General features: G+C 47.1%; 1 protein-coding gene and 1 pseudogene across 5 annotated transcripts; one reads left to right on the top strand and one right to left on the bottom strand.

Moving 5' to 3' along the window:
- Window positions 1–15087: 15087 nt before the first annotated feature.
- Window positions 15088–120904, top strand: TET3 (tet methylcytosine dioxygenase 3). 5 transcript variants are annotated; one of them, XM_060657371.3, is made up of 12 exons: window positions 15088–15205; window positions 17263–17995; window positions 32027–32083; window positions 68515–70648; window positions 89022–89112; window positions 95340–95433; window positions 102059–102267; window positions 104052–104202; window positions 106889–106978; window positions 107490–107627; window positions 112119–112455; window positions 113040–120904. In XM_060657371.3, exons 2-12 carry the CDS (start codon window positions 17693–17695, stop codon window positions 114815–114817), a joined length of 5382 nt encoding a protein of 1793 aa, XP_060513354.3. In that variant the 5' UTR covers window positions 15088–15205; window positions 17263–17692; the 3' UTR covers window positions 114818–120904. The 5 variants fall into 5 exon arrangements, with proteins under 5 accessions (XP_060513354.3, XP_060513362.3, XP_078300741.2 ...); XM_060657379.3 differs by lacking the exon at window positions 15088–15205 and adding an exon at window positions 15512–15644; XM_078444614.2 differs by lacking the exon at window positions 15088–15205 and adding an exon at window positions 16110–16420.
- LOC132672663 (U6 spliceosomal RNA) lies at window positions 57089–57187 on the bottom strand (annotated as a pseudogene).
- Window positions 120905–126910: the final 6006 nt, after the last annotated feature.

Genomic DNA, 126910 nt, shown 5'->3' with positions numbered 1-126910 from the left:
GGATCCTGGGATAGAAGAAGGACATTAGCAGAAAAAACAGTGGAATCCAAATCAAGCCTGGAGTTTAGTAAATAATAATATACCAGTATCAGCTTCTTAGTTTTGACAAATGTAGCATACAATGCAAGATGTTACTAGCATCAGGGGAGATAGGAAACTTTCTGTACTATCTTTGCAACTTTCCTGTAAATCTAAAATTATTCCTGGGCCCCTGGCTGGCTCAATCAGTAGAGCCTGTGGCTCTCGATCTTGGGGTGGTGAGTTCCAGCCCCACACTGGGTGTGAAGCTTACTTAAAAAAAAAAAAAAAAAAAAAAAAAAAAAAATATATATATATATATATATATATATATATATATATATATATAATTACTCTAAAGTTGGGGCACATGACTGGCTCAGTCAGTACAGCATGACTCTTGATCTCTGGGTTATGAGTTCAAGCGCCACATTGGGCATTTAGCTTACTTAATAATTATTCCAAGGGGCGCCTGGGGCTCAGTCGGTTAAGCGTCCGACTTTGGTCACTTTTGAGGTCATGATCTCATGGTTCGTGGGTTCAAGGCCTGCATCAGGCTCTGCACTGGATCCTCTTGGATCCAGTGGAGGCTCTGCACTGGATCCTTGTGGAGCCTGCTTGGATTCTCCGTCTCCCTCTCTCTCTGCCTTTCCCCTGCTCGCACTCTCCCTCTCTCTCTCAAAAGTAAATAAACATTTAAAAATAAATAAATAATAAATAATTGTTCCAAAATAAAAGTTCATTTAAAAAATGTTGGTGCCTCTTACAAGGTGATGACCAGGCTACTTGACTGGGTTTTGGGGGTTCTCCAACCTTATCTTCCCCTTCTTTCACCCTGTGAAAGAATCCTCTGTTTGGCTGAATGGTTTTACTCACTGTCCTCCAGACAAAGTCTGTGCTCCCCTCTCCCCTGCATTTGCCCTAGCCGTGTACCCTGCTGGACTGATCACCTGCCAAGGAGTTGTCACAGTCCTTAACTGCAAACAGATGCAAGCTAGTGTGAACCTACTGAAGCTCAAGCTTCAGGCCTGTCATTTGCAAGGTCCCAGAGTGTGCACCATGGCTGTTAGGAGAAAGTGATCCCCCTGTAACCGCCTCTGCCACACAAAGATCCTCACAGCCCTGAGACTCTGGGAGGTGTATCGTAGTTGTAGTCTCGGCCACATGTCCTTGACATGCCAGGTAGCTGCAAGGGAGTCAGATAGTATCTGACTTTTCATCTTCACTGTGTGAGGCCAGCTCTACCTCCAACCACAGTGGGAAAGTCCCCAAACACAGGAAGGGGATTCATTCACTGGTTCTTCACAAAGTGGCAGATGTTCACTACAGGTGGTGTTTTAGAGCCAAAGCTTCCATGAGGCACAGCAGGCTCAGGTGACACTTGGGAAATCAGCTTGGTTTGGCCTGGAGGCTGCCTGGTACAGACTGTGCTCCTGCATCTGACTCACTAGACCAGGGTCGAGGGGACTTCCATCTCCCAAGGGCACTTGACCTAAAACCTTTACAATAAAAAGGGCCCATGTACATGTCTTTAGCAATGGAAAAGGGTCGTACAGGGGAGGTGACAGCCACCTGAAGCTGGGGGGTGTTCCCCAAGGCAAGAGAGCACTGTCATGGGAGAAGGTCTGTGTGCTCTGTACCCATGGTGGCACCATCACTCCTCCGGCCACTGCAGCTAGAAAACTGGGAGCGTCAGACTCCTCCCTCTCACTCACCCCCAACATCCAGGCAATCATCTGGGGCTAGCTACTGCCCCCTAATATTTCTCAGGTCCGTCTCATCAGCAGGCATCTTCTTCAGGAAGCCCTTGCTGACCTCCTACCTGGCTGGGAGGGGGAAGGTCAGGGGTCCGGCCTTTGTGCTCCTGTTGAGCACAAAGCTCATTAACTTTGCATGTATCTTATGGTTGCCCTTGCCACATAGCATTAAAATGGTCTATTTCCTCATCTCTTTGTTCAAGCACAGAATGCGCCTATCCCTCTTTGTACCTCCAGTGCCTGGCACACAGGAATGCACAACTCGATAAACATTAGACAGATGGAAAGAAGGAAGAAGGGGAGAAGACAAGAAGTAGGCTGAGCTTGAGAAGGGCCCCTTGGACTAAGCAATGAAATGTCCCCCACACTCTTACCCCTTAATGCTGCCTGCAGCATGCTTGCCCCAGCCAGACTCAGAGCTGCCTTGCCGGTGTGAAGGGTACAAGTAGAAGACAGGCAGTGAGCCCTCTGAGCTTGCTCTCAGACTCCCCTGTGCCAGGTGATCCTGGGGACACTGGGGACCATGCAGGGCCTCATTAGGAGGGACCTGCGGAAGACAAAAGAGGCCTCAGGCCCTGGGTGGGTTAATCAGCAGCATTAGCCCCATACTGCCCTCCTCAGACTTCTACATGAGAAAGGTATAAACCTAAGTCACTGCTGTTTGGGGTTTTACCATTGTATACAGCTGAACTAATAATCCTGTGGCTCTAAGCTTGCTGGAACATTCTCTCTTGCCTCCTTCGGGGCCCTGCTTGCAAGGCAGGTGTGTGTCAGGAGGCTTGCAATTGGAAGCCCCAGAGAATGTTACCTGGCACTGGTGGCCCCTGCAGCGGATAGGTGGTTCCTGGGTCCCCAGTGCCAGCACATGCAAGGAATGAGGAAATGGGGTGGGCAAGTCGTCCGGCCTCTCTACTCCTTGGGTTCCTTGCTCTGAAAACAAGAAAGGTGATCTCCAAGGTTCGTATAGCCTCAAGTTCAAAATATTTGTCTTATGAATGAAAAAGTAGCACGGAAGAGATGGGGGGTTTAGGTGTAGGCATTATACCTGGGCTCCAATCCTGGCTCGGCCACTAACCAGCCGTGCATCTTGGACAAGTTCCTGCACCTCTCTAAGCCTCTGTTTTCCTGAAGTCTGAAAGTGAAACTATCTTTGCGCCTGCTTTGCAGGGGTGTTTCAGGATAAGAAATACTGTAGACAAACGTCTGGGCACAGAGCGGCCACTCGGTAAGTGGGGCTGCTAGGTCTTTGTGGGTGGAAAGTCCTTCAGAGAGTCTAGCTGAGCTGAGCCCTGGGTGGTGAGGTGAGGAACATGATGGCAGGCAGGTAAGCTACATGGGCAAAGGAAGGGATAGGCATAATGTGATGGTAAAGAGTGGGTACAGTGTGGTCCCAAACGGGGAGAGACGACGCTTCCTTTCAAGTGTGACGCAAGACAGTCTACAACAGGTGCCACTTCCAGCAAAGGGAACTGCATGGGTCACATGGCATATGAGCTGGGCACTACACGAAAGCAGGATTTGTAGAGCAGAAGCTGGAAGACAGTGGAGTTAACACCATGGATCAAGGCAGAGAGCTGAGAGCGTGTCCTGTGTGTTCCGGGGGTGGGGAGGGCAACAGTGGATGAGGAATGCTCAAATGCTTTAAATGGAGCACTTGGGCCCCTCTTCTCTGCAGGACAACGACAAGACAGGCCAGCGAACCTCCACTGCTCACGCTGTCTCCTACCTGCTTCCTCTCAGCACCTCTGCGTAGGCTGTGTCTGTGAGGCCAGAGCCAGAAGGCCTGGGTCTGGAAGGAGCCTCTGCGGTCCCCTGGGAGACCTGCAAAGGGGCTGGTACAGCACTTGTGTTCAGAAGGTGAAAGACTTGGAGAGCAGGCAAGCAGGCATTCACTGCAGCTTCCTTCCCGCCTGGCGGCTGGCTGCGTGCCCTGAACTTGACCTCAGATGACCTGTGTGTTCCCTTCCTGGAAACGGTTCCATTGCCAGAAGCAGTTGAGCTTTGGCTTTGGCTTTCTTTCTCCTTCAGAGCAGGGACTCTGGCTTAGCTGAGATTGGCTCTGCTACTTTAAAAGTCCCCCCATTAGCTGAGCAGGACCTTGCTTTCTTGTCCATCACCTTCCACGGGGGTGGCTGCTGCTCTCCACCTGTCCTCTTACCCCTTGTCAGCCTTCAGGTTCTCAGTTTAGCTTTGGCGACTTTTAAGAGTGGAGATAACTGCATAGATAAGGTGACTTTAAGAGTGCAAGATCACTGCAAAGATAAGGACATAAAGACCAAGTGGGGGAAGTGTGAAATGTTCTCCCCAGGCTGCTCAGCTAGTTAGCTGTGGAGCTGGGACAGCCCAGGAGTTCAAACTCTCAGACGATGCTCTCTTTCTGGGCTATGAGTTGCCTAACTCCACACTCCTCAAATTCATTAAAGCCGGAGGTGTGGACCTTCGCTAATGTGCAAGTCTGGATTAATGTCAGTGTCTTGAAATCCTCGTGTGAAAACGTGAATTTTGTTTCAGGCATTGTCCTTGGTAACTACCAAATACCATGCTTGGTTGTTTTGTGGATTGGGCTGGCATGAAAAATAATTCCAAAAATGCTTGAATTTGCCCAGTGTCGCTGATTAGTGTTGCCTTAGGAAAGGAAATCCAGTATTAGCCCCAACAAGGGGAAGAAACTGCAACATTTTCTCTCTAGTCAAATGCATAAGGTATATACATAGCATACTTACCAAAGAAAAGGACTAATTTCTAATCAGCAACAGGCTAGAATGTTATTAATCCCATATAGGTTGCTTTGGTCCAAAGCCTTCACACTTACCTTTGGAGCCAGTTTATGGGTCCCAGTAGAGAGCCAAGCTCTGTTTACCGTTCAACAGCAATATGTTGAACATCTGGGTCCCAGGCACTGGGCAGGGTGCTGGGAATACACTGGGTAGCAAATAGGCACACGTGTACTTTAAGAGTGACCTCTTCACTTAAAGAAATGTCTTCTCTAGGTTTGAATGCCATCTTAATCATCAGGTTTGGTTCTGAAAGATATTTTTGACTGCTTTCTAAAATTAAGCTCCTCTCCAAAGGATAGAGAATGAATTCACTGATTGAAACTACCCAGAAAAAAAATGTAGCTTAGACAAAGGCAATCTCAAAAGAGGAATTCCCAAGACATTTTAAGCAATGGCCACGCAACCTCCCAAGGAGACGGTTAAATAAGAAACATGTATTGGGAAGCGGTATTTATTTAAAATGCAAAGGCACATTTTCATGAGAACAAGGTTTTGGCTTCTGGAAGCCAGCCACCTCTCAAAGCAAGATGACCAAATGGTCTGAACCAACTCAGATCTATTGGTTGCTGTCTACTGGCCATGAGCCCTTAGGCTAAGACTGTCCCGGGCATCCACATCTGACAGCACCTGCCTGCGGAATCTCCAAATCAAGGCAAATTACAAGACTGACAGAGCTTAGAAACAAACCCGCTTATTTACACGGGTTCCCCTGTTGCCAAGGATATTTCATTGATCAAAGATAAGTGTTATCATTTGAGTTTCCAGGTTCTCACAAAGAGCTCATTCTATATGTTTTCTATTTTATACAGACCTTTCTCATTTACCCTCTCCCTCGAGGCCATACCCCGACTCTTGTGGTAGGCATTAAAAATTCCCACTGTATGGACAGACAAACTAAGGTTTGGTTAAATGGCTTGCCAAAAGCCTACAGCTACAGTGGGCCACTGATGGGGCTTGAGACCGGGTCTTGCAGTTCCTCCTCCATCAGACACAGAGTTTAGACTCCTGCAGAAACGTGTGATGGCTTGTGCAAGCAGTGGTTCCCAGCCTGGCCAAACATTAGACCTCGCCCAGGTGTGGCTAGATGTTGCCAAGGACATGAGGCTTGGAGTCCCCACCCAGCTCCATTCGAGGAGAATCTCTGGGTGTGGGGCCTGGGCACCAGTATTCCTGGAGTTCTCCAGGTGGCTGCAATGGGCAAAACTGAAATCATTCTGTTAGTAAGCCAGATCTGCTTCCTTCTTTCTCAAGGACCCGCTTTCCAGTTGTCTTTTTTCAATAATAATGTTCTATTTCTCAAGTGTAGGAATAATACTTATTTGTAGAAATTTTAGAAGAAAGGTAGGGCGAAGAAAAAAATCGCCAAGAGATCCATTGTTAATATTTTGATGTATTCTCCTCTAATCTTTGTACATATCTACTTACAAATTTTGGTAATATATACTAATATTTTCTTTTGATTGCATATGGTAAATAGTTTCCAATGTTGCCAAATAGTTTTCAAAAACACTATTTTAATGTGAAAGCAGACAAGATTTTTAAATATACTGTCCCCAACATTAATAGTGATTAACATTGGACTAAATAAATAAACACTTAAGAAAATAAAATAAAATCAGTAAAATCATTATAATGGCTGCATAATAATTTAATGGGCTCACCTCCTATAAATCAATCAATCTTTAATATAGGACACTTAGATTGTTTCTAGTTTTCTGTTGTTATAAGTAAGTCTTCTATGAAGATCCTTGTACCTACATTTCTGTGCACCACTTTCTTAGAAGTGAAATTAATGAGCTGGAGGGTATAAACCTTATGAAGTTTGTTGATAAACATTGCTGAATTGCTTCCCAAAAGGGTACATGAATTTCTGGTCCCCTCGGTGTAAAGAGAATTGGGAAAGAGAATTGTTACAGTCTTTGCAAAATTAAGTATTTTCATTCTGTGATCCGTCAGTTTGCTATGATTATTAATGAGGCTGGACTTTTTATATCTTTATTGGTCATTTGTATTTCTTCTTTTGTGAATGTTCATGTCCTTTGCCTTCCCCTGCCTTTTGGGTGTTTATCTTTTTTCTCACATATGAAGCATACTAAGTATATAACACTTTTCCATTCATTTGTTTTGTAAATGTTTTCCCTAAATTTATCATTTAATTTGGGTTGTTGACATACACAAGAGCTTATTGATTTTATGCTCAGAAATACCTTTAGACTGTTTGATCAGGTAAATAGTTACCAACAGTTTCTTCTACAAGTCTCAATGAATAAAAGCCTGCTTACATAGGAGCAGTTTTTCTGGTTAAGCAGGATTTTATTGGTCTGGACTAAGAAAACCAGTCCATCTCCTACAGGAACCTGACTTGAAATGATCAAAACTATAATATTTTTTAGTTTACATTCTTTGAACTACCCCACTGGATACATGATAATGTAAAAAACATGTTGGTTGTTCCCATCTTTGTAGGGCAAAACATTTAAATTTTTTTAATGTTTATTTATTTGAGAGAGACAGAGAGAGCCAGAGACAGAGCACAAGCAGGGGAGGGGTAGAGAGAAAGGGAGACACAGAATCTGAAGCAGGCTCCAGGCTCTGAGCTGTTGGCACAGAGCCGGACGTGGGGGTCGAACCCGCAAACTGCGAGATCATGACCTGTAGTTGGAGGTTTAACCTACTGAGCCACCCAGGTGCCTCAGTAGGTCAAAATATTTAAAAGCAAACAGTATGCATAGCCTCTCGCAAAAGACTGCCCCACCCACAAATTAACAAAGTCTGCTTTCTCTCTGATTTCAGAAATCGGGTAGGTTTTAGGAGGGTACCACTGGGCCCTAGGTGGAGACTTTCTTTCAACCCAAGCCTCTCCTAGTCTCCCGCCTTGGGGACAGACAGACTCTAAACCTGAGCAGGGTTGCTCTGGAATGTAGTATCTGGTAGATACTTACACTAAAAAATTTTATGTTGCTTCTCTGACCTTCAAACTTAACTTGGATGCCCTGTATTTTTGTTTGCTAAATCTGACATCCCTGATCCTGAGGTTTCCTTTCAGTGGTGATGTTGGGGTCTGCGTCCCAGGCGTGCCCACAGGAAGCAGTACACAGACGTCGCACAACTGGTAGATCACATAAAGGTGTTTACCTGCCTCCCTCCAAAGAGGCTCTCATGGCCAAGGGGCAGCCTCTTCCCTGGGCCCCAGGGATACTTTCTAAGAAACCCACTGCATTGACTTTTCTATAGCAATCAGCAGGTACTTAGAAACCTAAGCTCTTCACCCAAGACTTGTGGGCTGCTCCCAGGCTTCCTGCACGTCATGGTTCCTCTTCCTCCTTTTTCTAGCAGCTGTGAGGTTCTTCTTGGGCTGGTGGATCCAGGCAGGCCCAGGTAAGTGCCCATCATTGCCTCACTCAGGTGTCCTTAGCCCACTACACGTTTTTGTTTGAGTGGCCAATCTGTTCCCTGTGGCCTCTTTCTGCCTTGACACCTATTTTCTGTCTTGTGGACTCTTGCTTCACTATAAATAATTAGATTGCTTTCCAAAAGTCGGATGCTCAAATTCATGTTTTATTGTGGTTTGAAGTGGCCAAATGACAGGTGGATGTGGGTCATGGCCTAGTCATGCCTCCATTAGGACAACCCTAAAGAATGGCAAGAAGAGGGAGGCATCAGCTCATACCCCCTCCCTGGCTTAGCAGATAAATAGTACAGTGTTGGCAATCCAGAATACTTCCCCAGGAACAGTGCCAGAGTGACCTCGAGTGACTCAGTCCGTTAGTGCAGGTGTTCCCAAGATCGCCTCTCCCGCTCCATGGGGCACGGCTGCGTCCTTTTTACCTCTGGCCCATTTATCTCCAAAGGCTTCTAACGCAGAGCTTCTCAATTTTGAGGGTGCCTAGGAATCACCTGGAAGTCTTGTTAGAGTGCAGACGCTGAATGAGCAGCGCTGGGGCCTACTGAGAGTCTGCCCTCTTGACAAACTCATCGCACCGCTGCTGTAGGTCCACGGATCACACTTTGGCAAGCGTCTGAAGCTTTTCCTGATTGGCTGCAGGATGGCCCAGGCGCCTGGTCTTTTCAATTCCAGGGCTTTGGCGAAACCGCCAGGCCCAGGAGGTCGGAATCCAGGGCAATGTGATCCACGTCTGTGAGAAAGGCAACCGCAGGGAGAGGGCAAGGAGGTAAGCGGGAGTGAGAGCCGGGGAGCCGCGGGAAGCCTGAGAGAGGGGACAAGTTCTGGACAGTTTAGAGTGGAGGTGGCAGGCCCTAGGGCTGCTTGAATATGTAGGGAAGGAGGTGTTTGGAGAGCTGTCGTCTCCAGCTGGGGAGGCTGAGGAAGGTCTCCTGCTCCGTGCCAAGCCGGGTGCCTGGGCACCTACACATCATTGCCTCCATTCTCTTAGGTAATGCATAATATCCTTACTGATTATTGTATAAATTTTAACTTTGGTTGCCATGGCTATTTATAGTTAAAATATTGTAAGACCCTTTCCCTGTGAAGGGGGCAGAGGAATCAGGGGATGGGATGGCTTAGAAGGAGGAGACCATCTGAGCGTCTGCTACATACAAGGTCCGAGATAGGACATTGCCACAGTGTGGCTCATTTGATGCTCTGCAAAGGAACCTGCAAAGGAGCTAGCATAAGTCCCATTTTTACAGATGAGAAGGAGGCTGGGTGAGGGAAATCACCTTGCCCACAGTCACAAACCAGAACCTAGAGGAGTGGAAATGGAGCCCAGGCACCCGGAGGGAACATCTCAGTGTTTGGGGAAAGGGAAGGTTTTGTGTGTGTGGGGGGGGGGGGGGGGGGGAGGGTGCACAATGGCCAAATGGAATGATGGGGGCTCTGAGGCTTGGTCCCCTTGCACTGCACAGTTCCCGCAAATGGGGCTTGACCCTCACCCACAAAGGATATGGGGAAGGGGGAGCCTCGATAAGGAAAGGGGTGATCTCCAGTTCAGGTCTCAGGACAGCGAGCAGGCTCCTGTCCAGCAGAGATGGAATGGGAACAACATATGGAAACAAGATAATGGGACAAACAGGGTGATGATGAAGAAACCTTTTAGGGATGCTCAGCTCTTTTTAGGAAGCCTCTGCATCACTCTGGCTGGATTCTTAAGATTTGTAGCTCAGGAATTTCATGATTTTTATACTGCACATATTTTCTGTGGTCTCATCTCCCCAACTCTACATGGTTTTGTTTGTTTGTTTGTTTTTGTTTTTTACTAAGTCCTTTTAAAAAGGCTGACCTTGTTGGAGGATTTGATGTTTAAGTTTAACCAGGAGGTAGATAATAAGATCTTGGTCCAGCCAATTTCCCCCACCCCTGAACCTCAAGTCCCCATATATATGCTGCTTCTTGGGTCTCTGGGCATGTCCCACATGTGCCTCAAATGGACATGTCCTTGCTGACTTCATTCAGCCACCTGCTCTTCCTCTGGGCCCCTTGGTGCTACCATCCACCCTGTTGCTCTTCCAGAAACCTCCTCTGTGTGCCCTCATATAATTGATCCCTATCCTGTTGACGTGAGTCACTAAATCTGTCTCCAATACATCTCTGCATCCCCAGCCCACAACCCTAATGGAGACCACCATGATTTTTTTTCTCACCTGGGTTTCTGCAACAGCCTTCCAGCTGGTTTCTCTGCTTCCATGCTGAGACTCTAATACATCCCCCATACCGCAGCCAGCACTGAGCAAGATGTGGTCCCTGTCCACAGCACAGTAGATGGGACAAATCTACTAAATCTACTAATGATGTAATTGGCAGGTTCAGTCTTGAGAGACCATCAAAGGCTTCCTGGGGTGTCACCCGAGTTTAGCCAGGAAGGATGAGTGGGAGTGAAATGGCAAGAAGGCAGGAAATGCTTCTGCTGAAGCTGTGGTGTTTCAGAACTTTCCTTTAGCTGTCAGGCCCCTGGTGACACATATACCCCAAGTCCTTTCCTCTGCTGGATTCTGTCTCAATTTACAAATTAATGTCTACTGAGTTTGCCCCACTGCCACTCATCCCTTCCACCAGGCTTCCCTCGGGTCAGATTTCTTCCACCCTGGTCTAAATTTCTGAATCTAGTTCTCTAGTGGGAGGAATGACAACCAATCGACTGGGAATTTCAAGTATATGTCCCCAGGAGGCAGAAGCCTCCATGCCTGCCCTCATGAAATGGACAGAACTGATCGCATTTACACCTACCTTAGAGACCCCACATCCCCGTCACATGCACACACTATTCCCTGTGTGTTAGTTATGAGTGCTGCTAACCAAGTACTTTTGCTTCTGCTTCCAGGCACATGGCAGCATTGTACCTACTGCACTTCCCCAACCCCTCATGACTTGCTTTGGCCCGTGAAATGAATGCAGAAGTGACTTGTATTACTTCCAGATGAACACTTGGAGAATTAGTGCTTGATTTGCCCCGTCCTCGCTTCCTGCCTTCAGGGTCGAGGAGGCAGCATGTCCAGTTCCAGCTGCCTGCGCCCCTGGGTGGCTGTGGGAAACAGAGCTCCTCTTGACCCACAATGGACACATTTCATGATCGAGGAATAAACTTTTATGTCAAACCACTGTGATCTGGGGATTATTTGTTATTACATCAAAGCCAAACTGACCCTGACTGATACATCCCATCAAATCAAGGTCTGGGTCGGGGAGCACCGAGGTCTTTATCCCTGTTGGGTATTCAACAACCTGAGTCTCAGAGCCAAAGTTCCCACCCTTCTGCCCAGCCCCCTTAAGTTGGAAGATTTCCAGGTTATTTCATCTCTTTGCCATCATGATGAGGATCCATGCATTCTCCTTGCGAGTTATTTAGTCTATTTGATTCCACCTAAATTCAAAATGAAGTCACAGAAATAAAACGTGAAAGCATTTGCTGAGCTACTCAAAAACCTAGTCTAGATATCCTACACATGTCACACTGACCCATGCATGTCCAAAGCAATCCAGTAATGCATCTCCCTTGCCCCAAGAGCAAAATGCCAGCGTCTGCCCCATATCAGCCCTGGCACTGGTAGGCTAATTTCAGAGGCCCTCGATCGTAGGCCCAGTTCTGCCACTTAGTAGTGAATGACCTTGGACAAATTACCTCTCTGAGTCCCAGTTCCCTTATCTGTAAAATGGTGATAATAATAAAAGCTGTGTCACAGAAAGAAAAGGAAAGTAACATTTGCATTTGGCGTATTAGCCACTCTGCCGACAGAACCATAATGTACGTGAAAGTGCTTTGAAAAGGGAAAGCTCTATGCAAACATTAGCTGATAATATTTTTAACCAATACATGACCAAAGAAGAAACACATCCCAAAGCAAATAAACTTCCTTTAATCTTCAAAACCAAGCCCAGGCGTGGATGGACGTGGCTGTGTATTTACAGTTCTGCAAAAGGTTCCGCAGTACGAAGCTGCTTCTTCAAGTAGGGCAAATTGCTTATTAGCTAAAGAGAAGGAGCAGGATCAAACATCTCAGAGGAGGTTAGTCACATGCGATCATTTACAGGTTCGGCAAACGACCAACAAGCAGCGTTGATTCCACCAAGTGACTTCCAGAAGAACTACGCGGGCACTTCCAACTCAACTTCCTGTGCTCGTTGCCCGCCCGCTCGTGCTGAATCGACCGCAGTTCCTCAGTGGAGCTGGAAGTCCTTATTTCCCAGCCCCACCTCCATCCCCAAAGGGAAACGCCCCCTGCCAACCTCGCAGTGCTGGCCGTCCACTGGGCTTGTTTCCTTCGCGACGGGATTTCCCTTTCTAACCCTTGGGGCAGCTGCAGCAGCCAGGTCCTGACCTCACCGGAGCAGTGGCCTAAAAAGGCTCAGTCTTCGGTCGCTGCGGGTGGGGCCCGCCACGCTGCTTAATAAAAAGAAGCCTCTCTCGCTCTACCTCCTCTAAGCGCCTCGGGCCTGATCCTGGCCGCCGCCTGGGCGCTGAACTTGCTTCTCAACCGCTTCTACTAGTCCAGTGCTTCCCAAACTTGAGCGTGCATCACCCCAAGGGCTTGTTACAACAGAGCGCCGGCCCCACCTCCAGAGTTTCTGCTAGAGTAGGTTTGGGGTGGGGCCCCAGAGCTTGCATTTCTAACAAGTTCCCAGGTGTTGGTGATACTGCATCTGGGGACCACAGTTAGCCAACCACTGCCTCTAGCTCAATGCTTCTGCCAGAGAGAGAGGCGCCCGCTGGGCACCTCCGCCACCGTCCCAGCTGCTCTCCCGCCCTGCGTGCTGTGTGAGGAAGGAACAACCCCGGCAGCACAGGGGGCTGCAGACCCGACACGGCAGGCTGGAAAAAACCAAACCAAACAAAAACCCTGGAAGCCTGTGGGTCTTCGGTGTCACCGGGATGTCATTGATCAGGTTCTACTGACCTCATTTCTTCATTCAGCACATATTGATTGAATGCTAAGTCTAGGGTTACGAAGATGAAAAGACAAGGTCCCAGCCCTCCAGGAGCTCATAGTAACAGGGAGGGAAATGTGCAAACAATTACAATGCTGATAAGATAACTGTTGTAAGGGGGGGGGGGGGCATCAAACTTCTGTGGGGAGTAGGTGGAGCTCTGGAATCTGAGGAGCTGGGAAAAGTTTCATGGAAGAAATGGCATTTATGCCCAGACCTGCAGGATGGGTGGGAATTTGGCAGGTAGAAGGAGTAGCTGGAACCCTGGGGGTGGGGGTGGGGGTGGGGGGAGTGGGAAGGGGTTTCCCCAGGCACAGGGAATGAGCAAACAGAGACTGTCCAAGTGCAGGGTTCCAGAGGGAGAAGCAGTCCGGAAAATGACTGGCAGGTGTTGGGCTGGGCCTGGTTTCCCTCCCACCTCTCTGGCTGCTCCTTCTCAGTCTCTTTTGCTGATCCCCTGTCAACTGCTCTTCCTCATGAGCTGGTGTTCCCTGGGGCTCTGTCCTGGCTGCCTTTTCCTCCCACTTTCCCTGTCCACTACCGATGAGCTCCTCCACACCTGAGGCCTCACTTACACTCTACTCAGCAATGGGGTTCACGTGTGTGTGTGTTTCCAGCCCAGGCCTCACCCCCTCAGCTCCAAGTGGATGGCTCCAGGTATCTTTCCTTCCATACTCTGTATTGGTGAATGGCACCAGCATTCATCCAGTTAACTAAGCCAGAGGACTTTGTGAAACAACCCTCTCAGGTAGCTGGTGAAGAGTTATTTGGCACAGTAAATTGCTCAGAATACAGAAAGATGCCAGGCTCAAATTCTGAGTCTGCCATTTTTTTAAGTTTATTTATTTTAAGAGAAAGAGAGAGAGGGAGAGAGGGAGGGGCAGAGAGAGAGGGGAGAGAGAATCCCAAGCAGGCTCCGTGCTGTCAGTGCAGGTCCCAACTCGGGGCTCGATCTGGGGAGCCGTGAGACAAAATCAAGAGTCGGATGCCCAACCAACTGAGCCACCCAGACACCCCCGGAATCTACCATTTACTAGCTGAGTGACCTTGGGCAAGTTACTTAATCTCTGTTTCTTTATCTGTAAAATGAGTTTAATGATAATACCTAGTTCACAAGGTTGTTCTATGGATGAAACAATAACAGTTGTCATTTATTATTCCCTATGAAGAAACAAAAAAACTAACTGATCACAAGTAGTGCTGTCCAGAAAGCCCTAGGCCAAGTACTTTACTTGGATTGTCTCAGAAATGGTGAGTACCTTGTCCAAGGTCACTCTGCTAGCAAATGGCACAGCCAGGTCTGGAACCCAGAATTCTCTGTCCCTAAGCCACCTTCTTCAACCCAATTGTCACACGGTCTGTCTGGAGATTGTATAACAAATGGGGAAATGCTCATGTTATAACGTTAGTGAAAAGAGGGCAGAAAATTGTGTAATCAGTGTGCATACAACTGTTATAAAATTTAAAAAAGGAAACCGATCTACAAATAGAAAAGGCTAGAAAGAATTATAGAGAATGGTTAAACGTGGTTGTATTTTGGTGATGTCTGTCTTCTAATTCTCTGTATTTTCTACATTTTCTTTAATATATATAGTTTTATTAAAACAAAATTACTTAAAACATTAAACATTCATTACAGTGACAATTGCAAGTCCACAACCTGTTCTCATGTTTGATTGAAAATTACACTAAGTATCTCTTCTCAGTTCTAGACTTACTTCCCTGAACAGAAACTCTTTAGTCCTCTGTAACACGGGAGTAGGAAGTAGGTATTGCAGCCATATTCCCCACCCACCCACAACTGACAACCTGGCCACTGGAGCAGACTGTCAAAATAGGGCCTGGGAGGAGGAGGGAAGTTCCAGGCAGAACCCCGGCTTCTCCTACCGCCTAGGGCTTTCTGGACAGCGCTACTTGAGATCAGTTACTTTTTTTGTTTCTTCTAAATAGCCGGCCGAATGCTCTTTTTCCAGTTCTGGCTGAGTTGTTAGCTTCAGCCGGGCAGGGATGCCTGCCAGGTACCTGGCTCTGTGAGCACCGCCCAAACTGGTCAGGCCAGTCCGCCCCATGGCTGTTTCTGCCAGAACTTGCCCGCGCGCGCGAGTGTGTGTGTGTGTGTGTGTATGTGTGTGTGTGTGTATGTTAGAGACCCACCCTTCTCTCCAGCAACCCAGGTAGGTGGAAGGCAGCTGCGGGCACCAGCCTGGCAGTCAGGCCAGATGGGTGGAGCTGAATTAATCTAACCTGGAATTTCAACTTGGCCTGCACAACAGGTGAGGGGAAAAAAAAAAAAAAAGCAGCAGAGTGAACGGGCAGTTTGGCAACTTGGAAATATTCTTGTGCCTTGTCCCTTGTCCCCTGCCTGGAAAATAGCCCGGGGTGACTTCTCAAAGTGTCTGCACCGGGTAATGGGGCTTGGTTGCACCACGGCCCCCTTCATAGGCTCTCCGAGCCCCTCCTGAACGCTGTCCTCCTCCGTTACCCTCCGCGACGCGCCCGTTCCCCCTCCTCTGGGAGGCAGGGCGGGGGTATCGGATTAGTCTTTGTTTTCGACGCGAAAGAGCCGAGCGCGGCGCGGGGGAGGCTCGCGATGGCAGGGCCCTGGGGTCCGCCTGAGTACGGCGCTCGGCCGTGACCCCTGCGAGGGCGTCCCGTAGCCGGCCCGCAGCCTCTGCCCCCGGGTACCCTTTCCTTGCCGGCCAGGCTGACTCGGTACGCAAACGCGCGACGTCCCCCATTGTCCTGCCTCGGAATGAGCGAGCGGCAGCAGGGAGAGGGGGGTCAGTCAGGCCCGGAGCTCAGGGCCCCCGGGGGCTCCGGGGCCGTCCCAGACCTCTCGGGCCCGCAGGGAGCGGCAGGAAGTGGGGACACCGGGGCCGGCTCGGCCGAGGGCCTAGGCTAGGAGGTCCGCGTGCCCCACCCCGTGCGGCCCGCCTGGGCTGCAGAAGCGCGGGAGGGCGGGGGCCACTAGCCTGAAGGGGGCGGCAGGGTCCTGGGAGGGCCGACGCGGGGGTGGGGAGGTACTGCAGGTGCAAAGGCGCGGCGGCCGAGCCGGGCCCGGCCGCCACCCGCTCGCAGGCTGCTCGCTCCGTCCCCTCCCCCTCCGCGGGAACTCCCCCCTCGCGCAGCCCCCGGCCCGGTGGAGGGGGCGGCGGGGCCGGCGGGGCTCGGCGGGGCCGCACGTGCGCGCCCTCCCGGGCGGGGGAGTCCCCGGGCGAGCACGTGCCGCGGCGCGCGGGGGGCGGGGAGTCCCGCGGACGCCTTCATTGCTGCTGCTGCCGCCGCGGCCGCCGCTGCCTCTTCCTTCCTCCTGCGCCGTCCCCTCCTCGGCCCGGGCGGGGGGCTCCGCGCGCCCAGCTCGGCCCGGCCAGGCGCTCCGTGAGGCGGGCGCCCCAGGCGGCGGCGGCGGCCGCGACGGTGGTGGCGGCGGCAGCGCGGGCCGGGAAACTTTGCCCCTTTGTGCGCTCCGCCCCGGAGGCGGCGGGCAGGTCGGTGCAGTCGGTGCCTTTCCGGCTCCGGGGTGGGGGAGGGGAGGCGTGGGGGGCCCGGCCCGGGGGGGGGGGGTGTGGGGGAATGGGGGAGGGGACGGCCCGGGGGCCGGCCGGGGGGGCCGCTACTTTGTTGCGGGGGACGGGGCGGGGGTGCTACGGGTCACAGTGTAGCGGAGCCGGGCGGGGGCGGCGGGGCGGGGCGGGGGCTGCGGAGCCGCCAGAGCCGAGCGGCCGAGGCCCCAGAACAAAGGAGCCCGAGCGGCGGCGCGCGCGCGGCCCGGCCCGAGCTGGAGCGCGCCCCCCTCCCCGCGCCCCCTAGTCGGAGCGGGCCGCACTCCCCAGTCTGGCCGGCGGGCGGGGGGCGCGGTGGGGCGGCCGGCGCGGGCTACCCCGGGCGCGCCCCTGTCCAGGCCGCTTCCGTGCCGGGGGCGCTCGGGCAGCCCCGCCGAGTGAAGCTCTCAGCAAACTTTATTTTGAAAGCTCTGCTCCCTTGGGGAGGCCCTAGCGACCTCCAGTGAGGGGTGTGTGTGGGAATTTTGGTGAAACTCTCCCAAGCCCGTGGGGGTGGGGCAGAGGACAACTTTATTAGACATCTCACCTTGACCACCCCTTTAAATTCGTTGAGCAGGTTCCCTCAGCACCCCATCAGGCGCTAGGCCTCCTCCCCCAGGCAGGGAGCGGGTGCTGGTGCGCCCTGCCAGAGGTTCTGGCAGGACTTCATTTGAGCAAGCCCTTTCTCTTCCCCCATTTTCTCTCCTTCCAGAAGCAGGAAGAGGTAACATGTGAAAGTTGTCCCTGAGCCTCAAGTGATGCGCTTCCTCTTTCTGTCTCTCTTTTAGGCAGCGCTGCCTTCTCCATCATCCTGACCCCAGAGGACAATTACCAGGAGGAGAAACTCCTCACCCTGCCCAGCCCCCACCACACACTCACCTGCTCACCTCATGCCTGGGTCCAGGGTGGGTGAGGGTGAAGAACCCACCCAGTCAAGATGATCCCTTCTCTGGGGACCGCTGCTGGTGTCCTGCCCCAGATCCTGGGCCCCAGCAGTTGGGAGAGTGGCCCCCAGCTGAGCCCTATCAGACTGCTGCAGAGGAGGTGAAGAGGGGTTGAGAAGAGGCGCCCATCCTGGAGTCTGGAGCTACTTGCCTTCACCCGCGTACACTCTTGACTGTTTTAGGAAAGAAGGACCTGGTGGTGGCCTTTGCAGGCAGGCAGGAAGCTGGACTGTGGCTTTACTCTGGCACCTATGCCCCTACCTCTGGCAGCGTCATGAGCCAGTTTCAGGTGCCCCTGGCAGTCCAACCGGACCTGCCAGGTCTTTATGACTTCCCTCAGGGCCAGGTGATGGTAGGGGGTTTCCAGGGACCTGGGCTCCCCATGGCCGGGAGTGAACCCCAACTCCGAGGGGGTGGAGATGGGCGAAAGAAACGAAAACGGTGTGGTACTTGTGAGCCGTGCCGGCGGCTGGAAAACTGCGGGGCTTGCACCAGCTGCACCAACCGCCGCACGCACCAGATCTGCAAACTGCGCAAGTGTGAGGTGCTGAAGAAAAAAGTGGGGCTTCTCAAGGAGGTAAGCTGGCCCTTGTTTGGCTACCCTGCCCTTGCCGTGAGGGTGCTGTCCTCACAGGGTCTTGCTGAAGACGGTTAAGCCCAGTCTACCATTCTGATCCTTTTGGCCTAACTTTCACTGGGGCCGTGTGTGGGAGCTGTCTTGCTGACAGTTTGTAAGAGAGTAACCACGGAGCGGGGGTCTCCAGCTAGCACGCTCCTCTCTGATGTTTGCATTTGATGGAGGACATACCCAGCCTTATTTCTAGAAGTTGTTTTGTGTGTGTGTGTGTGTGTGTGTCCTACTTGAAGCCTCAGATGTATTTCAAGGTCACACCAATGCTTGGGTGGCATGGGAGTGATGGTGTCAGGTAAGGGGTGGATTTGGAAAGAAAGATTTGGAGTGACAGGGTGCTTTTGTGCTGCCCTGATGAATGGGATGTTTTGTTTTTCCTAAACCTTTTCTCGAGTACCACCGTTTTTTTCAGAAAGCAGGAGAGCCTATTAGAACTTGAAATTTAATGACAACCCATGATTTGGGTTTCCCTACTGGACTGAGGACTTCTTGGGGTCTAAGACTTTTCTTTATCTCTGTGTTCTCAGGACCTGGCTCAGTTCCTTGATGTGTAGTCGGCACTCAGATACTAATTGAATGAATGAATGATGTGCTTTTGAGACACTGTCCAGCCCGGGGAAGAGTACTGCCTTCATTTGGAATAGGGGGATGGAGGGAGGAAAGGAGGAGTGGGGACGAAATGAAAGGGCGAAGCAGAGAGGTAGTGACCCTGCACTGGCCATCGTTCCCTTCTATTCTGGTGGCTGGCTGCCAGCACGAGGTTGGTGGCAGCCTCCATAGCGCAGAGTTGGCAGAAGTAGGGCCGAGCGAAGTTGAGCAGCTCGGGAGAGCGGTGTAGCGGCTTGAGGTCGCTCCAGGCAGCGGAACTGGCGCTGGACAGAGCCGGAGGCCTGCGCTGTCTGTAGGGCTCCTGTGCTCCGCCACTGATTTGTCCAAGGGCTCAGACAACTCAGGCCCCCTCTCCGGGGTTGTCTTCTCCCCGGGGAAATGGAGGGGTTGTGCTTGATGGCCTTTGAAGCCCTTTCCAGCTGGGCTGGGAGCCGCCGCGCTTCTGAGGGCTAGGGCACCTGTGGCTTCGATGGGCTGGCGGCTGGCGCTCGGGATTTCCCTGTCCGCTGAGCGCCCAGCTGTGCCGTGAGCTTGGTGGGGCTGTGGTCCTGTGGCTGGGAAGAGAGCTCCAAGTGTTGGGGGCAGGGAAGTGGGTGTTGCTGGGATGTCTTCTGCCCCTTTTCACTTTCTCTTGTCCACTCCCTGTGGAAGCTGCATATAGCGGCCCAGGACCACAGACTCTGTGCTCTGTTTCCCTGGTCTCTGATGAAAGCAGACATCTGGATCACATGTGCAGCTCCCCCTCACCCACCCCCCCCAGCTGGGAAACAGTGTCTGGTCCCTGTATGTTGCTGGTGTTGTGGGGAGTTGGCATCCTGCTGGCCCAGGGCCCTGTGGGTCACTTCTGAAAGGGAGCAGGGGAAGAGCAGGGGTAGACTTCACTCCTGGGCATGAGATCTGGTGTTTTGGAGTAAGGAAGAGTTGTTCGGTCTACTTTTAAAGCTTGGTTCCTCTGCTTGCTTCCTTGAGGCGTCCATCCCATCTTGCCACCCTCTTTGTTTCACTCCACTCTTCCCGTGATCAAACCCGAGGAGTAGGGGGGCTGAGCTTTCTGAACTGGGTGTTCCTGGAACTAGAGGACATGGTGAACTGTGTTTAAGATTTTCTTATGGCACTGATGTGCACATCTGAGTGAAAGGGGCAGGGAGTGAGGCCAGTGTCCTGTCATCCTCCTGCATAAGCTGCTGACCTGGGCTGCTTGGTGATCATGGTTAAGATACAGGGATCTGGGTTGGCTGAGGCTTAGACACAGCCCTGCTGAGAGATCCATATCCATGTAGAGCTCGTCGGTGATGGCTGCCCATCTCAGCCACCAGGGTCTGTGGCTGGTGGCCCGTGGTGTCCCAAGACAGAAGGACTACACACTGGTGTATAGACCAGCGCTGGCCCGCAACAAAGTTCTTTGGTTTCTAGAGAAACCGTGGAAAGGGGACGATGAAGTGAACTTTTTTCTTAAAACTATTTTTGACTTGTTTTAAGGATAGGGCCTTTCTAACTGATGCTCAAAATGCAGTATCTTTTACAATTCAAAGGTGTTGGTAGAAAGTAAATCTATTTTTTTTTTAAATCTTTACTTGGTAAAATATAAAATGGTAACTAGTGTCTACATCCACAACTTTTTTTATTGGTCCGTGAAAGCCGAAAGCAGGGGAACCACTGTCCAGGCTACACTGCATTTAATGAATGTATCTCTGGCGTAGTCGCGGAGCCAAGAAACGCCCCGAGAGGCTCTGCCTGAGTGAGTCCAAGAGAACCAGCCCCAGGGGGACTGCTGGGACCTTAACCAGTAGATCAGAGCAGCCATGTCACCATGTCACAGGAGAGTCCCAGGACTGGGGAGGTTGGGAAAAGGGGAGACATGTTACTGGCATCAGAGTGGGTTTTTTTTTTTTCCCCCGGCTCAGGTATAGGACTTTAGAATTTGGCCCCGATTCTTCAGGTGGGACAAGACACAGCATCCAGGAGTCTCCTCAGAACCAGTCCATCTCCTTGCATCCCTGCTCCCTGGCATTTCCTCTTCTAGGCACCTTTTCCCTCCAGCCCGTCTCCACCTCCCCCTGCTTTTTTGAGCTGACAACTGCTTTGTGTCATTCTGTAAGGGGGAACGTTATCTTGGATTTCTCTGCTCCTCACTCTTTTTTGCAGCGTGTGTGTGAAGGGGGAGGTGCTGTGGAGCCCCTTCACTCAGAAAAGAAGTTCAGCATTTTCAGACTAGAAACAGTTCCCAGGGAAGGGCCCTCCCACCAGAACCAGGTGACTGCTTCTCTGGGACCAAAAGTGAGGTAAACACCTTCAAGTGGTTTATTCCTGTACCGTGGTCTTCCTTTCTAGTGGCAGGAAGAATTTAGATCCTAGGCTGATGTCTGAGACTGTTAGACTTCACATTCTTTTCACCTGAGTGGTGGCTTGTAGCACAAAGAAGATGTCTAATTAGAAGATAGGACGTGGTGGGGATGGAGACAAAGTAGGCCTCAGACCCCAAAGTAAGCCTTGTGCTGCTTACTGTCTTGAGCGTTGGTTTCTCATTTGTCAGATGGGGTAACTTTTCTCTGCAGGGTTGTTGTGAGGATTAATGGAGATTAAAATATGCATAGTGTCTGGCACATAGTAGGTAATCAAAAGGCAGTGACAACACATTCCTAGAACATCTAGGGAAGATGGCTGGGAATTAGCCTCAACTCTGCGGGGGTGGAGACGGGTGAAGAAACAGAAACAGTGTGGTACCTTCACACATAAATGATTGTGCATTCATCTCTAAGTCGTAATTGTAAAGATATAATACAAATTAGGTGTTTATCTCAAGACATCTACTAGCTTGCTTATAAAAGAACCATGGAGCCAGGCAGAAGGAGGGAAGAATTTGCCAGCCTCTCTGCTGAGGAAGGAGGTTAGACACCCAGGAGCAAGGAGCTGCTGTGGTCTTGGGCCTTCTTGGGCCTTCTTGGGCCTGACTGAGAAATTGCTCATGGGTGAGCACCTGATAGGAAGGGTAGGAGAATAACTATGGAAAAAGCAAACAAACCCTGTTTGGAAAAACGTGTGTGGAAGGTTGGAAGCATGACTGAGAACATTGTGGGTGAAAAATGAAGAGAAATGGGAATATATATAGTGTGAAAACACCATCTAGCTCTCAGCCAAGTGGATTTAGTGGCTGAAACAGCTCTCTATTGCCGTTTTGAGACAAGATACCTCAAAATTGGGGATCTCTCAACAATACCAGAGTTATCTACCGATTCTTGCCTTTCCTGTCGGTAGTCCAGTGTTCCTGAAGACAGAGGCTGTGGGGAGGGATGCTTTCAGGCTGGCACCAGTTCCCACCAGCAAAAGGGAGAAGTAATTGGTAAGATAGAAGTGATGAAATTCTTTAGAGAAAGGAACCCCATCTTCCCCCTTTGTGAAGCCAGAGTGAAGACTGGGCAAGGAGCGGCATTTACCACAGACTTCAGAAATCATCTTTCAAATGCAAAGAGTTTTTAACCCCAGGCCCATAGACTAAAAGGGAAGTTAGCTGGAAGGATGGGATTGCTCTTTAAAAAGGAAATGCTGACAGAACAGTCCTGAATGGTGCCCCAAGGAGGAAGGTGATGGGACTCTGGGAGAACTGAGCCATCTGTGTGGCTACATGGGCTGCTGTTGTGTGAGCGCAGATGGTGGAAGACCATGCTCCTTATGTGGAAAGGGGGTGTGTGTCACGGAAGGCAGATTGAGGAGTGGCCTGACCCCTTAAGAGGAGTGTCAGGAAGTACAGTGGCCAGAATGTGCTGAGGCTGGTGGAAAATACTCAAGACAATAAACGTCTTTTATATATTCCCGGCGAGCATGAGAAGGAAGTGTAGGCTTACAACTTCGGGTACATAGCTGGTGACAGAGAGCAGCCACTGGGCCCCTGTCGTGTTGGGAGGAGTGAGCTGGGGAAAGACCGCAGCGTGTGTGGTTAGGAAAGGAGGGCCAGCCAGCTGCCTTAACCTGAGTCTGAGCCATTCACTCCCTGCCGAACACCTTCACATATGCTCACAGAATGCCAATTTTTATGCAGTTATGATGGTTGAAAGAGGACTAAAAGATCAGAGACAGGCAAAAAGTCCAATTTTTCAAAGAGATTTTGGAAACGATAAACGCATAAGCTTGACGTTAATTTTGGACAGCTCTAGAGCAGATTATTAGAAAGATGGTTTGGGAGACTAGAAAGGCAAGTGATGAGCCTTGGGAGGTGGGGGTGTCCCTTTGGCTTTCTATAAAGCAGTTCAGCCAAATTAATAAATCTGGATTTCTGCAAATAAATGATGGTATCTCCTGCAGCTTCTTGGACAGATCAGAGGGTCGGTTTTTGATTTAAAGTCATCCTGAAGAGAGGGCACTGGGGTAACTGCGCGTTCAATCTTTTTATCAACCACGTGGATCAGGGATGCCACATTGTGATCCCCTGGGTCCCACTCCCAGGGATTGATTTAACTGGTCTGTGGTGAACCCAGTTGGGCTGGGGCACCCCAGGTGTATCTGGTGTTTAGTTAGAGTGGAAATTCTCTGATGCAGTTGAGAGACTGAGGTTATGGGCACCGACCTGGGCTCTTCTGCAGAGTGCTTGCCTGAGTCTTAGAGTATGTGAACGACCATACATCCTCCTTTGCTGATCAGTGGACCAGCAGCATGGACATTGCCTGGGAGCTTGTTAGAAATGCAGAGTCTTGGGCCCTATCTAGGACCTCCTGAATCAGAATCTGTACTTTTACCAGATTCCCAGGTGATTTGTATGTCCATGAGAGTTTGAGGAGCTGATCTGCAGCACCTCTGTGACTGGGAGAAGGGGATGGAGTTGGAGAAGGGGCAGAAGTCAGTCTTGATGAACAGGTAGAGAACTCCAGTTGCCAACAAGAATAAGGAAGATGACTAATCCATTTCTTTACCTGCAGGCCAGGGAGACAAGATCCTCTTGAGATTTACTTCAGGTTTATTCTTGTTCTTCTGGTGCCCATTATTTTGTAGTCTAGTGAGTTATCAATAAAACCCTTTAAGTTTGTGTGTGTGTGTGTGTGTGTGTGTGTGTGTGTGTGTGTGTGTGTGTTTAGAATAGTCAGGAAAGGGCTCTCAGAAGATGTCTGCTGCTAAGCAGCCTGACTCAGAATCTTGGAGCCCATGAGAGAGTAGTAGTTGGTGGTGGTTGTGAAGAGGAGACGTGTGTTTATAGAACCTTGGGTCTTATGGGAGGGTCTGGAGACTTATGGAGGAGAAGGCATGTGTACCGTCTTCAGAAGATGTAGGTAGGGAGTAGTAGGTGTGTCAGATAGATAGGTGGGTGGGGTGGCGTGCTTATGGTGGCAGTGCAGGTATTAAGTTGAATGGTAGAACAAGGGGTTAAGGAGATTGGGGCAGTTTAGAGCAATGGGCTCCAACCAAACTTGATGGAATGTAATCAGGGTACATCTAGGGTATTGTGCTTGTTTAAAAAGAGAAAATGCACAAGCAAGGAACCCTGGTTTCCTAGCAAGTAAGAAGAGCTGAAACTCTAAAAGAGATGTTGACAGCCTATCTCGATCTGTCAGAGTGGCCACATGCAGGATGACTGAAGGAAATGGCTCTGCCGCTTGGAAATGAGGAATGCTAAGGTAAGTCTTATGTGAAAGAGGGAGTGAATTTCTATGTGTAGAGGGGTGTGCAGAACTTTTGGAAGTGCGTGGAAGTTATAAGCAGGGATATTGAACCTACGTTAGAAAAAAAAGAATCGTCTAGGGGCGCCTTGCTGGCTCAGTCGTTGGAACATATGACTCTTGATCATGGGGTCATGAGTTCAAGCCCTACTTTGGGCATAGAACTTAATTGGAAAAAAAAAAAGAGATAAAAGACAAAAGAATCATGTAACATTTACAGCTATTCCAGAAGTGGAGAGCCAGGCCTGAGAGAGGAGTGCATTTCCTGTACCTGTACCTGTACACGTCTGGGTAGAGGCTGGGTATTGACTGGCAGGGGTTTTATGAGGACTTTCTGTATCAGGTGGGACTTCTATGTTTGGTGTCTCTTGCTAAGACCGTAGAGTATAACATCAGGTCTGTTTTTGTATTCCTTAGACAACTACATTGCAGAAGAAACACCTCTCTTAGGCCGTAAAAGTTTTTGGTCAAGATCTAGACAATCGCAGACCTAATCGCAGACCTAGGTTGGAATAGAGTGTGAACTTTCTGAAACTTTCTGCCAATTGGTATGTGACTGTAGAGGGGTGTGTTTCTTCAGGGGAGAGGGTCAGTGATTTTGTGCAGATTCTCAGTAGTATTCATGGCCTCCCCAAATTTAAGAAATATGCCCTACCTGAGCTGTCCAGTATAGTATTCATTAGCCATGTGTGGCTGTTTAAATTTTAATTAAAATGAAATAACATTAAATTCAGTAACTCAGTTGCACTAGCTACTTTTCAGTGGCTAGTGTCTTGGGTATGGGACAGCACAAGATATATTTCCATTACTATGAGAAGTTCTATTGAACATGGAGTTTCCCTGTGATCTCTGAGCCCTCACTGAAATCTGTATCTGGGTTGAGGAAAGCGTGGTTTCTGTTGTCTGCTCTCAGAAGGATATTTTGGATTGGGATCCCTGTCCCCACCCTAAGGTAAGTGGTGAAGGGTGTGGAAATGAATAGTGCTTTTCCTGGCTTCTAACATACGCTGAAGCTCATTGCTTCTCCTTGAGGGCATGGGCCATGTTTTATTTACCTGCCATGGGGAAAGAATAACAATAGAAATGTGGTGGGGCTCCCCCATCAAAGGCTGTCTCTGAAGCTCCCTAGGGAGAAGTGGTCTCTAACGCCCACAGTCTTGACCAGCGGCCTTGGTGGACCTTGTCCATGTTTACATCTAGCCCTGAGCCTGTTGTCTCCTCTCAGCGTTGAGCCTCTCATTCTGGAGAAGGCAGTGTGGGGACCAGGCGAGTTGGAAGACCACATCAGGGGTCTCAGGAGTTGTCACTACTTCCACGCCCTCCTTCCCATCACTTCTTTGCAGCTCCCTTGTGGGTTGAGGGCAGATGCTCAGGAAGAGAGGTGTTAGAAAGGAAAGGCACCTCTTCATCTTCCTTGAGCTGTGCTGCAGCTCAGCTGGCTGTTCCAGGGAGAGGCGTTCAGGGCTGCTGCGTGGGCCTCTACCTGAGTGTGGCCGTGCAGGGTGGAGGCTGCTGGCACACCTGGAGTGGACACACCCCTCTGTGGCCTTGTCTCCTGGCATTTGCATAAGAAATCTGATAACCTAAGTTTGTATTGGTCTTTGAGGGAGGGAGAAAAGAAAGCGGGCAGGCAGCTCATTGTAGGGTGACTGGCTGGCCTTCCGGTGACCCCAGGTCTGGGGGTTGCCTGCTTGCTTCAGGTTGCACAAGATCTTCCTGCACTGCTGGCTCTGACCTGTACAAGAGCCAAGTGCAGTATGCCCTACCTCCCCATACCCGTCAGGGAGTCCGTGGACAGAGTAGTGTACCTATCACTGCTGGTCGGGCAGCAATTCTGGATTTTCCACATGGAAGGGAAATTATAGTGGGCAGAGTCATTTGGGGGTATGTGCCAGACTGCACTGTGCCCCATAGGCCCCCACCCCTCCTCATTACTGCCAGAGGAAGCCTCAGGAAGGGTGTGGAGGTGCCGGGTCAAAAACGAATACTGAGGCACTGGACTAGATTCTGTTCCACTTCTGAGCCATTCGTGCAGGAAGGACCCTGAGCGGCTTGCTCTTGACTTTTCTCTTTTTATTGATTGCTCTGCTCTTCAAGGGTAAGGATTCATGCCCCAGTAAGGAGTGGGGTGTTGGGAAGAGCTAAGTGCTAGGACAAGGAGGAGAGGCACCTTCCCAGAATGTTTCCTTGGTCCCGGGCCTCACAGCGTCCCCAGTGCGAGGGGGAGGGCAATTCCTCTCTCTGGCATCGGCCACAGTTTTCAGTGGTGGGGGGATGGGCAGGACGTCCTCTGCTTTGACTTGTAGACCTGCGAGCTGCCTTCCCAGCCTGATTCAGAGAATTGCCTGGGACTGGCTGTGCGCAAGGCACGCGCGCGCTTGGAGCCTCAGCTGCGGGTAAAGAGGAGGTAGCGCTTACTCCGTCCTTAATGAGCTCACAGTCTGGGGAGGGAGACAAGCATGGAAACAAATAATTACAGTACGGTGTATCAGGGCTATAAGAGAGGGACGCCTCCAAGGCAGAGATGAGCCTTACTTACCTTTGGGCTCAGTGGGGAGGGGAAGGGACAGATTCTGAGAGTTTCAGTGTAGCGATATGTGAAGGACAAGGGGGCTTCCAGGAGGAAGGGAGAAAGGGAGCATTGTCCCTGAGCTTGAGGTGTGTAGAGATGCTTCTTGAATGCTCATGGCTGGTGGCAGGGTGTGGAAGGCTGCGGACAGACAGCAAGGGGCCACCTGAGGGTGTTCCCAGGTCCTCCGGGTGAAAGGTAAGACGCGCTTTGTGTTAATTCCTCTTGGAAGTCTTCCACGGGCGCTATCCACAGGTTTCTAAACCACTCGGCATTCCTGTCCCACCTCTCAACCACCTCTTAAGGTCCGTGTTGTTTGCCTGGATCCTGGAACATTTGGTGGCCCAAGGCTGTTGTATTTGGGGTGGGGGAACCCAGATGCGGCTCGTAGACTGCAAGACTTTCTCACAAGCATCTAGGAGGGCGGGCAGGGTGTGGGCAGAGCTACAGCTGCTACCTGTTAGCTGGGGTGGGGGAGGGGGCAGGTGCATTCTGTTTGTTAGTATGGAAACTTGTGGTGGGGTTGTTGGCTGTTCTGATAGTATTCCCTCGGACATTGCTGGGTGCATGGGTTCAGTTTGTTTCGCTGCATCTCCAGAAGCACCTTTTCTCCTCCTCTCCTTCTCCTCCGCACACTGCACACTCCATCTCCTCCTCCTCTTCCTTGTGATTGCTGTTGACACAGACTTCCGCTGCCAAAGCTAATTGTGAGGCCTGATCAGTGAATGAAGGCAAAGGCAGTTCCCATGACAACCGCAAAGAGTTTCAAATATAGGGGATGATGTGTGTGATGGGCTGCAATTACTTGGGTGGAAATTGATGCGTGGACACCGGGGACTTCAAACATAGGCTCTGAAGGTGGAGGGGGTATTGGGTTTCTTTGGCAGGATCCTTTGTGTGATGGAGAGGGAAGGAAACGAGGGTGTGACTCCCCCACAGTTGACTCCAGGTGCCTTCAGTGTGCGCAAAACCCCTCAGGGGCTTGGGGAAGTCACGACTCCAACCATTCTGGTTGAGGAGGCAGGACACCCAGAGGGAGAAATATCGGTAGCAAGTGTCAAATGAGAAACATTAGAAGTGCTGTCAGCTGGCAGAGGACTGGGGTAACCCTAGAAGGCTTCCTGGAGGAAGTGGGTCTTGAACTGAGCTTTAAAGGAAAGCTTTGTGGGGAATGACCTCATTCAGGACACAGCTATGCCAGAGAAGTCTGTCTACCTCCTGCCAACTCTAGAAGAGGTAAGTTGATACGAAAATCATAGAACTACACAGAGCAGCCCCAACTGTATCACTGCAAGTGAAGGGGTGGCAAGAGCCCTGCTCAGTCATTCTCTCACTGTGTGACCTTAGGCAAGGTGCTTGGCCATCCTGTAAACTGATTTTTCTTATCTTTAGAATGGGCATGAATAACTCCTGTTTCCCTGGTTTGTTTTGAGGATTAAGTAAGAGATGATACATCATGTTCCAAGTATGGGGCCGTACAATGAGGTTGATGTTTGTTTGACGTTCCTGTACAGGCTCCTGAATCTATGTCTGGATGTGTCCCCATTCCCTAGTCTTTGTGTATCAGTGTGGTTTCCGGCCTGTGGGTATCCGTGTTCCTGAGATTCTCAGTATTGGGTAATTTGTGTGTTCTGAGAGTGAGTGAATCCATCTGCCTCTCCCCAGTGGGGAGGGCTGTAGCCCCATTCCTCTTGCTGGGAGTATAGTGGGACTGGGGTCATGATAGAAAGTGGGGAGGAACCCTCAGTCCCCAGGGGTCCCAAGTACCTCTGGGTTAGTCCCTGAGAAGACCAAAATGTAGAAAGGCCAATAGAGATGGGAGATAGTTGATTGTATTGTGGGGGTATGGTGCGTGTCTCTGCTGGGAGCATGCACCTTTGTGACTCCTTAGAGCCCTGGCATTCCAGTGTGGGACAGAGATGGAGGAGCAGGTGGACTGCCTCTGGGACTCTGGGCTATTCTAGAGTATCTGCAGGCTGCTGGGGGGTGGGCCAGGACCTGTGGGTGGGGTAGGACTGAGTTAGCAGTGGGGTGGGAGTGGGGGTCAAGCAGTCCAAATGGCTCTTGCAGGCTGGTGAGGAAGATATGTGCTGGCTGAGACTCAGCTGTAGTTTAGTTCTAGCAGGTCCTGCCCTCCCATGAGAGCAGGTGTCCCTCTGATCCTTGGGGACCTCAAAGGGAAGGTCAACCAGGAGAGTGGCATCTCCATTTCAGTGCCCAACCCCCTGTCTCTCCTCCCTCCTTGCCTAGAAAGTCAGCTCAGCACATTCCAGCTCTGTGCAGAGCCTAGTAAAGTGGGGAAGACAGGGCCCCCGCCCACGTGGGGAAGACCGCCGTGTAAATAAATAACTGCACTTGGTTGTGACTGGTGCTGGAGGAAAGCTGTGCACTGTGCTGTGAGGCCCCTGGAGGAATGGGGCATACTCACAGAAGCTAGATGAACTGGGAAAGCCTCAGAGGGAGGTGACAGTTGGATGAAGCCTTGCACCAGGCTGGGGGGTGGGGGGGGGGTGGAGAAGGGGAGGGGAACTGAGTCAAGGAGCAGCTTCAAGAAGTCTCTGAGGCATGAAAAACATTACAATTCTCAGACCCATAGTTTGAAGGGAAGTGGTTAGGTTCAAATGACCCTATCCCTTTTTGCATTTCCCCAGGATTGGCAGAGAGAGGGATTAAAGAACTGGACTGAGAAAAGCATAGATTGGAATTCTAGCTCACTGCCCACCAGCTGTGTGTTGATGGGCAAGTAACTTAACATCTCTAAGTCTGCTTCTCCGTTAAAGATGAGGTTGTGTGTGGAATAAGTCCAATGAGATGCTCCTACAGCGTAATTGGCACAGGGCCTGGGACGTAGCAGGGGCTTGATAAACTGTGGCAGCCGCAGCAGCAACAGTATTAATTGTTACTGTCCAAGCAGTGTTAGTCACTCTTATTCAGCAGCAGACTGTGTATGGTGTGGGTGGGCGGGCCAGGGGTTCTGGGGACCAGAATAAAGGAAGGACTTCACTTGACTTGGCCAAGGTAAGAGCTACGGGGCGCAGAAGCCGTTTTCCATCTTGAGCCATGGCTCAGGACACTGCTCCTTGCCTTTACCTTGTTACCTGCCTTGGGGAGGAGCCCATGAGGGCTGCCCTTTATCCTCAGGGGTGAGGCCCCAGTGCAGTGCCTCTTTGGAGTCTCCTCACCAGAGGCCAGCTTTGCTCTCTCTCATCCCATTCTGAGTATCTCCTTGGGGCCCCGTGGAGGGCGCAGCAGTTGGGCATCTATGGTGGAGCGGATAGCAGAACACATCACTGAAACAGGGGCTTTCACAGATCCTAACTAGTCCTACCAGTCACTTCTCCTCTGTGACCTCAGCTTCTTCATCTGTAAGATTCTCAAGAAGTAGCAGCTGCATTTCTTCATAGAATCCTCCTGGCCGCGCATGAGTTAGCTACTGTTTGTAGTTCCATTTTACAGAAGAGCAAAGTGAGGCTAAGACAGGTAAAGTAACACCACCAAGGTGCTGCAGCTAGGTCGTGATGGAGCTGTGAACCGAACCAGATGTGTGAGCACCAGAGTCTGTGGCAGTCCCCTTCCCAGGAGGTGGAAACTTTGGGGTGTTCAGCTACAGGGAGGAGATAGGGTGAAGCAGGGTGTGCTCAGGGATACCCAGGAAATTAAATCCAGGAGTGGTTTGTAAGACTTTGCTCTCCCCATTCTGTTCTCCTGCTGCCCTTTTAGTCTCCAGGGTGTTGTAGGCTTCAAAGGCTCAGAGTCCAGGAACTGGAGGCCAGAGTTTTTTGGGTCTGGGTCACCTCCCCTCCTCAGCCTTTTCTGGGGATAGAAAGTCCTGAGGTCTGGGGAGGCTCTGGGGCCTGGAGGGCCACCTTCATCCATGACCTTTCTGAGAGAGGAGGAAACATCCTAGTGGTGGTAGTGGTGGAGGAGGCTGTCTGGATGGGGTGGGGTATGTTCAGGCATGAGGGATGAGTGATCTAGGGTGAGCTGTGGGTGTTGGTGTGTATGGGGAGGGCAAGGCTGACTCCATGAGTCTGAGCCACAGGCAGTGTGGGTGGGCTTCAAGAAGTCTATTTTCTGAGGTGGGCGCTAGAGGGAGGGAGGAGGAGGACTGTTTAAGGGTTAAGAGTCTGGTCTTTAGAGCCAGATGAACCTGGCTTGGAGTCCCAACCCTGCTGTGTTCTAGCTATTGTCACCTTGGGTAAGTTCCTTTACTTGCCTTGCCTTGTTTCCTCATCTGCAAAAATGGGGTAAAGGTTCATAGTGCCAAGGCTTTCTTCTTCTTCTTGGAAGATTGCAGAGGCTGTCACTCCTCCGGCTCTCTTCTCCTAGCACCTGGCACCGGCCTGGCTGCCGCCGGGATGAGGCAGTGTGCTAGTGTTCCTGGGCTTAGAGAGTGGCTGGAGGGGGAATCCCACCAGTGCGCCCCAGCTCGACCTCAGGCGCAGTCTGTTATCTCGGACCCCGGAGATGCAGGAGACGCCCTGGGTATTACCTTCAGGGTCCCCTACTCGGGAGGAAGCGGGGTGCCCCGGGATCCCCGGCAGGCCTGGGAGCGGCGGCGGCAGGCCTGGGCAGCAGCCAGCGCAGCTCCGCGGCACCCTTGGCGGCGCCCCCGCCTCCCGGCTGGGCAGGTCCAGCCCCCGGCGGCCCTGCCCCCGCCCGTCGGGCCACGGGGATTGGCTGGCGAGCGCGCCGCCCCCTCCACACAAGCCTCGCCGGCGGCGGGGAGGGGAGCCAAGCCGGCAGCTGGCCGCCGCCTCCTCTGCAGTGCCTCCCTCCGTGTGCTCCGGCGGGGATAATGGGAGGCCCGCCGGCCGATGCACCAGAGGAGGCCGGCCGAGGTAGAGCGGGCAGGGCGGGGAGGGACGAGGCCAGACAGGACGCAGGAGGAGGGGCAGTGCCCTCCTGGATCTCTGGAGGGTGGAAAGAGGAGAAATGAAAACAAAAACACAGGAAGGCGAATGAGCAGATCCACCGAGAGTCTGGGCGGCAGCTGGAGGCAGGAAGATGGTCCCTGCTATCCTTTCTTTCCGAGGCCCCCTCCCTCCCATTCTCCTCCTTCCCCTGCAGTGGTGCTGGGGGTGTGCAGCAGAAGGACTTTGCTTCTTTGCTGGTGTCAGCCGGGCTCATCAGTCTCTCTGGCTTCTTTTGCAGGTGGAAATAAAGGCTGGTGAAGGAGCCGGGCCGTGGGGACAAGGGGCTGCTGTCAAGGTACCTTGTGTGTGTGCGTGCGCGCGCGCGCGCGCACACACGCGTGCGTGCGTGTGTGTGTGTGTGTGTGTGTGTGTGTGTGTTTGTGTGTGTGTGGTGGGGGTGAAGTGTTTGACTGGATTGGATAAAAATAAAGGGTCTCCTCTGGTGATCCCTTAATCTCCCACTGTGTGTGTAGCAGCAGCTGAGGGGGAGGGGTGGCGGGGGTGTGGGCGACCAATGAATTCTCAGGCCTGTGTGGGTTTTGTTTGGATTCTTTTTGCTTTCTCAGCTGGATGGTTTGGGTGCAGTTGGGATTGGGTTTGTTGAACTGTTTTTTTTTTTTTTTTTTTTTTTTAAGACATGCAACCCACTCCCCACCCTGGCCTCTGGAAATCTCTCGAGAATGTCCCTGGCGCTGCTGGGTTGGTTAGCATCCAACCTGCAGAAATCCCGGGGGGGGGGGGGGTGTTCAGGGGGAGGGGGGATTGTGCTTCTGTGTCTGAAGCTGATAGGGTGTCATTAGTCATGCTGCTGTCACCATGGAGATGGCTGGAGATGAGAGGAGGTGGTGGGGGTGAGGATATTTTGGGTAGGGTGGGGGCTGATGCAATATCATGACTGGGAATCCGGCGGGCGGCTGTTACTCTGTGCAGATTGGTGTCTGGGGGACTGGGAAGGGAATGTTACCAGGTGCGTGGGAAGCAGAGAAGGGGGCATTGAGCTTCTCCATGTGATCGCCTGAGGGCCAGGACTCGGGTATTTGGGGCAGGGCAGAATCTGGTGGGGGTATCAGCCATTACTAGGGAATACAGATGTTCCTCTCAGATTGGCAAGGACCAGGATCAGTAGGTTTCCCTGGGCTTTGCCCCTCTTTTCAGGGCCAGGGACCCGCTGAGTGTTTGGGATTACTCAGCAGTATCCTCTGCTGGCCCAGGGTGGAGAAAACTGAGCAGGAGGCAGTTTCATGTGGCTGCCTCTCAAGTCCAAGCAGAGAGGCTGGGGAAGGAGTGCTGGGCAGGGGCAGTATGGAGGGGACTTCTCCTGGGAGGGAGGGATCCTGTCCCTGCCCCTGGCTCAGCTCTTCTTTCCCCTTTGGCCCATGGAGCCTATGGGGAGCTGGGGGAATCAGGTTGCTTGGGTAGCAGGTAGGCGAGCTGCTGTAGTCCCTGGACGCTTTTAGACTTTGGTCCCTGGAAATCCTCCTCCCACTTCCTGGGAAAGCTGTGGGAAGCTCTCTGGAGGTGCTGGAAGTGGCACCCTGCCGCCTCACTGCCTGGGTGGGGACGCTGGCAGGGAGGGGCTCTGCTTCCCCACGTGGGATGGGGGCTCCTGGGTGAGGCTGCTGGGTGGATCAGGAGCCAGGGTGGTTCCCTGGACTCCTCCCAAGGAACTTGAGGCAAGGAAGTGCTTAAGGGAGAGCATACATTTTGCTTCTGAAACCTGTTCTGGGGGAAGAAGAAGAGCCAGGTGGCATTAGCTCCCCTGGGGAGCTGGGCATGTCTTGGTGAGGCTGGGAGTAGTGGGTGGCCCCTGAGGCAAGCAGAGGGTGGTTGATACTGGCGGTGCTGTGGGTGGGGAGGAGAGAGCTGTGAGCTCACTCGCTCTCTTCTCCGGATCAGAACCCCCGGTTCCACCTCCGCTTCCTTCCCTGGCCTCCCACTGCTGACTGGGGGAGCTGTAATCACCGTGTGTCCTATTGAGGGCTGTGGGCACAGAGATCATGGAGTGCACCTGTTCTTCCCCCCCACCCTGGGGAAAACAGGACAAGGGGATGAGGACAGATGGGCTCAGGGCAGGGGGCAGCTCCCTCCTTCCTCTGTGTCTCCGGCCTTGTCAGCCAGAGCTTCCCTCTCTGCTGGGAGGAAGGACTGCTGGCAGGTTTGTTTACTCCCTGAAGCACCCCCCTCCTGCCTAGCGATGGCTTCTCTTCAGCTCTTTCCAAGTGTGTTCTCCGTTTCTCCCTGCCTGCATTCTGCTGGCCCTGCAGTGCTGCTGGAAGCTCCCAGCCTAATACCTCAACCTTTGGTGTTGTGGGCATGCGGCAGAGGCTACTTGCAAAAGCAGAGGAAGCCTTTCAAACACGTCTTCCTCCTTCCCTCAGAGCAGGGCCTGAGCTGGCTTGGTTTTTAAAGTTCTGAGATTGTGTCTGTGCTTGTTTTTATTGTTGAGTCGTCTGTCTGAGAATCCTAGCCTCCTCTTGGCTCGGCTTGGGCATTGCCAGAAAGCACTCAGATCTGACCACCCCCCTGCCAGCCCCTTTCCTGGTGCTGCCTTTCCCCCACATGGAGTTTTCTTAGGTGGCCAGTTGGGTGCGGTCCCACATACCCAGATGAGGCAGTCTTATCAGATCCTCTTCCCTCAGCAGGTTGTGGTGTAGGAAGATGTGTCTGGTGTGTGAGCTCATTCTGAGTTCAGGCCAAGACTCTGGGACATGGGACGAGGGGGTGTCACATGTCAGAGTCTGTGCTCCCATAGTATGGGTGCGAGATGGGTAAACTTCATGGGTGAATGGTATGCAGCAGGAGGTGGGAATGTGCTCATCTGCTGTGCATTCAGTCCCGCCAGAGTTTCAGGAATATCCATGATGTAGGGTGTGCGTAAGTGATGCCTCGCACAGGCATAGAGTTGAGCTTGATAAACGCAGTTTGTCATTTAACTGGCTAGTATGTTATGTGTGTGTGCCCATGATATCCCGAGGAACATGCCATAGCACACACTGTTGCCACCACCTCCTTCTTGGCAGCCTGGACAGGAGTGAGTGCCCAGTGCCGAGAGCTCCAGGCCACCCTGCTTTCGGGCTCCCACGCTGCTCCCACGCTCTGCCCCATGGGAATCCTCAACTGGCTGAGGATGTCTGGAAACTATTTTGGGACTATGCCCGGGATCTCTGCCTTCTGTCTCTCCTTTGGACCACTGCAGAAATCCCCCTTTGTTGAGGATTTGTGATCCACACACCGTGGGTGATTCGTACTAGATCTTTCTTGCCTGCTCTTCCTATTCTCCAGCCACTTGTGAGCGTCTAGTGGAAATTCCCCCCCCCCCCGCCCCCCCCCAGGTAAGTTTACAAGCAGCAGTGAACTTGGGGAGATACAGAAGTAGGCGAGTGCAGGAAGCGAATGGAGCACAGGGGACTTCAGAGTGGAGTTTGAGAATGGAGAGAGTGAGGGCTTCCCCCACCCCACGTGATAAGGACTGCAGTTAGAGTCTCAGAGCCCCACCTCCTTAGTGACCCCAACCACTTTTGAATGTCCTGGGAAGGGAGAGGACATTGCAGGATAGATGTGTGAGTGAGCCAGAGGGAGAGCCTTCCTGCCTGCCAGGGCACGGGGATCACAGTGAGGGCTCTGGTGGCCCTCTTGCTGGGCTTGCTGAGGAGGAGCCTGGGCTCTGGGTTCCCTCCAGCTGCTAGAAATGGTCTTTATGGTCCTGCCAAGTCCCCTCCCTCCCCTCCAGATCCCCTCCCTAGCAAGGGGTTTGGCTGGCTGGAGGTGGGGGCGGGGAGCATGGGGAGGGGCTTTGGTTTGGCTGAGCTTCCGGGTCTCCCAGTTCTCTTTTTCCCACCCTGACCTCTTGGGCTTTTGGCCTCATTTCCTCTCACACTCTCGCATCTGGCAGTCAGCTGAGGACTCCCCCTTGTTCCCAGCATGTGTGCAGCTTCTGAGAAGGAGGTGACTTCCTTGGGGGTTAGTTTAAGAAGCCTTTGGGGAAATAGGGGACAGGAATGGCTCAGAGGGTGAGAATCTATTGATTATCATGCTATCCAGGAAGGACTGTGACCCCACTCACTGTATCTCCATTTTTTCTTCCCGTTGTCTTTCAGTGTTTATGAGCGTTTACCATGTTCTAGGTGCAATACTAGATCCTGAAAAAAAAAAAAAAAGAGAAATCATTATTTGATCTTCACCATATCATTGGAAGCAAGAGACATTGACTAAATCACCAACACTCATAACTCTGAGGGGGAAAACCAGCATTGGCAAGTTTTGTTTTTTATGTAGTAAAGGCTTTTGATCTTTGTGTTTGGGGCTGTGAACTTGCACGTGGCTGACCAACCCCTTCACCCCGAGCTCTGCCTAGCTCCTAGCTCTGTATGTTTGCTTTCATACTGGCTCGGTGGACCTCAAGGGACTGTGCAGGAAGAATCCACACACCAGCCTTGTTTTCAGTAAGTTAGTGTTTCCGGGATCTGGTGCTTACAGATTATTAGGGTAGTGGGGTCAGGAATTGAACAGCTGGGAAGAAAGCTTAGTTTTGAAAGGAAAGTGTTGGGTATGGATGTGTTGGGTTTGAGATTCAGGTAAAGCAGAATTGAAATACTGTGTCTGCACATTCTGCCTTGAACCCTGAATTGCCCCCTACTCAGTGGGAGTGTGTGGGTCTTGCAGCCCTTCCTGCATTGGGGTTCCCATGGAGACCACTGGCTGCGAAGAGGAAGCTGAGAAGTACAGTTGTCTGGTTTCTTCTCCTCTCTCTTCCCAACGCTGCTCCGGTGTCTGGGTGCTGTCATTTAGCTTGGGGGCACTTAGTATCCTTGGACTTCCATTTTCTTTATGAAATGAAGGGGTTACCCAAGTTAGTTTTTCTCAAACTCAATGTGGCACAAAGTGCCAGTTTTCTTTTTCTCTTAACACCCAAAATGTTGCAAATGGAAACATGGTCCTACTTTGTACAAGGAGTTTGCAGCTTGTGCCAGGCATGGCTCACCTTGGGAGTTCACCATTCAGATTGGTCTGTGAGCCACTGGATGGGGTGTGTCCAGTGGACATGCTCTTGCATGTTGCAGCAGGTTCATATCGCTATGATGGCTTTAGGAGTTGTGGACTAGTGATAAACAGTTTATGGGCCATACCCTGAACTGCATTACTTCTCAACTTTGCTTCTGAGAGAGCAGAGGGTCTCTGTTTTGACCCTCTCCCCCCACTCCTTTCTGGACATGACTTCCCCTCTTTTCAGTAGTGTTCATCTGGAGGATTCTTGGAAGAATAAAGATCTTGCTATCCCAGAGATTCTTCCTGAGTACCTCGAAAGATTTACTTGCCTCTCCAGCTTCTGTAGATAAGGATGCTTCCTGTTTGCCCTTTCTTCTCTGCACGTCTCAGATTCTGATGGAGAAGTGTCAGAACCTGTGGAGCCCCCTGAAGGGGCAAGAGTGTGTGCGTGCATGTGTGCCTGTACTCCATGCCTTGAAGGAAGAGAATGGTTAAGGGGAGGCCAGGTTTCCTGTAGATGCCAGAGCTGACTTGTGCCCTGCGAGACACTAAAGGTCCATCGCTTCAGGCAAGGCACCTTGCCTTTTGAGCTTTTTCCATGTGGTGGCTCCCAGTCATCCAGAAGTGGAGCCCTTTTCATCTGAGGGCTGATCACAAATTCTGCCCTGATTTCCTATAAGGACAGACATCCCAGCATTTTTGATTGCATGAGTTTGGGTCTCTCCCTCCTAGTTTATCCCATCTCCCCCCTGCATGCTCTGCAAAGTTTGTTTTATTTCTCTGCTGAGGATGTTTGGCCTCTTCATTTAGGATGCTGAAGGCTAGACAAAAAAAATTTTTTAATTGATTTCCTACTACCCTGGCTGCCTCATCCTAGAGGAAAGCACGGGCAGGGGCTAAGTATAGGGAACACTGTCTTGCCACAGAAATATTCCTTAAGAGGCAAACATCCTAAGGACACTAAGATTAGGGTCTGAGCAAATCCTGGTTACCTCTGTGGCCTGGAACTCTTATGCCCTTGGTGCTTAAGTAATTGGATTTCTCAACCCCGCCTCCAAGCATTTTTCACATGTAATCCTAACCTCATGGGCTTTGCCAGGGGAACAAAGACATTGAAAGGGTTTGCAACTTGTCCCTGACAGTGAGCTCCTAAACTCTCTGCCCTGTTGACTGAGTTTTCCTGCTTTGCATCTTCTTCAGCATGCACCCATGTCCCCTTCCCAACGTTCTTCTCTGCTCTTTTAGCCTGTGGGCCTTGGTTCCCAGCCCTGCTAGACAGAAGGAGCTGTTTCTGCCCATCCACTGTCCTATACCTTAGGAAGTTTCCATCCCTGATTCCTGCTGGCTTCTCTGCATAAGGTGGAAGAACTGGGGGGGGGGGGGGGGGGGCGGGGGGTGGTTAGTAACTCTGCCAGAGGCAGAGACCCTGGAATGGTGCTGGGCTGAGAGTCTTCTCTGCATCCCCAGACTCTCTGCTCTACCTTCGTCCTTGAGTGTGGGACAAGGCCCAGGTCTCCTGGGCCAAATCATTTCTCTGCTCACTTGAACAAGTTCAGGCTGGGTACATGGAGCTCCCTCTGACCACCAGGCTCTGCTGGACTCAGAGAGGAGAGACTCCCTTCCCAAGTGGAATCTTTGTTGCCCTACACCCTGAGGTCTCGTGGGCACACAGAGATGGATTTTCAGTGGAATGGGGGAGGCTGTGCCCTGGAGATGCCCATTCTGTTCTTCTTGGTGCAACACATCCCTTTCTCTTCCCCTGCTGTGTTCTCCATCCTAGAACACTGTTCATGGCTTCAGCCCACCCCCAGTCTCGCTCTTTGTGGTTTGAGCTCATCCCTAAGTTCTAGACTGAGAAGAGAGGTCCTTTGAGGGGCTGCTTAGTGTGGTATGGGCCAGGGACTCCTTACATCATGGTTTTATCTAGGAGCTTATAAAATGCTGTGGGTCTGCTGGGCCAAGATAGCTGTCTGCTAGGGTCAGACATGTGTGTTCCTCTCACACATTTAGGTAGGGTGCTTGCAACATGAGGGTGATATGGGGGCCCCAGAGGTTAGTGTTGGAAACTCTGGGCAGGTTGGCCCTGGGGCATCCCCTCCTCATTGGCCCTGCCACTTGTCCCAGAGCCAGGTCCTATGTGATGGTTGAGCTATATGCTGACCTCTGCCCTGTGGCCTTTCTTCTAATTGTTATTTTTCCTCGGTTTCCTGTTTTCCAGCTGTGGGTTCCCAGTGGTGTCATTTGGACCCTGGGTAGTAGTTAGGGCTTAGCTCTGGGGTTGTGTGGTTGCAGTGGTACATGTCTTGGGGCTGTACTGGCAAGTGGTCCAGAGCCCTCTGAACACTCGGCTGGGGGCCAGAACCCAGGGTTCTGTGTCCAACCCTTGGGAAGCTCCTCCCCCACTCTTCAGAGGCTGCCTCCTTCACATGGGGGCATTGTTCCCCACTGGTCTCTATCTGAGGTCTGGGGGAACTGGGACATGGAGGAGGACCTGGGAGGGCGCCAGGGCACTTCAGCCCCTAAACACTTGCTCCCACTCCCCTCATAGCCTCCACCAGGACAGACAGGGACCACGCTTAAACTTGCTGAGAGAGTGTCCAGTCCCTCTGGTTCAGCTAGTTTAGTGTTTCTCAGCACTACTGCATATTAGAATCATCAGGGGAACTTTAAAAAAAGGAAGTATCAATGCCTGGACCCCAACCCCTGAGAGTCTGATGTGATTAGTGTGGAGGAGAGCCCAGGCACCGGCATTTTTCAGGACTTCTCAGGTGATTCAAATGTGTGTCCAGGGTGAAAGCCACTGCCCTCATCCTGTTTGGCTTTTCTTGTGTCTCCCATACTGCCCCAGAATTTTTTTCTTGTTCATTGCTAATTTTAGTAGTAATCAATAGAGTCTGGAAAGATTAAGACGAGACATGTCAGACAAAATACTGGATTAAATGTTCTGTTCCATGAAACTGATCCATGAGTTCATATTTATTAAAACCAGAATTTAAGAGGGAGTCTCTGTGGCAGATGATAGAAACAGAGTATTCTCCTCTCAGTTTTTAATGAAAAAAAAAATTTATTGAAGTATAGCATACACATGAAAGGGTACACACTGTATGCAGTTTGGTGAATTTTCACAAGGTAAACACACCTGTAAAACCAGCATCTGGCTTAAGAAATGAGTACTTTCACTCCATTCCCACCACCCAGAATTTCTGTGTCGTTGCGCAAAGTCAGGTCAGGATATGCATGGTACAGAGCGGTGTGCTGGCCTTGGGCCTGGAGGGCTTCAGCTCGTCCTCTGCCAGGAGCATCGTTCCATGCCTGTGTGGGTGCTCCTGAAACCGAGCGGGTTTCCTGATGATAGGACCCAGGGCAGAGGAAGCCTGCCAGCCCCTCCCCTGTGTTACTCCCCTATCACCTTTAGTTCCTTTTCCACCTTAGCCTTTAGGCTTGCCAGTCCTTAATCTTGGCTAAATCCAAAAATCTGTTATCGTTGTTTGGCTTTTTGTTCTCTCTTTTTTGTTTTACAGATAATACATGTTCTTTGGAGAAATTAGAAAATAGAAATAGGCATGGGGCACCTGGGTGGTTCAATTGGTTAAGCGATCCTTGATTTTGGCCCAGGTCATAATCTAATGGGACATGGGATCAAGCCCTGCCTCAGGCTCTGCACTGAACGTGGAGCCTGCTTGGAATTCTCTCCCTCTCTTTCTCTGCTTCTCCCCAACTCATGGGCATGTGTGCACACGTGTGCTCTCTTTCAAAATAAATAAGTAAACATCAAAAATTAAAAAAAAAAAAAAAGAAAATAGGAGGGGAATTTGCCCATAATTTCACAACCCAGTTAACCGCTGTTAACTAGTGTTCCTCCAGACTTTGTGCACATAGTTGACCCTTGAACAAGATGGGTTTGAACTGTGTGGGTCCACTTATATGTGGACTTATATGTTTTTTTCCCCAGTAAGTACAGCATGGTACTGTAAATGTGTTTTCCTTATGATTTTCTTTTTTTTAATGTTTATTTTTGAGAGGGAGCACATGAGCAGGGGGAGGGGCAGCGAGAGGGGGACAGAGGATCCTCTGTGCTGTCAGCACAGAGCCCAATGTGAGGCTCAGACTCATGAACCATGAGATCATGACCTGAGCTGAATTCGGGTGCTTAACCGACTGAGCCACCCGGGGCCCCTCCTTATGATTTTCGTAATAATGTTTTCTCCAGCTTTATTACAAGTGCATGGTATATCATATATATAACATATAAACTACGTGGTAATCAAGTGTTTATGTTATCAGTAAGGCTTCCTGTCCACAGTAGGCTATTAGTAGTTCACTTTTTGGGGAGTCAGAAGCCATATGCAGATTTTCAACTGCATGGGGGTCAGTGCCCCTAACCTCAAATTGTTCAAGAGTGAACTACTGTTTTGTGTTGTTTATAAAAATGGAGTCCTACTGCATTATTGCCCACTTTATGTTAATAACTAGCTGTAATGCTGTCTGTTGAGTGCTTATCATGTGTGTGGTGCATGGGGCAAAGTTTTCAGTCTTGGGGACAACTCTGAGGCAGGTGGTAGTAGCTCCAACTTTCAGATAGAAAACTGAGATTCAGGCCAGTAGTGTGACCGAGGACTGAGGTTTCCCGAGGGGGTAGAGCTGAAATTGAGGCCAGGGATGTCTGACTTCAGAGCTGATCCCAATGTCAGTAGACTACTGCCTCGCTCCTAAGACTGTCCTTCCATGTTAAATTCATTTGGCAAATATTTAGTGAGCAGAGGCCATTGTGATCCTTAGTGATTTTTTTTTTTTCCCTTTTCACTCTAATGTGAATGTCTGTAGTGTGTTACCCATAAAGCGTGGTATTGCTGATTATTTGAGGTCTTTGTGTCGACTCCTCTCTCATTCCATTTTAAGAAGTTTTCCCCTATTAGTAGTGGATGTTTCATTTCATCAAATATATTGAACATGGTTTGAAGGTGAAATATTTCTCCTTTGCCTGTTAATAGGATGAATTGTGTTAACGCATTTCTTAATATTGCACAATTTTTACATTCCTTGAATAATCCATACTTGGTAATGGGGTATTTATTTTAGCATGCTGCTTGATTTGATTTATCAGTGTGGGAGTTTTGCGTTTGTTTTTGTGAATGAGATTGACCTATAATTTACCTTTCGTGTTTTCATTGTCAGATGGTGGTATTAGAGTAATAGCAACTTCATATAATGGATTGTGAAACTTTCTCTTTGTGCTCTAGAACCATTTAAATAATACAGTTTAAATAGTAATTTCATTCCTTAAGGATTTGATGAAACCATCTGAGCCTGGTACCTTTTTTGAAGGGTGGGTCTTTGCATCTTTGTGACCCCCCCACCCCTTGCCATGGCTATTGGTATAAAACGTTCACTTTGTGTTTTCCATGAAAGTGAAATATTTTCAAATTTAATAGCATAATGTGTGTGCAATGTTGCTTTTCAGTTCCCTCAGTGTGATTTTTTTTTTTTGCTTTCTTAATTTCTAACATTGTATATTTTCTCTTTTCTTTCTTAGCTTTTTAAGTGTTGTATGTAATTTAAAAGCACATAGATCTGTCACTTATACTTTCTGGTTTTCTAAAGGATGACTTTCTGCTTTGGTCTTTGTTGTCTTCTTTTCCTTAGGTTTATTTGGTATGTGCTTTTTTTAGGTTCTCCACTGGATCTGTAAGAGGCTCTATTTTTTCTACTTTTTTTTTTTTTTTTTAAATCACAGACACATTTAAAAATATTACTTTTTCCTCTAAGTTCTACTGGCCTTTTCTGCAGGTTTTTATATTTCATGTGTGCTAGTGCTCTTGGGGAGATGCTGATGGCACACCCAGTGTGAGAACACCAAGTCCTGATGCAGCCTGGCTCCCTTTCCTTCCAACAAGGGAGCATCACTGTACATGGAACAATGGCAGGGCCAGACAATGCACTTGATTACTTGCAGGGGCTTTGTCTCCATTACTGGGCACCTAGTAATAATAGTTTACCAGCTTAGCAGCCAGACCTGTAGGAAAAAAATTTTTTTTAACCTAAGCAAAGCCAATTTGAACTTACTGCCTGGGACCAGATCATATCCTAGGCCCGTATAGAAGTTTTAGTAGTATTTAGAAAAGCCTCTTGCATTAGCATCAGAGAAGATGAAGCTAGAAGCTAAGGACAGTGAGGTGTTCGGGGAGGAAGATAGAACTTTGACCCAAACTCCTGGCCTAGCTGAGCTGGCCTAGGCTGCAGGTTCAAGTCTTGCTCTGTCCCTCTTTCATGCACTTCTGGAAGATATGGCCCAGTTGATGTCCTGAGGCTGTGAAAACTGCACTAGGATGGAGAGGACAGTAGGGTAAAAGAGGGATTCATAGTGCTAGGAAAAACAGCGTGGGCATCTCTTGAGGACACTCTCCAGTGCTCCACTGAAACTCCATTTCTGTATTCCCCCCAAGAGCTCAGGGTGTAGGGCAACAGTGATCCCAACTGGGAAGGCATACCTCCCCTCTCCACGTCCACCTGGGTCTGGTGTGGTGGGGAGCCCTCTGTACCTCAGCCTGAACTTGTTGAAGCCAGCAGAGAAATGATTTGGCCCAGCGGTTACACTCAAGGGAGACTGTGCAACACCTTGGGGGATAGATTTTCTTACCCTTTATCTTGACTCCATGGAGAACAGTAAAGGCCTGGGAATAGAGAAGGAATGGAGTTCGACCTAGAAACCAGTAGTAATATTACTCCTTTTTTTTCCCAAATGGAAAATAAACTTTTGGACTTTAGGTAAAAGTAATATATGCCCATTTAATGAACTCAAATAATATAAAAGTATATAAATTAGAAACTGAAGATTGCTATTTCTCCTCCATCCTATTGTAATCTCTATTAATAATTCATACATATCTTTCTAGACTTTAGAATGAGTATCTGAGCTTACTACTTTACCATGGAAGGATGTCCTTCCATGGCAGTATGTCTCTTTTAGCCTTTTAAGAGGCTGTAGAATCTTTCATTTTACAGGTTGGTTGTAATTAAATTGACTCCTATTGGTGGACATGTACAGTTCCATTTTTTTGCAATTATAAATGATGTGGTAATTTACCTATTTGTACATATGTTTTTTTGGTCACTTGTTCAAGATTAATTTTTGTATATGATTTAAGATAGGGATTGAATTTTTCTCAGATAGAAAGCCTATTATCTCTAACTTATTCATTGAATATTTACAGTTTCCCAAATGGTTTATAATTCTACCTTACACACTCATGGGCCTCTCTTCAGTTCCATTGAAGTATTTGTCTGATTCTATGTCAGTATTTTATTGTCTTAATTACTGCAGTTTTTATATAACAGTTGGGTTAAAAAAAAACCAAAACTCATTTTTTCCACTTTTTTTTGGCTTTTCTTTTGTATTTCCTTTTCCAAGTAAGTTTATAAATAACTTGTCAAGTTCTGTGAAAAATGTGATTTTTCTGTTGGAATTACATGGAATTTATAGGTTATTTGGGGGAGAGTGGAGAGCTTTACAATGAGTCTTTGTATCCAGGAAATGGGAATTATATCTTTCCATCTATTCTAGTCTTTTTTGTGTGTCCACCCGAGTTTTAAAGTTTTGGCTCTTACACACTTCTCATTAGGTTTATTTCTAGGATGTTGTAGGTCTTGTTATTGCTGTACTGAATGAGACTTTTTCTATTACACTCTTAAAATTTTTTTATTTAGTTAAGTAATCTCTACTCCCAGCATGGGGCTTGAACTCACATTCCTGAGATCAAGAGTCGCATGCTCCTCCGACTGAGCCAGCCAGGTGCCCCTGTGTTATACATTACATAGTGGAAATGTTCTGGTTTTTGTCCCCTGCTCTGTGATACGGTCCCTAACACTCCCACTCCCTGGGCGCCAGCAGCCCCTCGTTCCCTCATTACCCCATTCCCCATGCACGAAGTTGGTACCTCTGCAACAGTACTTTAGGGCCTCGTATGAGTTTCTGTGGTGAGGTGCTCTTCTTACTCGATTTCGTTTCCCAGTACCTGGCACAAAGCCTAGCATGCAGTAAATCCTTTTAATGAAGGCTGTAGAACCAAATTGATGAGAGAGGCAATGAGCTTCACCTCCTCAAAGCGTGACAACCTGGGCCAGTCTGAGGAGCAGAATCTAAAGCAGCCCTGGCTGCAAGCCTGGAGGCTGTGAGCTGGATAACAGAGATGGGGCACCTGCCTGATCCCCACGGCAAAAAGAAGGTCCTGGGCTGTTTTCCCACAGGCAGACATTAGGGAGGAGTCCTGTGAACCCACACCTTATAATTACCCTGAGACCAACAGCCCACTTGTCATTAACTCTCATTAGTACTAACTAGTAGGGAGACTTGCCTTCTCGGTTCCCAGACACCTGAAGGTAGCATAAAACACAGACTTACCTGCGGCTGCTCTTTGGGGATGGAGATTCATGGAGGCTGAGAGTGGAGCTTATAAAGACCACTTGTGAAATTGGCTCCACTTCTGTGTGCCTGGTCTCCTTTCTTGAGGAAGCTGGCATCTTTCTTCTTTGCCCTACTGTTCTCCAGAGTCTAAGACTTCCATCAAATATCTTCTAGGTAAAGCCTATCAATGTGCTAATCCTTCCCATCACGTTTGCATTTTAAGCTTCTACTTGTAATTGGGGAATGAGTGGCGCTAGGTTTTTTTTAATGTTTATTTATTTTTGAGAGAGAGAGAGAGCACACACGTGTGCATGCGAGTACACTCGAGTGGAGGAGGTGCAGAGAGAGAGGGAGCGACAGAATCTCAAGCAGGCTCTGCGCTGTCAGTGCAGATCCCCTGTGGGGCTCGATCGCACAAAGTGTGAGATCATGACCTGAGCCAAAATCAAGAGTCGGACACTTAGCTGACTGAGCCACTCAGGTGCCCCTAGAGAGGCACTAGCTCTTGATGGAGCTGGCCAGCACAAGCCCCTCTGTCCTGACCCCATGGCACTTGTGCCATAGGAGCTGGTCCCTGGTCTCTGCTGCCCCAAGAACGAGGATGGAGTTGGAGCTGCCTGCCTGCCTAGGAAGGGCTGTGTCCACCGGGACCTGTGAACCTCCTTCCCCGGGGCACCAGGCTACAGACTGGGAGGCGTGGGAATCCCTGCTGCTGTCAGATTCCTGCCTCTGGCCCTGCCTAAAAAGAAGGTGGGGGAGGGCTCAACTCGGCTTGTGTATGTAAAAGAAACGCCAGTTAGAGGTGGGCTGTGAGCTTCCCAATCTCAGTAACAGCCGTGGTGCATCTGGTTCAGTGTGTCACCAGGTTGTGTTTGCAGCAGCGGTGAACGGTTCGCATTTAGCCAGTGGTCTGTGCTCATCCTCCTCTCTCATGTTCAGGCGGCATAGCTGAGAGCAGCCCTTTCTCTGGCTCTTCTGCCAGAGTCCCCTGGGAAACAGTGGAACCAAGGGATGCCCAAGAGGTCCGGGAGGGAGGGGATGTACTTCCCTGGGCCCCCACCCCACCCGTGCCTTACTCCCTCTCCTACTGCCCACCTAGGGCAGGGGAGCAGCCCCAGGGCTGCAGGAGGTCATCACGGGCCCCGCCAGTGCCATGCCAGGTCTCAGGGTCCCTCGTGGCAGCCAGGCTGCATCTTTGCCAGCTCTGGAGGAGCTGCCTTCTCAGGGTGCCGAGCAGAAACTCTGACAGATGGACCTTCGTGAACCCGTGGAGCCGTTCCAAATGCCTTCTCCCGGAGCAGAGCGCATTCTGGCAGGGAGGCTGCGACGCAGGGCTCCTCAGGGCTTCAGCTCACCTGTTGGAGAAGGCTTTTCCTACCCCTGACCACTTGTTGCCCTCTTTAAAGAGCAGAAGCATTGACCGTTGACTGGTCAAGCCTGTGTGCTCACACGGCAGGGAGAGGGGTGGAAAGAGAACCCTGTCGCCTGACAACCTGTAAGACCCTCTGTTCACCCAATTTCTAAACCAGTTGAGACTTTCCCCTTTTTTGCACTTACCCTCCCATAGGGTTGTTGGCAGGCTGGGGGGCTTCTCAAAAGGTAGTTGGGGGACCACCTGTGTCCATATCCCCTCTGTGGACACACAGGGTTGATCTCTAAGGGTAGGACCTGGGGATCTGCATCTGTAGCCGCCTTCCTACAGGCGATTCCCGTGCCCACTGGGGTTGGAGTATTGCCAGGGTGCAGAGTAATGTAAAAAAGCTCTGTTTATTTGGGGTTCCAGCACTTGATGATTGAGAGGACATGCCTGTAAGACTGATTTGTGAAAAGGCCAAATATTGTTCAAAGGCTCGTGAAAAGCCAAGAGAGACTAAGTGTAAAAGCTGTTAAATTTCAGAATAAAGTCAGGCTGTAGGAAATAGGTAAAACATTTTTGTTGTTGTCACAAAGAATACAGATTCATTGCAGAAAAACTAGGAAGTTCAGATAAACAAATGGAGAAAATGAAACATCTATAATTTTACCACTTAGAATTCCTGTTAATATTTTTGTGTTTCTAGAACAATCATATATATGGTTTTTTTTTTTTAATTTTTAACGTCTTTATTGATTTTCCCCGATTATCAACAAAATAATACATATTTGTTTTAAAACCTTTATTTTTTAATTGGTATAAAAATTGGCATAACATTTGAAATCTCTTATTGCTGTGTTTAGTTGGATTGGCACTTCTATGTGAATATATTTTGATTTCTTTTGCCCATTTTTTGGTGTTTTGTTATGGGTTAGTAAGAGTTTCATATATTAGTGGCATTAAGTCTTTATCAGACCTTGATAAATGTTACACATTTCTTTTAATTTTTTAATGTTTTATTTTGTCGCACTTTTTTTGTACATGGTTATACGACCAAATCTAGTTCCGGTTGTTTGTCAGTTGATTTATTGACTGATATTTTTGGTTGTGCTACACAGAATAGGCACTGTTTTTGCAGATTTTAAAAGGAATTGAAGGAGATTGGGCAGGTGGATACAGGACAGACCAGTGCTTCTCACATTTTAATGTTCATCCAGATCACCTGGGAATCTCTTTACAATGCATTTTCCAATGCAGCAGGTCTGGGGTGGGGCCTGAGATTCTGCATTTCTTTTTCTTTTCTTTTCTTTTCTTTTCTTTTCTTTTCTTTCTTTTTCTTCCTTCCTTCCTTTTTCTTTCTTTCTCTTTTTTTCTGAGTGGGGGAGGGAGGGGCCAGAGAGAGAGGAGATTCTGCATTTCTAACAAGCTTTCAGGTGGGGTTGATGCTCCTATTTGTTGGACCACACTCGAAGTAGCAAGGGCCCAGAAGTTTCTAACCCTGGCTGATCACAGAGGTGCTTGAGCATTTTGGAACACAGAATTTTCTGGGCTTTACCCCAGAAATGTCAGGCTGTGGGATTGAGTCCCAGGTTAGCCACGTGTGGCTCAGTGACTTAGAGACAATGCTTTAGCCTCTCTGAGCCCTTGGATTCCTTTTCTGTGAAACAGAGAGATAGTGCTTACCTCATAGGGATCTGGGAGAATTAAACGAAAGAATAAAAGAGATCACCATTTTTATGAGCTAGAAAAATAATGTAATAACTACTGGGCCTGGTGCCCTTTTGGGGGGAGGTAGTTCTCTGATACATTTCTACTTGTCTGGTGATTGATACTTTCAATACTTCTACCTCTTCTTAGAAAATTGTCCTTTCATTAATATTTTCAAAGCTTTTAGTAATGCATTTCATGTCTTATTTACTGATAATAGTTATATTCCTTTTCACATTTCCAACATTGTTTATATATATTTTTTAAAAAATGTTTTTTAATGTTTGTTTATTTTGGAGAGAGAGAGAGAGGGAGAGCGTGCTCATGAGCTAGGGGAGGGGCAGAGAGAGAAGGAGGCACAGAATCTGAAGCAGGCTCCAGGCTTTGAGCTGTCAGCATGGAGCCCAACGTGGGGCTTGTGAGATGATAACCTGAGCCAAAGTCCAACGCTTAACCGACTGAGTCAACCAGGCACCCCTATATATATTTAAAAAAATTTTTTTTGATGTTATTTATTTTTGAGAGAGAAAGAGAGCACAAGCAGCAGAGGGTCAGAGAGAGAGACACACACACACACACAGAAGAATCCCAAGCAGGCTTCAGGCTCTGAGATATCAGCACAGAGCCCAATGCGGGGCTTGAACCCACGGACCGTGAGATCATGAACTGAGCCAAAGTCAGACGCTTAACCAGCTGAGCCACCCAGGCAACTCAGCCCTGTTTATTTATATTTTTATTTTTCAAATGATCGCTTTGCCAGAAGTTTGTTTATTTTAATGGCCTTTTGGAGAGCCATCTCTTAGATTCCATTTATAAATACTACTACATTTTGTTTTCTAATCAACTATTTCTGTCTACTGATTCCTTTTTCCTACATTTTTATTTATTTTTATTTTTTTAAAGTTTTATTTAAGTAATCTCTACATCCCACATGGGGCTCAGACTCACGACCCTGAGATCAAAAGCAGCATGTTCCTCCGATTGAGCCAGCCAGGTGCTCCTTTCCTACATTTTTAAAGTTTTTATTTTCTAACTTCTTGGATTGAGCCTTAACTTATTTCCTTCATATTTACCAAGAGTTATTTATAGAAGCAGTTTTAGAAGGATATAGAATTTTTCCCTGTTAATAGTTGTTTTCATTGACATTAATCTTCACATCTGCAGTTGTGACTTTTTTCCACAGAAACCACTCTATTTTTATACCCATATCAGTTTATATACTAATGATAGTTAATGTACATACTTACCATGACCCATACAGGTAGCATAAATAGTAAATCAGTGTAATTGTGATTTTTATTTCTTTTTCCCCCTTTGACCCTAGATTTATTTAGGAGATGGACAGGATTTCCAGATGTTGTGTTATTTTCGTCAGAGGGGCTGAGGGCTGCCCTGCTTGTCTGTCCAGGCTGTGTTCTGGTGGAGTTTGTGCACTCGTGTTGCTGAAGCCTCTGGTTAGCCGTGGGGTGTGCATGAGAGGAACTGTCTGTGCCCTGTGCATGTGGAGGGAAGGGATCTTGGGAGGAGAGCAGGGTGGTCTGTTTTCCGAAGCTTTCTGCTTCTCTTGACAGCCTCCCGGACATTGTCCAGGTGGCCCCTTTCTTAATTGCCTTATGCTCTGAGGTTCTTGTCCAGTATCTGGGGTGGTGTCTTGGGCTCATTGTCCCTTGCTGGTAGGAAGATCTGGGGGTTGGATGGAGGGAGGACTTGAGTCAGAGACTCTAGTTGTAGAGCCCTCCTGCTGCTGAGGAGCTGACCTCTTCCTGTTTCCTGTTCCTTGTCTGTAAAATGTGGAGAATGTTACCTTTTTACAGAAACTAGAAGAGTCTTAGCAATCATCTAGTAACATAATTCTTTTAAAAACTATTTTAATTTTGGCATACTTTCAGAGTTTCAGAAGAGTTGCAAGGATCATACAAAGAATTCTCTTCACTCAGATTTCCAAATGTTAACATTTTACTACATTTGCTTTGTTTTCTTTTTCTCTGTAATTTTTATTTGAACCATTTGAAAGTAAGTAGCAGACATGATGCCTTTCACTTCTAACTACTTGAGTGTGGATTTTCTTTTTTAATGTTTATTTATTTATTTTTGAGAGCTAGAGCATGCATGCAGGCGGGGGAGGGGCAGAGACAGAGGGAGACCGAGAATCCCAAGAATCCCAAGCAGGCTCCTTGCCCTCAGTGCAGAGCCCAGTGTGGGGCTCGAACTCACAAACCATTAAATAATGACCTGAGCTGAAATCAAGAATCTGATTCTTAACCAACTAAGCCACCCAGGTGCCCCTTCTTCTTGTTTTTTTTTAGATTTTATTTTTTAAGTAATCTCCACACCCAATATGGGGTTTGAATTTACAACCCCAGGATCAACAGTCACATGTTCTACCAAATGATCCAGCCAGGTGTCCCGAATGTGAATTTTCTAAAATCACATAAATAACTGCAGTGCCATGATCAAACTCAGGAAATTAACATAGATACACTACTGCTACAGACCTGATCTACAGACTTTACAAACACTAACATTAACATTAATAAACTAATCTATAGGCTTTGTTCAAATTTTCCCCATTGTCACAACCTTTTGTAGGAAAAAAAACAAACCCAGGTCACACATATTCTGTGTGCTCAGGTTTCTTTGTCTCCTTCAATCTAGAGCAGATCCTCAGATTTTCCTGACATTTATAAAGAATTTTTTAAAAGTGGATGAGGAATTTGAGGCCTAGAGATAAAATGACTTATCCAGGGCTTATATAAGACAATCTTAGAAAAGCGGGGCTGGCCAGCTGGTATCTCTGCTGAAGTGCTGTCCTGCTCACATGCCCCCCAGCTCCAGGTGAATACCTTGCTGCTAGGACTTTATCATCAGCCACCTGCCGCCTTCTGCCTTTGGCTTTGCCCCTCTGTCTTTGTAGTGCTAGGCCACAGCGCCCCACCCCCACCCCTTTCCTAGCTGATTCGGTGTTGGCCAGAGATCAAGGCCATAGCTGGGGAGACAGAGGGACTTTAAAACTGGTCCAGCCTTTCCCTTGAGAACAAGCTGAGGAGCAAGGATTGTGGCCTTGGGTGGGGCACGGCAGCTGCTTTCTGAGGAGTGACACCCTCGGGTTGGGGATGTGATTTTTAATCTCCCTCCCCTGGCAGTTTTGGGGTTGGTGGCTAGGACTTGTTCATCTCCAGCCGAAGTGGGAGCTCGGGATATGTCTTGAAGCTGGGCCTGAGGATGTAAGTCACCTGCTCACCTGCCCCAGCTCCTCCCGGGGAGGTTCTAGAGCAGTCATTCACATGACAGGGGGAACACTTAGCAGGTAGTTGACTGCAAGGTTATCTGGCAGTAGCAGTACCCTCTTATATTGTGGATATTAAAAACATGATTCGTGTTTTCAACAAAATGGTTTGCATTACACTTTTTAAGGGCATGCTGATTGCTTAATATATATTCTCTGTCTTATTTGCTTTAATTTTACTCAACCCCTTGCAGATACCCTTTCCCAATTTTTCTTCTTCTTCTCATTCTTGTTTTCCTCCTTCTTCAGTAAGGACCTTTTGAACCAACCTATATGTCATGACTGTTGCCTAAGACTGCTCAGCTGATCAGTGGAGTTTATGTCAGTGATTCTTGGTTTTGGGGGCCCTTCCTATGCATCTTCAGTGGCCATCTCTTTCTTTCTCAGCACACAGCTCGTGGCCACACCAGCCTGCTTTCTGTGCCTCATAGGAGGTACCATGCTCCTGCTGTGCTGAAGAGCTTTTCCTTTCTAAGTGTGGTGGTGGAGTGGAAGGTGGTCTCCCCCTCCTGACCACCAGCACTCACCCCGAGTTAAGACCTCCCTTGTTTTCACTTTCACTGTGACCCAATGGGGAAATAAAGGAAGTGTCAGATCCTTGTGAAAGAGTTACAAAGAAGAGTTTCCATTAAGGTTCCTGACATTCCTCTGTCCCTTACCCTTCACCTTTGCAGTGGGCTCACCAGCTCAGCCATCCTCTCTTGAGCACATGTTGTTTCTGCTTTTGTCCTGAAGCTTCTTACAGAAATGGAGATGTAGGTTTTCTTGAAAAGATTTTTTTTTAATTAAAGTTTTATTGCGATTTAATTCACATACCATGTAAGGTGTATAATTCAGTGGTTTTGAGTATATTGAGAGTTGTGCAACCATCACTTCTCTTTCAGAACATTTTCATCACCTCAAAAAGAAACTACTCAGTAGCATTTACCTCATCCTTGTTCTCCGGCAACCACTAGTCTTTTTGTCTCTATGGATTTGCCTAATCTGGACATTTCATGTAAATGCAGTCATACAGTATGTGGCCTTTCGTGTCTGACTTCTTTCACTTAATGTGATATTTTCAAGGTTCATCTATGTTGTACCATGTACCAAGACATCATTCCTTTTTATGGCTGTGTAATATTCCTCCCCAAAGGCAGATCAGAGACATAACTAGTGAACTGTCACTGAAATGAGATGAAACGCTTGTACTAACGTGAGTTAAATCCTACTTGTTGTCAGGGTTGTTACCTACAGCCTTTGGGGCTGGTAGCGTCTACCCGTTCAGCTGACCAGAGCCCTGACTTGTGCCAACTGTCCATTCCTGTCCTCAGAGGAATCACAACCCCAAACAGAGGCAGGAGGATAAGGAAAGAAACTACCCCCGTAGTCAGTCTGTGCCATGGGAATGCAACAAAAACACAAGGGAACCTCGGCATTCACTTGAGGGGCTCTATGTATGCCCTGCGTGTGTGCCATATACGTACACCGTGTGTGTGTGTACCCCACAAATGTGCCAGGGAAGGCAGTGCAGCTGTCCGCAGTGAAACTCTTGAAGAAGAGTTGACACTATGAAAATACCTATGATACAGTAAGGGAAGAAACCCCGAATTTATTTAAAACCGAAATTAAAAAACAATTTAAAAACCCTGAATATCTAAAAACACTGAATATATTCAGTGATCCCAATTTTATTTTATTTTTTTTAATTTTAATTTTTTAATTTTTTTTAACGTTTATTTATTTTTGAGACAGAGAGAGACAGACCATTAACGGGGGAGGGTCAGAGAGAGGGAGGCACAGAATCTGAAACAGGCTCCAGGCTCTGAGCAGTCAGCACAGAGCCCGACGCGGGGCTCGAACTCACGGACCACGAGATCATGACCTGAGCCAAAGTCGGCCGCTTAACCGACTGAGCCACCCAGGCGCCCCCAGTGATCCCAATTTTATAAACGAAGTACATGTTACATAGGAAAAAAAGGCACCAGATGTAAACTGTAGTTGTCTCTGGGAAATGGGAGCTCCTAGTTTTTACTTACTTTCCACTTTTCAGGGACAGAAACTCCTGTTCTTCCACCTCCCTCAGCGTCTTCTGTTGAACCTCTTCTTTACCTTTCTTATCATTCTATTTTTAGGACCTCTCTTTATTCTTTTGGGTCATCCACCAGAGTTTTCCTTGGCTCTGTAATGAGTTTTAGAGTGGCTGTGATATTCTAACAGTAACTGCACAAAGGGCAGCTTCATTCAGAGATAAACTCGTAATTAGTATCAGTTTTCAATGCTTTCATCACCTATTCAAAGCCACAGAGTGCATACCATAGATTAATGCTGCCATGCACATTTTAGAGATAGTGGTACGGGTCTGTCCTAAAGGAACTTTCCTTTGAATGAGATCTAAGACAAATCCAAACATCTAAAAAGTCTCTGTTCATGAGGCAGAGACTGCTCATTCACTGCTGCGTCCCTGGTGCCTAAAAGTAGCATTCATGTTGTAAGTACTCAACATGCGTTTGTTGGAAGGATACGTGAATTAATACATATGTATGCATGTATGACAGCTGTGATTGTTATGATGTGCTGATGGCATCAGTAGGTGAAATTTTATTATTCTATGGGGCCACTCTAGCTGTTTCTGCTTTTTAAAAAGACTGTCTTCCCTCTTTTGTCATTTTTCTGCATGGTTTTACATAGTTGTGGTAATAACCTTCATATAGTGTGGTATTCTATTTTTACTGTCCATTTTAGCATTTCCTTGGTGTTCATACTTTATGGTTTTTGATGACTGTATAATATTCCATTGAGTTGTGTTATAATGTACCAAACTGTTCCCCTCATCCAGAGTTTTCAATTTTCACTAATGTGTAGAGAACATTTTTTGAAGTGCAAATTTATAAACCTGAATTCCTAGGAGCGAGATGGCAGGATCTTTATTGTCTTTGATACATGTATCTGCCTACTTACCTATCTACCTATTTGCTTATTTTTACCATTGAAACCAAAAAGAAGTAGTATAAATGAGACTTTATACTGAGATGTGTTGAGTGATTTTTTTTCCCCCAGGGGTTTAGGATAAATAGAATTTAGCTGCATTCCCTAATTTCCCATCACCAGGCTTTTCTAAGTGGCAGTGCCACCCCCACCCCTTTCCATTTCCTAGCCAACCATGGGAAGTCAGTCTTAATGACTGATGGCTGGAGGCCCCTCTGCCAAAATTTACTTTTCCTCCAGATTTTTGGGTGGTGGCTTAAAGTTTTTGTTGTTGTTGTTGTTGTTGTTGAATGAAAAAATGTAAGGCCTCTTGAGTCCTTGAGAAAGGAATGACTGGGGGCAAACTCACTTGACAGGGGTCCGAGGGAGGCTGAAATCCATGGATTGTGAGACTCTCCTGCACATAAGGGAGCTCGTTCTCTAATAGATGAGAAACTTGGCCAGGGGCATGCACACTTCCCTGCGCTGTTAGATTGGGCTTTGCCTCTCACCAGCGTTGAACCTTGGAGTATGTTCCTTAACTGTGCCTCATTTATTTGCTTATCCACTAAAATGGATGTTGGGTTGTTGGAAGACTTGAAAAGGTTACATTTGGACATGAAAGTACTTGCTTAATCCACGGTTTCACACGAGACCTTCAAAACTGTTAGCTGCTCTCATCATCAGCCTTGTCCTTTGGTACACCTGAAGGGCCAGTAGGTTTTGTACGCTTTGGGGTACCTTTAGGGAAAGTGCATGGGGCTGTTGGTCAGGGTTGGTGCTCAGCAGACTGTGGTGGTGGCGGGTTTGCTTTCTCATTTCCTCCACGTTTAGTCTTGGGGGTGGGAGGTGGGTGGTGAGAACCGGGTATGGGCAGTCGGGTGGGTGGAGCTGTGGGAGTGCCCAGCCTCGCTGGGGGTTGATGGGGGCTTGTCTGGACGTGCACTGCGTGGCTTGGCCGATGGCCCCAGCGGCTGCTGGAGGGGCGCGTGCGTGCGTGTATGTGTGTGCGTGTGTGTGTGTGTGTGTGTGTTTGTGTGTGTGTGTGTGTTTTGCTGTCTGGCCAAGGAGCCGCCTCTTCGTCCTGCCCTGGTTCTCGTGCGCTGGCGGCTTCGGAGGCAGCTGCTGCGCCTTTCGCCAGGCCTCAGATGTGGTCGGCTCGATTTCCTCCCCGCTGGCCCCTGGCCGGGCCGCCACCGGCTGCTCGAGGCAGGGGCTTCCGTCGGGAGAGCTGGCCGCGTTGGCCACAGATCAGGGGGCGGTGCCTGCACTGGGCTCCCCGCCCCCACCCAGCACGCACCTCGCCAGCTGCCGGGTCGCTCTGGCGGAGGATGGCGCTGCTGGGGGAGGAGGCTTCCGTGCGGGCGCTGCGTGGTGGGGCTTTACCTTGGACCTTGGTGGGAGCACAGCGAGCTACAGAGAACTTTTGATGGGCGGGGAACTTCAGGCTCCTCACCCCACCTCACCCACACCCAGTTTTCCCCTTCAGAGTGCGCTCATCTTGTAGGATTTTTCCTACTTTCTCCCTCCCTCCCCCCTCTCCCTCCCTGTGTGTGTGTGTGTGTGTGTGTGTGTGTGTGTGTGTGTGTGTTGGGGAGATGGGTAATACAACTCCGTAGCAACAGAAATAGCAAGAGGAAACTTCATCCACAAATTCCTCTCCCTGAAGCCCCCTTCCAGGGGCGCCTGGGTGGCGCAGTCGGTTAAGCGTCCGACTTCAGCCAGGTCACGATCTCGCGGTCCGTGAGTTCGAGCCCCGCGTCAGGCTCCGGGCTGATGGCTCGGAGCCTGGAGCCTGTTTCCGATTCTGTGTCTCCCTCTCTCTCTGCCCCTCCCCCGTTCATGCTCTGTCTCTCTCTGTCCCAAAAAAATAAATAAAAAACGTTGAAAAAAAAAAACAAATGAAGCCCCCTTCCAGTCTTTGTTCAAGCCTAGTGTGTGTGAGGTTTCAGGTGTGTTGTACCTACTCTATTCTAACACTTTCCCCTTAAATAAAAATCTGATACTTCAAATGAATTATGGAGACTATGAACAAGAAAATATTCCCATTCTATACTACCATGCGATGAGCATTGTTAACATTTCTGCGTATTTTCCCTTGGTGTTTTGTGTGTGTGCACAAGCGTGCATTGTGGACAGAACTGAATTCTTAAATTGGGCAATATTTTGAATCTTGTTTCGTTTTTCCACTTCAAATAGTGTATAAACACTTCCCCGTCATAAAAACCCTCAGGAAGCATCTATTTATGAGTACAAGTACATTCTTGAGTTTCTTTTTTCATTTAAGACATTTCCCTGTGTTTTTATAAAAATGTTCTTTTTTTTTTTTTAACGTTTGCTTATTTATTTTGAGAGAAAGAGCTTGCAAGCGTGAGCTGGGCAGGAGCAGAGAGAGAGGGAGAAAGAGAATCCCAAGCAGGCTCTGCACTTGTAGCATAGCCCTGAGCAAACGCTAGGCTGTTGGACATCCTGGCCCTGGAGCTCAGGAACTCTGAGATCATGACCTGAGCTGAAAGCAAGAATCGGTCCCTTAACCGACTGAGCCACCCAGGCACCCCAAAACGTTCTTATTTTTTTTATCGTTTTGAGCAGTTATACATGTACTGATGAAGTAGTATGTATTATAATTGTTCTTATGTATTATTTGGGTGTCATCCTTGGGTAGGGAGCATGTTCATCTTCTCTGTATCCAATTTTAGTATGTGCTACCAAAGCGAGCACTCTCACATATTATTTGAAACATACTTGACCTAGTGTTTTACGTACGTTAAACAGATAAAGCATGATAATGCACACATGTGAAGTACCTACCCAAGATAAAAACTAGAACATTGCCAACATCACTGAAACCACCTGGGTGTTTCCCCTAGCCCTGTACCCCTTCTTTACCTCCAGAGGTTACCAATCCCTTGAATTTTGTGTTTATCATTCCCTTGCTTTAAAAACAAGTTTTAATTACATACATTTTATTAAATCTTATACAATACATTTAATTTTATTTTTTTGTTTGAGCTTTGTAGAATTGGTAGTCTATATATAGTCTTCCGAGGCTTACTTTTTTTTTTTTTTTTTTTTAACTCGGTGTAGTTTCTGAGATTTGTTTGTGTTCCTGTGGTTCATTTGTTTGCACTGCTGTATAATATTCTATTGTCCCTCTGGTGGGTGGGCACTTAAAAGTATTTCCACAATTTGGTTTTTATTTGTAATGCTGCGATGAACCCTTGAGTACACATCTCCTGATGCATGTGTGCAGAGTTTCTCTGGGAGTGGAATTGCAAGATGATGGGGTATGGGTATGTTTACCATTAAAAGAAACGCCACAAACCTTTCCAAAATGGTTCTTCTGTTTTGCCCTCTACTAGTGGTGTGTGAGAAAAAAAATTCCTGCTAAACCCCACCAGCACTTCATGTGAAACAAAAGTACCCTTTCATGGGGCTTATTAGGTACCTGGTACTATTGTAAGTGTTCTTCACGTGTTAATTTGTTTAATCATGACAACCTTGTGAGGTTAGGTACTGTTATTAACCCCTGATATACAGATGAGGAAACAAAGGCACAGAGAGGTTAACTTTTAACCCCAGATTTACAGATAGAGAAATGAGACACAGGTTAACTAACTTGTGGAAGTTCACACAGCTAGTAACTGGTGAGGGCAAAATATGAATTAAACAGTCTTTTTTTTCTTCATTTTGAGATCTTGTTCATTTTATTAAAATAAAGTTATTAAAATAAGAGTAAGCTAGATTCCAATTAACCAAGATTGTACTTCAAGTGATATCTTAGCATCCTGTCCTACCCTAAGTAAACTAAAGAGGCATGCTAATACATGTACAGAATAACAATTAGGATGAAAGAATGAATATTTATGTACTTTATTTTCCAAAGAAAGGTTGCCATGTGGAAGAAAAGGCCTAAGACAAGTATTCATAAAAGAAATAACAACATATTCTATGGACATTGTATCAGTACTTATTTCAGAAATAGCCAGTGAAGGGCACCTGGGTGGCTCCGTCGGTTAAGCATCTGTCCCGCTTAGGCTCAGGTCATGATCTTGCGATTCATGAGTTCGAGCCCTGCGTCAGGCTCTGTGCTGACAGCTCAAAGCCTGGAGCCTGCTTTCAGATTCTGTGTCTCCCTCTCTCTCTGCCCTACCCCACTCGCTCACTCTCTCGCTCGCTGTCTCAAAAATAAACACTAAAAAAACACTACTTAAAAGACAAAATATTAAAAAAAAAAATAGCCGGTGAGACTAGGAATGATTGGACATTGATGAATTTTCTCTAGTGTATAGCAGCAGAATTAAGCTAAAACTAAATGCTATATAGAGAATATAAAATGGAGTCTCACAGTGGTCTTATTTTGTATTTCTCTGATTACTAATGGAGTCGAGTATTTTTTTTTCATATGTTTATTCCCCATTTTCTTTTTGTGAAGAAGAACTAACAAAGCACTTTAAAACCATTCCCCTATTGTTGGGACACTTAAGGTATTTGTAATTTTTTACCGTTAATGCTTCAGGGGAAATCTTTGGCACATGTAACTTTTTTGTTTCTTTAATTGTCTTATTTTGTTTACATTTCCTGAAGTGAGATTAGGAATACTTAATGGTTAAAAATCGCTGTGCTCTTCTGGATTGCTTTGTGATCTTGGGAAAGTTACTTAGCCTCTCTGTGTTCAGGGTCCTCATCTGTGAAGGTACATCTCTATCTTGTAGAAGTTTATGATGATTGGAGGAAGTAAGTGAGGGGGCAGTAATTAGCGTGATGCTCAGCCCGTCTAAAAGTGTTCCATCAGGGTCCTTAGACTTTTCCTAGTTTCTCTTCCTTTCTTCCCTGAAACCACATTGATTACTGTTGGGGCAGAGGGCATGAACAGTGACAGCCTGTGCTTCTGCCAGATATGGTGAGTTCAGGGAATTAGGTCTGAGGTCATCAAGTCTAATTCAGCTTTTTCCCAAGCATCATCCGAGCCATTGAGAGATCTGCTGCATCTGTATCCAATTTGTAGTAGGAAAAACAAAATTAGATTTTAAAGTGTTTTATTGATATGTACATACTAACCACAAGAGCCACTGCCTCCCCCCACCTCATACAGGAACACCCTTTGCCAATACGTGACAGTCTCCAGAAGTTAGACATAACCCCTGAGATTTGCTGTTTGCAGAGAGCTTGGTGTGGAGAGTGCAGACATGGGACTGGGCTAGCCAGTGTACACACACACACACACACACACACACACACACACACGCACATCCCCTGAAAGGGCTCCCCTAAAAGTCTCCTTCCCCACTCACAGATTTGTTTCATCAGTAAATCCCAGAAGGGGAGAATCCTCTTAAGAGATGAATAATTGATCACCTCTAGATGGAGCGTGCCATAAACACAGCCCCTGTGCAATGAGACATTGGGGGAGGGGAGGAAGGGCTCGGCCGCCGACCTCTAGGACTGGGGGAAAGGGCGGAGCTGGGAAGTCCAACCCCCTGAACAGCTGCTGGAGGGCAGAGGAGCTGAGCTGCTGGCAGAGGCGGGGAAAGTGGTGGGTGGGGTCTACTGGCCAGCTGGGTGGGGAGCGGCCACCACTGTCTTGGAATCCCACGAGAATTCGTTCTTGGAGATTCCACTGTAGAGGATGCATCCTAGACTGGCCCTACCTCCCAGCCACTGGCCTTTATTGACTGCAGACTTTTTCATCCTGGCTGGATACACCTTCCCAGACAGGTTTCTTCTAACATGGTGTGTAAGTGCTGACGGCCAGCAGAAAACCCTCTGGACTCTGTGCCTCTTATGACGCCTCCTTTCCTAGAGGCCCTGAGATGGTATGGTCAACGAGGACTTTGATCTCTCAAGATGGTAGTCTTTATCTTCCTTCCTTCCTTCTGTTTCCTTTTGATAGGGGATTGCTGATTTGGTTTCAGTGTATTGATAGTCTGAGAGTCAGAAAAGACTTGGAAAAATGTCGTATTTTTCTGCCGCTCTCCCTGTGTTCTAGACAAAATGAGATGTTTGGGGGTGTGGTTCCATACTTCTCTGGAGCCCCTCAGGTGGGGAGGGTAGGCTATTGTTGAATACCTGCAGATGTCGGGGGGAACCAGCTATGGGGAATTGGGAGCAGAAGGAGTTGGCTGTAAAGGGGGAGGTGGGAGGAACCTTGGGAATCCCGACCAGGCAGGGTACAGGGACCAATCCCAATAGAGGTTCCTAGACCACTGGAGGGAGACGTGGGTCCCTCAGGGTTAGAATCGTGAGGATGGGCTGGCAGAGCTGGATGCACTTGGCAAGTCTTCATGAAGTGGGGTGAGGGATTAAGACTCTTCTTGGATCTGAGAAGGGCATTTAGTCTGTCTTATAGTAACAAGCCCCTGTTGTCCCCCCATTGAGGGGCACCCCCAGCTTGGACAAGGCTGAGCTTGGGATGGGTCAGAGCCTTGCTAGTCACACTGTGAGGCAGGGAACGGACTGGGTAAGGTAGGGTATGTGGATCCCTACCTCCACATAAGGTAGGTATGTGGAGGCCAAGGCGAGGTTTTATACCTGGAAAGAGGCCATAAGAAGGGGCCCACTTTTGGTGGGCCTTTCTATGGAGGGCAGAGTTGGGGCAGGCTGTTCCAAGATGAGTTGTCAGGTTCCTAAGTCACTTATGACAAAGGTATTCCTGATGGCACTGGCAGCTTCACGGGCGTGTATAGTGTGAACGTTGTTGCCAGGTGCCTAGTAGAGGAGCCGCTGCCGGCTCTGCCCAGAGCTTCACAGACCCTCTTTTCAAGGCTGCTAGCTGCCAGCTCCTGGGAGGAAGAAGCAGCAGATCTTTCTGAACATCTACTGAGTACTCTGCCAGGTTCTGAAGGTGTGATGGGAGCTTTAGTGCAGGAGCTTGCAGTGTACTTGGTCATACTCCCAGGAAGAGATCCCCCAACAGAAGGTGGCTGTGCATGGTGACTGTGGGGTCTGGTTCATACCCTGTGGTGGGCAGGACTGGTGAAGAAGGACTTCATCAGGGGCGCTTGGTTCCGTTTCTTGCCCCTACATTTAATCATTTCTTCCCATCACTGTCATTCATCTTCATCTCCCTGCTGTTGCCTTACTCAGTTCAGGCCCTTACCCTGGTGTCGTCTCCTAACTGGTCTTTAGGCCGCCGGCCTTGTAGCCTACAGTCTGAGTTCCACGGGGACATTTGGTTGCCCCTCCTAAAAGGTAGATCAGTTCTGCAGTGAGCCACAGGCCTGTCCTCACCACACTTCGTGCTCAAGCAGTGCTCCCCAGCTTAACCTTTCCCTGGGCCTGCAGGCCTTCTCAGGAATCTGTGCTTTTGCATATGCTTCTCCCTCCTCCAGGAATTCCTTCTCCTCCCCCTCCTCCAAAATACCTGCCTATCCCCAAGGTTACTTTGAGTTGAGATCTTTTTTTTTTTTTTTTTTTTTTTTTTTTTAAGTAATCTCTATGCCCAATGTGGGGCTCAAAATTCATGACCTCGAGATCAAGGACCACAGGGCTGGGAGAGATGGTGATGAGCATACAATTAATTCTCCCAACAGGTGTCTGAATCCTCCACAGCCTGTCTGCCATGGCTTCCCACTTGAACACCTCCAAGGAGGAAGCGTGGAGACAGGTGGACCTGATTCTAAATTCTGGCTTTATTTCCTACTACCTGTGCATCATGGACAAGTTCCTTAAACTCTCTGAGCCTCAGTTTCTTCATCTGTAAATTTGGGACAGGAATAGCTTTGCAGAGTAGTTTTGCCAGCCAGGTGCCCTCAAAATGAGACTTTTCCTGACTCCCCTGTCCACCCGCCCGGATAGAAGTGACCCCCCACCCTGTGTTCCACACTGTTTTCACAGCGCTCATGTGCTTTGGGGCATTTGTTTATAGTCTGTCTTTTTTCACTTATAAACTTCTTAATGTTCCCGAAATACAGTCTGGTTTTTAATGCCACCCCAAAATTTAGTGGCATAAAGCAATCATTTTATTATGCTCATGGAGCCCTTGGATTCAGAAGTCAGGGAGGATATGGCATGGGAAGCTTGGCTCTGGCCCTTGATGTTTTTAGGGCCTCAGCTGGGGAGGCTCAAAACTTGGAGGTAACTTGACCCCTGGGCTCAAATCCTTGAAGGATTCCTTTACTCACACATTTGGCAGGTGATGCAGCTATTGGCTGGGACTTCTCAGAATGTCAGCTCAGACACCTGCAGGTAGCCTTTGCATGTGGCCTGGGCTACCTCACAGCATAGTTGCTGGGCCTGAGAGTGTGCTGGGAGTCTTGAGGGAGGGTGAGGCATCATCAGCAACAGAGATGGTGGCTGAGGTGGGGGCTGGGGGCACATAGAGTTGCTTAAAGGGGACACTGGCAGGTTGACAATTAGAAAGTGTGCACACACACCAAGGCTCAAATTAGGGGGACAGGAATGGGGAGGGAGGAGATAGAACAGAGAGGTGTTCTCACTTAGAATTGTTTGGGTCTCGTGACCAGGCACACTGGAAGAACACGGGTGACGTTGGGGTTAGGAACATTGGCGAGCGTAAGCATGCCGGCAAGAATAGGAAATTGGAAAAGGGGCTGTTGTAGGTGGGGAGAGGAGTTCAGTTCTGTTTGAGACAAGCTGGCTCTCACTCGGCTTGTAACACGTCTCAGAGGTTGGAGCCAGCTGGGGGTTGGTTGAGAGGTCCAGACAAAAAGCAGACACTGGGGAACATCCTTGGAGTGGCACTTGCTGGAGCCCAGAGGGGAGCAAGGATTGAGAGAGAGAGCTTGGAAGGGTTTAGAGCTGGGGTATTTCTGAACTGAGATTTTGAAAGCGCCTCAACTAGCATCCACCCTCCAGCATTGTTCTGCCTCTCTGCCAGTAATCGCCTGATAACTGTCTTGTTCCTTTTTCAAGTCTCCATTGATAAGGACTTGCTGCCTCCTGGTTGTTAGGGGGAACAAGATTCAGTGCATTTGCATCTCTAAGTTTTAAAAGTCTTCCCTAGGGGCACCTGGGTGGCTCAGTTGTTTAAGCCTCAGACTTCAGCTCAGGTCATGATCTCCCAGCTGGTGGATTTGATCCCAGCGTTGGGCTCTGTGCTGACAGTTCAGAGCCTAGAGCCTGCTTCAGATTCTGTGTCTCTGCTCCTTTCCCTGCTTGCGTTCTCTCTCTCTCTCTCTCTCTCTCTCTCTCTCTCTCGCAAAAATATATAAATGTTAAAAAAAATTTTTAAGTCTTGCCTAAGTTGAGCCTAAGTTCACTTCTCTAAAGCTTAAAGTCACTCGAAACAGTCTACTGACAGACTTCAGATGTTTAAAGACTTTCATGAATTTATCTTCGTTAGAACCCAAAGGGTTCCTCTATGGTTTTGAACTGCCTTGCTTGCTCTGCTCTGTGCCCCCTCAGGGGTAGCCCCAAGGGAAATCCTGAGTCAGGTAGGGACTGGGTGGGCAGAGTGGGGCTGTCAGTACCTGTGCTGTGGGTCCTGCTCCAGTCAGGTCATGGCTGTGTATGTGTCCAGCTATGGCTTGCAACCCACTAGTGGACTATAAAATCAATTTACAAGGTTGCAACCTGCCAGAAAGAGAGAGGGAGGGAGGCATTTGTGTGTTAGTAAGGGGAAATATTTGTCCAACTTGTCATATATGTAAGTGCATAACGGGTCGTGTTGTAAGATGCATTTCTTACTGTGGATTGTAGTAAAGAAGTTGGAAAAAATCCTGATTATAAGACCTTTTGAAACTGCCAAATCATGGGGCGCCTGGGTGGCTCAGTCGGTTAAGTGTCTGACTTTGGTTCAGGTCATGGTCTTGCAGTTCATGAGTTCAGGACCCATGTTTGGCTCTGTGCTGACAGCTCAAGAGCCTGGAACCTGTTTTGGATTCTGTGTGTGTGTGTGTGTGTGTGTGTGTGTGTGTCTGTGTGTGTGTGTGTCTCCCCCGCCCCCGCTTGTGCTCTGTCTCACTCTCTCCCTCAAAAATAGACGTTAAAAAAAAATTGAAGTTGCCAAATGATCACTTTGCATGTATCATCATCAGCTAGTCTTTCACCTCTCCTGATTCCGAAGACATTTTTTTAAAATGCCATTTATTAATGTTTATTTACTTTTTGAGGCAGGGAGAGAGCATGAGGGGGGAAGGGACAGAGAGAGAAGGAGACACAGAATTTGAAGCAGGCTCCAGGCTCTGAGCTGACAGCACAGAGCCCGATGAGGGGCTCAAACTCCAAACCATGAGATCATGACCTGAGCCGAAGTCAGCCGTTTAACCGACTGAGCCACCCAGGTGCCCCATCCGAAGACATTTTTATGTGCAGTGCTGCCATCTTTGATTTGCACATACATTATTTGGGGCCTAAGTATAAGACCCTGTTTACCCTGTTAGATTTTTTTTCTCTCTCTCCAGCCTGTTGACCTTTTGGCATCGGGTCCTGTCAGTCAGCCTGTCTCTATCTGTCTTATTTTCAACATTTGACTGTTTAATAAGTGTGCCTTCTCTATTATTCTTGATAAATATGTTGAACAGGACAGTTCTGAGGACAGAGGCCTGTGGCAGACCACTAAAGACCTTCCCCCTCCAGTTGATACACCACTTGAGTTTGAGTATAGTCATCCTGCCAGTGGTGAGCCAGCCTGTCTGGCCCTGTAATTAATTCTCTGGCCCACGAAGGGATCATGGCAGATCTTAGGAAACTTCAACATCTGTAGCCCAAGTTACAAGTGCAAATGCCTGCAAGGGCTTGGCAAGTAACACAAACGAATGAAGTGATCATGAATTCAGGCAATTAATAAGTAACCTCTGACCCCTGGCCTTGGTTTCAAGAAAGCAGTGTCAGATGGCGAGTGTGGGCATGACCTGGAGTGGTAGCTGTTGCTCTTCTGCTGAGTGAAGTGTGGACCTTCGAGATAATCTGGGTTTCGTGTAAAATTTGATTATTATTTTTTTAGTGTTGGAAAGACAAATAAAAATACTGTGTAGGCCAAACAAAACAGATCTGTGGCTCATTTGGCCTGCAGCCCTTGAACTGCCTTGCTTGCTTGAGTTTGTGACCTGTGAGGCAGGATGTCTCCCCATCCCCTGGTCCAATGACCATAGGACACAAAAGCAGATTAGTTGGATGTTGATGGCCTTTGGTGAACCTGGCTCTTTGTGGTTTGTTCCCTCAGTTACCCATTCAGAAATCTTACTGGGGCAGACCTCGCTCAGTGGACTAAAGTCGGGAATGATCCCTGCCCTTTTCCCGCCTGAAGACACCTTCTCCTGGCGGCATATTTCTTCCGGGATCACCAGCAGGTGTTGAGGAATGGATCAGTGGGATCCCCTGGCTGAGAAACTGCAGTTTAGAGTTTCTTAAAATCTCCCCACCCATCCTGGCTTTACTTTCCTTCCTTTTTGTGTCCACTCTGCCCTTCTCTTTTTGGTCTGAAGAGCATTTTCTTTCCCAGGAAATTCAGAGGCACAAGCGCCAGCCTAGCCCTTCCTTGTTCTTATTCACAAACCAAAAATAACTTTTTAAATCCTTTTAGTTGTCTTGACCATTTTGGGGAAGCCTCAGCTCACACAGCATTAGTCTTCCTGACACTGTTTTTGTAAATCCATGCTACTCCCTCATGTTTCTTCTGGGTTATGCATGCTCCTTCTGTCTTTTACACAGAAGCGTGTAAAATTTGGCCACTTCAGACTTTGTAGCCTTTGCTGTCGTGGTAGTTTAGGTTTTGAGAAGGAGGGAAGGGACTACTGGGTGATCAACCACATTCCTAAGGGAAAGGTTTCTTTCCTAGTTCCACGTTTGGAGAGATGGTCAGGGAAAGGCTGCTTACTCTGTGGCCAGTGGGGGATGGGAAGCCTTTCCCTGGGCTGCGAGGGTGTTACTGCAGCAGCTGTGGGCAGGAGGTGCAGAAGTGGTTAAGATTTGGACTTTGTCTTGAAGGAGCTAGCATCTGGTGGGAGAGGCAGCTGCTTGAATAATAGTAGGAACATGTGAAAAGTGCTAATAGAGGCATCTACAAGGTACTATGGGAGGCTGGGGGAAGGAGCCACAGGTATGTCTGCCAACCAGGTCGGGGAGGAGGTGACATTGAGCTGGTGTTTGAGGATAAGCTAGAGTGGCCCCACAGAGGCTGGGCAGGGCATTCCCGGCAATGAGAACTACACGTGGAAATCTCAGAAAAGTCTGTTGGAAAAGCATGTGAGTCCTTAGTGACCAGAGTTGGAGCAATGATGAGGATGGGGTGGGAACCGTAGGCTGGGCCTCTGCTCACCTCCCATAGGGCTGATCCCAAATCCCACCTTCCCACCACTGCTTTGGAGCCCAGGATGGCCATGTCTGACAGTCCGGGGACTAGTATCGTTTTAACCCTCTGTTTAATACACTTTATTTTAGTGTTTATAGAAAGGCTGCAAGAAAAGTACCTGGGACTCGCACATACTAAAATGGTTCACATTTCGCTTTGTCATTTTCTTTATATGTGTATATTTTTTATATGCATATAATACTTTTCTGAACCACTTGAGATTGTTAGAGATACTCTGTTCCTTTACCCTGAATACTTCAGTGTGTGTTGTCCGTGTCCTAAGGACAAAGACATCCTTTTACATAATCAGAGTAAAATAATCCCAAGTCAAGAAGACCGAGATTGACACAGTGTGATCTTATCCACATCCATATTCAAATTGCATCACATGTCCCAATGGTGTACGTTTAAGCTGTTTTCCCCAGTCCAAGATCTAACCCATGAGCATGCATTTCACCATCCTGTGTCTTCAGTAAGCTGAAGATGTTTGCAGAGATGTTTGTCTTTCTTGTCTTTGAAATTTTTGAAGAAAACAATCCAGGTGCTATCTCGAATGCCCTCCAATTTGGATTTATTTGATGTTTCCTCATACTTAGATTCAGGTTGTACATTTTGGCTGGAGTTGTGTGTGAGTGATGTTATAACCTTCTTAGTGTATCATATCAAGAATCTCATGATGTTGGTTGCAATATTGGTGATGATAACTTTGATCATTCGGTTAAGGTGATGTCTGCCAGATTTCTCTTTACTATTATAACTCAGTGATTTTGGAGGAAATACTTTGAGACCATGTATATATCCTGTGCCCCATCAAGATTTCACCTGCTAATTGTAGCATCCACTGAGGACTTCCCAAATCCATCATCCCTCCTACATTTTTTTGTTGGCATTCTATTGTAAGGAAGAACTTTCCTTTCTGGAGGGATGAATTCTGCAAACTGAATTTCACATTTTTGTATCAGCTTTTAAGTTCCTGGGCTGGGCCACCTGGCTCCTTCCTTTTTATGCCCTCCCCCTTCTGTGTGCTTTGCTGGGTATCAGGTGTATAGGGATGGTTTTGGGCTTGGGAAGAGGCCTGGATCTTCATCCAAATAGCAACTTGCTTGTTACTGGCATGACCGGCTCGACAAGAGGTGCTAAGCGTACGCAGTGTCCAATCATCAGTGTTTCCCTTGGGCCTGGCTGGGGCTGGGAGTGGGAATGTCATCTTGTCGCCAGCTCTCAGAGCTCAGCCAGGGCTTAAGTGAGGACAGTAACAGGCAGAGAAAAAATACTGTGGGTTCCTTCCCACTGAAAAGCTGTGGCTGACCCCTTGTCCAGGCTGCATTTGTTCATAAAGGCTGCTTGCTCCCTCCCTGTACACACACACACTGCACACTTATGGCATATTGCTAGTTGGTGTGCTTGGTTAGCTTTCTCTTGACAAAAACCAAAATCAGTGTAGTCCTCGTGTCACTTTGGTTATTGAGAATTAACGATCTTTTTGGAAACTCCTTAATAAATGCTTGGTTTCTGGGGAGCCTTGTCAGTGTGATTGATCTTAGGCTCTAAAAGGATATGAGCGACATTCAGAATTCTGGATTAGGACCTTTTAAAGACCTACCTTTCATTTTTGTTGGTGCAGCTAGCTGGGAAAGGAGACATGAAGATGAGTTCAGGTTCAAGCTGTATCAGAGACAGAGTTTGCAAGAAAAGCAGGGTTTAGGTGTGCATCTGAATGGTGTGAAGCAGGACAGTGCTTTTCTAATATTATGGCTCATCTTTTTCCTCTTTTTCTCTCTTTCTTTCTTCAGACAGGCTCAGAGCTCAGCCCAGTTGATGGACCTGTTCCAGGTCAGATGGACTCAGGGCCAGTGTACCATGGGGACTCACGGCAGCTAAGCGCCTCAGGGGTGCCGGTCAATGGTGCTAGAGAACCCGCTGGACCCAGTCTGCTGGGGACTGGGGGTCCTTGGCGAGTAGACCAGAAGCCCGACTGGGACGCTGCCCCAGGCCCAGCTCACACTGCTCGCCTGGAAGATGCCCACGATCTGGTGGCCTTTTCGGCTGTGGCCGAAGCTGTGTCCTCTTATGGGGCCCTTAGCACCCGGCTTTATGAAACCTTCAACCGTGAGATGAGTCGCGAGGCTGGGAACAACAGCAGGGGACCCCGGTCAGGGCCCGAGGGCTGCTCTGCTGGCAGCGAAGACCTGGACACACTGCAGACGGCCCTGGCCCTCGCTCGGCATGGCATGAAACCGCCCAACTGCAACTGCGATGGCCCAGAATGCCCTGACTACCTCGAGTGGCTGGAGGGGAAGATCAAGTCTGTGGTCGTGGAGGGAGGGGAAGAGCGGCCCAGGCTCCCAGGGACTCTACCTTCTGGTGAGGCTGGCCTCCCAGCACCCAGCACCAGGCCACTCCTCAGCTCTGAGGTTCCCCAGATACCTCCCCCAGAGGGCCTGCCCCTGTCCCAGAGTGCCCTGAGCATCGCCAAGGAAAAGAACATCAGCCTGCAGACAGCCATCGCCATTGAGGCCCTCACACAGCTCTCCTCTGCCCTCCCTCAGCCTTCCCACTCCTCCTCCCAGGCTTCTTGCCCCCTCCCTGAGGCCTTGTCCCCTCCTGCCCCTTTCCGATCTCCCCAGTCCTACCTCCGGGCCCCCTCGTGGCCTGTGGTCCCCGCTGAAGAGCACGCGTCCTTTGCTCCTGATAGCCCTGCCTTCCCTCCAGCAACTCCTAGGACAGAGTTTCCTGAAGCCTGGGGCACTGATACCCCACCAGCAACTCCACGGAGCTCTTGGCCCATGCCCCGCCCAAGCCCTGACCCCATGGCTGAACTGGAGCAGTTGTTGGGCAGTGCCAGTGATTACATCCAGTCAGTATTCAAGCGGCCTGAGGCCCTGCCCACCAAGCCCAAGGTCAAGGTGGAGGTGCCCTCTTCCTCCCCAGCCCCGTCCCCATCCCCCATGCTCCAGAGGGAGGCTCCCGCCGCACCCGCAGAGCCCGACACCCACCAGAAGGCCCAGACCGCCCTGCAGCAGCACCTTCACCATAAGCGCACTCTTTTCCTGGACCAGGCCCATGATGGCTCCTTCCCCCCTCCCACGGAGCCTCCTGCTCCGGGCTGGTGGGCCCCACCAAGTTCACCTGCCCCACGGCCTCCAGACAGACCACCCAAGGAGAAGAAGAAGAAGCCCCTGGCACCAGCTGGAGGTCTCGTGGGAACCGAGAAAGCCGCCCTTGGGATCAAGCCCAGTATCCGGAAGCCCATTCAGATCAAGAAGTCCAGGCCACGGGAAGCACAGCCTCTCTTCCCGCCTCTGCGGCAAATTGTCCTGGAAGGGCTGAGGTCCCCAGCCTCTGAGGATGCGCAGGCACATCCACCTGCCCCTGTCCCAGCTTCACAGGGCTCTGCTGTCCCCTTGCCCCCAGAACCTTCTCTTGCGCTATTTGCACCTAGTCCCTCCGGGGACAGCCTGCTGCCCCCTACTCAGGAAATGAGGTCCCCTAGCCCCATGGTGACCCTGCAGCCGGGCTCCGCCGGCCCTCTTCCCCCTGCCGATGACAAGCTGGAAGAGCTCATCCGGCAGTTTGAAGCTGAATTCGGGGATAGCTTTGGGCTTCCCGGCCCCCCATCTGTGCCCATTCAGGACCCCGAGAACCAGCCAACATGTCTCCCAGCCCCCGAGAGTCCTTTTTCTACCCGTTCCCCCAAGCAAATCAAGATCGAGTCTTCGGGGGCTGTGACTGTGCTCTCAACCACCTGCTTCCATTCAGAGGAGGGAGGCCAGGAGGCCACACCCACCAAGGCCGAGAACCCACTCACACCCACCCTCAGTGGCTTCCTGGAGTCACCTCTTAAGTACCTGGACACACCCACCAAGAGTCTGCTGGACACACCTGCAAAGAGAGCCCAGGCTGAGTTCCCCACCTGCGATTGTGTCGGTAAGTCCACCTGGGTGTCAGGGAAAGGAGAAGCCTGGTGGGCTCATTCTGTTGTTTGGCAAACGTTTACTGTGCGAGTCATTCTCTTGAGGGCTGGGGACACAGAAAAGAGCTCACACGCTAGTGGAAAAGACATTGAAAGAAACAGACAGTGATGGGGCATGTCAGTGGAGGTGGGCATAGGTGCTTTGTCGCCCAGATGGAGGCAAAGGCATCGTAGAGGAGGTGGTGGTCCTTGTGTGTTGAGGCCTAAGCTTAGTGGCTGTGAGGGGGTCGGGCTTGTTTAGACTGCTCTTGGTCTAGGGGGAGCAAAAGGAGAGGAGTACATGTGGGTAGGAACAAAAGGTGGCCTGAGATGCAGCCAGGGGCCAGATCTTGCACAGCATAATGAGCTGAGGTCAGGAGTCTGACTTGATCTTATAGGTAATAGTGACCTCCTGAGGGTTTTAAAGCAAGTAATCTGTCACTTTGTGCTTCTGAAAGACTTTTCTGGCTTGTGGTGGAGAGGAAAGCCTGCCTGGTGGGGGAACCTATAAGAAAGGTGTCACGAGCCAAACAAGAAATAACAATGGCCTGAGAGAGCGGGTGGGTGGAGGGCCTCTCAGGAGGAGGACGTATGGGGTTAGGACAGCCCAGGTCTCTACCTTGGTGGTGCTGGTCCCCAAAAACATATTTGGAGGAGGGATGAGTTTGGGTAGGCTGAAAGCCTAGAGCTCTGAGCTGTGGGTTTGAACATAGTTAGCATCAGGTGGTGGTTGAGGCCTTATGGGTAAGAGCACTGAGGAATTGGTCCATTTCTGAGCCTTGCCTTCCAGTGAAAACACAGCGAAGGCTATGAGGACTGCTCCTGGGAGCTTCTGTCTCGGGAGGTCAGTGACGTATCAGGAAGCCCCAGGTCTATGCTAGGCTGTGACTCTGCTATTTATGAAGCGTTCCGTAAAAGATGTGTTTCAGATGTTGCTCAAAAAGCACGTTGATGCTGGTGAGGAGCATGTTGAAATTCTTGTGATTTTATGATACACAAAACAAGTCTTACAAAAAGTCTGTGTTCTCTGTGTATTAAAATAAATTAATATTAGGTCAATTGTGTGACTAGTTGGGATGCTGTGTCCTTGTCAGGAAGGAGGAGCTGGGCTGTCCTGCCCACTCCAGCTACCCCAGACTCCTGTACTCCAGATAAGGAATCACTTGGGGAACAAGGGCAAGTTGGCCCCCATATTTCTGTCTGAGAGTGCACAGAAGTGGAGGGTCCTGCCAAATGCTCACAGACATGTTTTGGGGTTGTGGTCCCGTCGACGGCTAACCCTGTTCATTCTTGGATCTTAATGATGAGAGGCCTTTGGGGGCCTCCTTATTTCTCAACATTTTGGAGAGGCTTGTTCTGATCATAGGAATTGGGCCCTTCCCTTTGCCCTTTTCTTTCTTTGCCTTGGTGTGTATCTGTCCCATCTGCCTGATACTTAGTACATTGTTAGGTATTTCTTCCTCTGCAGAGTAGGACATAACCTTACATAATGCTTAGGCCATAGTTGGTCCTTACTAAACATATTAAGGGGCACCTGGGTGGCTCAGTTGGTTAAGTGTCTGTCTTCGGCCTACATCATGACCTCGCTGTTCCCGAGTTCGAGCCCCGCGTTGGGCTCTGTGCTGACAGCTCAGAGCCTGGAGCCTGCTTCAGATTCTGTGTCTCCCTCGCTCTCTGCCCCTCCCCCACTCACGCTTGCTCGCGTGTTCTCTCTCTCTCTCTCTCTCAAAAATAAACATTAAAAAATATATATATATTAATTGTTAATATATGTATATGTGTATATTGTTGGGGCGTCTAGGTGGCTCAGTTGGTTAAGTGTCTGACTTTGGCTCACGTCATGATCTCATGGTTAGTGCGTTCAAGCCCCACGTCAGGCTCTGAGCCTGATTTGGATTCTGTGTTTCCCCTCTCTCTCTTTGCCCCTCCCCAGCTTCTTTGGGTGCTCGCTCTCTCCCTCTCTCTCTCTCTCTCTCAAAAATAAATTAAAAAAATATTTTAAAAAGAAATATTTTGTTGAATTCGATTATATGGATATGATATTTGATCGAACTAGTTTTTGGGGGGGTTTTTTTTGGTTTGTTTTTTTGAGAGAGGGTGCAAGTGAACAAAGGGCAGAGAGAGAGAAGGAGAGAGAGAGAGAGAACCCTACGAGGGGCAGGGAGGGGGAGAGAGAGAAGTGGGGCTCACCTGAAGCAGGGCTGGAGCTCACCCGATGTGGGACTTGAACTCACTGACCATGAGATCATGACCTGAGCTGGTCAGATGCCTAACCGAGTGAGCCACCCAGGTGCCCTTGATCAAACTAGTTTTTTAAATTTGAATTCTGGGGCGCCTGGGTGGCTCAGTCGGTTAAGCGTCCGACTTCGGCTCAGGTCATGATCTCACAGTCCGTGAGTTCGAGCCCTGCGTCGGGCTCTGTGCTGACAGCTCAGAGCCTGGAGCCTGTTTCAGATTCTGTGTCTCCCTTTCTCTCTGACCCTCCCCCGTTCATGCTCTGTCTCTCTCTGTCTCAAAAATAAATAAACATTAAAAAAAAATTTAAAAAAAAAATTTGAATTCTAACTCCATCACTTCCTCGTGCACAAAATAAAAAGATAATAGTATCCCCTCACCAGGGCTGTTGGAAGGTTTAAATTAGTTGAAATGTATAAAGCACTTAGAATTGTGTCTGGCACATTGTAAACACTATAAGTGTGTTAGCTGTCACCGAGCCTGTTGAGTGCAGTAAGGCAAGAGAAAGAAGTAAAAATATACGTATTACAAAGGAAGAAAAGTATTGGCTATTACTTTATTCATCAGTCATTTGTTGATTACTAGTTCTGTACTAACTACCGTTAAGGATAAAAATTAGGAGACATGGTTCCTCTCTGAAGGACTCTGTGGTCTGCTTGAAGAGACAACAGAAACAATAAGATATTCAGTCACCCATTCAACAGCTGTTGGCCCAGTGCCTGTGCAGTCATAATGGATGTGGCTAAACGGTAAGAGCCAAGAGCGCTCCGAAACCCCAGGCTTGGTTGTTGTTAGGGAGGTCATGTTTTCTTTTGGAAACTCTTGTTCCAGGCTGGGTTTTGAAACATGTAGTGAACACCGATGGGGAGAGGGGAGACGGTGGCCACTGAAGTCGCAGGCGTGTGTGAGCACCGTGTTCGGGGCAACAGAGCAGGCTGGCAGGCAAGCCGGCAGGCCGGTAGCACAGGGGTGGACCCGAACCCTCAGGGCTCCACATTCCGTCAGAGAGGACAAGTCTCAGCTTGAAGCTGGAGAGCAGAGGAGCAGGGAGGAGAGTGTCAGCATCACAGACACCAGGCAGTAGCAATGCCAGCAGCTGTTGCCTCTCAGCCCGGAAGGCGGGGCAGTGGGTGAGAGATAAGGGGAGTGGAGAGACCTACCACCAGTCATTTATTGTTCTGGTTCGTGTTTTATCTGCATCTCATCCTAAACAGAGAATTAGAACCAAACCTACCTCGTGGTGTTAAATGTTAAATTATGGGGTAATGCTTAGTTGGAAACAACGTACACACCTAAACGGTACATAAATGATCATCTCACCTACGTAAAAAAAAAAAAAAAAAAAAAAAAAAAAAAAGGTGGAGGGCACCTGGGTGGCTTAGTCAAGCGACCGACTTCAGCTCAGGTCATGATCTCATGGTTCATGGGTTTGAGCCCCGCGTTGGGCTCTGCACTGACAGCTCGGAGCCTGGAGCCTGCTTTGGATTCTGTGTCTCCCTCTCTCTCTGACCCTCCCCTACTCACTGTGTTCATGCGCACACGCGTGCGCACTCTCTCTCAAATAAAAACATTTGAAGAAAAAAAAGGAAAAAGGAAAAGAATGGAAGGAAATACATCACTAGTGGTTGTCTCTGTGGTCAGACAGTGGCTGACTTTTCCCTTATATGTTTTCTGAGCTTTCTATAATAAAATATGCATTTTATAATCAAGAAATGTTTTGACAGTGTATCCTGGAAGTAGCTTGGAAGATAGATTGGTGAAGGGTAATAGCCTGTGGCAGAAAACTGGTTAGGAAGCTATTGAGAATAATAATAATAATAATAATAGTAGTAGTAGTAATGGTAATAGTAATAATAATATTTATGAAACACTTGCTCTATTCCAGGCACCGTGCCAGGTACTTTACAGTTAGTCATTTCATCCTAATAGTATCTATATGAAGGGGGTACTGTCAGTAGTTCCATCTTAATGACGAAGGAAACAAACTCAGACTCAGCAGTTTACCCAGGTCCACATCTAGCACATGGTAAAAGTGAGATTTGAACCTAGGCAGTTGGACTCTTAAATTGTTTAATTGAGAAATGAGTCCTAAGTAAAATAGCGGTATTAGGTGTGAAGAGGGGCAAAGAAGAAGGGATTCACTTAGAAACAGTTTCTAGGTGCTGGGGGTTCATGCTAGGGAAAGCCATCCTGTTTTCCAGAAGTATCTGGAGACCCCATTTCTGGACTGTTGCTTCCATCAACCAGTATGGCAGAATTTGTCTCTGTGAACTCGGGCTCAGGACAAGGGTTAGGAATAAAGGCTCTTCACTCTGGGATTGATATCAGATGGGAACCATCTCATATTCCAGAAACTCATCCCCTCAACTGTGGTAGGTAGGTGCAGAGCAGGTCAGTATAAGGAAGAATTTTCCATGGAAGTGACGGTGAAGTTTGGAGATGCCATTATGCACTAATAACAAACAACTTTATAAAAGCATAGAAAGGTTTTATAGCATAGCAAAAGAAACTTAATATTCAATGTGGTGATGTATGCCAAATCAGAAGTTTTGGCCAATATAGGCTTTACTGGATAACCAAAAACCCAAACACCAAGAGCACTGTTTTTCCCTTGTATACAGACTATGAGTTTCTGAAGGTATGGATGGCCTTGGTATGGACTTATTCTCCAAATCTTGAAATACTAGAATTAAAGGCACCCCTTGAAGCTTCAAAGAAATAAATTTAGAATATGTGAAAGGAAATGCCTTCCTCCAGAAGGTAGTGTGGTATGTAAAGGTTTGGGGAATCTTAGCACAAGTTGAAGTTCTCTATTGAATTATTGGAGGAAGAGAGTATTGATACATTTCTAATATCTTGAGACACACATTTGAGATCCCCTTAACCATCCTGTAATACCACTGTCACAAGCTAGTGAGCTGCAATAACTAGGCTCTATGTATTTTATCTATCCCTAGAAATGGGGAAATTCACAAGAGCCAGTTTAGGACAGGGAATGAGTTCAGGTGACTTTTTAGTGGGAATGCATCCTTGGAGATCACCTGCTCATCATTTCATGGTTAAGGAAACTGGTTTGTGTTAACTTTAAAAAAAAAATTTTTTTTTAACGTTTATTTACTTTTGAGACAGAGAGAGACAGAGGATGAACGGGGGAGGGTCAGAGAGAGAGAGGGAGACACAGAATCTGAAACAGGCTCCAGGCTCTGAGCTGTCAGCACAGAGCCCGACGCGGGGCTCGAACTCACGAGCCATGAGATCATGACCTGAGCCGAAGTTGGACGCTTAACCGACTGAGCCACCCAGGCGCCCCTTGTGTTAACTTTTGAACCTTGTCCTGATTTCTCTGAGGAGCATCCCACAGACAGCTAGAGACATCAAACTGTAGGAGAAGCAGATTAGAAGTTAGATGGTAGGAGTCGCCTTCACAGAAATGCTGTATTTTTATCCAGTTGATCATCCTGCCCTAAAGGAGTAGCCAAAGGCCAATACAAGAAAAAACCTCTCCTTTTGCCTAGAGCATGGTGAGAGTCTGGGTGAGGGGGGAGTGTTGTCCAGAAAACGTGGTTGGTAGCAGTGTCCACTGGGTGCTTCAATACAGACCATAGTTCTGAATGGGGGACACAGAGACTTACCTCTGTTTGCAGTAATGGAAAGTCTATTTCCTATAGTTTTTATGAGAAAGTATCTCCCTCTCCCTCCCCCCCCCCACTCAGTTGGAGATAAAGAGGAATTTTATGTGTTTTAAGTATTTTTTTAGACAGCGGAATATTTGGATCCCAGCATAAAGGTGGAGAATATGACTTTGGGTAGGTGAGTATCAGAAGTTCCTGGAGGAGGTGATGTTTGATCTGAGTTTTAAAGGATAAGTGGAAGTTTAATGGATTAATAGGAAGAAGGTAGAGTGTTCCAGGCAAAGGGACAGGAAGATTATGGAGATGAAAAATACATGAAAAACCACATGAAGATGTAGAGATGAGAAGACATGGGGAAATACAAGTAGTTGGTATATTGGATGAAAGATTGGGAGTGGCCAGAGAGGGGGAGTTCAGGGGAAGAAGAGACGATACCAAAAGTAGAGAAACCAGTTTGCAAGCTCAGGTGTGGTTCAGGCAAGAAATAATCAGTGCCTGAACTCAGAGAATGACATTGAGTAGGAGGGAGGAGAGGAGTGGGTGGATAAGAGTAAGATTAGGAAAAAGAACTAATGGTTGGCTGTAAGTAAGGAAGAGAGGCTCCTGGGTTGCTCAGTCAGTTGAGTGTCCACCTCTTGGTTTCAGCTCAGGTTGTAATCACACAGTTTGTGGGTACGAGCCCCGCATCAGGCCATGGGTTGATAACATGGAGCCTGCTTGGGAATTCTGTCTCTCCCTCTCTCTCTGCCCCTCCCCTGCTCATGCTCTCCTTCTCTCTCAAAATAAACAAACATTAAAAAAAGAAATAGTACCTGTTTAAAACAAAACAAAAAAAGAGTAAGGAAGAAAAAACAGCCACAGGTGATTCCTGAAGTTGCTGAGTAGATGGTGGTGCCATTCACCAAGAATCAAAATACTGGGAAGGAAGCACGTTTGGACATCCAGCCTTTGAGATGTCTATGGGGTCTGAAGGTGTGCATCCATGTGGGTCTGTGAGTTGGAGGTTCTAGAGCAAACTGATGGCAGTTGAAGTTTCAATTATGATCATTTCACCAGGTTAAATGTATAGATTGAGAAGAGGCGTGCGAAGGGAGGATACTAGCGTTTAGAGGGTCTCAAATAGGAGACTGTGAAGGAGGTGTGAAAGAGAGGTGGGAGGAAATTGAGGAAAGGGAAGCTTAAAGGACCAGCATATAGTTTGGGAGGTTGGGAGGGCTAAGAACCCAGGATTTAATGCTGAATTCTTCTTTGTCTTCCATGATGTGTGTTTTTTTTTTAAATATTTATTTATTTTTGGGAGACAGAGTGCAAGCAGGGGAGGGGCAGAGAGAGAGGGAGACAGAGAATCTGAAGCAGGCTCCGAGCTGTCAGCACAGAGCCTGACACGGGGCTCAAACCCACAAAACGCAGGATCATGACCTAGGCCGAAGTCGGACACTCAACCGACTGAGCTACCTAGGGGCCCCCATGATGTGTTATTATATGTGCACTAGTCTCATCAGTTAAATCCCAGGTTCCTTAGGATCAGGGACTGAATGTTGTATTTCTAAAACATTCAGACTAATGCTGAGCACTGTGGTAAGTGCTCTTCATATTTTTTGGTTAACTAGTCAACCTTATTCTACTTCCATATTTAAACTCTACAAAGATGTCAGATGGGTTTAGGCACGATCTCCTTCCCTTTAATCTTTGTCATCAGTGAGTGTATCCATGTTATAAAGGTATTCGTGTCTATAACCAGCAGGCCTGGCATGCTGCCTACAGGCAGCCTGACCTGTGATTTTAGTTTAAAAACAAAACAAAACAAAACAAAAAATTCATCTAGCACACCTAATCCAGGGTAGGGCCCAACCATCTGCCTGCCCACTGTGTGGATTTATGGCAGCCGGGAAGCAATGAGCTAGCAGTTGGTTATTGACTGTCATGGAAATAGAATCTAATTAGTTCTATAAGCTTAATCTGGTCAGCTTGAAGTACACTGAAATTGATACAGGAAACTGAGGCATTTATATAGGATTGTTTGGAAAAAGAAGACCAGTACATAAACCTTTTGTGTGATCTTGACACCTATGCATTAATTATACCAGTTATCGTCTCTATCAATGGCATAAAGAGAAGAAATGCCTTGACCCAGGAAGATGGGATGTTCATTTAGAAATTAAGGATCCTTCTTTCTGTTAGGCAGTCATGAGTAGTTTCTTGTGTTTAGTATCTCTTGCAGATAGCAGAAAGGATACATTTCATTTTTTCCCTAGCCTAGTACACAAGTGGAACAGAGCATATTTTTCTATCTTAATGAGTGTAAAATTAAGTGCATAGGGCAGAGAAAAGCACCTGGAGCCACATAACCAATATTTTCTCAAAAATTGGATTTTTCTCTCCTGAGCTCCTACCATGTATTTTAGGGAAAAAATTCACTTCTTTCTGCTCCAACTGCTCAAAATGAGACCTAAAACAGATTTCTCTTTAAGGAGAGTTGAGCTGTTTCCCTGCTCTACCTCTGTAGAGGAGGAAGACCCTACTACGGTGTTGGAGACTAAAAGGAGAATTAATGACTTAAAGCAAGGTAGCAAAATAACCTTTTCCTGAAACCTGGTGAAAGGAATGACAAAAACAGAAGAGAAAATTCGTCAACTGAAGTTTGGAAATAGCCCCAATCTTAAACCATGAATTCCAGGGGCTGTCTGCTAGCTTAAGATCAGTTGAATTTAAGGGGGCTCCTGGGTGGTTCAGTCAGTTAAGCATCCGACTTCGGCTCAGGTCATGATCTCGTGGTTCGTGGGTTCAAAGCCCTGCATCGGGTTCTGTGCTGACAGCTCAGAGCCTGGAGCCTGCATCAGATTCTGTGTCTCCCTCTCTCTCTGCCCCTCCCCCCTCATGCTATGTCCCTCTCTGTCTCTCAACAATAAATAAATGCTAGAAAGAAAGAAAGAAAGAAAGAAAGAAAGAAAGAAAGAAAGATAGATCAGTTGAATTAAAATAAAGGATGATATGATGTATATGACCCCCACTGTTGGGAGAAACACTGGAGGAGTCTCAGAGGGACCCTGAAGCTTGGAGAGATGGGCTGGAAACCATCCATCTAGAAGACATTCTGGAAAGTGGGGGATGCAAACCAGCCCCTTTTCCCTGCCTATTCCAGCTTCTGATGGGGATGAGGTATGGGGTGAGGACAGTTGGCCAGAGAGACTGGAAGCCATATCCTAGGAGCCAGCTTTGTAGCCGAGGGCCAGCAGCACCAAACAAAGGCCATTGTGCACAGAGAAATATTTGCTGAACCACCAAACAAAAATCCTGCAATCTGTGGGGCTTTATTTTAACTTGATGTCTTATCAGAGTGACCAGCTTACTCCCATATGAGGAAAAGAACCAAAATCCTAGCATCAAGACAGAGCATGACCCAGCCCTCAACACACAAAATAGGTGTATATTTAGAGGCGTTGGTCCCAACAACCGAGTGCCTAGAGATGAAATTTCTCAGTTGCGACAGTCCACAGCCAGCCCCAATTCTTCCCATCCCCCCTTCAGGCTGTTGAACTTTTGAACTAATAATTGAAACCTCTACAGCATCCAGTTCTCTAGCTTAAAGTGTAAGGAAGAATTTGAGCAGTGTCCAGTAAGGAGATTCTACTCATTGTCTTTTGGGACAAATGAGTAGACCAGTGGCTTTCAATGAGGGGCTGTTTTGCCCCTCTTCTCCCCAGGGGACATTTGGCAATGCACGGACAGTTTCTGCTGTCACAGCCGGTGTGGTGCTACTGGCATCTAGTGGGTAGAAGCCAGGGATGCTGCTGAATATTCTACAGTGATATGCAGGGCATTACAACACAGGGCTATCTAGTCCAAACTATAGTGCCGAAGGGGAGAAACCCTGGAGATGAACTTTTTCCACGGAAAGGTGAATTAATAAGCAACCAACACGCAACCCATTCAGATTCTATGGGAAAAGGGGAGGGATTATTCTAACATTTAGAATGAAAACTTACATTAGAAAAAACAGAAACTTGAAGAACTGATATATACTGTCAAGGAAGTTGAAAAAGATGTTCGCTCTGAAACAGGAGGTGAAAGGTGAGGTGCTAGAATAGAGTTACAAAGAAGCCACAAGAGGTATGGATTAAATTCCAGAAGTGTGCTGTTGCATAAAGCCCGCACAGCTGCACTAGAGGCTGGAAAAAGCGGAATCAGAGTTACAGGAAGGGCAAATCAGTGAGGAAGAGGGACTTGGAGGTCACTCCAAAACAGGAAAAGAAAACAGGAATGACCGTAGAGTGGGGAGATAAGGGGTATGGACGAGAGGCAGGGGGAGGGATTCTATACACAGATTCATTCTGTCAGAAATACTGGCAATCACTGGTGAAGAGCCTAGAACAAACTGAACAAAGGCAAGAGTAAAGAATAGAAAACTTTTCTGAAATGAAAGAAAATGAATAAAAATCAACAAATAACGATCCTGAGGAACTTCCTGAATTTCAAGAATGAAGAATAGTCTACCAATAAATTAACTGAAAAATTAAGTTAGTCACACATGTTCAGTTTTTTTTAACTTAAAAGAAATACTTTTAAAAAACATTCTTTGATTGAAACACATATAGGAAGGTACATAAACCTTAAGTGTACAACTCAGTGCTATGAAAGGCACGTACTTGTGTAACCACATCTAGGTCAAGAAACAGAGTTTTTCCAGCCCCTCAGCAGCCCCACACCCAGTCACCTGCATCCGACTCTTGAAAGCACACTAGGTCTGCAGACCATATCTGGCTCTTCTCTGTGAGCTAAAAATGATGTTTATGGTTTTAAATGGCCTAAAAAATATATCAAAAGAAGAATATTTCATGACTGACAAATTATACGAAGCCCGAATTTCAGTGTCCGTAAGCTTTAATGGAACATAGCCACGCTCATTTGTTTATGTATTATCTACGGCTGCCTTTTCACTCCATCAGCAAAGATGAGCTCTTACCACAGAGACTACATGCCCCGCAGAGCCTTAAATGTTTGCTATCTGGCCCTTAACATAAAAACTTTGCCAACCCCTGTCCTAAGGTGGTAACTACTTTTCTAACTTTTAAAACCACATTGATCAGTTTGCCTGTTCTTGAATTTCATAGGTATCTACCATAAATACGTGTGCATGTATTCCTTTATGTTACGACTTTTTTGTTCAGTGCCGTGCTTATGAGGTTTATGTATGTGTGTGTAGAGGTACCTATGATCTGTTCATGCTCATTGCTGCATACTACTCAGTTTTATGAATAGGCTACAGTTATCCATTTGGCCACTGATGATCATTCGGATTGTTTCCAATTTGGGAGTTATTATGAATCATGCCGATATAAGATATTCTTCTGTATGTCTCTCAGAACATACACGTATACATTTACATATTTCTGTTGGGTATATACCTAATGACACTGAAATTGTGTATGTTCGGCTCTAGTTGGTACTATTCATTTTCCAAAGTGGTTGTGACAGTGTAAACTCCTACCTCTGGTGCTCCACATCCTCACCAGCAAACAGTATTAAGTCTTCCTGCCATTGTGGTAGGTGTATCTCGTTGTGGCTTTAATGTGCATTTCCCTGATGACTAATGAGTTGAAGCACCTTTTCATACCTGTTCATACCTGTTCAAGCCATTTGCCTGTTTCTCTGTTGTGTTTCTCTTTTTCTTATTGATTGTTGGGGGTTCTTTATTTATGCTGGACATCATTTTTTGTTGGATAGGCGCATTGCAGTTCTCGGAATATTAAGATAAATGTTTGACCCAGGAATTCTATACCCAGTTAAGTTGCCATTCACGCATAAAAGCTTCATTGAAACATTTCCGAATATGCAAGAACTCACATTTTCTAGAGATGAGTCTGATGAGTAACAGATTGGGGAAGTTCTGTGTTATGAAGGGGCGGGTAGTGAACACTAAATGTATTCAAATGTGACGTCTAAATTTAAAGAAGTGTGATAATTCTTTCCTAAAATAAAGGTGATATACTTACTTATACTTTAAATTATTTTATATTAAATATCTCTTTTATAATAGAGAGGAAGAAATATGTTCACAAGGACACCAACAAAAAGCAGGAGATGAAATGAAGGAGGAGATGGGAAAAATTGTAAGCGTGCTAACTTCTTTCTCTGCAAAAGCACATTTAGCATCACTAAAGACATACTGTAGATTTTTCCAAATTACCAGGGGTATGGGGTGGGGAGTAATAGAAAATACAAAACCTATAACAAAAGATAGGAAAGAAAAAAACCAAGGATACAAGCACGGAAAACAAAATGACAGAAGACCATACATAGGTTATAACTAAAATAGGGTAAACTCACGTATTAAATTTAAGGTTATAGCATTAAACACAACCAAAAGGTTAATAAATCTTATTTTGTCATGAAAAAACAGAAGCACATATTGGTCACTGATTCACAGTATATACTGCATTCTGCAGAACATTCCCCCAACCTGACAAAGTATTGTCACTTGCCCACCACCATAACTGAGGATAAGCCCATTGCTACACAGAAGATATATAGAGATTTATCTATTTATCTATATGTGTATATGACGAGATGTATTTTCTCATATTTATGTAAATATATATAATGAGGTATATAGCCTTATGGATATATAAACATGTAAGGATAATTAAGTTTGTAAATGTATACTAGTTTTATAGCTAAGCATACTTAATTTTAAGTTTAGTTTTTTTCCATAGAATATCTTCTCCCTGATATAGACGTATAATCCAGGAAAGGGATCTGTTTGTCTCTATAATTTAAAGTCTATCTGTACATATATCTTATGTGTTTTTTATATATGTAAAACAGGAAAAAGGATATAATTAAAAGAAAATGCTTCCGAAGGGCTCCTTGGGCTGCCTTATGAACCTCTAAAAGGGAAAGAATAATTTTGCTTTTTGTTTAGTACTTGGAGCTATGTCTGCCCTTGGTGTTCTAAGGGCCTTCCCAGAGAAACCTGACCGACCATCCAGTTTCTAGGTTGGCTCGGTTTTGGATCTTTATCTTTTTTCATAGCTGCTAGGGTGGAGTTGCCAAGACTTAGTTTACATCTTCTCCTTGAAAATCTTTCTCTGCCTTTAACTGTGTAAGTTTTGAGCTTTTCTGATTTGGGGCAGAAGGTAGTCCCTAAAAGCTACATTATGTTCTAGTTCCAGTAGAAGATCCTGCAGTCAGTCCATTACTTTGACTTTTTTCCAGATAATAGAAACTGGAATAGGGCCCAGAAGTTCTGGCAAATTCTTATGTTCTACTTTTTATATACCATGTAGTCTCTTAGTGCCTATAAAGAGCTTTCAGACCACTACCTCCAGCACCCACATTCTTACATTTTCTTTCCCTCCCCTCCCCTGGTATCCCCCCACCCCCACACTCCATATGTTCCCTTCTGTAAGGCTCTCTGTTTTATGGTTCAAAATAGTGTATATTTGGAGCAAGTCATTTTTAATCCTTTACTTGAAAATATTCATTCATTCATGAAACATTTAAGCATTGATCGGTTGAGAACAGTACTAGGTGACTACATCTCATCTAATCTTTAACAACTCCGTAATGTAGGAACATTATTTTAACTGCTTTTAAGGCTCATAAGGGTTGTGTCATTTGGCCACGGTCGCACAATTTGTTTGGCAGAGTCTGGACAGCAGCTGCCTATTGAGTTCATATTATGCGCCAAATACTGCACGGAGCCCTCTGTGTAGTTGAAGGCATGAGTATTAGAGGCCGGGAAGGTAACTCGTCACATTTGCCCAGGCCTGTCTGCAAAATCCATGTCCGTTCTGCTGTGCTATGCTAATGATAAAAATGTGCTGTGATACATGCCTGGATATTTCCGTTGTATGCAAGGTGTTCTGGGAATCCAGAGGGAAAGCGGACCTGAGAAGTGCACTGGAGTTTCACAGAAGAGGTGGCATTTAGACCTTAAGAGGAGAGTTCTTCCAAAGAGAGAAATAAAGGAAGGCACCGTTGTCAGTGAGAAAGCACGTTAAAGACACGGAGGGGCGGCGCAGTTGTGTGCCAGGAACGCTGCAGGCTGTAGCGCTGTGCACGGGCGGCTCCAGAGGGGCCTTGTGGACGCTGCTCTGGAATTTGGGTTCTTTCTTTTGTCTCACGCCAAGTCATCAGTGGGAAGTGGTGTGGTCAGACTTTTGTTTTGGGTGTATTAACCGGTGGGATTGGGTAGGATAATTTAGACAAGAGCCTGACCCAGGACATGAAGGGGATGAAGAGGCTCCACGAGTGGCAGCCACAAGAGGTAGGCGTGTCCCATCAGTTCATCCGCAGGGACTGCACACACCATTGCAAACCTTTTTTGTGGGGGCGGGAGGGAGGGAATCAAACTGTTTTATTGAGGGGCTTCAGGGAAAGGTTCAATGAGATCTGACGTCCTCAGTCTGGCCAGGATCTCCCCAGCTTCATAATCGCCGGAAAGCCTTCCACACGCTTTGTTTTTAAAGACAGGAACACACCTGAACTCATTTTCACAGACTTGCTCTTATACTTAGTGTGGGTAGTAACCCAAACACTGTTTTTACTTGCATGTGGTGTGTATATGCTAACGTATGTGTGACTGTATATACTAACTATGGTATGTTATACATGCAATATTGAAATTTGCTTTCTTTTTTCCCACCTAAAATATCTTGGAGGTCATTTTTTGTCAGTAAATCTGGAGCTGCCTGGTTTCTTTTGATAGTGCTCAGTAGTTCATTATATGGATATGCCATAATATGTTTAGAATACATAATGTATCATGAGGAACATTTTGTCATTGCACAGATTTTGTCATTACAAAAGATGCAGTGAGTATTCGTATATATATATTCATATATATGAATATACATATGAATATATTCATATATATGAATATACGTATAATTGTGTACATATCCAAATTTCCAGAAACAAATTCTTAGAAGACTTGAGATTCTTTGGAATTGCTGAGTCAAATGGATTCATGTGCAGTTGTTATTTTAATATTTTGCTGAATTACTCTCCATAACTGCCTGTTTTCCTATACCCTCATCAGCACAAGACATTGATGGTAACTCATCTGAAGGGTAAAACTGGTATCTTATTGTAGCTTTACATGTGTTTGAGCCATTTGCATTTCCCTTTTTATCCTTTTTAAATTTTTTTCTTGAATTACTGACCTTATTCAGCTACAGGTGCTCTTGATATATTAAGGAAATTAGCCTTTTATCTGGTATGAATTCCAGATATTTCTCCTCAGTGTGTTGTTTGTCTTTCAGCTTGACTTTTGTTAGTTATTATTATAATTTTTTTTTAAGTTAAATTTATCAGGGTTTGGGCAGGGAGCTTTAGAATTTCTTGTTATACTTTGAGAAGACTTCCCATTTCCATGATTATTTTTAAAGACTCTCCCATTGGGGTGCCTGGGTGGCACAGTCACTTGGGCATCTGACTCTTGACCTTGGCTCAGGTTATGATCTCACGGGTTCGTGAGTTTGAGCCCCACGTCGGGCTTTTCGCTGATGGCGCAGAGCCTGCTTGGGATTCTGGCTCTCCTTCTCTCTGCCCCTCCCCCGCTTGTGTTTTCTCTCTCTCTCTCTCTCTCTCTCTCTCTCAAATAAAAACTTACAAAAAAAAACAAACCTCCCATTGTTTTCCTTTCAGAACTTACATCGTCTAAATTTTTTTTGTATTTAAATCCTCCAACTAGGGGCGCCTGGGTGGCTCAGTCAATTGAGCATCCGACTTCAGCTCTGGTCACGATCTCGCTGCTTGTGGGTTCGGCCCCGCATCAGGCTCTAGGCTGACAGCTCGGAGCCTGGCGCCTGCTTCAGATTCTGTCTCCAACCTCTCTGCCCCTCCCCCACTCATGCACTGTCTTTCTCAAATGTAAATAAATATTTTTTTAAAAAAATTAAAAAATCTTCCAACTATTTGGAATGTATTTTGGGGTAAGGTATTAAATGTGGATCAGACTTTTTCCCCAATTGTGTCAGTATCATGCACTGAAAAATTCATCTTTCCCCATTAATTTGAAATGCCATTAGGTAGCTTCTTCTGTGTGGATCTTATCTATCCAGGTAGATCATAAACTCTTGAAAGGCAGCCATCACCTATTATCCCATCTTGAATCCCCCATAAAGTTGAGCATAATGTTCTGCATAAAATAGGTGTGACAGGTGGTTTTTTTTTTTTTTTTGCATTAAAAAAATCATGAATGATAGATAGTGGAAAGTATGCAGAACATTCATATACAACTCAATGAAAATGTATAAAGTGAATACCGTGTAACCACAACCTTGATCCCTGTACACCTGCCCTGTTCACATTCCTCTTCCACCCTCCCGAGGCAACAACTCTCTCAACTTGTGACAATGATTTTCTTGTGTTTCTTTATACAACCATATAAAATCACCATTGTCTGTAGATAAAAAACCGTTGAATGTCTGCAAGCTCATATTTCAACCTGGTAATTTTACCACCTCTGTGTGGGCCTTTAAATAGTATAGTTTAGTTGAGGCTGTTTTTGTATATTATTTAAATGTAATCTTACTGCTTTTGTTCTTTGGTATGTGTCTTTCACTTGCCGTGATGTTGTGGTATTCAACCATGTTGTGGAAGGTTGTGGATTCTCAGTGCTAGATAGAACCCATTGCACGCCTGTGCTACATTGTATTTATTCACTGTTGCTGGATTATAGGTTTCCAGTTTTGACTGTTGCAAACAGTGTTGCTCTGAAAATCTTTGTACCTGTGTTTTGATGCATGTAAGTAAGATTTCTTCTAGGACAGAATCAGTAAAGTGGGGTGCGCTGCCTAGTTTTTTTATTTTTTGAAAGCTTTTAATTTTGAGATAATTTTACATTTATAGAAGAGTTGCAGAATTGGTACAGAGAGTTCCTGTATACCCTTTATCCAGCTGCCCCTAATGTGAACATCTTACATGATCGCGGTGCATTTAAAAATAAGACATTCGTGTTGGTACAATACTATTAACTGCAGACTTTGAATTTTGTCAGTGTTTCCACTGATGTCCTTTTCCTATTCAAGGACCAATGTGGGATACCACATTGCATTTAGTTGTTGTATTTTCTTTAGACATAAAACAAACTTACCAACTATAGCACAGTATTTGTGGAAAGTTCTTTTTGTTTTTAGCCTTGTAGTAGCCAGTCAAAACTGCTTTCCACAGCTACTATTACATAGTCATTTGGGTCGCGTTTCTTTCACTGAGAAAAATTCATTTAAAATTCATCCATGTTGTGTGCAGCGATAATTTGTTCTTTTTAAAAATAATTGTAGTGAGCGTCATATAAAATGAACTATTTTAAAGTAAGCAGTTGCGTGGCATTTAGTATAGTTACAGTGGACAACCACCACCTCTGTCTAGTTCCAAAACACGTTCGTCACCCCAAAACCAAACCCCGTACTCACTCAGCAGTTACTCACGCATTCTTTCCCTCCTCCCAGCCTCCGGCAGCTGTCAATCTGCTTTCTATTTCTGTGGCTTCACCCATTCTGGAGGTTTCATATGCATGGGATCATACAGTATGTGATGCTTCTTTCACTGAGCATAATGTTTTTGAGGTTTATCTACATTGTAGCATGTGTCAGTCCTTCATTCCTTTCTTTTTTTTAAATTGTGGTAAAATATACGTAACATAAAATTTGCCATTTTTGTACACTGTTTTTAAGTGTACGTTTTAGTGGCATTAACTACACTCACAATATTGTACAACCGTCACCACTACCTGTTTCCAAAACTGTTTCATCCCCCTAAACAGAAACTCGGTACCCAGGAGTCAATAAGTCCTCCTTCTCCACCCCTCCCAGCCCCTGGTGACCTCTGATCTAATTTTTACCTCTATGAACTTGCCTATTCTGGATATCTAATCTAAATGGAATTATGCAATAGTTGTCCTTTTGCGTCTGGCTTATTTCACCGTAATGCTTTCCAGGCTCATCCATGGTGTGGCATGTATCAGAACTTCATTCCTTTTTCTGGTTGGGTAATATTCCATTGTGTAGATACCCCGAATTTTGTCCGTCTATCGATGGACTTTTGTGTTGTTTTCACCTTTTGGCTCTTGTGAATAATGCTGCTGTGAAATTGGCATCCAAGTATCTGTTGGAGTCATTATTTTTTATTCTTTTGTGTACATCCCTTGTAGTAGAGTGGCTTAGCCTACCCCATTCTAAACACACAGAGTAGTAAACTGAATTGCAAGGTGGTTACATCACAATCTTGACGACACTTGATTTTACCAGATTCTTCAGTTTTTGCCAATATGCCCTGTGTGTTATGGTGTTTCACTGTGATTTTAATTTGTATTAATGATTCCTAATGGAGTTGAACACATTTTCACATATTTATAAGCCACTCAAATTTCCTGCTGTGGAATGTGCCCATTAGTTTTCCTGTTGGTGGTTTGACTTGCTATATTAATGTTGATGAGTTGATGCCTCCAAATAATGTTTACTCTGTGTTTCTGCAGAACAAATAGTGGAGAAAGATGAAGGTCCATATTATACTCACCTGGGATCTGGCCCCACGGTAGCCTCTATCCGGGAACTCATGGAGGAGCGGTGAGTGACGCACAAATGTCCAAGGAGAGCTGGGCAAGTTGTTAGTAGAGCATGGAATTGAAGCACCTCTCGTTTTCATTGCCTTGACCAGACCACACACAGAAAGGAAGCCAGGATATCCGGACTGTGGAGGGTTGAATATGGGATTCTCACCCACAGTGCTTCTGGATTTCTCTCTCTGTCTGTTGGTCTGCCCTCTAGATCTTCCCCTCCCCAGCTTTTCTCTCTGTCTTGAAATATTTTCTTACTGATGAGGTCTGGTTAAATGACTCCGTGTCCCATAGTGTTTCCTGAGGTCTGAATTTTGCTGCTGGCTTTTCTGTGCTATTGTCATGTTCTTCTGCCCTCTCTGTGGCCTATAAGTTCACAGTCAGAGCTAAAGACTTCATGGAAATCACATCATTTTTTCTTTCTTTCTTGTTTTTCAAAACTACCTTATAGGTGCTATTTTGTACCTCCACTAGGAAGAATATAATGTCTCCTCTTTGGCCAGTAGGCGCCTATTCAGTGTGTCCTGAGTCGTTCTGATACCATCCCAGGAGTCTCTCATAGCTTTCTCGATTCCTTGTACGACTGTATGATCTGGGCTCGCATTCTGTGTCTATCCACGAAGTCCTGGTCCTTTTTATTGGGGGAAAAAGTTTTCAGAAAACAAACTCTGGTACGAGGTGTGCTCATCATTTCTAGGCCATTTTAGTAGAAAGAGCTAAGATGTATGTGTAGATTTTTTATTTTTGTTCTTGATTGTGATTAAATACATCATGAGTTTACATTGACACTTAGAATTCAAACTCAAGACTACACGGTTTTTACATAACAGCCCAGTTTTGTTTTTCTAAGCAGCTCGTGTAGCTAGAGACTTTAAATTTTATGGGTGGGTCCACAGCAGATATTAAATGCTATGAGTTCCAATGTACAGAAAGGTAAAATAGCTTGGTGATTGAGAGCATGTGAACGCTGAAGCTAGACGTAAGGTCTAATCCTGGCCCTGCCACTTCCTGCTGAGTCCTTGGGTAAGTTGCTCTACTGCTCTGTGACTCAGTTTTCTTATCTGCAAAATGGAGATAATGTAAAAGTACATACACATTGTAGGAGAATTATGAAGATAAACTGAATTGATGTCTGGAAAGCACTTAGTGCTTATAGGGAAGTACCACATATAGGGTATCTTGTCTCATACAACATCTACTGATTGAAATCTTATAACAAGCATTAGTATAGCAAAGACTATGTAGACATAAACATGTTTGCTCATACGTATACATCATATACACACAGATGTGTGGAAGGCAGAGTGGCTTAGAGTTTCCCTCAGATCTGGGTACCATATTTTGTCTGAGCAGGGGAGCCAAGTGAATCCTGTCATCAGTCTAGCAGGGAACGTGAATTTGAACTGAAAAACTGTATTGGCATCCTTGAGTCAATAAATGGTAAGATGGATAGAGGACTGTGATCTCCCGTAATGACTCTTAATTGTCCTGTACCATCTGGCAACATTTGTATTCAAAGTAGTCCATCAGAAAAGCATTCAAAGACTCAATCTGTAAATTCAAGCCTGCTTGAAAGTGGACCTCTGAGGCTGTGAGAACGAAACATTTAAAACAAGGTGTGTGTTGCATGTGTGTGCCTTCGTGTGCCAACGTGCATGTGCATTGTGATGCCAGGGTTGGGGCAGGCAGCATTTTGGCCAGTGACTTTCTGGTAAGAAATAGCGATGCTCTTATTTGCAGGTTGAGGGCTGCAGGGGAGTCACGTGTACAAGTTGACCTGGGACAGTTTTTGTGTTTGTTTTTTGGAAACAGTTCTACAAAATTTCTAGACAGCTCTCTAAATAACTTTTAGTTATGGAAGAGTATGTTTTGAAACAAGGATTAAGAGATAGTGATAAAGTTGAGATTTGTCCTTTCCCCCCCCCCCCCCTCATTGCTTTAAAAATAACAGCCAAGTGTAGAGTCTTCAGAAACTGATCCAAGGGAGGAATTCCTGTCGAGACCAGGAATACTTGTGTTTTTCTTCAGCAGCTGGTTTATTTTTATCTTAAGGACCTTGTAAATTATGTAACAGATTGTATTTCCATCTTTGTTGGCTGCTGGTTAAGCTTAGAGCCAGATTTGTGTACCCCCTATTGGGAGGAATGTAATTTCTCATCTTTGGCCCATGAGAACCTATTCAGGTTCACTCCTGAGTCCTTTTGACATAATCCTAAGGAACCTTCATTAGCTTCCTGATTTCTCATATGTTGAAATTTTCTAGGCTCGTCTCTCAAAAATACACACAAGACCGTACTGCTTGCATTCTGTGTACCAACATTACGTTCATCTTTTCCCCCCCTTTACTCTGATTTCATCACCTGTTTTTATCTTAATAGACATCTTTTTTTTTTTTTTTTTTAAGTTTTCTTGTGGAACAAGGAGAGGAATGAATAACCAGTGAACATCACCAGGCTGGGGGTCTAGTTTGTGAATGGTCCAGGCTGTCTCCCCCACCCTCTCTCTACAGGACCACTCTACCGCCAGAAGTGGGACAAAGTCAGGAAGGGGAAACGAGCTGAAATCAAGGAGACGTTGGTGCTTTTAGCTTCTCTGGTAAAGATTTGGAAAAAGGAGGGGCAGTCAAACGCAAATCCTAAAATATTATCCCAATTTATTTATGGGTTCCACACATGGGAATCCAGGTCCCCACTGATGTACATTCTTGTGGTCAGTTGTACAAACCCGTATCTCAGAATGGTGTGCTGCACAGAGCCCCATGTCATCTATCTGGGAAGGGGATTCTCTGCAGCCTAGGAGCTCATTAAATGTTTATTCTAAAAACAGAGAATCACCACTGTGCTAGCAGATCCTCTGAGTTTAGGGAACTAGTCTCATTACTGGGTGGTAAAGGTAACCCCAAAGAAGTACAACTTTAGATCAGTGGCTATCAAACTTGAGCGTGCTTCAGGGTCTCCTGGAGTGCTTGTGAAAGCACAGATCCTTGGCCCTACCCCAGAATTCCTGACCCAGCAGGGCTGGGATGAGACCTGAGAGTCTGTATTCCTCCCAAATTCCCAAGTGATGCTGATCTCAGCACCATCCTTTGAGAACCACTTGCTAAGATGATCAGGTTATCTTTCAAGATAAGGTTTCAGCCTATTCTTTTCAGACTTAGCTTAGGGTCTAGGAGTTCATCTGTATGCAGGAATGAACATTATTCAGATGTTCTAGAATATCATTTTAATGCTAGGCCAGAGAGTAAGACATTTAAGAAAAAAGAGCTAAATCCGGAGTTGATTGGTTGTCATTAAGCACAGAGAAATTTCTCGTTTCAGGAAAAAAAAAGAAAAAGAAAAGGTCTAGCTGATCAGAGTGCTTGGCCTTTTTATTTGCTCTTGAATACGAAGTTCAGTGCAGAAAGTGTTCCTCTGATGGGTGGGATGGGGGGAAGGTACTGGTCAGAGAGCTCGTGTCAGTGTCCTCTGCTCACCCTCCTGAGGGGAACACAGTATCCTGTTTCGGTGAGAGCAGCGTGGACGCCTCGGGCTGTTCATCCCACAGGGACCCCAGGACACACCAAGCACCCAGGCTTTGCACTTGGGGGCCACTTCCTGATAAATGTTTGTGAAATTGAAAGTTTTCCAGGAACCAAACAAAAGCAGCACTATCTGGTCTTTTCCTCTTGAGCCAGGCCACACTATATAAACTCCCCCAGAGTCCTGTCTCCAAACACATTCTATAAGGGACTAACATAGCCTTAGAATTTTAATGTGCTAATTATCAGAAACACTTTTCACCTCGACAGTGTGCTCTGTTTCACTCAAGAAACCAAAGAAACCGTACATCAATACTTTAAAAAAATGTATTCTCTTTCCCAATTACCAAAATAAAACCTGTCTATAAAAGTCTTTTTTAAAAAAAGTTTAGAATAAAGCCTTCCAGCAATTATCCAGAAGAAACCTTTTTTAAAAAGTTTGATGTCTACTCTTTAGTTTTTTGTCAGCATTTATAGATGCGCATATATAGAGAGATTTTAAACCAAATGGGATCAGTCATAATGTACCCACTATTTGTAGCTGCTACCCCTCCAGCCCCCAGCTTAATTTCTTCCATGTTAGTACATAGCATTCTGTCGAATCCCTTTTAATGGCTACATGGTTTTCCAACATACAGAAGTTTATTATATTTATTATAGTTTAGCCAATTCTGTACTAGATATTTCAGTTCCTAATTTTTCAGTTGTTGGCACAACAAGGAACACCTTGTGCCTAACTCTTGGTGTATCTGTACAGTTATTTCAGAGGTGTGGAGATTCCTGGAAGTGGAGTGGATGAGATACAGGAATACAGATCTCCCTCGCTACCCAAAAGTAGAGCATCCCTTTGAAAACTTTCCTAAACTGAAAATGGCAATGAAGCGAAGAAGCAGTTACCATTAATGTATATGGGAAAACGTCTGAGTGTTCCTGGGCCCCCCAAAATAATCTCTTGTAGGCTTTCTGATACCTTAAGATAAATCAAGATAAAGCACAGATGCTCACAGACGCAGTTCCGCTCTCTGGTGGCTGGAATGCTGAGTGCAGTTCCTGGGCCAGGAGCTTGGTGGCGCCACTCTCGCGGCACCACTTGGGGTGTGCACTGCCTCTGTAATGGCTCGTTGCCAAACGAACGCTGAACGCTATTTTCATTTTTTGCCTTTCTTCGTAAAAGCAAAAATTCTCTTTGGATTTCTTCTGGTTACCAAAAAAACAGGTATTGATGTAGGTCTTTCGTAAAAGCAAAGTGACATAACATGAGCTTCTGAAAGGTGAGGGATACCTGTATGTGTAATTGTCTATGTGTGTTTGTAGAGACTATGTTAACTATAGTGTGTATGATGAGATATCTCTCTATTAAAGTAGTATATTAAAAAGGGCCATGGCCAGAGTGGATTCATTACAGAAATACAAGGATAGTTTGATTTAGATACTCTGTTAAAATAGCACATTCATATTAATTGATCAAAGGAAGACAAAAAGAGTCATCTGTGTCCTTTGTTGCTAAAAGTGCTTTTGATAAAAAGAACCCATTCTTGATTAAAAATCAAGGCTTGAAGATGCCTTCAAACTAAGTCAGTCTCTGTCTCTTTCCCAAACTCAGCTAGCTTCCTTCTCAGTGATGAATAGTTGGCAACATTTTACAATCAAGTGAGGAAATAAGCAGAGATGCTCACTAGCACTTCAGAAGCCTTGGCTGGTACAGTGAGGCAAGAGAGTGAAAGAAGGGCATGAAGAGTGAACAGGAGGAGGTGACAAATCACCCTGTTTGTCGATGATATGATTTTGTGCCTGAAGCTAAAAAGCTATTAAAAATAAGACGGTTCAGTAAGACGGCTACTTATGTTGTTAAGAATTAATATTTAGCAGGCTCTCTAACCCTCACGCAGGAGCTTCAAAACACTTTAAACAGTGCATCCCTATGGATTATGTAATTTGTTCTCCTTCCAAGCCTGGGAAGTATGGGCCCTTTTTATCTTCATGTTAGATTAGGAAACTCAGGCCTTGAGAACTTCAGTCATTTGACTACAGTGCTGCAGCCAGAAAGTGGCTGGGGAGCATTCAAGCCACCGATGCCTGTGGCACCATAGTTGTGTGGCCTTGGGCAGGTCAGTTCAGCTCTGGGGCCATAGTCTGATCACTTCTGAATTAGATGGTCTCGGAATCCCCGAGTGTGTGTGGGCCAGAGCACGAGTGTGTGCAGTGTGTGTTTACTGCCAGGGCAGTCTCGGAGCCAGATGGTGCTTGGTAGGGTCACTTCCCCTGGCCTCAGCTCTCTGTCCTCGTGTTCAAATGTCAGCTGGGGATTGTTGAAAGAAAACAGTAAGATTTTCCCCCATTTATTTTCTTTTGTTTATTGACTGTATAAATAACAGGGTGACTCCACTAACAAGGCTGGATACAAATGCCCATGTTTAGCCTTTGGTTTGAGTACCTTCCCTGGAGGTTCAGAATAATAATCAGGGACACTGTGTTTGATGACCCCCTCTACCCTGAGACAGAGCTGGGCAAGATGGACCGGAGGCCCTGTGGGCCTGTACGTGGCTGCTGTGTCTCCAGAGGCTCTAAGCACAGAACAAACATTTAAATCCTTCTCCTTCTCTGTTGACCCCACAGTAACTAAAGCCATGCTGAAGCACACTGAGGCTTGCCTTCTTACCATAAGCTGCTCTCTTCTGGGGCTTCACTGTGCTGATGGTGGCTTCTGTCTCCCTCACCAGGTATGGAGAGAAGGGGAAAGCCATCCGGATCGAGAAGGTCATCTACACTGGGAAGGAGGGGAAGAGCTCACGCGGCTGCCCCATTGCAAAGTGGGTGAGTGTCAACCCTGTGGTGGGGGCTGCTGCCTCACTTCCCTCACCGCAGGCCAGGCCAGAGGTGTGTGTGTGGAAACAGACATGTTTATTGTTCAGGGGAACGTGGGAGCTTGCATCTGTGCTTGGTTAGAGTCATTTTCCCCCAGCCTGAGCTAGCCTCGTTTTATCTAAACACCAGCCCCTGGCACCCTGGGCTGGCCTCAGAAAAGCTCTAGTCATTATGCTTGGTTCATACTCTCCCCGTGGATCAGGGATGTGGTTGAGGGGAGGCTGAAAGATGTCATCTTACTCAAAGCTGGGCCCCACTGTGCACCATTTGACCCCTCTGCCCCTCCATATGCCGGTGGCATTCCTATCTCTGGTCCAGAAGAACTAGCTAGGCCTCTAGGCAGGGTCGGGGACAATCTTGCATCTACTTTACTTCTGAGCCACTGTTCCCTATAAGGCAGCCTGAGTGTCCCAGCGAGGGGAGCGTCAGTGACTGTGACCCTCGTTTCACCCCCACACAGTTTTCTGACCTTGCTCTTCCAGTCCTCGAGGAGATATTTAGCATCACTGCAGAAGCTCAAGAGCAGCAGCAAGTCATCAGGTGTGAGCTCAGCACTGTGCTGGGTGCTCGGTATGGGGATATGCCTCGAAAATGAAAGGGTCTGTCCCTGTGCTCAAGCTGCTTATGGTGTAGAGACACATGAGATAAGATCACGGAGACTTGAGTGATCAAGGTCCAATTATGAGAGGCGAACTCAGTGCAGTAGAGTTCAGGGTCAAGGGATATGAATGGTGGGAGGAATGTGAGGCTTTGTTTCTCAGAGGAGGGTGACGTGCATGGGATCACAAATACAGGGCCACATTAAATGGGCTGATGAGGGGCGCCTGGGTGGCTCAGTCGGTTAAGCGTCCGACTTTGGCTCAGGTCATGATCTCATGGTTCGTGAGTTCGAGCCCCGTGTCGGGCTCTGTGCTGACAGCTCAGAGCCTGGAGCCTGTTTGGGATTCTGTGTCTCCTCTCTCTCTGCCCCACCTTCCCTCTCGAAAATAAATAAACATTAAAAAGTTCTTTTAAAAAATAAATAAATGGGCTGATGGGAGAGCAGAAGCATTTCTGGCAAGGAGAGTCATGTGAGCAAAGGTAATAGGCTGTGTGAATATACAGCTCACTGAGTGAGGGAAGGTGGGAAGAAGACCTTTGTCAGCCTGTGTCCATGTGCACATGGCTGTTTTTGTCTCGTATATGCCATACCTTTGCACCTTTGTTTTTAATGAATATGAAAGGTGTCTGTACCTGAACTATCACATACCTTTTTTTTTTTTAGCAATTTTCGGTCAGTATTGCAGAATTATATATAATAAAAGAATCTGGAGCTACATAGAGCCTTCACAGGTATGAGGAAGTATAGTGTCCCCACCCTCCTGAAAGATAGGTATTACAGTGGGAGGGGGACTGTATCTGTCTGTGGCTGATCAGGGTGCAGTGTTATCCCTCAGAGAACCCATCAGCGACATGGCATCTGCCCTTATTTCTGCTAATCCATGTAGTCATTGGAGAATTCCACAGTCCTGAATGGGAAACTGAAGATCCTCACACAGGTGGAGCCTGGGGACTTTTCCATCTTCAGAAACAGTTGGATCAAGGGAAGAAAACAACTGGCTATGTAGGTGGTGTTGAAGAAGAGAATATGCATTTCTGGCCCCAGAGCTCTGGGGAGCAGCACCTGTGCCTCTGCTAGGGCTGAGGAAGGAGGTGCCCAGGTGAAGCAGTGAGCTTAGTTCCTGGGGGCAGGAAGAGGGAAGCAGAATGATGGAGGGGGAGGAACTTGGTCTTCACACGTTGGTCCTCCAGGGTCTGTGCGCAGATGCCCAGAGCAGAGCACACGTGGCACCTGATGTTTTGTCCAAAAGATGAAACAGCTCATGGGTGTCACCAAACCCCAGTGAGTGATGCCAGCTTTGAAAGAAAAGCCCAGATAGAAGGGAATGCATAGTGACCACGTTCCCAGAGGTGGGGAAATTCTTGTATCTGACGAGGGAAGATAAAAGGAGAGAGGAAAGAAATGGTGTTTTATAGGAAGGGCAAATGGTGGTAGGTCATAGACTATTACAGTGGTAAGAAAATGGTGGTGCAGAGTTGTGTTTTTCTTTTCTAGCTATCTCCCTTAGTGCAGTGGACTTCTCTTGGTTTTTGCCTACACAGCCACCAAATACCCTATCTGTTTTGGTGGTAGAGCTCATCTAAAGAGTTCTACCTCCTTGGAAGTTAGAGAAGGGCAGGTGTTCCCTTCCCCTGCTCCCCCCCCCCCCCCATCCACACACACACACACTGGGAAGTGACCCATAAGTGCCAAGAGGGGCAGATTGTCCTTAGTGTCAGCGTGGCGTCAAGAACCCAGGCAGTTGTCTGTGGCTACGGGCGAGCGGCAGCATCCAGCTGCCTGTGGTGGATGGTGCTTCCTGTGGTTCTTCCTGCCCACCGCCTGTTCTGGTCTCCCATCTAGAGCCTGGGTTTTCATCTGAACCAGGTTCATGTCTTTGTCTACAGCCTGAACCCCCAGCCAGTAGGTTCATCTAAAAGCAGTGTGTCTGACAAATTCTAGACTTGCCTGGCCAGGCTCTTGGGGGACAAAGTTGAGGCGCATCATGGGTACCCAGCAAATGTGTGTTGAGAGAAGGATCTAAGAGAGCAGTGAGATAGCCCAGGGAGCCCACTGATAATCTGCGGTTTTGAGGTGGCTTGTACAGAGTATGGAAGTCGGCAAGCATGGGAGTAAGGGAGTGACCAGGTAGCATTCCAAAGGCTCAGAATAAATGGAGACATGCCAGAAGCAAACACCACAGACAGCAAAAATGCGCTTTGGATACAAGAACCTTGGAGATGCTGCTTGGGCCAGTCTGTAAAGATAACAGGGGTCAGAAAGCAGATATTTGAAGGCCTCTTGAGGGCAGGGTTGGAACAGACCTCCTGGGGAACCCCAAGGGTTGGAACTAAGTACCGGGAGTAGGAAGACAGATGTGGGCTTCCTTTGGTGCTGTGCTATTCTTGTTCAGTGCACGGGGGATTCCTGCCCAGCTGTGGCGGGGGGGGGGGGGGGGGTGCTGTCTGTGTCTGTGGTGGGATATGAACCATCCGTATGGCCACACTCAGGTACTGGTGTCTTCCTGCCTTCCCTTGGCCTTTTGATTTTTGCGCTTGGTGCATTCAGTCCTGCTGGCTTCCTTCCTTCATAGTGTGGGTAGGGAGCTCCACTTTATTGTTTTCTTATAGTTTTTTTGAGTGTACCCATCGGCCTGTGAGGGTGTGGCCACAGAGAGCTGTCTGCTTGTGCTTATCACGTTTATGTGTTTGCCACTTGGGAAACCAAAGAGACGTGGCCTCAACCTCAGCTTTGGTAGGTCAGGTGTTTCCCTGTGTGCTCTGAACACATGTTGCACGTGAGGGCGATTAATTAGCCAGTGCCCTACCCTGGGCACTGAGCAGAGATTGACAGTAGTGCCTCAGAAACCCTGGTGGCAGGGACTGCTGTCTTATCAGCACCTGTGATGTGTGATCATGAACCTGTGTTCACGATGTACCCGGCTCAGTCTGCGGAGGCCAGGCAATCGCACAGGGAGCTCTAATACTGCATGACTTAATGACATGTTCGTGTGTTACTGATCCCAGAAAGTTTTAAAAATAATGATATAACCAATGCTTCTGTGGGTTGGCTCAGAGCAGGAACTCATGGGCCAGGGATATATCTTGTTTAACGTGTCCCTGAAAATTTTGAAGGAAATCCTGACCTCTGCTACAACCTGGATGAACCTTGAGGCTGTTATGCCAGGGACCAATTCTGTATGACTCCACATGTATGAAGCACTGCCAGTAGTCAAACTATTCAGAGAGTCACAAAGCAGAATGGTTGTTACCATGGACTAGGGGCCAGAGAGAAGGAAGAGTGAGTGCTAAGTGGGTACAGAGTTTCTGTTTGGGAAGATAGAACGTTGTAGAGGTGGACAGAGGTCTGGTGACGGCTGCAGAACAGCGTGAAGGTACTTCTGCGACTGAGCCATACACTTAACAATGGCTGCAGTGGTAAATTTTACGTCATGTGTATTTTACCGTGATTTTAAAAATTGAATTAGGTGCTCACATCTTTGAAAGGAGAGATTTCATGTAAAAATCTAGGTTTCTGTTTTCTTCTTGTTAAAATTGGAAGAGGTAGCTGCACTAGGCTGGGATTCCCATCAGGCAGTGGTTGATGGAGAGAAGGCCTGGCTTACCCATTTTGAAGGGGCGTGTGCTTTTTCACTTGGCCATGGTCCACACCACTCCCAGTTGTCCATCTGGCCCACTTTCCTTATTTATACTGCCTGCCTGGCTGCCTCTTTGGACAGCTCCCTGCACTGCTGTACTCATGACCAAGTGCGTCTCCAGCCCAGGCCTCTCCTGACCTCCAGACCCAGTGTATTGGGGTCTTACTAGAAATAGCCACTCAGACATTCCCAAGTAGCCCCAGCGTGTTCCCAGTTAACTCATCAGTAAACAACCCCCACTCCACCCACTGTCCTGTGCCACAAAAGTGGAAGTCCGTTTAAGACTTTGCCCTGTCCCTTGGGGTGCCTGGGTGGCTTGGTCGGTTAAGCATCCGACTTCGGCTCAGGTCATGATCTCACGGCCCGTGAGTTTGAGCCCCGCGTCGGGCTCTGTGCTGACAGCTCAGAGCCTGGAGCCTGTTTCAGATTCTGTGTTTCCCTCTCTCTCTGCCCCTCCCCTGTTCATGCTCTGTCTCTCTCTGTCTCAAAAATAAATAAACGTTAAAAAAAAAAAAAAATTAAAAAAAAAAAAAAAAAGACTTTGCCCTGTCCCTCAGCCCCTAGAGTCAGATGGTCCCAAGGTCACCTTTCTCCTCAATGAGTCTGAATACATTCCTTTTCCTGTTTCATTCCCCACTGCCCTACTTCAGCACTTTATCCACTTTTGTTTGTATTTTGTTTGTTAGTGGTCTCCCTGTCACTCTCCCCCTCCACCCTGCCATCTGCCTGCTCCTCTTCTAGAGCAGGAAGCTACTTATGAAAGCCCCTTGTACAGACTTTTTTGTGGAACCCCTGCCTTGAGTTCTTTTCCCCTGAAAGCCCTTCCCAGTCTGTCCTCATCCCTCCCCTCTTCACAGGCCCTCATCTTATCAGGTCACAGAATTAGTTTGGGCTCTTATGGGAGATCAGCCACCTCGTCCCCCAGCTCCCGGGTCCTTTGCCATGCCGCATCTTTTTGGACAGAGTTCTGGGTGTGAGAGTTAGGTGAGAACCTGGCTGGGCAGCAGTGCAGAGCCCAAGGCCCTTGCTTTTGTTTTCTTTAAGAGCCTTATTGAGATATAATTCACACACCATACAATGTATCCATTCAAAGTATATAGTTCACTGGTTTGAGGTATGTTATTAATTTTTTAAAGTTGTGTTAAAGTATACATAACATAAAATTGGCCATTTTAATCATTTTTAAGTGTACTGTTCAGTGGTATCCACTACATTCACATTCTTGTTTTGTTTTGTTTTTGAGAGAGCGAGGGAGGGGCAGAGGGAGGGGGAGAGAGGATCTTAAGCAGGCTCCACGCTGTCTGTGCAGAGCCCGGCACAGGCCTTGATCCCACAACCCTGGGTTCATGACCTGAGCTGAAATCCAGACGCTCCACTGACTGAGCCACCCAGGCACCCCAACATTCACATTGTTTTGCAACCATCACGACTCTGTATTTTCAAAACTTCTTCACCATCCCATGCAGAAACTCTATACCCGTTAAGTAATAATTCCCCACGCTCTCCGCCCCAACCCTGGCAGCCACTGTTCTACTTTCTGTCTCTATGAATTTGACTATTCTAGGTACCCTCTGTAAGTGGAATCACACAGTGTGGATCCTTTAGTGTGTGGCTTCTTTCGCTTAACATGATGTTACCCAGGTTCATCCATGTTGTCGCATGAGTCAGATTTTTCTTCCTTTTTAAGATTGAGGACTATTCCGTTGTTTGGAGGGAATAGTTTGTTTAGGGAATATTCCGTTGTTTGTTTATCCATGCATCCACTGATGGACTCTTGTGTTGTGCCCGCTGTCTGGCTGTTATGAACAGTACCTGACGCGGTCCCTGCTCTCGGTCACCCTGGGTATATTCCTAGGAATGGCATTGCTCGGTCATATGGTAATTACATATTTAGCTTTTGGAGAAACTACCCAAAATTGTTTTCCACAGCACCAAGGCCCTTATTTTTTAATTAAAATCATACAGATATGCAGCATTTTCTCTGTAAATATTTTAAGATACATAAAAATCTCTGAATATATTTTGGCTTACCAATTTATCTGTGTGTTTTTAGTCCTAAGTCTGTGTAATTCATCAGTAACTTCCGTTTTGTAGTAAATATTTTTTATTTTGCTCTTAAAAAATAACTTTTGTCTTTATTATTCCTTAATTGTAACGGTCTCTTAGCCTGTATGGTTGCCATTACCAGGTTGTAGTATCCTGTGGACACTGCCCTAAAGACCTGCGTCCCCAGGTCTGGTCAGCAGAGGTGGGGGGTGTATGGCATCCCATGCAGAGGAGTGTGGGGGCATGGCTCCCACAGTTAGCAGTGCCCTCCCCACCCCACCCCCCTGCAGGTGATCCGCAGGCACACGCTGGAGGAGAAGCTACTGTGCCTGGTGCGGCACCGGGCAGGCCACCACTGCCAGAACGCGGTGATCGTCATCCTCATCCTGGCCTGGGAGGGCATCCCCCGCAGCCTCGGAGACACCCTCTACCAAGAGCTCACCGACACCCTCCGGAAGTACGGGAACCCCACCAGCCGGAGATGTGGCCTCAACGATGAGTACGTGGGTGGGATCTCGGCGCGCAAGGGTTGGGGTGGCTGGGCCAAGTGTCCATTGGCAGGGCCTTGGGGGGCAGATGCAGGGGGAGACCCTGGGCCCCCCTGAGGGCGGCGCTGGCCCCTCCCAGGGCCCTGTCTGTCCTGCAGTCGGGACTGTGATGAAAGAAGTTCTCCCACAATCCTGACCTGGGTTCTTCTGGTCCCAGCAAGAGAAGGGTCCCTTGACTTAGCTTGGCTCTGCCGGTGAACCTCAGAGGGACTCTGAGGTTCTAATGGTGGAACAGCTATGAGTGCATGAGTGTCCCACAAATCTAAGGCATCATGGTATTCATAAAACCTGCCCCTCTAGGGTCTTTTAAAATTAAGGCGTTTAAATTAAATGCCACTTTTTAAATTAAGGTGTTTTTCTTTTTTTTAAATTTTTAATGTTAATTTTTGAGAGAGAGTGCGTGCGAGCGGGAGAGGGGCAGAGAAAGAGGGAGACAGACTCTGAAGCAGACTCCAGGCTCTGAGCTGTCAGCACAGAGCCCAACACAGGCTCAAAACCACGGACTGCAAGATCATGACCTGAGCCCAAGTCGGACGCTTCACCGACTGAGCCCCCGAGTCCCCCACCCCCACTTCTTAAATTAAGGTATTTTTACTTAGATGTACAGTTTGAAGAGGTTTCTTTTTAAGTATTTAAATTCCAGTTAGGTAGCATACAACATAGTATCAGTTTCAGGTGTCCAAGTTTGAAGAGTTTTGACAAATGTTTACAGTCACGTAGCCGCCGCGAAGATGTATAACCATTCCATCATCCCCTCCAGTTCCCCTGTGCCTGCTTTGTAAGCAAGTTTCCTTCTGCCGGTGGCAACCACCACTCTTGCTTCTTGTCCCTGTGAGTTTGCCTTTGCAAGAATGTTGTAGAGACGGAACCATACGGGGGGTAGCCTCCTGAGTCTGGCTTCTTTTTCCCCTGAGCGTAGCGTTTCTGGGCTTCAGCTGTGGAGGTGTGTAGCTCATTCTTTCTGATTGCTGAGTAGTTTGCCACTGCTGGACGCCTCACAGTTCATTTACCCACTCCCCAGTTGAGGGGCATCTGGAGCATTTCCAGGTTTGATTCGTTGTTGGATTATAATGTCAGTGTTTATTTATTTAAAGGCCTGTCAGCACCTGAGCCTGAAGGAAGCAGGCGTGTTCAAACTCTGTAGCCCATGTCACTTCCCTGATTGTGTTGTCTGTGTTGGAACCCGTCATGATATTAGTGTTAAGGCAAAGTATAAACCTTACTGGGGTTTTGACTAGATTTTTCCCACTTGCCTCAAAACACCCAGGGGTTTCTCCCAGCAAGATTCCACAAAAAATCTTTTTAATGTTTGTTTATTTTTGAGAGAGACAGAGTGCGAGCTGGGGAGGGGCAGAGAGAAGGAGACACAGAATCCCAAGCAGGCTTCAGGCTCTGAGCTGTCAGCACAGGGCCCGACATGGGGTTTGAACTCACGAACCGTGAGATCATGACCTGAGCCGAATTCTGACGCTTAACCCGACTGAGCCACCCAGGCTCCCCTCCCAAAGACAGATTCTTAGACCTTCAGGCTCAGGGGTGGGAACAGAAAGGGCTGCTCAGAGCTGACTCTCTATGCGAGGAAATTTGGGGAAGGAGTTAAAGGCGGGAGGGATGTGGTCCCAGTCACTGGGAGACCATGGGTGCCAGGCCTCAGCAGGACCTCCCCCCTGATGTAGGAGGACGATTTCCGAACAAAAAATGTGTCTGTATGCCTAACGTGTGATGCGTATTGCAGCCGGACCTGCGCTTGTCAAGGCAAAGACCCCAACACCTGCGGTGCCTCCTTCTCCTTTGGTTGTTCCTGGAGCATGTACTTCAACGGCTGCAAATACGCTCGGAGCAAGACGCCTCGCAAGTTCCGCCTCGTGGGGGACAACCCCAAGGAGGTAAGCAGAGTTCCGCGGAGCGGTGGGGCCCTCCGGCTCGTCCTACCCTGCCTCCCGTCTCTGGTAGTGTGGTGGGGGGTGGGTTAGCACACCCTGACTCACATGTGCAGATAATGCAACTGGCTTTATTTTGTTAACTGACCTTATCTTGCTGGGAAGTAAGGTATGTGGGGTGTGGTGTGAAGGGGTGTGATGAGTGAAAAATTAAACCTAACCAATTATGGGCATTTCAGACTCTCCCAGCTTAAAACAGTCTCTTTAAGGTAAATGGTCAAATTCCTCACCAGAATTTGATCTTCTTCAAGAGTCATTTCTTTTCTTCATTCTTTCTAAGATGTGTTTGTAGGGGTGGGAGGTATGGCAGGAAGAGGCCTCTAGGCCTCGGCCACTTTCTGGGGCCAGTGCTGGGCTTCCCGAAGTGCCCCTCATTCTACCTGGCAGCCAGGCACATGTCTCTGTGCGGTTGTCCACATTTCCAGGCCCTTGCTGTCTTCTTGCTGGGAGCCTAGCCTGTCTCTTAGGCACTGGACTAGGGTCCACAATGGCCTCCTGTCTGCAGCCTCCCGGTCAGGTCAGGCTGCCTTCCTCCCTGCCCCTTCCCCTCTGTTGCTGTGCTTGTGAAGGCCATCCCAGGAGGTGGTCTCCATGCAGAGTTCCAAATGCAGAGAAGGTACAGGTCTGTCTGGGCTCCCTGCCATCTGCCCCCAAACCTACCCCCTCCCCACTACCTGAGCTCTTGTGAGGTAGGGTACTGGGTCCCTTTGTGGGGATCTAGGCAACATCTTGATCCCCAGTTCTGCCTTCCACATCTCCCCGAGCTCCTTGTACAAGAAGGGTTTCCTCCTTTTCCATGGGCGTGGGGACTCCCGTGGGGCACACGTTTTTCTACCCTATGTGTAATAAACTTCTATGCTCTGGGTATCCAGTCCTGCTTTTCAGAAGTAAAAGGAAGCATTTTCAAGTGCAGAACTTTATTTGCCTCAAAGCCTGGCTTTTAGACTATTGCACAAGCTAGTTTGATAGTCTGATTTGACACTGGACTTTTCTCTATGGTGGCATCCGCCCTCCCCTGGAAGCAAGTTGTTTCAATGCAGTTGTTTCAATGAAGAGAGGAGCCCCAGGGCCACAGGAACTAGGAATGACCAGGAGTGAAAAGGCATTGCTTTAATTTCTCACACGTACTTCCCCTGTTCTATCAGCTGCCATTTCTGTGCACTTACTTAGTGCTGAGTATTCTGGCCAGCACCTCACGGGTGTGCATCTCTGTTAACCTCAAGACACCCCAGATGTAGGCCCTGTTGCTACTCACCTTACAGATGAGGCAAATGGCTTGCCTAGGGCCATGTGGCAGTAATGGTGAAGTCAGGTCTGGGTCTTCCCAGAGCTCAAGGGCCTCAGCCCTGTGCTGTGCTGGCCGTGGGCTTACCATGTTGGTGGCAGCCTCTGGGCTGCAGCCAGAGACAGGCAGCTGGCAGTGGCTGGCAGCTCTGGCCACCCTACTGGACAGACCGCTGAGCCATTGGTCTTGCTTTTCCATCTCTACTTCTATGAACTTGCTTCTTTTTCTCTCTTCTTCCTCTTTCTTCTCTGCAAACTCTTCATGCCTGTCTGTGCTCAAGGCCTTGTAGAAACAGCCCCCCCAGCTCTACCTGCCACCCTCAGAGGGAGGGCTAGGGAGGGGCTGTGGATACCTGAAACCCTTGGCCAAATGTAGCTGGGGTGCAGCTGCTTTGTCTGGGGCAGCACTATCCAGTGGAACTCCTTCTGTGATGATGGAAACGTTCTCTGTAAAAAACGTGTAGCACAGGAGCCACATGTAACCACTGAGCACTTGAAATGTGGCTCGTAAAACGGGAACTGGATTTTTAATTTTATTTAACTTTAGATGTTTACTTATTACGAGAGAGAAAGAGAGTGAGTGGGGGAAGGGGAGAGAGAGAGAGAGAGAGAGAGAGAGAGAGAGAGAGAGAGAGAGAGAATCCCAAGCAGGCTCCATGCTGTCAGCACAGAGCCCCACATGGGGCTCAATCTCACAAAGGGTGAGATAGGACCTGAACTAGATGAAGAGTCAGACACTTAACCAACTGAGCCATGCAGGCTCAGAGCTGACTCTCTGTGCCCCAATTTTATCTAATTTTAATTCAATTTAATATATATTTCAGAAGCAGCACAGAGCTCATGATAACACATGCAATGGTGCAGGTCTAGAGAATAGAGTGTCCCTGGCTCATGACAGGCTCTGGGCCTGGCTGGCTGTGGAATTCCTGGCCTAGACTTTGACCCGCCCCTCTCTGCCTTCATTTGCCTGCCTGCAACACCAGAAGAAAAAGCCACACCTTTTGATCCTGCTTTTACCTGCCTACTTCATCGAACTTCTGACCTAGGGTGTTGAGCACTCAAAACCAACAACCTGTTTTATGTGTTCTGAGTGGCACTGAGCTAGTAGCTTAGCAGTCAGGATGGCTGGACCTTCAGGCCACAGCTTTTCCTGAGCTTCTGTGTCTCCAACATTAAAACAGACATGGTACCCTATGCCTCCCAGATGGAACCTGTAAAAACACCTGATGGCACTTCCTACCTTCCCAGCAACCCAACGGTGGTTCTAGAATGGAGGTTAATTTCCAGTGTGTAGAGTTTTGCCAGGTGGGGCTGGTTTGGATACGTGTGACTGCTGTTCTCTCCACAGGAAGAAGTGCTCCGGAAGAGTTTCCAGGACCTGGCTACTGAAGTCGCTCCCCTGTACAAGAGGCTAGCTCCCCAGGCCTATCAGAACCAGGTACTGGGTCTTGGGCTTTTCTCTGCCCACGTGTCATCTGCATCTCTGTCCGTGTTCCCTGAAGTCAGGAAATGGGAGAGTGGGCTCATTTGTGCTCCTTATGGGAAAAGCTCAGCTAGAGATAGAGCAGTGATGTAGGTCTTTGATGAGATCCTTTCTTGACAACAAGCTAACTGCGTCCCAGACCATCTTTCCCCTATCCCTTGCTTTCGTGCCTCCCCCCATAGTAATCTTTCACCTCTCCTGGTCTGGCTTCTCCTGGGGAGGCTCAAGTTTCTCTCTCCTGTCACCTGTGCATCTCCCAGATGAGGTGAGGAGGACTTGAGTTAACCCAGAAGGAAGTAATTTCTACGGAGGCTTCATCCGGAAAGCCTACCTCCTGCGGCCCCTCTGCAAGGCCTCCATGGTCCTTAACCTCCTTCCCTCCAAGACCTATCTTTGCCTCCTCAGCACAGAATCTAGGCCACTGACCTCAGGTCACACGAGCAGTTCTCCTTGGCTGTCCACACAGGTGACCAATGAGGAAATAGCGATTGACTGCCGCCTGGGGCTGAAGGAAGGGCGGCCCTTCTCGGGGGTCACAGCCTGCATGGACTTCTGTGCCCATGCCCACAAGGACCAGCATAACCTCTACAACGGCTGCACAGTGGTAAGGAACCCTGGACCTGTCACAGCTCCCCCTGCGGGATGGTCCTGGGAGGGGGACTGGTTTAAGCAGACAGGTGGGCTCAGAGTAGGGAGGGACCTGGAGACAAGAGTCTCATATCTCTGGGAGGTGCCCTGCCATACTGGCTGCCCCTGCCCACTTCTCTGAGAAATGCATGGACCGGAATGCTTGGACAGGCTGGTCTGGTCTCCATGTCTTAGGTGGATGCTGTAGAACACAGTCTGTTGGGCACCTGGAGTCCTTACCTAAAGACTGTTCCAGGTCTCTGTGAACACTGGATTTAAATCCAAACCATTCTTGATTCATCCACCGAGCAAATGTTTATTGTGCCCCAGATGCTGCTGTAGATATTGGGGAATAAAATGGACCAAGCCCTGCCCAAGTATGTGATACAGTTAGTGTCTGGTAGTGTTGAAGGCTGTGAGGAAGATATGAAGTAGGGTAAGGGCTAGAGTGATAGCAGATACCATTTGGGATGCAATGGGCAGAAAGGTCCCTCTGAGGAGGGGTACCTGAGCTGAGACATGAATGAAGCAAGAGAGTAAGGGACCCGAATGTCTGGGGATGGAGTGCTCCAGGCAGAAGGACCAGCATACACAGAGATTCAGGGGCAGGCAGGGACCAGGTCACAGTGAGCCCAGAAGGTGGACAGGGCTGTGGGTTGTGCTCCGAGTGTGAGGGGAAGCTGGGAGTGGTAGGGTCTCCTTGATAAAGTTAGAAGTGCTCTCTTGCTCCTGCAGATAGAAAAGAAGTATGTGGAGATGGGGTGAGTGGGAGAGAATCAAAGGAGAAAGCCAATTAGGCTGGGACACTGTCTAGGCTAGAGGTGACAGGGCTTGGACAGGAGCGAGGGTAGGGAGGGTGGTGGTTGGACAGACTTTGGGTGATCTCGAAGATACAGCCAGCCAAGCGGGGGTTGCTGATGGACAGATGTAGGATATGACAAGGAAGGACTAGAGAGCCACCCAAGGCTTTTTGCTTGAGCACCTGGTCAAGTGTTGGTGTGACACGCTGAGATGTAGAATCACAGGAGAAGCCCAGTTTGGTGGTAAAAATGAAGAGTTCTGTTTTGAGATGCCTGGCAGATGTCCAGGTGGACACGTGGAGCAGGCAGGGGAGCGGGCTGTCTGGAGAATATGTAGTTCACAGTTTCAGGCACGAGGCTAGATGCCGTCACTAGGGGAGTGAGTGCAGATGGAGAAGAGGGGAGGTTTGGACTTGAGTGGGGACCCCCTCAAAGGGATGATGCCAGCTCTCTTCTTTGCTTTTTAACTAGGTCCTGGGCAGGCAGGGCTCCCCGGGGAACTGTGGAAGAAGCAGAAGCAATGGCAATTCACCTGAAAGGGGGCTCCCAGAGTCTGGGTATAACTGGGGTGTAACACAGGGATTGATGGCCCAGCACGAGATTTTATTTCTCTACCTTGTCCTCCTTCCCTTATGTGCAAGGCTAGAAGCAAGATGAGGCAGGCCCCTGTCCACACTGTATTGTGAGGGTTTCGAGCTGACACACAGAGAAAGGGAGGGACCTCCAGGATTAGAAGAGGGGCAGGGAAGGAGGAGGAGACATTAGGAGATAGGAGCACAGTGAGGTTATTTTGATCCCAGAGCTTTGTAGCATTTGGAGTGGAAAAAAGTAAACCTCTTCCAAAATGAACAGTGTTTTTTTTTTTTTTAATTAAACTATTTATTGCCTAAAAAAGTAAACAGTATAAGAAAGCGTAAAGTAAAAATTGCCTGAAATCTTAGAGACCTAACTAGTGTTAGCATTGTAATGACCATCCGTTCAGGCACCTGAATATATGCATGTGCGTGTGTGCACAGCTGTGTCAGTTTTACACAGATGTGATCACAGTATATGTATGTGCTGTTCCATGACCCGCTTTTTGTAAGAATGCATGATGGACAGCTCTCTGTGTCACTGGATGTAGACTTACTTCAACATGTTGTAAGGCAGTATGTATGGCTCTGCCATCATTTATTTGACCACTTCCCCTGTGGATGGACAGTGAGTGTTTCCAGACTCCCCCTCTGTAAACCAGAGTGGGGGTCCATCCTTACCTCATCTTGGTGCGGTGGTGGAATAATCCCCTTGACGTCCCAGAGTAAGGACATTTATAGGTTTAGAGTGCTGCTTCTCTGGCTTACTTGGCAACACAGGGTTTTCACAATTTCTTTAGTCTTTGCCCACCTGAGTGGCAAATGTACGATCTCACTGTAATTTGTGTTTCTTTTATGACTAGAGAGGGTGAACGTCTTTTTCTCTTCTTTTTTTTGCCCATTTAAATTTTATCTTTGTGACTACCTGTATGTCCTTTTTTTTTTTTTTTTTCTTTTTTAAAAAAACAAGGATAGCTGTCTGTTGACATTGGTAAGGTATCTATGTTAGGGAGAGGAACGCAGTTTCTATCATATCTCGTCCTTTGCTTTTTACTTTTGCTGTGTCGTTTATCACATTGGGTTTTAGGGAATGATGGGAAGCAGGGCCGGTGGTCAGTCAAACCCAGAAAGCCTGTGGGGTCCACTCAGAGCAGGTCAAGTCTAAAGAGACATACATACTCTGGGAAGAAACACACTTGGTAGAGCATCACACCAAAGGGGAAACTGCAGATGAAAGCATGAACATGGTTGACTTCATAAAAATGTACAGTTTCTGTTCAATAATAAAACACCGTGATCAAAATTGAAAGGCCTGTACAAACTGGAAAACAGCATTTGTAACAAGTGACAAAGTGAATGATAACTTTCATAGACAAAGATTGCTTTACATAAATGATAAAAAAAATGAATAGTCTAGTATAAAAATGGGCAAGAGGCATAAAACTCACCAAAAAAAGAAGAGAGTTGTATTCAAATATACCCAAGGTTTGTTTTAATGAAGTATGATAAGAGAGGAAGACACACACAGGATTGTCAGGAGGGCCGAACTTTATACTCACAGAGCCCAAGAAGCATGTGCCCACCAGGCCACACAGGGAAGCACCAGGATTGGTCAGGAGGCAGAGGAGTGAGTGGTGAGAGTGTGGCCCAGCGCAGTTGTTGGAGATTTGGTGGGAAGGAGTGGGCAAGGCAGAGTTAAGTAAGCTGAGAACTGGAGAGTTTGAATAGTTTGTGGACTCTGGGCCATAGGGGTGGTCCCCAGTTGTCCTCCCTGGTCCTGGGTGATGGGGGGCAGGGGGAATATTTGCTTGGTGTGTGAGAGTTTGATAAAAAGAGAGAGTTAGGGGTGTGGGCCCTGGATTGGTCAGTTTGTATATCAGAGTGCACCTGAAGGGGGGTCATTTGCTATCTCTAGGAATTAGCTAGTCTTCGGGGAAGGACGTCCCTCCAGGGTCAAGGCCCCAACTGCCAGAACATCAAGAACACAGAAAATAAAATATAATCAACCCAAGAGTTAAAGAGTAAACCTGACAGAAAAAAAAAAAAAAAAGATTAAGCCTTATTAGTAATCAGAGAAATGCGGACCAACTCGATACATTTTGATAATGAGCAAAATGTTTTTCAGAAGTTAGTGGCAAAATTATAAGCAAAAGTATAGGAAAATGGAAGCTCAGCTTCAGCCAGTATGAGTGAAAAATGTGATAATCATTTTGGAGGGCAGTTTGGAGGGCAGCAACGTATGGCTGTTTACTTCACAGCGTTTATTCTAAGGAATGACGTGTTTTAGAAGATTTAGCTTAAAAGTACTGTTTATGATAGGAAAAAATTAGAAACAAGTTTTAATAGTAATGAGGGATTAGTTAAATGAATACATTGATACAATAGAATAATATTATGCAAGTTCTTAAATCATACTGAAGGAGAATATTTAATGCATAAGAAAATATACTATCTTTTAAAAATGAAGTTACTATAAAACCGTATGGTAATGAAATAGGATCACATTATACAAAAACTGTGTGTATGTGTATATATGCATATATGATCAAAGTGTTTATAGTGATTATTTCTGGGTGGTGGGATTATGGAGATAATTATTATTTCCTTTTTGGTGGCCTAAATTTTCTACAACCAGCACATAATAGTTTTTAATAAAATATTTTAAGAGCAAAAGGAGGCTGAGTGTTCAGGGCAAGGAGTGTAATGGTAGAAGGTCTGAGGCTCAGCAAGGTGATAAAGCACAGTGACAATAATATTCCACTGGCAGGCAGAGTATGGCCACTAGGCCTGACCCGGCCCCTTTCCAGCCATGCGACCTTGGGCCGGTCATCTCTTCTCCTCAGCCACATGAGGGTCCCAGGAGGCAAAGTGAATGGATGTCCTTTGAAGGTGTAGAGGAGATTCTAAGTGCTGGGGATACTGTTACTGCATGAACCAGGACAGCTGTGCTTTTAGACATTCTAGAAACCGTGGATGGCTGGTGTTGGGACTGTGTGGGGAAGGGTGGGCGGGTCATGCATGCAGATGCTCAGCCTCTTTCTCTGAGTGCCAGGCCACCCCAACCCCATGTACCCTCCCTCTCTCTGCCCGGGGCAGGTCTGCACCCTGACTAAGGAAGACAATCGCTGCGTGGGCAAGATTCCCGAGGACGAGCAGCTGCACGTGCTCCCCCTGTACAAGATGTCCAACACAGACGAGTTTGGCAGTGAGGAGAACCAGAATGCCAAGGTGGGCAGCGGGGCCATCCAGGTGCTCACCGCCTTCCCCCGTGAGGTCCGGCGCCTGCCCGAGCCTGCCAAGTCCTGCCGCCAGCGGCAGCTGGAAGCCAGAAAGGCGGCAGCCGAGAAGAAGAAGGTTCAGAAAGAGAAGCTGAGCACTCCCGAGAAGATCAAACAGGAGGCCCTGGAGCTGGCCGGCATCTCCACTGACCCAGGTGTGTAGGGAGAGGGTGCCCACCAGAGGTGGCACGGGCGGGGCGGGGAGGGTTGTGGCCCTGGACAGCTCCTTCGCTGCCCCTCTTCCTGCTTCAAGATGGCACTCCAGACTAAAGTCCGGGGCCTCTCTCCGCCCCGTGGACCACACGTTACCTTAACTTTCAGCCGGCGCAGTATCCACGGCAGCCTCAGGACGCCTGAGTACCTGGGGGCAGGGGCGGGTGGCACCTGCGGAGCCAGCAGAAGAGGAGCTTGGCTTCTCCTCCAGCCTGCCTGAGCGTCTGCACAGAATCCCACGGCCTCAGGCACGTGGTCTGCAGTGGGGGCAGCTCTCATTTCCCCTGACCCTTGTCCTGCAGAGGCCAGCATGAGGGGGGTGGGGCTTCAGCGAGGACTTGTGGGGGTGTGCCAGGGAGGAGGAGAAGTGCTGTGTGGGCTCTGCCCCTGCTTTTCCCGGTGCTTCAGTGGGGCCGGGAAACCCCTAAGGGAACAAGGAGGTTGCACCCCTGGCCCCCTCGCCCAGGGCCTTTGCGGGCCGGGGTTCCCTCTGCTCCTTCTCCGTGTTGATTCCTGTGTTCCCCAGGCCTGGCTCTGAAGGGTGGACTTTCCCAGCAAGGCCTGAAGCCCTCCCTCAAAGTGGAGCCGCAGAACCACTTCAGCTCCTTCAAGTACAGCGGCAACGCAGTCGTGGAGAGCTACTCGGTGCTGGGCAACTGCCGGCCTTCCGACCCGTACAGCATGAACAGCGTGTACTCCTACCACTCCTACTATGCACAGCCCAGCCTGACCTCTGTCAACGGCTTCCACTCCAAGTATGCTCTTCCGTCATTCGGCTACTACGGCTTTCCATCCAGCAACCCCGTCTTCCCCTCGCAGTTCCTGGGTCCTAGCACCTGGGGACACAGTGGCAGCAGCAGCAGTTTTGAAAAGAAGCCAGACCTCCACGCTCTGCACAGCAGCCTGAGCCCGGCCTACGGTGGTGCTGAGTTTGCCGAGCTGCCTGGCCAGGCTGTTCCCACGGACACCCACCACCCCACTCCTCACCACCAGCAGCCTGCTTATCCAGGCCCCAAGGAGTATCTGCTTCCCAAGGCTCCCCAGATCCACCCAGCATCCAGGGACCCCTCTCCCTTTGCACAGAGTTCCAACTGCTACAACAGATCCATCAAGCAAGAGCCAGTAGACCCACTGGTCCAGGCCGAATCTATACCCAGAGACCCTGGTAAGATGAACAAAACACCTTTGCCCGAGGCTTCTCAGAACGGGGGACCCAACCACCTATGGGGACAGTACTCAGGAGGCCCAAGCATGTCCCCTAAGAGGACTAACAGTGTGGGTGGCAGCTGGGGTGTGTTCCATCCTGGGGAGAGCCCTGCGATCATCCCCGACAAGCTCAGCTCTTTTGGGGCTGGCTGCCTGACCCCTTCCCACTTCCCAGATGGCCAGTGGGGGTTGTTCCCTGGGGAGGGGCAGCAGCCAGCCCCCCAGCCTGGAGGACGGCTCCGAGGCAAACCGTGGAGCCCCTGCAAGTTTGGGAACAACACCTCGGCCTTGGCCGGGCCCGGCCTGACTGAGAAGCCTTGGGGGGTTGGGGCCGGGGATTTCAGCTCTGCCCTGAAAGGTGGTCCTGGCTTCCAAGACAAGTTGTGGAGCCCCTTGAAGGGAGAGGAGGGAAGGATTCCAACCCCGGGGGCGAGCCAGCTGGACAAAGCCTGGCAGTCCTTTGGCCTGCCCCTGGGCTCCAGTGAGAAGCTGTTTGGGGCCCTGAAGTCGGAGGAGAAGCTGTGGGATCCCTTCAGCCTGGAGGAGGGCGCTGCTGAGGACCCCCCTAACAAGGGGGCGGTGAAGGAGGAGAAGAACGGTGGGGCCGAGGAGGAGGAGGAGCTGTGGTCTGACAGCGAACACAACTTCCTGGACGAGAACATCGGCGGCGTGGCCGTGGCCCCTGCTCACGGCTCAATCCTCATCGAGTGTGCCCGGCGGGAGCTGCATGCCACCACGCCCCTCAAGAAACCCAACCGCTGCCACCCCACCCGCATCTCGCTGGTCTTCTACCAGCATAAGAACCTCAACCAGCCCAATCATGGGCTGGCCCTCTGGGAGGCCAAGATGAAGCAGCTGGCTGAGAGGGCCCGGGCGCGGCAGGAGGAGGCCGCCCGGCTGGGCCTGGGCCAGCAGGAGGCCAAGCTCTACGGGAAGAAGCGCAAATGGGGGGGCGCCATGGTTGCTGAGCCTCAGCATAAGGAGAAGAAGGGGACTGTCCCCACCCGGCAGGCACTGGCCGTGCCCACAGACTCAGCAGTCACCGTGTCCTCCTACGCCTACACGAAGGTCACTGGGCCCTACAGCCGCTGGATCTAGGTGCCAGGGTGCCAGGGAGCCAGCGTACCTCAGCGTCGGGCCCCGCCCGAGCTGCCTCTGTGGTGCTTTTGCCCTCACACCTGGGGGCGGGTTGGGGGTGCAGAAGTCTTTTTATCTATATATACATATATAGATATGCATATATATGTATTTATGGTCCAAACCTCAGAACTGACCCGCCCCTCCCTTTCCCCCACTTCCCCAGCACTTTGAAGAAGAAACTACGGCTGTCGGGTGATTTTTTTCGTGATCTTAATATTTATATCTCCACGTTGGTTTTTTTTCCCTCCCTTGTTTGGGGGGGGGGGGGTGGCTTTTATTTCCTCTTGTTTTTAAAACTTTATCCTTGTATATCACAATAATGGAAAGAAAGTTTATAGTGTCCTTTCACAAAGGAGTAGTTTTAAATTCCATTTAAAATGTGTATTTATTGGATTTTTTAAAAAGCGACAATAGTAATGGTAAAGGATCGGCAGGAAAGGCCAAAAGCGCTCCTTCCTGCCCAGTCTTGCTGGGCCCAGTGAGCCTGGCCCTCTTGGGAGCTGACAAGGTTCTCTCAGCCATCTGCCCCTCATGAGCCAAGTGCAGATTTGTAGCCACCCGGTCCATCCCTCCTGACAGATGCGCCTTCCCTTCAGGGGAGGGATCCCTCAGGACAGCTTCTGTCCTCTCCAGTAGGATGGGAGAATCTGTAGAAAAACAGCTGGAGTCCCTTTTCCAGTCACCGGCTTGGCATCGGGGACGGGGCGGGGGGCAGGTGCACCCCAGGCCAGGCACCTGAGATGCTGGTGTAGATTTCCCCAGAAACTAGGTTGGTAGTAGACAGCTTCAAGCTTGCTAGTCTCCACACTGAATCCTCTCTGTCCGTTATTTATCAAGTCACATGATGTCATGGTTCCCTAGGCAGCACCTCCTGATGGAGCTGGAGTTGAGAGGCTCTTAGGAGCCATTTCCACCGGGGTTGACAAGCCAATGAATACTGGGCTGAAGGAATTTGTCTTAGTGGCAGTCTTTCCTAAAATGCTCGAGAGTCTATGCTGATCCTGAAAAAGGGCTACTGTATCTCTAAAAACAAGAAGTTGAACCCAAGCTGTGAAAAGCCAGCATTGTGCCGTCCCTCCGTGCACAGTGCTGTGCAGAGCCTGGTGCTGTAGTATTGTGCTGGGACTTGCTTGACTCTTGGGCAGGTCACATCCTGCGGGAGCTCAGCACACCAGTGTAACGGCAGTTAACGCATCTCTCTCTATTCCTGGATTTCCATGTTGGACAATGGTGCAGGCCTCACGCCCAAGCCGGCCCCCGCCATGCTACCATTGGTGGGGGTGGGCTTACACTTATCAATTTTAAAATGCAGGAGTCAAACGTTTTCAGCAGGTAGCTATGATTGTCCTCCCTAATTGGTGCCATTTCTCTATTTGATCATTTTCTCCTTTCCTTCCTTCCCTCTCCACCCACTTGAACTCGCCCGTTCTAAAATTCTGGTGCATTTGTTCAGTTCTTTGAAATGAGAATGTGGTGCTTACTTTTTGCAACTTTGTTGAGAGAGGCTGGGCCTAACTGGTGGAAGCAACATTTGTCCACAGCAAGTCAGACTTCCTGGAGTGTTTGTTTTTCCTGTGGTATTAGCAAAGTTCCTATGAAGCTACCCATGTGGATGTGTGTGGTGAATGGGAGGTTTCATCAGGACACACAGAGGGGATCATGGCCACACAGTGAAATGACAACCAAGCCCTGAGATAAATGTCAGATATTTATTGAGCAGTTTTTTTTTTTTTCAGATGTGGGTCTTTGTAAAACGAGTTTAACAATCAGATGACGATGCTAAAGGCAAGTCCCTGAGCTTCCAGGTGCCTTGTGTAAGAGCTGAGAACCGACCCGCTGGCTGTTCGCTGTAACTGTTCAGAAGCACTGGCGGAGAGTCGCTGTAAGATGTCCTGAGCATTTATGTGGTCTGGTTTTAATTGTAAATAGTGAAAGATTTTTTTAAGCACTTTTGCCTAGATTTAAACAGCAACTTGAAAAAAAAAAAGTATGTTTTAACATGTAATTGTGGGAGAAATTGTAAATAGTAGCTGAATATTTAACGTGCTTTGTCTATCCTTCACTTTTACCATATTCTGTAAAGTTGCATTTATTTTACAGGACAAAAATGAAATATTATTGCTTTTGAAATAAATACCCAAGAGCTTATCAGGATTTAGAATTATTCAGAACTCAGATTTATAGGAAAACCTCTGACCTTCAGTGTGACAAGCTAAAGGAAGCAGAGTCTTTAATAAGCATGCTAATTTTCTAGTTTTGAGGAAAAGTTGGGTCCTTTAAATGCTATTTTGCTTATCGCATCCGTACTTTTATGCAGGTCTCATTTGACTCCGTGCTTAGGTAGATGCGGGGGTGCCTTGAAAACTTCATTTTAAATGATCTTAAGCAAGAAATACAATATTTTACGAAACATTTGGAGAATGTGACCGTCTGTATGACCCGGGAAAGCCCCAGGTTGGCTGTTGGTTTGGAAGGTCCCGAGTGTAACCCAGGTGATTCTGATCCTTGGCATGTGTGAATCTTCCTGATGTATGTTAAATATACTCTTCCCCTCGTCACCCTTTGATAGCAAAGCCATTAGATGAAAGGAGAAACCAATACAAGCTAAAAGCATGTGATGTCTGTCCCCGCAGCCCCAACAGCCTTTGGTTCATAAATTCCTAGACTAGCAAATAGGCTGCTGAGAGGTGAGTCAAGAGGCAGTCTCCATTGGATGTTCCCATTCCCCTCAGAATGGTGTTTCAGAAATTAGGTGGTGCTGTTGCTATGCTCGAGCCCATGCTGATTTTTACACACTACATGTATAACCTACCTCAAATCTCAGTCATTAAAATTAGCATGCTTTAGACGTATATTTAAAAAGTAACTATGCACAGCTCTTTATCCCCCCCTTGCTGCTGAAGGTTTCTTAAAGAGAAAAATCAAATTTTTATTTTTTACTGGCACTATCATTTTTTAAGTCCTAAAGATGATTAACAGACGTTTTTATCATGAGAAGAAAAATAAAGCCATTGCAACTAAAGAACCTAACAGCATGACCAAGTTTTAGAGTTAATATTATAGCAATGAGAAATGATGGAGTCCTCATCTCCCCAGTGTGCCCTGTCCACAGATGCCATCCACATGCAGTGCGAATATTTGGTTCCTCTTTCGTTTTGTTTTCCCCTGCCTTTTGCATGCAAGGGAAGTGCTTGCAAAGTTCTGTGCTAAGAGATTTTTAAAATAATCGCTTTGCGGCAGGTTCTCACAAAATAACTGGTGCTAGCTCAAGAAACCGTTATCTAACCATCAGAGATCTTGACTAAAGTTGTTTCATGGATTTTTGAGGTTTTGTTGTTTTTGCTGTCATTGTAGTTTGTTTCTTGGCAGGGCCTGAGTTTCCCACACGCTGGCTTCGTGGGTCCGGCTTTCCCTCTCACCGAGGTGACCGTGGTGTGCATGGAAAGAGATCATACCCTGCCCCCTCTTGGTCCTTCCACCAGACTCTTTTGGAAACAGGAGTTTGCAGAGCAAGGGATTTTTAAAGTGCTAAAGCAAGGGCAGAAGTAGCAGAGCCTAAGTGCTCTGCACTGAACAGCAGTAGGCGTGAGGCGTGAGGATGGTTGATGATCAGTAGGATGGTAACCTGATTTCATGGAGAGAAATCCAGCCAGACTTTGTAACGTTTAACCACCGCCAGATCTCAAACCAAGGCAATGCTGGTGGAAAATTTAAGTGATGTCCCTGACGTGCCTCAACCAATCTCTTTCCTTTTGTTACTGAAGTGTGTTTTATGGACTAGGAAGCATTTTTATGAATTGACATAGTCTAAATAAAATGGTGCTATGGTGTTTTAATGTGACTGTCCCTGATCCTGTCCTGCTGAGGTGCTATCAAGGTTCTGAAACCACAACCAACCAAAAACAAGGTGGGCTCCAGTCTCTCTTGGCTTCCCCCCCCCCCCCCCCTTTGGTGCTGTCTCCTTAGACCTCTGTTTATTGTGCTAAAACCTGCTCTGAGCAGTTTTTCTGTTTTTAGTACTCTTCCCTTGGTGGCCAAAACCTGAAAGGCAAGTTCCGAAGACAGCCAGCTCCCTAACTGTACTGGGAGTGGGCCTTCCTGGCTTGGCAGGTGCTCTGGTTACACATCTGTCCCCTCAGGCCTAATGAGAAAGGAAAGGTGAAGGGCTTTTTTTTTCTTCCATTTTTGAGGAAGGGGAGTCTGGGACTCCTGCCTCTTCTGAAATGGCAGGCATTCTCATTGCCAAGGACACACATTTTCCACCTGCAGGGTGCCAAGCAGACACCTTTGAGGACCTCCAAGGCACTCGTATACTGAGGCGTTCCGAGCAGGCCTCCTTCCTCCCCTGGCACTGGCCCCGCTGTGGTGGGCAGTGGGCTTGTTGCTTTGCTCTTCACGGCCCCTGCCCCAGCATTGCTTCTGCCCGTCACTGGTAACCTTTCAGTGTTGCTTCTGCCTGTCACTGGTAACCCCTCACGTTCGAACTAAAGGAAGGAGATTTCTTTGCTCACTTGACGCCACTGAGGCTGCTTTTTAGTTGGTGCTACTCTAAATTTCCTCTCGGGTCCACAAAAGTTGATGTTTTGAAAACCGGAAGCTCCATTTTATGTCATCCACTGTCACAATTTTTTTAAATACCTCAAAAACAGGACATTGTGACAACTTCAGTAGATTCCTTGAAGGTCTGATACCTGCAGGTTGTCCATCTGATGACTTACTTGACCTTGAAGAATCTGGGGTCATTTTATTTTTCATTCAGCAGTTGAAATGGCAGACTATCTAAAGGAAGGAGTGGGGTTGACTTATTTCATTCTCTTTGTAAGTTTTGCTTTTGAATAAAATGTGAATCTCCTATGCCCATCTCATTGAGCTTTTTCAGGCATTGTTGTCATTTGAAATCACTTCCTCAAAACTTACTTTATTAGCCAGCTGCATCTGTTGTAGTACATGGCCAACTTCGACATACCCTGGACCAAAATTGTTTTTGAGGTGCATATCCCAGCATAGGTTATACGGCCCCACACCCACACGTGTGCAGAGTGTTTCCATGTGAGACCCTGTCCTGGCATTCCTAGCCCTTCCTCCCGCAGAGCTGCAGACAAGAGCAGAGCAATAGGCTTCTCCCCTGAGCAGAGGCTGCGGCACAGAAATGCAAGGTCTAAAGTTGCTTTTTGCCTAAGAATCTGAGTGATTTGGCCTACTTCCTCATTCGCTTCTATTCTGATATCAGGGATGCTTTTTGTAGTGGTATCATTTGCGCTCTTTTCTCATTTTGACTACCCGTCGTCATTCAGGGATAACTCATCACTATTCACATGGGGATTTAAAAAATACTATTTGGCTCCTTTGAACATCCAAATCTTCTTGATTCCAGTGCTTTTTGTTGGTTTGTTTTTTTGAGGGGAAAAAGGAGGAGAAAAACAGGAGTGGTGTCATTTCTTTTTCGCATATTCTAATTATAAAAAACAAATAAGGGCAGGTCATAATTGTGGCATATTAATGCATTAGACTTAACCTAGAATCCCTGTAGCTTTTTGATGTGTTTTATTTCTTCTCTCTTTGAATTCCTGTTTGGTTACTTGGCTTCCAATGGAGGTGAACTTAACAACCATACTTGAATATTCCGTCTTGACTTTGTAACTGTGGCTACTTGAAATGAAGTTTATCTGGGGTTGATGGATGAATGGTAGATTTTTGCAATGTCTCAAGGCAATAGGATGTGTATTATTAAACTGTAGATATTCTTAGTACAGTAAATTTATGCTGATAATTTTATTTTGTATAATTTTTACCTTTCTGTTAATATTTTTTCCTCCCACTTTATTGGTTTGCCTCCTGAGCTACCCCTCCTTACCCTCCCTTCTCCCCCAGTGTTTCAGTAAATTTAATTTAGGGTGCCTAGAAATTGCAAGTATGTATCCTTTTTTGATTTGTATTTTATTATAATTTACACAAACAACTGGGTTTGTGAACTGTATTACTCCTGGTATCTTTAAAATATTGTGGGTGTTTTAATAAATTTTATATTTATTTTTTGCACTCAAATTCAGAGTGGATCCTTTTTTCCCCTCACCTCAAACCAGGCCCAGATTGTGGTATGTGAGATACCCTATAATCCCACCCTCCCACTGTAGGTTGTAGATGCACCAACGAAGGCCTCACTAACAGCAGCAGTAGGGCCTGTCCTTGTCACCACCGGCATAATGTTCAAAGGCCATGAGCTTTTAGAGCTGCATAGAAAGGGACAAGATAGAGATGGCCTTTTTCTCATCTGCGTTTCTGTTTTTCCCCCTTTTATTCAACTTGGAGACTCCTCCCACACTGATTAAAATTGTTCACTTCTGATGTAATATTTGCTAAAGGATGGCTGATTACTGCTTCATTCTGATGGTCCTAAGCACCAGCTCTAGTAGGGAGGGCCAAATATGGCTGTCCTTGGGGAGAGGAGCATTCCCATAAGGTCCCATGCCTGGGGCTACCTCTTTTAATTCAGATTGCCAATCTGCTGCTACAAAAGTGGTTCTAAGAGTAAGTGGTAAGTCGATGGCAATACAGGCCTACCTCAAGAAGCAAGAAAAATCTCAAACAACCTAACCTTATATCTGAAGGAGCTAGAAAAAGAAAACTGAAGACCAACAGAAGGAAGGAAATAAAGATTAGGGCAGAAAGAAATCATATAGAAACTAAAAAAAAAAACAAAAACAAACAAAAAAAACAATGGAACAGATCATTGATACCAGGAGCTGGTTCTTTGAAAAGATCAACAAAATTGATAAACCTCTAGCCAGATTCATCAAATAAAATCGCTAATGAAAGTGGAAAAATAACACCACCACAGAAATACAAACAATTGTAACAGAATATTATGAAAATCTATATACAAACAATTTGGACAACTTCAAAGAACTAGATAAATTCCTAGAAACATGTAACCTACCAAATATAGAAAAGCAGAAATTTTGAACAGAGCAATTACCAGCAATGAAATTGAATCAATAAAAAAAACTCCAAACACACAAAAGTCCAGGGCCAGATGGTTTCATGGGAGAAGTCTACCAAGCATTTAAAGAGTTAATATCATTTCTTCTCAAACTATTCCAAAAATAGAAGAGAACAGAATAAATAGAAAATTCATTCTGTGAGGCCAGTATCATCCTGATACCAACACCAGAAGACCCCACCCAAAAAAAGAGAACAGGCCAATATCTCATGAACACAGATGTAAAAATCCTCACCAAATATTAGTAAAACAAACCCAACAATACATTTAAAAAACTGTACACCACAATCGAGTGGAATTTATTCCCAGGATGCCAGGGAAGTTCAACATTTGCAAAACAATGTGCTATATCAACAAGAGAAAGGATGAAAACCCTATGATCATTTCAGTTGATGGAGAAAAAGCATTTGACAGTGTACATCATCCGTTCATCCAAACCCTCTGCAAAGTAGGTCTAGAGGGAACACACAGGCCGTATATGAAGAACCCACAGCAAACAACATACTCAACGGTGAAAAACGGAGTTTTTTCCCCCTAAGGTCAGGAACAACACAGTCTCACCACTTTTATTCAACATAGTACTAGAAGTCCTAACCACAATGATTAGACAACATTAAGAAAGAAAAGGCATCCAAATTGATAAGGAAGAAGCAAAATTCTTACTGTTTGCAAATGATGTGATCCAGTGTATAAAAAACCCTAAAGACTCCACCAAAAAAACTACTAGAACTGATCGGTGAATTCAGTAAGGTCACAGGATACAAAATCAATATACAGAAATCCATTGCATTTCAATACACTAATAATGAAGCAGCAGAAAGAGAAATGAAGAAAACAATCCCATTTACAATTGCACCAAAAAATAATAAAATAGAAATAAACTTAATCAGAGAATTAAACACTAATGAAAGAAATTCAGGAGGATGCAAAGAAATGGAAAGCCATTCCATGCTCGTGGGTTGGAAGAACAAATACTGTTAAAATGTCTATACTACCTAAGTAATTTTCAGGTTTAATGCAATCCCTATCAAAATACCAACAGCATTTTTCACAGAACTAGAACAGAAAATCTTAAAATTTATATGGAACTACAAAAGATTTTGAACAGCCAAAGCAATCTTGAAAAAGAGAAACAAAACTGGATGTATCACAATCCCAGATTTCAAGTTATATCACAAAGCTGAAGTAATCAAAACAGGATGGTACTGGCATCAAAATAGACACACAGATCAATGGAATACAATAGAAAACCTAGATATAAACCCACAATTATACAGCCAATTAATCTTCAACAAAAGGCAAAATATGCAATGGGAAGAAGTTTCTTCAACAAATGGTATTGGGAAAACTGGATAGCTACATGCAAAAGAATGAAACTGGACTACTTTCTTACACCATACACAAAAAATAAACTCAAAATGGATTAAGGACCTAATCTGAAACAAACAAAAATCCTAGAAGAGAGCACAGGTCGTAATTTCTCTGATATCAGCTGTAGCAACATTTCCCTAGATAGGTCTCTTGAGGCGAGGGAAACAGAAACAAAAGTAAACTACTGGGATTACATCAAAATAAAATGCTTCTGCATAGTGAAGGAAGCAATCAACAAAACTAAAAGGCAACCGATGGAATGGGAGAAGATAATTGCAAATGACATATCCTATAAGGGATTAGTATCCAAACTATATAAGTAACTGATACAACTCAACACCAAAAAAACAATCCAATTAAAAATTGGTCAGAAGACATAAATAGACATTTCTCCAAAGAAGACATACAGATGGCCAACAGACACCATGAAAGGATGCTCAACATCACTCTTGATCAGAGAAATGCAAATCAAAACCTCAATGAGATGTCACCTCACACCTGTCAGAATGGCTAAAGTCAAGAAGACAAGAAACAATAAGTGTTTGCAAGGATGTGGATAGAAAGGAGCCTTTGTACACTGTCAGTGGAAATGCAAACTGGTACAGCCTCTGTGGAAAACAGTATGGGGCTTCCTCAAAAATTAAAAATAGAATTACCATATGATCCAACAATTCCACTACTCAGTATTTACCCAAAGAATACAAAAAAAAAAAACCACCACAAAACAGTCATTTGAAAGGATATATGCACCCTATGTTTATTGCAGCATTTTTAAACAATAGCCAAATTATGGAAGTAGCCCAAGTGTCCATCAACTGATGAATGGATAAAGAAGAGGTGGTGTGGTATACACACACACACACACACACACACAGGAATATTAGCTGTAGAAAAGAATGAAATCTTGCCATTTGCAACAACAAGGATGGAGCTAGAAAGTAGAATGCTAAGTGAAATAAGTCAGAGAAAGACAAATACGATATGATTTCACTCATGTGGAATTTAAGAAAAAAAACACCAAAGGAAAAAAAAATGAGACAAATCAAGAAACACTCTTAATTTTAGAGAACAGATTGATGGTTACTAGAAGGCATTTATCATGATGACAAAAGGATAGATGGATGGATGGGTCGGTTGGTGGGTAGGTAGGTAGGTAGATGATAGTTAGATAGATACATAGATAGATAGCCAGCCAGCCAATCCTGGTGGTGGCTGATCCGTGAAAAAAGGTGAAACTGTGAATTGGGGAAAGGAAAAGAGAGAAGGGTAAATGGAAGAGAATCCCCTTCTGCTTGAAACATGTAACTGAAATTCAGAGTCTCAGACTGACAACCAAGCCAGCAGTCCATAAAGACCTGAGCATTCTTTCTAGTGGATGCTAACATCCTGTTAGGTCACCAGATAGGAAAGCTGCTCTCCAAGGGCATCTGGATGAAAGCCCATAATCATAACAGGCTGCCAGAAGATAGGCTCATATGGTTTTCCTCTCCGTTTTCTTTCACTTGCAAATGAACCCTCTGGAAATGCCTGAGCACACAAGGCCCTCTGGGGATCCTCATACACATTTGCATGTTTTACAAAAGCAAGATCACCCTGTGTTTGGTAACCTGCTTCTTTCCACTTGACAGTTTCGGTTTGAAAGAGACCTAGTCCTGTCCCGTCCCCAGCCATTGTCATATTGGCTGCATTTGTAGGGCCTGAGGAGAGGGCTGGGAGATTCCTGCCTTAGCAGGGTCTGGCTGACTCCAGGGTAAGTATAATTATGCTTTCATCTCTTCTTATACAATTAGAAGACAGAAGTTTCTAAAAATTACCTGAAATCCCACTGTAAGAGAACCACACATTGGTTGCAAACATCTTCTGAGTATGTAAACATACATATATATACATATATTTTGAAAGAATAATGTAATAATACTGTTGTAATCTTTTTTCACTTAATATATCTTTAAGCATCAGTACTGCAGAACCACATCATTTAGAGTTGCTGTCAGAAGGTGGAGGAGGGTCAGTAAACTATCCTCCAGACTAAGAAGGCACTCAAAAAACAAAGCAAGCCCCTCCATACCATTTACACAGAGTTTATTCAGGGTAACTTACTGACAGTGGGGATTGGGCAGATGGACAGTCCACACACTACACAGCTATTCTGTGCCCTATCTGGACCTTAACACACAGCTTGTATAAAACAAGGGGATCACTGTGGTGAGGTCAAAGGGTAATTACCTAAAGTAGATACTCCAGAAGGAAAGCTTCCAAATTCATTCTTTGAGGCCAGCATTACCCTGATACCAAAACCAGAGAAAGACACTACAAAAACAACAAAAACACAGGCCAATATTTCTGATGAACATGGATGCAAAAATCCTTAACAAAATATTAGCAAGCTAAAACCAACAATACATTAAAAAAATTGTACACCACGATCAAGTGGGATTTATTCCCAGGATGCAAGGGTGGTGATTCAATATTTGCAAAACAATGAATGTGATATATGTCAACAAGAGAAGAAATAAAAACCATATGATCATTTCAACTGATGCAGAAAAGCATTCAACAGGGGCACCTGAGTGGCTCAGTTGGTTGAGTGTCCGACTTCAGCTTAGGTCACGATCTCATGGTTTGTGAGTTCAAGTCCCACAGCACTGAACCAGCTTTGGATCCTCTGTCCCCCTCTCTCTGCCCCTTCCCTGCTGGCTTTCTCTCAAAAATAAACATTTTGTTAAAAAAAAAAAAAAAACCCACAAGATTTATGTGTGTCAAGCATTGACAGAGGGATATTTTTTTAAAAAAGAAAGAAAAAGCATTCAACAGTGTACAACATCCATTCATGATTTAAAAAAAAAAAAACCCTCTGCAAAGTAGGTCTAGAGGGAACATACCTCAACATAATAAAGGCCATGTGCAGACATCATTCTCAATGGTGAAAATCTGAGAGCTTTTCCCCCTAAGGTCAGGAACAAGACAAGGTGTCCACTCTCACCACTTTTATTCAACATAGTACTAGAAGTCCTAACCACAATGATTAGACAACATTAAGAAAGAAAAGGCATCCAAATTGGTAAGGAAGAAGTAAATCTCTCACTGTTGCAGATGACATGAGCCTATGTATAGAAAACCCTAATGACTCCACCAAAAACTACTAGAACTGATCAGTGAATTCAGTATGGTCACAGGATACAAAACCAATATACAGAAATCCATTGCATTTCAATACACTAATAATGAAGCAGCAGAAAGAGAAATGAAGAAAACAATTCCATTTACAATTGTACCAAAAAACAATAAAATACCTAGGAATAAACTTAACCAAGGAGGTGAAAGACCTGTACTCTGAAAATTATAAAACGTTGATGAAAGAAACTGAAGATGATGCAAACAAATGGAAAGGCATTCCATATTCATGGATTGGGAGAACAGATATTGTTAAAATGTCCATACTACCCAAATTTTCAGATTTAATGCAATCCCTATCAAAATACCAACAGCATTTTTCACAAAATTAGAACAAATAATCCTAAAATTTGTATGGAACCACAAAATACCCCAAGTAGCCAAAGCAATCTTGAAAAAGAAAAACAAAATGAGGTATCACAATCCTGATTTCAACTGTATCACAAAGCTGAAATAATCAAAACAGTATGGTACTGGTGTAAAAATAGACACATAGATCAATGGAA

The sequence above is a fragment of the Panthera onca genome, chromosome A3 (assembly GCF_046562875.1).
Source record: "Panthera onca isolate mPanOnc1 chromosome A3, mPanOnc1 haplotype 2, whole genome shotgun sequence".
NCBI classification, from domain to species: Eukaryota; Metazoa; Chordata; class Mammalia; order Carnivora; family Felidae; genus Panthera; species Panthera onca.
The sequence above is the reverse complement of the archived record's forward strand: the minus strand, read 5'-3'. Positions and strand labels throughout refer to the sequence as shown.

Bases quoted from the DNA above. Each gene is read 5' to 3' on its own strand.
- TET3 (XM_060657371.3), top strand. From the start codon at position 17,693: ATGAGCCAGTTTCAGGTGCCCCTGGCAGTCCAACCGGACCTGCCAGGT. The intron at 17,996-32,026 runs GTAAGCTGGCCC...CTTCTTTTGCAG, and splicing joins AAGTGGGGCTTCTCAAGGAG to GTGGAAATAAAGGCTGGTGA. The intron at 107,628-112,118 runs GTAAGGAACCCT...TGCCCGGGGCAG, and splicing joins TCTACAACGGCTGCACAGTG to GTCTGCACCCTGACTAAGGA.